The 144,179-nt window shown below is 36.0% G+C and overlaps 2 protein-coding genes and 1 non-coding gene across 5 annotated transcripts in view; 2 read left to right on the top strand and 1 right to left on the bottom strand.

The window, feature by feature from the left end:
- Window positions 1–27,062: 27,062 nt before the first annotated feature.
- Window positions 27,063–123,102, bottom strand: Mcm7 (minichromosome maintenance 7). 3 transcript variants are annotated; one of them, XM_069833562.1, is made up of 14 exons: window positions 122,973–123,102; window positions 118,366–118,469; window positions 99,820–99,960; window positions 83,997–84,121; window positions 69,931–70,111; window positions 64,233–64,370; window positions 63,694–63,876; window positions 63,129–63,342; window positions 59,673–59,968; window positions 45,406–45,739; window positions 37,476–37,576; window positions 34,045–34,154; window positions 31,687–31,896; window positions 27,063–27,351 (listed from the first exon to the last, which is right to left on the bottom strand). In XM_069833562.1, exons 1-13 carry the CDS (start codon window positions 123,001–123,003, stop codon window positions 31,695–31,697), a joined length of 2,160 nt encoding a protein of 719 aa, XP_069689663.1. In that variant the 5' UTR covers window positions 123,004–123,102; the 3' UTR covers window positions 27,063–27,351; window positions 31,687–31,694. The 3 variants fall into 3 exon arrangements, with proteins under 3 accessions (XP_069689663.1, XP_069689664.1, XP_069689665.1); XM_069833563.1 differs by lacking the exon at window positions 99,820–99,960 and having other exon boundaries at window positions 27,214–27,351; XM_069833564.1 differs by lacking the exons at window positions 118,366–118,469; window positions 122,973–123,102 and adding an exon at window positions 102,404–102,530 and having other exon boundaries at window positions 27,214–27,351.
- On the top strand, window positions 29,269–29,340 carry TRNAY-GUA (transfer RNA tyrosine (anticodon GUA)). Its single transcript has one exon. It is a non-coding gene; the product is annotated as a tRNA-Tyr (tRNA).
- A 20,352-nt stretch (window positions 123,103–143,454) lies between the features above and the next one.
- Window positions 143,455–144,179, top strand: part of LOC138705019 (mitochondrial import inner membrane translocase subunit TIM14) — a 9,921-nt gene continuing 9,196 nt past the window's right edge. Inside the window, exon 1 of the mRNA XM_069833560.1 lies at window positions 143,455–143,538. The gene's annotated coding sequence lies outside the window, so the exon portion shown is untranslated. The remainder of the gene's footprint in view (window positions 143,539–144,179) is intronic.

Below are 144,179 nucleotides of genomic sequence, written 5' to 3'. Positions count from 1 at the left end.
TAAAAATGGAGTAATGAGAAATAAGTTTATATACTCACAATTTGTTTCCGAGTCACAAATATTTACAAGTTGGCCTGAGTAGCGTAGTTGGTATAGCCTTCTGTGCTCGAAGTTGCGGGTTCTACCCCAACTCAGCTCGATGGCATTTTAAGTGTGTTTAATATGACAGGCCTCATATCAGTCGATTTACTGGCATGTAAAAGAAGTCCTGAGGGAAAAAATTCCGGCACACCGGCGATGCTGATACAACCTCGGCAATTGCGAGCATTGTTAAATAAACCATAATTTTTTTATTTTAACATTTACAATGACTGCAATACAAAAACAAGGACAGAATCACATTTACAGAAGAAGGCGACGAGGCTTCTTAGACATTTCATCCAGTACTTCAAGAGCTTTTATTTCTACATTTTTATGTATAAACATCAAGGCCAGTCCATTTAATCTGTCTGCTCCCATCGTGCTCCTCAAGTAAGTCTTCAAATACAGCAAAGTTGAGAACGACCGTTCTGGTGTTGCTGTAGTTACAGGCAATGTGCAGAAAAGTTTCAGCGCCTTGCGAGTGCAGGGAAAAATAATTTCATTGCACCTGTTCAAAGATGATATAAAATCAGTAGGTATTAGGTGAAGATTTTTTTGATCAAGGAAATTTCTTCTCCGCATCCTCAATTCATTGAAGAAAGACTCTGGTGATGCATCAACATCATTGGGCTACTGATTTACTACAGCCTGAACAGCTGTTTCTAAATCTTCATCTGATGCTCGCGCCATGTTTTTAGGCAGCAAAGTTTGTATGGACTTTAGGATTCCCTTATGATTAAAAACCTGTCCTTGAGCTGACTAATGAAATGGTCTAAGAAGAGAAGGAAAATTAAAAGCCTAAAATACTCTTCATGACTCTCTGTCTTGAAGTAAGAACGCTGTGTTTGTCTTCCTGCAGTTCTTGGAATTTAACATTTTAGCAAAGAGAATATACGTGGAAAACTCTCTCATTCCTATGTACATTCACGAATTAAAATTAATATTATTTTTGTTTCTTGTTTCGTATTTTTCTCAAAATTTCGGGAGGGGATATATCCCCTTAATCCCCCCCTTTGCATCCGCCCCTGGTTGGACATCCGCCTCATGATTACAATTCACAACGGATTTTTGTACTTTGTTGGGCGTATGTGGGACATTCACTTTTTCTTTCCTCTCAACCTCAAACAAATTCGTGTGTTTTGCTGGACATATGTGAGATAGCAGTCCTGCGCCATAGTGTCGTGATCAAAGGCATCATGCCTAGAACTCACGTTATGGAATGCATGCTGTTCGATTCCTCATGGAGAAGAAATTTTCTCATGAAATTTCAGTCAGTGTATGGGACAGATGCTAACCCAGCATCGTGATGCACTTGAGAAGCTATGATAAGTAGCGAAATCCGATTACGAAAATCAACTACAATGGCTGGGGGATCATCGTGCTAACCACATGATACTTTCGGTTTTTGTTGGATAATCGTTCACTTCTGCTGAGATATGTGGCTGTAAGGCCAGCAGCTGGCTGGTCACCCTTGGCCGTTCATGGGCTATCATGCCATGAAAGATGTGAGACAGTATTTTTTCCTCTCAACCTCAGATAAATGTTTGTTTTGTTAGCCGTAAATGAGACATTATCATTTTTTCGTCTCAACCTCAGATAAATGTTTGTGTTTTGCTCGGTTGATGTGACAAATCAGTATATTTTTCTTCTAACAAATCATTCAAACACAGCACGATTTATTTCATCATACATAGTTGGTACATTTGGCAAAGTGTTCACTGGTTTTTCAGATTCTCATAAATTAATGTTTTTAACACTAGAAGGACGGGACTGACATTTTGACAGGTACTCTTTGTTCAAATTATAAATTTTGCCAATAGCCTCCACGTTCTAGGATTTTTAATAAATATTAATAAATACTCTACACATCTTCAAAAAATTGAACTTTAATCCTCCCTCTGAAGGAAGCTACAAAGAGTTACTACTGGTACTGTGAGTACAAACACCCGTCACTTGGACTGATACATTTATTTAGTTAGCCGCATCTACAGTATAAACAATAGCAGATTCAACATATAATAACGAAACTACAGAATGTTCATTATTACTCATTGTTGGTCCTCTAATGGATATGTTCTCAAGTTAAATGTTATTGAAAATCGACTAGTGAATTACATAATCTAGAATAGACATGTCAAACTCACAGTCCGCAGGCCACATGTGGTCCCTGACTCATATGTATGGCCCCAGATTATTATGGGAAAACAAGTGGAATGCGATCCACACTCATAGTGTTTGTAAATTAAACGTAAAAACAGAGCATAGCATAGTGATTTTGAGGTTATACATTGGTTGGTGACAGAAAAGAGAAGTCAGATATTGGAAAGAAAACATTAATGTGTTATATATTGTTTATTTTCGGCTAAACTAGTGCTGAGGTAGTTTTTCTTCGTACTCCGCTTATATACGAATCTGTGATGATAGGTTTGGTTAGTTTGTTATACCTTGCATATACGATCAACTGCATATCCACAAAAAAAAAAAAAATCCTTATAAATTAAACGATTTTCACTTCTGAAATCACCGGAACTACCTCAGCGCTAGCTTCACCTTTCTTCTTATTAGCAAACAATATAGAGTTTGTAAACAATATAAACTCCCAAAAATACTAGTGGTAGAGCATGAGTAACTAAAGGAAAAAGTCAAATAATGCTTTTCTGTAACTGTCAATATTTTCCCAGAAAATATGCGCTAATCCTCAAGCTAGGCGTATTTCCCAAACCGACACCGGCTGACTACACTAAGGTTCGCTGTACTCGTATATCCAGGTTTTGAGCAGGCAACCCCCTCCATGCATCGCCAGCTGGCATATGGGGAATGCTATGGAATGACGAAATGTTGATGGAATGATGTAGACGCTTAATGTGAGGAAATGGAAGAACCCCAAGAAAAATCCAACTGCGACCTTGTCTGCCAGAAGTATCACTATGGAATGTAATCCGAGACGACCAGGATTCGAACCCGGACTGCCTGTAAACAAATATTAAACTATTATCAATCTTAGTTCACCGTTGTGGCTGAGGGGTTAGCAAGTCTAACTCAGAATCCAGTGGTCCCGGGTTCGATTCCCGGTCAGGACGAGTTGCCTGGGTGAGGTTTTTTCGGGGTTTTTCCCCTCACTCCTATGGATGAATATCAGGTAACTCTATCAGGCAATTGGAACCCCACTCATCTTCGCCACTTCCTTTCCTCATCATCCCCTTTCTTGTTTTTCAGATCTCTCTATCGGCAGCCTCCCGAAGCTGCTAACTCTCTCGACCAGCCTCCATAGGATGTAATTCAGCGATGTTGGATGGCTTCTACAGTGGCACCCCAGGCAGACCTACTCGGGGGAGGAGTTTCGCCTTGGACCGACAGGGGGGCCTTGGGGGAATTTGCCGAAGCAGGAATGATATACGGATTCTGTCAGCTGTAGGGACCGGTCGTTAAGGAAGTCATGTGGTTAGGGCAGTGCGCGTAAGGGATCTGTGGCATGCAACTCATTCCATATCGAGGGTTAGCGCAATAGATCTCAATAGGTCGCAGTGCTGGGCCATCCGTGCCTTCCTCAGTTAAATTCCATTCCATTATCAATCTTAAGAACATGGTATTTTACAAATTAAAAATCAAATTATAAGAAATAAATTTCACAAGATATTTTGTTTACTAGACCGATATGTACTATCTATATAATTTGTGTAGTTCATATTGTTTACACCCTGTATATTTGTATAAATAAATATTGCAAATACATTACAGAATACATAAGATGACTATTTTTTTTCCTTGGGCTCACATGATTTTACACCCAGATTATTTGGCTCAGTTGCGATTTTGAGAATGACATGCCTGATCTAGAGTAATAACACTGCCAGCCTCTATTCATATGCTATACCATTTTTTCTCATTATCAGCTCAGTATCCAACAAGTCGCATGAATGTGACTTATCGAGATGCACTATATCTAAGTATCTCCATCAATTATCAGGTGTAGACTCAGAGGGCGAGGACAGTATTTATGAAGATGATGAGTTCACAGCATAAAATAATATTTCAGAAATATGTTGATTGTGTGCCACCTACAAGTTTGTCTATAAGTTCTTCTTCAGACAAAGATGTTTAAGATGATGGCAATATAAGTAAATTTCGGCAGATTGATATTTTCTCCTATTATTATTATTATTATTATTATTATTATTATTATTATTATTATTATTATTGTTATTATTATTATTATTATCATCATCATGATTATTACTATTATTTTTATTATTATTATTATTATTATTATTATTATTATTATTATTATCAGGCTACTGATGTTAACGTTGCTACTAACTCTTTATCTCAAATTATGAACAATGCTATATCTCTTGCTGTTCCTGTCACCTTCGTAAAAAAATCGCACTATCCTAAATGGTTTTCAAATAGCTTGCGTATACTTATTAAGAAAAAGAACAAAGCACATAGAAATTTTTAGAAATTCAAAACTGATCATCATTATCAAATTTTTTCCAATTACAGAAAACAAGTTAAAGCTAAGGTTAAATATGATAAATTTAAGTGGTTACAATCCATTAATGAAAATTTGAAGAATGAACCCAAGAAATTTTGGAAATATGTTGAATCTTTTCGAAAATCCAATAATTATCCCACCGAATTATTAATAAATGGGGTTCACATTACTGATCAGAAAGAAATTGCTAATGCATTTGCTAATCAATTTAAATTGATTCAAAAACAGCCTAATTCTAATCTCTGTTTGTTGGATTATAATTCTACTGACTTCTTATCCTTACCTAAAATTACAGTTGAAGACGTTTCATTAGCCATAAAAAAGCTTAAACCTAATAAATCCAAGGGCACTGATGGCATTCCTAATTTTATTATTAAGGGATGTTCTAATATTCTAATACCTGTTTTAACTTTTATATTTAATTTAAGTTTATTAACTGGTACATACCCTATGCTTTGGAAAGAAGCATCCATTATTCCTCTCTTTAAGAATGGTAAAAAAAATGTTGTTTCCAATTATAGACCTATTTCAATATTAAACAATTTCTCAAAAATTTTTGAAAAAATAATCCACAAACATGTTTCATTTTATGTTAAGAATAAAATTAATTCAGCCCAACATGGTTTTACTAAAGGTAAATCAACAACTACTAACTTAGTATCCTACCTTAATCTTGTTATGCCGGTTGTTGAAAAGCAAGGTCAAATTGACTCAATCTACATCGACTTTAGCAAAGCGTTTGACGTTGTACCTCACAATATTTTGATAAATAAATTACAAAACTTTGGTCTTTCTTCTAACTACGTGAGCTGGTTTGAAAACTATTTAACTAATAGACAATGTTGTGTTCGTCTAGGTGATTCTCTCTCGGGCCCATTTAATTGTTTATGTGGAGTTCCCCAAGGATCTACATTGGGCCCTCTATTATTTTTATTATTTATAGATGACATATGTACCTGTTATTTGCTGATGATCTCAAAATCTTTCGCTCAATAAATAGTCCTGCCGATTGCCAAACTCTTCAAAAAGATATTAACTCTATTGAACTTTGGTCTGACAATAATGGAATGAAAATTAATGAAACAAAAACTTTTGTTATTTCGTACTCACGAAAAACTACTTCCATAAAATTTAACTATTCTCTTAATAACGTCTGTATTATTAGGAAAAATTCTATTAAAGATCTTGGTGTATTACTCGATTCTAAATTATACTTTCACGATCATGTTCGATATATTTATAATCATTCAATAAGAATGCTTGGTTTAATAAGGTCTATAACTTATTCTTTTTCTACTCCAGAGTCACTATTAATTCTATACTTTACTTTGGTTCGATCTAAACTTGAATATGCATCTGTAGCCTGGAATTCCATTACTTCAACAGATTCGGTTAAATTGGAAAATATTCAAAGAAAATTTATTTCCTTATGTGCTTTTCGATTTATACCTAATTCCTCTGACTTTAACTATGATATTACCTGTAAATATTTTAACTGTTGTAGCCTTTATTCTAGACGTCAAAATCTTGATTATCAATTTCTTTGCAAAGTTATCAATGGTGATATTGATTGTGAGTCTATCATAAACAACATCAGCCTTCATATTCCCACAAAAGGTTTAAGATTTCAAAAAATTTTTTATAACAGAAATTCAAAATCACTTTCTCCAGTCTGTAGATGCATAAAATATGCCAATTTGCATGGGCACAATTTAGATCCTTTTAAGGTATAGTTTCGTTTTGATTATTAGTATTTACTGTTCTTGTTACCTATTTTATTTAGGCCTATGTATGTTTTTGTTTATTTAAGATATTATTTATTTGTTTTTGCACCTTTGTATCTTCTGTTTGTGTATTACGCTGAACTATAATTGGCCTCTGGCTGTTGTTCAGCACACAAATATTAATAATAAATAAATAAATAAATAATAAATAAATAAATAAATAATAATAATTATTATTATTATTACTATTACTATTAGTATTACTATTACTATTATTATTATTATTATTATTATTATTATTATTATTATTATTATTATTATTATTATACAGAGTGCGGCATTTAACTTTTCCTATTTTCAGAATGTCATAATGTGCAAACTTCGCATTGCCGATTGTCACAAACCGTCTATCGAAACTCGAGCTGGACATACACAATCGACTTAGTTATCATGTCTGTTTATCCGCAACTCTGGAAAACAGCTTTGGTACACCCACTTCCTAAAGTAAATTCACCTACTTCTGCAAAAGACTATAGGCCAATCTCCATTCTTCCCGTTTTATCTAAAGCCCTGGAACGCATCATTCATAAGCAGTTGTCAGACTACCTAATAGAATTTAATCTTTTAGACCCTTTACAATCAGGATTCAGAAATGGCCATAGCACTTCTACTGCTTTGTTGAATGTTACTGAGGACATACGCGCAGCCATGGATAAACGACAGGCTACTGTACTAGTTTTATTGGACTATAGCAAAGCCTTTGATTCTGTTGACTTCGATCTACTATTGACTAAACTACAAACGCTACACTTTCTGATAGTGCTATCACCTGGATGTACTCCTACCTTACTGGCTGCCAGCAGCATGTCATCTAATAACCGTTTCTCATCCTGGCGTACTGCAGACACAGGAGTTCCTCAGAGATCAGTATTAGGCCCCTTGCTCTTCTCTATTTATATAAATGGAATTTCTAAATCATTTAAGCACTGCAGATATCAAATATATGCAGACGACGTTCAATTGTATATTTCAGCCCGTCCTGATGCACTAAATGATAGCATTAATAGTCTTAATGAAGATCTTAATTCCATCTCTTCCTGGTCTCAACAATTTGGGCTTAACCTAAACGCATGTAAATCACAGGCTATTCTGTTCGCGAACCGTAGATTAATTCCTGAAGTCAACGACCTGAATATTCCACCTGTGAAACTGAATAAAACAATCATCCCATTTAGCTCTACCGTAAAAAATCTCGGAGTGCATTTCGAATCTAATCTCAATTGGGATTCGCATATTAAATATACATGTAAGAAGGCATTCTCTATTCTCCATTCACTAAAAAGATTGTATCATTATCCATCTAAATTAAAACAGATGCTGGTACAGACATTCATTCTACCTCACTTCGATTATCGCGACGTTTTGTTCAGTGATCTCAGGATTGATTCCGCTCAGAAACTACACATGTTCATAACGCGTGCGTCTGCTTCATTTGCAATGTTCGATACTATGATCATATCTCACCTTCTTTCGAGAAGTTATCATGGCTTAGGTTACATGAGAGGAGAAATCTGCACTCACTTTCTCTCTTATATCGAATTATGCACACTTCATTCCCCTATTATTTATTCGCTCGTTTTCATACTCTCTCTCGCTATCATAATATTAATACTCGATCACAATGCGATAACACGCTAGAAATTCCACTTCACACATCATCTCTGTATTCCTCATCTTTCACTGTTGCTACCTCTCGTCACTGGAACTCTCTGCCACCTGAAGTCATGGGCTGCCGAACACTGAAATCTTTCAAATCCAAGTTAGAAAATTATCTTATGACGAGTTGCCAAACTAACTTACTATTATGACAAGTGTTGTATTGCATGTTTCCACGTATTCACATTTTTTTTATGTTCTAGTGATATTTAACTTATTTTATATTTTTGTTTTCATATTTTCCGATAATGGTATATCTCTAATGTGATAAGTTGAGCTATATATAATCATAATTTTCCTTACTGTGTGTACTTAAAAATATTCTATTCATTGTATGCTTTGTACTGCACTATTTTATTACTACTATTAGTATTATTATTATTATTATTATTATTATTATTATTAATATTATCATTATTATTATTACTATTAATCTTATTTTTTATCATTATTATTATTATTACTATTATTATTATTATTATCAATAATTGTCTTATTTTTTTATACTTTGTATGCCTCATTTATTTTGATCTGCTGTTCACATTTTATTATGCTTTTTTCTTTCTTTCTTTCTGTATGTTATATATTATGTCTGATTTCTTCTTACTTGTTGTTTACATTTTATTATTATTATCTTATTCAGTTTTGTGTGTAAAATTGTAGTGTACTTTGTAAATTTGTAGTGTTTTTGTAACGCAGTGTTTACTCCTGGTTGAGTGTTAGAGAAGGCCGTATGGCCTTAACTCTGCCAGGTTAAATAAATCATTATTATTATTATTATTATTATTATTATTATTATTATTATTATTATTATTATTACTTGACAAATATTCTTCCACACAGAAAACATGCTGCTGCACAAATCATTTTCATTGCTGACTAAATCGAAGACCACCCTAGACTCAATCACCCTTCTTTCAACTATGCACAGTGTTACCATATGAAAATAGTAGTCCTAAATGTTACATTCCTCATTCTGTATATTATTTTCTATTATCATTATAATTATGGTTATAATTATAGTAGAATAAGGAAGTTATATATTTTTCTAATGTTTCTTCTCTACTCAAAAAAGCATATGTAACCTAATTGGCAAATAAAAAAGTTCTAAACACCACAAATGTATAAAATATATATAGTATATACATATATATATATATATATATATATATATGCACATTTAAATAAAATAGATAAATGACTAAACAAATACATAAATCCTATGATTGTAATGTATGATTCAAAATAATTAATATAACTGAGTTTAAATAACTGAGACCTTCTGACTTCGCAAATTTATCATTGTGTTAGCTACTGTGGCAGGCAGAATGTGTAGGAAACTGTAACAATGATGTCAAAAAAACAAAAAACCAAATAAAGAGACATATATTGTATACTTTTTTTTTTCTTTTATAGAATAACAGGAGTCAAAATATTGCAAATATTGCAATGAAATGTTTTACTCGTCAAAATGATGAGCTCATCCTAATATCCAAAGAATACCCATCATCCTAGATAAAATATCACAGTTAATTCTTTAGCTGAGCGTATATTTTCTTCATGTTCTTCAATCACTTTAATATTCTCCTCCAGAGCAAGCGTTTTATGTTTATATGTTCTTCTAAGACATTACTACTGTACAAAAAACATTAAAAAATGTAAAATTAAAAACTATTGCACTTCACAGTTTCATTCCATTATAACTTTACTGTTTCTCAGCAGAAAACTGAAAATTAACAATAAAGACAGTGTGTATTGCAAGAGGATTGGAAGGGCTAATAGTACATTATTCACAAGTTCAGTACATAGTATGTAATCTTTCATCCCTTCATAAAAGTAAAAATTGAACAAAACATGCAATGAAACTTGTCGGAGACATTGCAGAAGGCTTGTGAACAATAGCGTCAAAGAGAGGGCAGGTTATGGTTAAGTCTGAGTCATTGTATGTACAGTGACACTAAAAACCAATGCCTTGCTTATATACCTGTTATCACAAAATGTAAAATGATCCAGTACACTATTATTTATTAGCAGTGCAACTTCAAATAATTCCATTTTAATCATATAATTCCCTTACTTATGGTACCTAAAAATGATTGTTTCTGTAGTAAGCAGTTTTTTTTTTTTTTTTTTTTTTTTTTACAATGAATTAAATTTATTTTCAATTTGTACAGGTTTCTGTTTAATAGGAGGTCTGTCTTAGGCAGGTTTTACCGGAACGTATCAGTAGAAAGAAAAACGATCTTTTTAACAGCACTTTTTGGTACCATTTTGCAAATAACCTTCCTGAGGATCGGTTAATCATCTTTCTTGTCACAAATTATAACTGAGTACCATTTCTCTATTAAATTTTAAACATTACATATTACAGTTTGTGATTTACATCATTTTCTTACTTTGTGATGTTTCCCACCAAGACTTAAATTTAAGAGTTATTTCAGAGTTCAGATATGTTACAGCAAACTTGAAGTTTGATGATTTTAGCATTAGTTCTGCATACTGTTCAACAACTATTTATGATGAACTTGTCAAACAAGTCATTTTACTTTGCCAAAGTCCTATCATAGGGCAAAAACAAATGCCCACGATTGGGGAAATACTGCGTGATGGTTTTAAATATATAGAACATAACATACAAACCAGACTGCCAATGCCAGATGAACACAAGGTACCAACATTATTCATAGCAGTAGTGCAAGTAATTTTACGGCTGTTGCCGTCTCCTGCTTCTCAACTTCCAGGTACTCCTGTTATGTCAGTCACCCATTTGTAGACCCCTGGTTAACATACCATCCTGAACCTCCTTGTTCCATTGTTTCAGTGGTCTTCCTCTTCTCATCTTTTCAGGGGGACTCCAGTTAAAGACCTTGCTAGACCATCAATCAGCAGACATTATTTGAAGATGTCCATACCATGATAGGCATTTTGTTTCCACTGTCTGCAAAATATCTCGTCATACCTGGTTCCTAATATGGTCCAGCCTCGAAATTTGGCAGCTATGGTGCCGAAAGTCCATTTCAAGGGCCATTAATCTCTTCTTCATTCTGTCTCTAATTTCCCAAGTTTCAGATCCATAGAGATATATATATATATATATATATATATATATATATATATATATATATATATACTTTCTATTATTATTCTATTATTATTTTATAGTTTTCTTTGTATTTCGTCATTCCATAAAAGAGACTTTAATTGTCTTATCACCTGTTTTGCTTCACCAATTTCATTGTTAATATCCTCGTCACTTTTGTCCTGATTATTGAAGGTAACTCCTAAATATTTAAAAAAACTCACAGTTTCCTATTCGTCCATCACCAGTGTCTAAATTATCCTTCCTTTTACCACCCACAATTATGTATTCCGTTTCTTGAGATTAGTTGATAAACCCCCTTTCTTATATATCTCATCCAACTTCCAGAACATACAACTGGAATCATCACCATATCATCAAGGTGATATGTGATGCACATGTCCCATTTTTTACATCTTGCCAAGAATTCCCAACTACTATTTCGTTCACATGCTGTCACTACATGCCACTATTTTGCATAGTATTGTGTGTCTATCTCTGTAGAACTTATATCCAGTACAAACTGAAAATGGCAAAAAATTTCACGTCACCTTTTTTTGCATCTTCCAATTCAATTGTTTTATCCGTGTGGCATCTAGCAGGGCTTTAAGGTTGCTAAGTGATGTAGCTGCTTGCTGTTTTATTTCTGTCTGTTTGGGTAGATTGTGTGAGATAACTTTAAAACCATAAGAAGAAAGACACTACTCCAATGATTTGCTCAGAATATACATCAATGGATCCTACAAAGATAACGAAGGAAGAGCAGCATACATCTCCATCTCTTTCCCCATTACTTTCATTTCTGAAATCTGCAATTTAGGCCCAATTTGCAACTATTCTAGATCCGTTTATAATGTATTCAGGAAAAGTAATGCAAATTTCGGGATTCGAACCATCGAACCCATACTATAAACACATACGCTTTAACCACTTGACCACTTCACTTGCCTTCATGCATTAGATGTTTTCATAACATGGTAGAATGCTCCAGCCATGGGACTGAAACCGGATGGTCTATGGCGAGTCCTTGGCATCAACACCTTTGATTTGATTACCCCCTTTGATTTGATTACCTGGTTGGGTTTTTCCGAGGTTTCCCCCACCGAAAAGGCAAATGCCGGGTAATATTTTGGCGAATCCTCGGACCTCATTTCATCTCACTACATCTCGCCAAAATGTAAAAAAATTGTACAACATTGTAAAAATTGTAGAAAATTACTAAATTGTAAAACTATAAAAATTTGTAAAAATTGTAATTGTAATATTGTAAAATGTTGACATGTTCCACATCTTAAAGCTTCATTGCTCATGTAAGATCTATGGAATAAAATAAATGAATGAATGAATGAATGAACTGGCTCTTCTGCATATTTCAGGTTTGCTTTCTCTCGAAAACTACAGTATTTTATGTCTGCATATTTGTATACGTATTTTAAATAGTACCCCCACCCCCGTGTCCTAATTTCTCCTCAGCATAGATATATATCTCTTCATGGTATGAACCAGGCTTTCGGTCCAGAGCATGCGCAGTGTGGTATTCTTTGACTTAGAAAATACTCGAGTCACTCAAAATTATGTCCCCCATAGTACACTTTACCATGGCACAGGAGGATAAGGGAGTCACTGATCATAAGCTGAGTTTTGTATAAAGGATAATGATGAAGAATTCCTTCTTCTTATTCTTCTGATTTAAGGGTGTACATTACATTACATCTGTATCACTTAGGCACAAATCACCCAGTGTGCACCAGCTGGAAATCAACCCAGAAGACCACAACATGACAGCCTTGGAATACTACTGGGTTTAATTTCCTGAAATTCCTCAGAAGACAACATATGTTTCCCAACATAATGATGCCTGATTTGGCTTAGACCTGGGCAATTCAGCAAAATGTGAGGTGATGACTCAACCTCCATCCCACATTTCCTACAAATTGGGTCATCACTAAGGCCTAATACGTGTCTGTGCTTATTCAGATGGTAATGTCTGCTCAGAAGTCTGGTTACTCATCTCCTTTCCAAGGCCAGAAGTTGCTTAGTTGAGTCAGGTTTTGGTTCTCCAATAAGAAGTTTAGCCTGTCTCATAGCTGTTGTAAATCTCCAGGCTCCTAGTAATCTTTTCATCAGGTTCTTCTTTACAGTCTGTTTGATTACACACTTAGAGACATCAACACAAGGTTCTAGGACGAAGTATTGGATTGAAGCTCCATGCTTGGCAAATTGGTCGACTTGTTCATTACCGTACATTCCACTGTATCCTGGAACCCAGATGAGTTGTACTTTATTTCTTCTGGATTGCGTTTCCTCCATTCTTCAACCAGCCTAGAATCGACTCTGAGAGCACTTAGTGCACCCAGTGCAGCCTGAATATTTGAGCAAATGTAAATATTCATCCTAATGTAGCAAATATTTCAGCTTGGAAAACCGTAGTATGTTGACAAAGGGGGATAGATATTCTAGCCCTAGGTCTTACATCATAAATCTCTGCTCCAGTACCGCTGTCTGTTCTGGAGACATCTGTGAACCATATCAAACTACTGGATGGAAATGGTTAAGGGATGAAGAACTCCTGTGAAACACAACATTTATTGATATTTCAGGTTATATAACTAAACAACTTGGAAATCAATAGTCTGTCTGAAATAAGCTCACAAAGATTATTATTATTATTATTATTATTATTACTATTATTATTATTATTATTATTATTATTATTATTAAAACAACAGGTTGCCCTCAGTGATTAAGTGGTCAGCATGCTTGCCATTAGATCCGAGGGATGCAGAATCAAATCTGAGGAAGTGGGCAGCAGGCTGAAGGAAGTAAATGTACTACATGTTAAAGAAACTATACCCTGAAAGACAGTCCCTGAGCAAATTACTAGTTCTATATCTAATTATGCCTTATTGAAATTATCGCTTGCCTGTCAAACACAGGATTCAGCAAATGGCAGCTTTCTTCAATTTTTTCCACGTCTTATGTAATTCTGCCAATGTTCCCGTGTTACACCTTCACATGAACTTTCTAAAACTGCAACTAGCTCTTTTAGGGGGCATGCTTTAAGGTTTATCAATTGCACTTTCTGCTTCACTTGAGACCAGATTAATTCAATCAGATTCAGGACACAATGATAAAGTGGGTATCTTAGGACTGTGTCCACAACCAGCTGCCATTTCATCAATAGTATAACCATTAATTCTCTCCTGGTGGTACTTGTTCAATAATCTACAAAAGCTGTAGTATTATTGGGACAGGAATGAGAATGTTGTAATTGGTAATGTACTGAAAGATTTCAGGCTTTCTTCAAGAAGTATGAGGTTGTGAGTTAAGGATTCGGCTGTGATAAGGTGCAGTGAAACCTGTTCAAGACGGAAGTGACATGGTCCTAATTTTTTTTTCCGTTGTGGACAAGTTTCCGTATTATTCAGGTGGTACATTAAAATGGAATATTTTATCATTCGTATACATGAAAAACAAAATGGCGTGCCGCAAACTGCAAGAAGTACAAAATATTCTGTTTAACACTACTCACATTAAATCAGCTTTCTGTCACTTATTCCGTTGGTGAATCTTCTTGATTAAAATCTCATTTTCTGTATAAATGTTATCGTAACTCACTCATTAGTCATTACTAATCTCATTCAATTTAATATTTAACATTATACTATAATACTGTACTGTATATCACTGCACATTATTAACTAATTGGACTAGAAGCCATCCATTAGAAGCCTTGAATTTTTGTTTATATAATTTCTTTGCCAGTTCAATGGCTCGCTTTGCAGAATAGATCCAGAAATTGGCATGTTCTTTGAAAAGTCATTAAGAACTCACTCCCACAACAGTTCATTTATTTCCACATAAACAGTTGTTTTTTGGTTTCTTTTAAAGTACGTCACCAATATTGGCCGCAAGCCACTCACTCGTTATGATGTTTATCTTTAAAGTGTCACACCTGAGTTTTCCACAACTGAACTTCAACATTATTTCATATACACTTCGTTTCTAATTTTCCTTTAACTCGATAACTTTTACTTCATCACTTAATGTTAATGCCACATTTTACGCAACTTTTTTTTTACCAGGAAATCACTACACTTGCGCTCTGTCTAGCAACGACAGTTTACGGGTGTGAAGCATTGAAAATCTTTGAAGGGACTTGTCTGCCTAGTCAACAGGGTAATAAAATTTATGACTGACAGGCCAACACACCTTCTAAAATTTTGCAAAGAGAACTTGTTTTTATCTTAGTGACCTACATATTTCGTATATTCCTTGAAATTGCACGCTGTTTCAAAATATAGTTACGAAATATAGTGTGTCCAAAATATCATTTCCATTTTGAACAGTAGCAGGCAGTTTCTGTGTTGGACAGTTTCCATTTTATTCAGGGAAAATTACACATAATACATACGAATTTCGCCGGGACCAATAAAATGTTCCAAAATAAACAGGATTCCGGATTATTCAGGTTCCGATTTGAACAGGTTTCACTGTATATTGTTACATACTGCTCCTATAGCATTTTCAGAACACAATTTCGAACCACTCTTCAAAAATTGCACAATTCATTGTGCCATGATTATCTGCAGTTGTATCTGCCATTTTCTTGCAACAGCTAGAGCACCATCGATGAAACCGAGATGTCCATCCCCCTCAAAATACGCAATAGCAATTGTCACCCTATGCATATCATACTGGTATTACACAGCTTTCAGAGTATCTTCTCAGTTTTTCATGCAACACATGACTGTCATACCAAGTTTCGTCTAAATATATACCATCTCGTAACCTTGTAAGTACAGCTCTCTATCTGTTCAACATACGAGTAGGGGAAGAGAGAGCACACTTGAACAGTTTTTTTATTCACATCTTTTATTCACATCCATTATCAACTTTTTTAACTTTAAATGGCACAGAATTATAAGACATTGCTTAATAAACACCTCAGATTTTATATTTGCAAAAATTACATATATCTGAAACGTAAATTAAGTCAGAACCAACTCTTGTAGTTCAAACTGCTACATGTATCGGGTACCTTTGAACAGGTATGGGGCACTTTTGAGCAATGTCCAAATCATGTTACAGAAATTAAGCTCAAAAATATTATGTAAAGAACACTATTATGGTTATATTAAAACTCCTTAAGTCCACATCAACGTATTTCACTGTCATAGTGCGAGCACTTCCTCCTGAATTCTCCGGTTGTGTGAATTTCATGACAATATCACTTTTCTCTGTCTTACTGCAATCTTCAGTTTTAGAATAATAGATAAAGTTCCACATAAACCTGACATTGTCCATCTACCTCTTCCACTTGTCCAACTAGAGAACTTTGGTTTCCTTTGTTGCATATTACGTCAGCAAAAAATGTTCTCAGTGTCATTTCTTTCTACGGTTACTATATCTTGTAGAGTTCCACATAAACCTGAAATTGTAGATGTCGTTCTTAACAGACTGGTGTTCTCAGTTTTCTCAGTCTGAGTTGTCATGTAGCTTCATGAAGCCCTAAAGTCAGTCAATTTTAGCAATTCTGTTATTATCCTATGCTTCAGAATACCTCTAAGCTAATGACGAGCATAATCATATGCTAACTGACGTATATTTGTGTAAGTCATGCCATAATTGAATGGCTCAGCGTCAAAGGTGACTAACTCACATTTACCTTCATGAAGCCCTAAAGTCAGTCAATTTTAGCAATTCTGTTACTATCCCATGCTTCGGAATACCTCTAAGCTAATGACAAGCATAATCATATGCTAATTGACGTATATTTATGTAAGTCATGCCATAATTGAATGGCTCAGCGTCAAAGGTGACTAACTCACATTTACCTTCATGAAGCCCTAAAGTCAGTCAATTTTAGCAATTCTGTTACTATCCCATGCTTCGGAATACCTCTAAGCTAATGACGAGCATAATCATATGCTAATTGACGTATATTTGTGTAAGTCATGCCATAATTGAATGGCTCAGCGTCAAAGGTGACTAACTCATATTTACCTAGATTTGCACAAATGAAGGTTAAAGTGGAGATGGAACTAAAAAAATGGAGATTGATTGACGAATATATTTTTATTGTAATACAAACATAAAATACATAATATTATTATTAAGAATATGAGAGTTAGTACTGTCAAAATACAATGTTTTTATCTTAGAAAAAATTCTGTAGTCATGTTTGGCCCTCACGAAAAGTTAGCACTCCAGTATGTGCAATGTGGTTGTCATCTCTTCTCAAAATAAGTAAAATAAAATAATATTGAAATTTCACAGGTTAAGAAAACAAAGTGCAAATTGTTTCTAGTTGAACGAAATTGAAGCTCAACATTTACATATCATGTCAGCTACTCATTTTCCTGTTACCAAGTCATAATCTATAGCATTTCCATCCCCATTCAAAGTCTGGTAGAAGGAATGATACACTAGACGTATGTATTGAAGCTAGCTCATTAGATCATTAAATTTCTCCGAAGTCAGATATCTTCCTTCAGGGTACAGTTTTGGTAAATCTAGATTTCTGAATGCTTTCCGCGGTACTTTTTAGTCAAATTGACAAACATGAACAGAATAACTGTGTTTCATTTTCAGATCTCTTGAATGTTATTTTTCCAATTGTATTCAAGTGACTTTAAGTCACTCAACTTTGTTTTTATCCACAGTGGTTTTGCGATTGGTGATATCTTTTTATAAACATGTGTACCGGTACTGAACAATTTGCACTCTCCATTTTGGTGACATCAAAGTAAGGAGCTTTCTTTCTCGCAGTTTTGACCATCTCCATCCATTGTTCCGGAACATAGAAGTTCGCACTGTACCATTTTGATTTTTCAATCACTGAAAAATCCTGATCACAACTGGAAAATCTATGGCCTGGTATGAAGAATTTTTTTATCAATAGTGTGAAGACTGGGAGAGTTCTGTAGAAAGTGGGACAAAAATAGAGATATGCAAATCTGGCTTTCACAAACTCAAGGAGCTTATAGAGGGATCAAATACAACAACTCTAGAATAGGAACTTATGGCCTAGGAAGTAATCCTGAGTCAGTGTAAGCCTGAGAATGTCAGGAACTACATAATGAACAATCACACACTCAAGTTAAGCAAAGATAATGTTTACTCAAAACTTTTTTTACAAACGTTGTTCAAATTGGCAACCATCATATTCAATTATAGAGGCATAACATCGTTGTAGGATATTCTGGCACACACTACCAAGTACATCACGCATCTCACAAAGCAGATGCTGCAAGTATCCTGGCGAGCAGTGTTTCTTGACTGGGAACTGGTGTCTCGTACACAAAGCTTTTGATATACCCCCAAAAGAAGAAATCAAGAGGCATCAGATCAGGGGAGCGGGGTGGCCATGCAATTGGACTTTCCCTTCCAATCCAACACCTGGGATATGTGTCATTTAGTATGTCATGTACTTGAAGAGAAAAGTGTGCAGGTGCTCTATCTAGTTTCATTCACATCTGACGATGCACAATAAGTGGCACATTTTCAAACAGTTCTGGAAGAACGTTTTGTATGAAGACCTTGTACCTCACCCCATTCAAACGTGATGGCAGGAGATACAGTCCAACCACGTGATTACCGATAATACTGGCCCATACCTTAACTGCAAACCTACAATGGTGGTGGTGGTGGTGTTCGAATACAGCTTGGGGATTGTGCTGGTACATGGCTGTTATGACAATTGAAGAACCCATCTCTAGTGAACTGTGCCTCATCTGTGAACAATGCGTTGCTTAGAAAATTGGGCTCATTCCCACAACGGTCACCAATCCATTCACAAAAATAAACTTGTGAGAAATCATCCACACTCAAACCCTGAACTCTCTGGTTGCTAGGGGTGAAGCTGGTCTTCATGCAAGACATGCCACACACTACTTTGGGAAATTCCCATGGTATGAGCACTGGTACGTGTGCTACTAGATGGTTGTTCTTTCACTGTGCAAGTATGCAGGTACCTCCTCTTCCTCTTTCATAGCAACTGTTCGAGTTCTATGTGGCCGGCCCACATGATGCACTGAACATAAGGAACCTGTCTCCCTGAGTCAGTGGTGAATGTTTTGAAATGTTCGAGGCTGTGGTTGACGTCTGTTCGGATATTGGGTGCTGTACAGGCATTGAGCTTCGTGTGCATTACCGGCAGCTCTGTCATACATGAAACGCATGTCTCAGAGTTCTGACAACATGTACAGATATTGTTCCATTTCACAAATACATCAGTTACCTTCAAAGTATGTAATGCCGTAGTGTACATTATCGATACAGTACTGCAATACAAACAACACACTTGGTCTCAGAATGCACGAATAACTAGCAGATATACACAGAAAATTATACACAAGTACTGCACTGTACCTTAACGGTATGACAGCAGACTGTATGTCTTCATCATTTCATAGTGTATCGAACCCAGTGCCTCATTGTAAAGTAAGCTTACATCTGCAATGCATATAGTTCCTGAAATTCCCAAGCGTGCACTGATTCAGGATTACTTCCTAGACCATAAGTTCCTATTCTAAAGTTTTTTGTATTTCGACTCCTCTCTAACCTCCTTAACTTTGTGTGCAACCTTTTTAAATCACCTGTATGTATAGGACTAAAGTTGGTTCCTTTCCTTTGTCAACAAATTTGCTAATTTGTTAACATTGCACCAATTTTTTTAAATATCTGTAGTGTTTTCTTATCCTACACTTTTAGAGCCTATTTTATGTTTTATAAAGCCTAAATGATTCTGGCCATAATTTGGTGATTTTATTAAGGGAAAGACTACCAGTAACCGAGCAGAGCAACAAGTTAATGTTGGGAGATTCAATATTAAAATTAAAAGACGAAGAAACTATGCAACATTATCAGGACGAAATTTCAAATATGATTGCCACTTTAGGAAGTTCCAGCGAAGTTGAGGAGTTAGATATTAATAGTGTGTGGGGAAAATATCAGAGATAATATCAAAATTGCAGCTGACCAGAGCATAGGCTATTATGAAACTAAGAAAAAGAAACTGTGGTTTGATGATGATTCCTTCATGATAGCAGAAAGAAAACAGCAGAAATTGAAATTCTTACAGGATCCAGTCCAGACGAATAGAGATAATTATTTTAATGCAAAACGAAGAGCAAGTTGTACACTTAGGAACAAAAAGAGATTACTTGAAGGAAAAATTGAATGAGGTTCAACAAAATAGTAGGAATAAATTACATTAGAGATTTATATAAAGGCATAAAGGAATTTAAGAAAGAATATAAGGGTAAACACGATCAAGGATCAAAATGGTGACTTGCTTGCAGATTCTCATTCCATCCTTAACAGATGGAAAAACTATTTTGGGCAACTAACTAAATGCACATAGGCCAAATAGAAATGATCAGGATCATATTCAAATACAAATTCATGAGCCATTTATACCTGAACCCACACTTTCTGAAGTCCAAATTGTGATAGAACAGCCGAAAAAGTACAAGTCTCCAGGTATCGATCAAATTCCAGCAGAATTAACACAAGAGGGTGCAAACCCATTATCTAGTGAAATTTATAAGTTTGTACTTGCTGTATGGGAAAAGGAAATTGTACCAGAACAATGGAAGGAGTCAAATGGAAGTGAGGCACGAACTCTCGGAGCCAGTTACACAGCCCCAGGAATTGTCGAAGCTGCTTCTGGTTGGTGGGCGGCGAGGATTCCCCTCACGTGCTCTTATTGAGGAGAGTTTCCTTGATCGGTGATTATGTGTCGTAGGTAGAGCTCCCTCTTTCCAAAATGGCACTTAAGAGATTGAACATGTGAGTCCGTGTAGCTCCAGCTGCTCTAGTACTTTCCCCAGGTGCTCCAGGTGCTGCTCCCAGGACATCGAGTACACGATGATGTCGTCGAGGTATGCCTTTGTGAATTCGCCATTCCACCTGGAGAGGACATGCGACATTAACCTCTGGAACATGCTGGGAGCGTTGTTAAGTCCGAATGGCATGACCCAGGATTGGTAGCAGTCCCCATCATGAGTAGAAGAGCAGTATATTTCCTAGATGAGGGGTCCATGGGAATCTGCCAGTACCCGGATTTCAAATCAAGCATGGTGAAGATGGTGGCTTGCCCCAGGTTCTTGAGAGCTTCATGGATGATGGGGATAGGCTGTATGACGTCCGTGGTCACCTGGTTTAGTTTCCGGTAGTCCACGCAGAAATGGGGAATCTTGTCCTCCTTTTCCACAATCACAATGGGGGAGCTATATTGTGACCGACTCGGCTCAATTATTCCATCGGCAAGCATCGTGGCTCTCTGCTCCTGGATGATGGTTTTCTTGTCAGAATACCTATAGTAATGGCCCCAGATAGGTTGATTACTGGTGCTAGATCATATGAGTGGCACTTTTTGTCTGTTTCATAATCCCGGTATCACTAAAAATCGCGGCATGCTTCTGAATCAGGTGATAGAATGGTCTTGACCGTTCGGGAAATGATGACTGATGGAGGAGATGTCGACCTCCTTAGGGGCATGGGCACATCTCGTTCCTTTGTCCAAGCTATGGAAGTATGGACGTCCTTCCCTAGATGGACCCGCCCTCGCTGGTAGTCCAGCAGTGCTTCGTTCTCCTGGAGCCAAGGCACACCTAGGATGATATCTTCCTGGAGGTCGGTGGCGATTAGGAACGTGGCCATTGTTGATGTATCCCCGAGCACAATCTCTGTCTGGACAGTCCCCTGGAAGTCCATCGTTCCTCCCCTGGTGGTCAGGAGAACTCTTTCACGTTGGGTTCCTATTCCAACATTGGTCGGGACTAAGTCGGCATGAGTGTCGATTATGGCGTGCGTGAATTTCCCGAAGATGTCTATCAGGATGCGGGGAATCGTTGCCCGCTCGATGTTCACCATCTGAAGGATTAGGCCTCCTGCTGCGCGTTGTTCTCCGCCAGACGAGTGGAGGCCAAAGTCCTGGCAGTTCTCCAGTTCCCTGCACCGTCGGTCTCATATTCTCCTGTTGCATTACGGGGCATTCGCGGTGGTAGTGCCATCCTGGACAATGCTGGCATTTAGGTGGCTGTGGCGAAGGCGTCGGTCTCGGCCAGGAGGCAACCGAGGGCTTCGCTGCTTGGAGGTCCGCCTCGATAGTGGTTGCTCACAGGATCAGGTCGTTGATGCTGCTTGGGGGGGACAGCGGAGAATCGCCCTTAGTGCAGGTTTCAGGAGTTCGATCAGAAGGGGGATAATTGCTGGTGGGTTGGACACAGGGCACAGGCATCGGTGCAGTTGGACCTTTTGGGTGAGAAAGATCTCAATATTATCCGTTTCCTTTTGCGACTGTCTGTAGAAGGATGCTTGCAGAGAGGCACGGACTGCGGGCCCATCGAACTTCAGTAGTAGCCGGTCCTTGAAGTCATCCCAGGAGAGTGGAAGGTCCCCATATGTCCGCTGCCAACTTTTCGCGGCCCCTTTCAACTGCTGTTGGGTCAAAGGGACTCACTAGGAGGAGGGCACTTTCGCCTCACTCAGACTGCTGCGGCAACTATGTAGGAAGGCAGCTGAATCTTCATGGTCAAGACTGCTGAATTCTGGGAGGACGACAGGGCGGGGTGGACAGAGACTGGCAAAATTTAGCAAGAACTGTTCCATCTTCAACCACGTCTCTCATGGTGTCCTCCCATCCCACGCAGGCATAGTGGAAGAAGTTCGAACAGCTACCACAATAGCTGATATGAGTGCCAGTCCCGGGACACCCCTCCAAAGTCCCGGGTTCGAGTCCTCGTGATGATCCGAAGTGGCTTTCCTTTTGTATTTTAAATTGTTGGGCGCCACCGAGAAAATAACTCCTCTTGGAAGAGTGTGGAGAGCAATGGGTGGAGAGAAGATCCGTCGTATCAACTGAGAAAAGGCCCCACGTTGGGCGCCATTTGTCGTACGCCTGACTCCTGGTTCGTTCCTCTCCTTGTGGGTTGTCGAGATGGGGAGGGGTAACAGGAGAGACGTGGACAAGATGGCTGTAAATGATGGAGAGATGAGGTGTTGGATCACTTGTCGAGCACTGATCTCCGTGATGAACACGCTCGAGAACTCCCAACTCCCTATGAGGCGCCGAGGGGTAGCTACTTGATTTTTTTTTTACAATCTGGCGTCTCCCTTGCGGCGGGGATCCGACTGGTAGGGCGGCAGGGCATCCACCTCGAAGAACGGGTGGTCTAGAGTCGGGGGTGGCTGTTGGATGGGTGGCCGCGATCCAAATTCAACCGGGAAGAGTTCCCAGTTCAGCCGCCGTCAGCAGGTCCTCTTCTTCTGAGGCGTCGGAGGCAATGGCGACACAGGACGAGGTGTAGGTGAGGGCCCGGGCGGTGTTTCCGGAGAGTGGCCCATCAGGGGTGCCAAGTACTAGGGAAATGTATAGGGGAGAGGGGTCGCTGGCGACTGATCGCCGTTCCAAGCAGGCAAGCACTGTGGAGGCCGTGGCTTTGTTCTCCTGGCTGCTAGTCAGCAGTGCTTCTTCTTCTTTCCTCTCCGGGGTTTTCGTGGAGCGGAAGGAGGGAAATTATGAAAAGAGAGAAGTAACTTCTTGGTTTATTTGATAAGAGAGTTGTACAGTTTTAAAAGAAAAGCTAATAGGGGGACATGAGCTAGGGTACCGGAGGAGGCTAGGAGACAGAGGAAAACTCGGCTTGTTTTGTCGGGCGTTGGGGGGGGGGGATAACGAGCGCGATGGAAATGGGTTGACGGTCGAAGGATCTTACCGACTCCAAGAGGGGGAAAAATGGTGATCTCTAATGTTTGACGGATCAACACAGCGTACTATGCGACTTACCGACACTAGAGAGGGAGGGAGGTTTAGGAGGAGGTTAAGTGTAGGGAGTCGAAGTCCGGAATGGTTGAAGGTGAGCTCAGGTCTGCAGCAAGGCGAGAAGAGAGGGGAAAAATAAGTGTCGTTTGTGGAGAGTAGGAGAGGTGTACGAAAAGGCACGAGAGACAGGGGCACTATTGGGCTCCCTGTTCTCGAAGTAGTGGCCGTGTGTAGACACGGCCGAACAAAAATGTATTGATCTGCGCTGGAGCGAGAAAATGACAGCTGGACGAGTGACAGCTGTCACTTCGTCGGTCGAAGACCAGTCTGCTCTTCTCAGAATTCGGCCCATCTTATACAGGCCCCCTGTGACGTCACATTCAAGCTTAGGGAATTTGCCACTGCCAGTGTGGAGCGCGAATCCTCGCTTTCTCCCTCACAGGAGAGAGAGAAAAGCGAGCCACCCTGCTTTTTGAGAGAGAGACGAAACAGCGGCTGGGTCTGCGGGGGAGGTTTGAAATGTTTTCTAAGTAGTACACACGGGCACAAAAAGATATACAGTGAAACCTCTCCTCACAGACACCTCCACGATACGGACACTCCTCATATACGGACAGATTTTTGTCCCAACTGAAATAATATAGAAATAATGATAAATTTAACTCTCGTTTACATACACTCTCAGACACGGACACGGACAGCTGTTTCACAGTCCTAAAGCTTGCTTTACCTCCTAACTGCGGACAGAACTTGGATTCCAAGACCTAATGTGTTACAAAAATGGAAAATTTAGTTTTGAGAACTATACAGAAATTCCTTAACATGAAAGAAGACAATAAGGGTCTCTTAGGCTACCACTAGCCCAGCAAGTTACCCCTTGTTAGCTGAAAGCGGATGGATAAACAAAGTCATAAAATTTGACTTGTCTGATGGGTCAAAGGTTTCCGCGATCGTGAAATTGTATTTGACACATGATAGGGTTAGTAGGATTACTCTCTTCACTTCAATCAGTTGTTCTGTTTCGAGACACATGGCACCTGACCGTAAAAGTTAAGTTGAAAACTATAAATTACAGTAATGTGTAACTGTAGACCTAGAATAAAATTGCATGGCACAGTACTGTATTTTCCTTTTTCGGTCTTATCTACTGAAGTTCAAAGTTGCAAAGAATTTACTGTAGTACAGTAGACTGTATTTAGAATTAAACTACAGTAATGCATTTCATTTAAAGCGTGAAGAGATACATAATGCATATTACAAATTTACTGTTAGATTGGGGAGCTTCCCTCCCAATAAAGGACACCTCTCAGATGCGGGCAGATTATTACGTCCCTTTGATGTCCGTAAATGAGAACTTTCACTGTATACACAACAACACAGTACTTATGGCTTTTAAGGAACCCAGAGATTCATTGTCGCCCTCACATAAACCAACATCACTGCCTATCCTGAGCAAGATTAATGCAGTTTTTACGATCAATCCCACTTCCCTCAAATCCATTTTAATATTATCCTCCCATCTACATCTCGACCTCCCCAAAGGTCTTTTTCCGTCCGGCCTCCCAACGAACACTCTATATGCATTTCTGGAGTCTCCCTTACGTGCTACATGCCCTCCCCATCTCAAACATACGAAATGGAAATATAAAAATTGGAAATTTGTCCTTTGAAGAGGTGGAAAAATGCAAATATTTTGGACCAACAGTAACAAATATAAATGATACCCAGGAGGAAATTAAACACATAATAAATATGAGAAATGCATGTTATTATTCGGTTGAGGAGCTTTTGTCACCTAGTCTGCTTTCAAAAAAACTGAAAGTTAGTATTTATACAACAGTTATATTACCAGTTGTTCTGTATGGTTGTAAAACTTGGAATCTCACTTTGAGAGAGGAACAGAGGTTAAAGTTGTTCGAGAATAAGGTGCTTAGAAAGAGGGATGAAGTTACAAGAGAATGGGGAAAGTTACACAATGCAGAACGGCACGTATTGTATTCTTCACCTAACATAATTAGGAACATTAAATCCAACGCTCGAGATGGGCAGGGCATGTAGCATATATGGGTGAATCTATAAATGCATATAGAGGATTAGTTGGGACACCTGAGGGAAAAAGATTTTTGGGGAGGCCAAGAAGTATATAGAAGAATAAAATTAAAATGAATTTGAGGGAGGTGGGATATGATTGTAGAGACTGAATTAATCTTGCTCAGGATAGGGACCAATGGCGGGTTTATGTGAGGGCGGCAATGAACCTCTGAGTTCTCTAAAAAGCCATTTGTAAGTATGTAAAGCCTAAATGGTTATAATATAACAAATGAACTCATTATAAAGGCCAGCGTCTAATTGACAGGGCACATGGCCTTCGAAATTGCGATTTTACTATGATTCAGGAGACCTTGAGGACTTAATTGAGATTTACTTTATTGAATTTATTTTAAATGCATATTAGTTTGGTGTAATGTGAATGAATTAAATTCCGTAGTATTTAAGTTAAACTGCAATTAATTACTTGTGGATTAGTAAGATGGTGAAATCGGCCCTAAGTCTTCATAATGATCGTCATCGTCATCGTCATCGTCATTTCACCGTATCTTTTTCTCTTTCTCTTCTTCCTATTGCCTCATCTTGATACTGGAATTTTATTTAGACGTCTTTGCCATCTATTTTATTAGAAACGCATTTTTTAAACCCTTCACAATTGAATCAGTTGATACAGTCCACATTTCCTACAAAGTGAATTTCTTTCATGATTGAACGGGCTGGGCTTTGATTAGAATATGAGTACAATTATCACATGGCTACTTTTATGAAGGGGGGGAAAAACACTTCTATGGATCTCTCACACCAAACTATACATCAATCACACCACCTCATTTCAAATTACTGGCCAATTTCTAAAAAATCTGAAGTCATATGAAATGATCTTGTTCCTGCTCTATTGCTCCTCCATCATTCTTTTTCATCTCCTTTGTTTCTTTTCTTTGTAATCTTAATTTATGTCTTCACAATTCAATCAGTTACTGTCACCATCATCATCATCATCATCATCATAATCATCATCGTCGTCGTCGTCGTCGTTTATTCTGTTATCAATTATTGCACTACTCAAGTTTACCAGTTATTTTACGTATTTTACCATATGTTTTCATAAGTACATACCTGCCCATGTCAAAAGCTTAAACAAGTATGTCACTGAAACAAATGTATAAAATTTTATTTGGACAGATCTTAATCAATACATGCAATATTTTATCGCAATTAATTAATAAATTAACATTGTAAGTGGTATTTAATACAAATGTATTCCTGACTCACAAAAAGATGTTATTACTGCTTGGAAGTACAAATTCTCAAGAGTTTGACAGACAGGCATTCAACTTCTTGTATACATGAAGTAGCTTCCATAGTAGATAGTCATGCTGATATACCTCATGTGCTGTTTAGTTTTCATAGTAGATGTAGGCAAAGTGATGAATTCCTATAACCATTAGAAATTTTATTCAGTATTCTGTTGTTACATAAAGATTATTAGCATGCAAGAGAATGTTACAGACTTATATTAGATTTTCAATTTAAAACATTTATTCCATAACAATAATAAAAAAAATAAATAAGTCAAAATGTAACTGCAGTTCCTAGTTCTATTAGCATAGCATGGCTAATTTTATGAAACCTCTTATGTGGCAGTACACAACATAATTTTTCAGAAGGCAGAAAAAATTAATTAAAAATCAATAGGTCTATGTAAGAATATGAGTACTTTACTTCGGTAAAAAAAAAAAAGACCTTGGTGAATATGGTGAACATACATGACATCGAGGATTAGTGTAGGTCTACTGATAATTAATTTTTTCTTCCTCCTGAAAAATTATTTTCTGTATTGTCACATAGGAGGTTTCATAAAATTAATGACGATATCTTAATCACTGATTAAAAACTTGTGTCCATTTTAGTAACTAAGACAAACTGATTATCTACCCACGCCAAGAACCATACTAATGTACCACTATGCCGTGGTAAACAGAAAAGATCAAGTACACATTACTGTACAGGTACATTATAGGTTACTTTCAATCTAGAATAATGGTTAATTAGGTTGCATTGATCTGAACTGATATAATGTAGCTATTTAATAGCATAATTTGACTCTGGCTTTCAACCAATCACAGATCAGTCAGTGACGTCATATTGTTTTAGTCTAGTATGGTTCTTGGCATGGGTAGACATTAGCATAAACTTTCATGTTCCCTAGCTACTTTTCATTTCAGTTAATAATAGATAATAATTTAATATAAAATAATAACAATAACAATAATGATAAAGAAGGTGCAAACACAGAACAACACTATAATTATTCAAACAATCAAGCCTCCAATGCACTGGAAGATAGGCTTACTCCTAGTGTGAATTTACCAGCACTACAAAGATGAACCTCATAGCAAACATTGATTTGCCTGCTGCGATCAAGGTGGGGAAATCTAAATAGAGACTGAAATGGACAGGAGACATGATTACCACTATCAGAGGCTGTTACTGCAAAACTACTAATATTGAATAAGATATACATTAACTAAGCAGTGTTGCCAAATTGTGTGAAATTCCACAAATGCTATGTGAAATGATTGGCTGTGTGAATTTTGTGTGAAATTCTCACAGCTAAGCCTACTAAATTTTTGAATTAATTAAAAAATAAATGTGCATATAAAATACCGGTACAGTTGACTCTAAGCCATGGACGGATTATCTAAACCATACGGGTAGTTTGGGTTTTGTCATTCTGTTTAAAGGTTTCTGACCATTTCTTTATAGTATTTTTTTAATGTACCGAAGTACATATGATATTTCCATGCAGATATTCTGCGTCATCATACAATGAAAGAGTAATGGAACGGAGAAAAATTCCCTCCGGCGCCAGGATTTGAACTCGGGTTTTCAGCTCTAAGTGCTGATGCTTTATCCACTAAGCCACGCCGGATACCCACCCCGGCGTCGGACAGAATCGTCTCAGATTAAGTTCCAACTCTTGGGTTCCCTCTAGTGGCCGCCCTCTGCACTACGTCATAGATGTCTCTGAACGTAGGACTGAAGTCCACACATGTGCTGAGGTGCACTCGTTATGAGTGACTAGTTGGCCGGGATCCGACGGAATAAGAGCCGTCTTAAATCACCAAGTGATTTACGCATATCATATATATTATTTTTAATGTACCGAAGTACATATGATCCGTCAGATCACGGCCAACTAGTCACTCATAACGAGTGCACCTCAGCACATGTGTGGACTTCAGTCCTACGTTCATAGACATCTATGACGTAGTGCAGAGGGTGGCCACTAGAGGGAACCCAAGAGTTGGAACTTAATCTGAGACGATTCTGTCCAACGCCGGGGTGGGTATCCGGTGTGGCTTAGTGGATAAAGCATCAGCATGTAGAGCTGAAAACCCGGGTTCAAATCCCGGCGCCGGAGGGAATTTTTCTCCGTTCCATTACTCTTTCATCGTATTTCTTTATAGACTTTCTTCTGGACATTCTTCTGAGTGATAAGAAAATACTGGCCAGTGCTCATGGACTCAGACATCTACCTCATAATGAACTTGAGGGTGATGTCGGCTTGGAGAACAAATTTCTACTGCTATGGGTCATATTGAGAGGGTGGGTGAGAAACTAACAATAAGCTCAGTCACTTGTCTGGTTTTCCCTGTCTCTCTAATCTGCTCCATATTCGACCCGTAACAAATGTATTTTCTATTACCTAAGATTAATTTGCTTAATACAAACCATATTTAAACAAACAATACTGAATATAAATAAATAGATAACATATATGCATAATACATACATAAGTTAAAACATTATATAAACAATTTTATACAATTTCTAAAAGTACTGTAGCGATAATAAAGGTGTAAATACCGGACAGACATAAAACCAGTGTTGGATGCAGAAAGCTATGCAAGTACAGTACATTAATTAATATATCTATATATTCTGCATGATTATAGTGCACAAAAATGCATTCTAAAGTAATGTGTGGAATTAATATGTGGAATTTGGTTGTTACATGGATGAATTTTAGTTTTGCTAGTCTGGCAACACTGTGACAGTGTATGAAGTATTCAAAGAAAGTTATCCAGAACTAGAAACTACATATTGGTAACAAAGAATTGCTGACCAAATTTACTTGAAAAGAGTAATTACAGTGAAACCTGTCCATACCGGAACTGCACTAACAGAAACCTGGCTTTAAGTGAAAAATTTCAAGGTTCCGTGAAATTTACACTCAAATACATATAAAACAACCTGTATGAAGCAGAATCTGTCTAATGCAGAAACAGAACAGATACCAGTTGTGTCTAACAGGAAATAAAATCCTAGTTTCATATTTTTTCTGTATGTTTCCGTAATATTTTTCACTTGTTAAAATTTCTGAGCAATTGGAAGTAGGATTCAGTACTGAGAAGCAATATACAGTAAGTTGCAAGACAAGTTTAACAATGTTCAGAAGTGAATCACCCTAAGTTGCAAAACAATTACTGTAAAATTTTGACAGCATGGATAAGTGAATGATCCTGCTTCGTCAGAACATGCAGACATGAAATCATCTAACAAATGGCTGAGTTACAGGCAGATCTCTTTGTCGAAACAGAAGGCTTCTCGATCACAATGCAGGACCACATCATACCCACTACTGGAAATGCATCTTCAAAGAACTAGAGTTAGGAGACAAATATCGATTTGAAGAGACATCTGAAACATCTACCAACATTGGACTGAAAGAATCTTGAAAGGCATGATCAATTCCCAAAGAAAATTCATAAAAAAATATCTGATACCAACTTACAAAAAGGAACATAGCTACCATACAACTGACAAAAACCAAAAAAACATGCTGAAAAATCTAAAATACAAAATCCATTAGAATAGAACTATAATTTATTACTGATAGGAAAATACAGCATAGCACGCCATATAAGAACTCATATCAAGTAGAAGGACTTAAAACGAAAACTAACGGAAGTGACACCAATCAAAAACTAATGGAAGTTGCATCGATCACCCTCTCAAGCACTGGTGTTATACTGAAGAGAAGCTACACAACAGCTTAAAGATGCAACTGTAGAACTCTGTCATCTTGTCAGTTTGTGAAACTTTGATGTCTCAGAATAGCAATGAAATAAAAGGACAGTAATTTATTTCGACTGTCCTTAACTGTTGTTACAGTCATATGACGAAGAAATAAGAAGACAATAGACAGAAAGATATAGTCATGTACAATACTATTATTTAAAATAATGTAATATATTTGGTAGTTCATGGATTCACGAAGTTCATGTGTAAAACAGTTCCATTAAATTCCAGCAAAATCGATGGACAACAGTTCAGCTGTACTCTCGCACTGAATAAAATGAACTTCTTATAGGATTCTCAGAAGCAGTGGCAAACAAATTCTGTACATGATTAAATGTCTAAACACGTCTCACAATAGAAATGAGCACACACAATAGATATTTGCAATAAAACTGCCCACAAGCACTGCTGCAACTGTAACAAGCCTCTAAACTGAAGCTGTTACTTAACAGCAGTTACTTTCCATCTCTATTACTTTGTATAAAGAAAGAAAGGCAGAAAAAAACACTGAGAAGCAAAAGTAAAGAAATTATATGAAGAGAGAAAAAAGATCAAAGGAGAAAATGAATAAAAATAAACACAATAAGCAAGGAAAAAGGAAAATACCAAGAGAAAAAGAAAAATAGATAACAAAAGAAGAAGTGCAGAAAAAAAGAGAAATGACAAACTGTGAAAACTGGCTCACCTGTCTGCCTACACAAATGTGATCTTGGTGCGTGCCTGGTTGATGAGCCACACATTCAGCTCTTCGTACTCCTCCAGACACTCCTCCACTTGGTCCGGCTTGTAGCCCTTGCTGGTGCAGCGCTCCATCACATCTGCCATCTTCACAGTCTTACTTTCTCCTGCCAGTTCACGGATCACGCTATAGATCTTGTCCATAACATTCTGCGTTCTACAAGATCACAACATAAACTTTTCTTGAATATTTGTGATGATTTTGAATCTTGGTACTTACATTTTCTTCTTTCATATTCCAGAATTCCATTTATTTAAAACATAAAAGTCCTTACTATGGCTTCCTTTCAAAGAGAAAGCTGGCATATGTAAAAAAAAAAAACTTGTTCCTAAATGTAAGGGCTCCAGGCAAGTTTACAAGCTGTTAGAAACATGTCAAAAGTCAATCTACTAATCATCCTCGCCTGTCTTAACAAATTCTACCTTATACATGTCTCCAATCTCAAAAATATAATTTTACCCTGACAAATTAGTAGAATCCATTAAAAAGATTTGTTAACCATAGCTACTGGTAATAGAAACCAATCAACTAAATACTGTTTTCATGTGGGTTTATTCTTGAAATTCCAACGAGCTATAAATAAGAATATAGAGTGGCGATCGCGCCGCCATATTTGAAATTTTTGAACCTATGTCCGCCATATTTTAACTAGTCAACAAGTGGGCGTGGTTCCTATAAGCTAATACGGAAAGTGACTGTATAGAACATGTTGCATCTTATGAATCTTATTTCATATCGTATTAACCCATATATTCCATTTTACTAACACTTTTTTATTTTAACAGCTGTCAGGAAACCCATGCAGCAACAGTTTATTCCATACATCTTACATTAACATCAAAGCTTAAAGATGTGGATAAAAGTGGGCGTGGTTCCTATAGGATGAGGCTGAAAGGGCTGTATATAACTTGTTGCATCTTGTGAATCTTATTTTATATTGCAGTAACTCATAGGCTATATCAAAATTTTACCAGTGAGAAGGAAACCCACGCAACATTTTATTCCATACATCTTACATTGACATTGAAGCTTTAAGATGTGAAATAAATACAGAAGTGGGCTTGGTTCCTATAGGATGAGACGGAAAGGGTAGTCGAGGATAGTTGTATTTGTGAATCTTATTTTATATTGCAATAACTCATATATTCCATTTTTACTAACACTTCTTATTTTTAATAGTCGCCAGTAAACCCATGCAGCAACATTTTATTCCATACATCTTAGTTAACTGGAGTTGACATGTTTTCTTTTTTTCAGCTGCAATGAATCGTCGATAGAGTGAAACATAAGCAACGAGCATATTCAAATGTCTAAATACATATTTTTTTTGTAAATTAGTAATGATAACATTATGAAAATGCAGACGAGATCGAACACGCTTTCAGTGGAAGACATGTAAGCTTCAGTTTTGTTGGACAGACATAGGCTACTTGAAGTCGTATTCATGCCAGTATGTTGTACAGACCTGAATTCTGGTGGCTGGTGGTGTTCTATTGAATTTTCCTCTGCCACAGAAGAGAAAGCTTCTTCGGTGGAGACCTAGAAGTCTCTTTTCTTTTTTAAATGAGATGGAAAATCGAATATAGTTGGTAGGCTATTGCATTGGGCAACAAACGTCTCCTCTCATTTACAAAATACATGTGTTTAGTATCGAAATGTGCGGAACACAAAACACTATGTATTGTGGGAAACCATTTCTCTCTATTTGTGAAACCGACTGCTTAGTTAACACATCTTTTTTCAGTGGGAATCTGTGAAAACAATGAACACGTTACAGAATTTTTCTATCAATAACTGTTATTATATGTATAGTAATACCAAATTATGGCAGACTACTGACTTAAAATATGACATATTCGTTTTGTCGCTTCGGTTGCTACAGTTACAAGCAGAGCACACAAGAGGCATCTTAATTGCGGGATTTAAAAATCTCCACGTGCTTATACGTCTACTTCTGCTAAAGCGAGCTAACCAGTTAAAACATGACGGCTGGTAGTTCAAGCTAGTTCCACCAAGGGCACTGATACAGACGTGAACGCCACTCTATATTCTACTTCTAGCTCGTTATGAAATTCTAAGATTTGTATATATTTGTCATCCCACAATTTTTCTAAAAAAAAATGTCTGAATATAATTATATAGATCTTCAATTCCCTAACTCTTAATTTAAAATACAAATATTAATCAATGAATTCTTAGCCTGCACTGTAACATGTCAATTCACACATAGCAGGGACATCAGACCGGAAAAACCATTTTATGTGAAAATAGAACAGGAAGAAAAATATAAGAATAAATTCATACCTTCCCTGTCTATCTTCTGTGTGATTGAGAGAATCTTTAGACATTTCTGTAAGACGAATAGCTTCTTTCACATCTTCCTTTTCTACTGTCTCAGACAATCGCAGACGAGCCTGAAATGTACAGTCATGGTATTAGAAAATTCTTTCATAAATTGAAACCTACATTTCACCAAATATACAGGCTGTCTTTTCATATTTGTTTAAAAAAACCACCACCAGCAGCAGCATACGAAGTGCTCGCCAAAAGATCTGGAAGCTTTTTTAACTCATATCAAGTTTCCTTGGGAGTATACACATTGATCCCAACATTTCTGCCATGATAGAAGACACACTAAGATCTATTCTCTGTGTGCCATTTGTCAATTTTTATCTTACATTCTCAGCTAGGCTGCCACCTATACAGATTTTGTCTGGACTGTCCAGATTTTATGACTAATGTTCAGTGTCCAGACACGATGCTAAATATATTCAGATCTCTTCTGTGTTAACAGGACTGTAGGCTGTTAGAGAAGAATAGCTACAAGAAGAAGAATTCAAAAAGTGACTAGAGAACTGCAATGATATCGATTTGGCAAAATGTGTTTTCTGTCCAACAGTTTTTTTCAATTAGAACTGAAGGTATTGCTGCAAATAGAAAGCATATGCAGTGAGAGCAACACAAGCTTGCTGCAGCAGTAAATAACAAAAATAAAACAATCAGTAATTTGAATAATTTCAAGGGAAAAATTGTTCCAAGGCCGGGTATCGAACCCAGGACCTTTGGCTAAATGCACCAAGGCTCTACCAACTGAGCTACCCAGGAACTCTACCAGACCCCGACCCAACTTCTCCCTTTATATCCACAGACCTCAAAGTGAACTGACAACCGTCAAGCAACCAACACTGAGTGCACACAACTCTCTGGGCCGCCAGGCTTAACGTCCCCATCTGACAGACAAATCACTATCAACAGTGACATATGCCTTCTCTTCATATGCATTGCGGAGAGATTTGGGATTTAACTCAGGCATATTGGTGCATAATTTAGTGATTAGAAGTTGTGCACACCATCTCTTCTAATCCCGAGATAGAAATTTTACCAGAAATCAAACCCAAACCAGCTAGGATGGAAGCAGACCACAGAGCTAACTCAGCAGACTCTCCAGCAAAGTAAAATAATACAATACAGACTTATCAGATATGGTAGCTATAGGCTGAGACTGTAGGACATAGAGGAGAAGTGATTCAAGAACTTGAAATTCTGTTAGAGAGGGCCTTAGCACTGATTCATATGCCTTATTACATTTCTGCATAATTAAAGTTGTTATTTGTTGGTGAGTGAGTGAGTGAGTGAGTGAGTGAGTGAGTGAGTGAGTGAACAAAATTTCTAAAAATTCAAGGTCACTGCACTTCAGCTAAAACTGTTTTTAGAAAACTGAACATTTTTGTGTTTAAGTACTGGGACATAATACAACTTTTTCTCCTACCCAACTTTGAATTTCCAAAAACAAAACTTTTAGCCCATTTTTGATCCACCCTACTGCACATGAAGATGCTGCTGCTGATGGTGAGGATAGTGGAGTGAGCACTGATTTCTAGTCCAACATTCAGGACAAACCTGGAATCGGCTTTACATTCAATGACTTTCTTGAAGCCACTGATACTCTTCCACTGTGTGAGAAGCAAGATACAGAATAGCTATGCAGCAATGTGGAGGTGAACCACAACAAAGAAAAAGAAGAGAAAGAAAATGATATGGGTGTGCAGGCTCTGGACAGTTATGACCATTTTCTTTGAGAAGTTGCCAGTGTACTAGAGCACATCACAAAAAGTCTGTGAGAAAGAATTATACAGTGTAGTAGTGCCAAACAACATTGAACAAAATCAATAGATTAGTACATTATAGGATAAAAACCATTTTGTGCGTGAGTAGTGTGTGTCATATACCAGATTCATCGGTTTCACCTCTAGGAATGTAACAGCTTCAATTATAAGGTAAAATATATCATTTAAATTGGTACATATATGATAATATAATAAGGAATAAAGTGTAATTTCTACTACAAAAGTGATGGAATCTGTAAGGTACAACCAATTTTTCAGGGTTATCTTCTTAAGACACTAATATGATTCTGCTTATAGTTTGACAACTTCAAGTGAAACCCCATAAAACACGCCAACTTCTGGAATCTCTGTCTTTCTTTCTTCTCTCTCCCTCGCCCCACATCATTCAGTCACCAATCCAATTTGGTGTATAATATATCGTTTTGTGAATGTGGGTAAATTTAATTTGGTGTATAATAATATATCGTTTTGTGAACCTGGGTAAACTTCATTTGGTATATAATATATCGTTTTGTGAATCTGGGTAAACTTCATTTGGTGTGTAATATATTATTTTGTGAATCTGGGTAAACTTCATTTGGTGTATAATAATATATCGTTTTGTGAATCTGGGTGAACTTCATTTGGTGTATAATAATACATCATTTTGTGAATCTGGGTAAATTTCATTTGGTGTATAATAATATATCGTTTTGTGAATCTGGGTAAACTTCATTTGGTGTGTAATATATCATTTTGTGAATCTGGGTAAACTTCATTTGGTGTATAATAATATGTCGTTTTGTGAATCTGGGTAAACTTCATTTGGTGTATAATAATATATCGTTTTGTGAATCTGGGTAAACTTCATTTGGTGCATATTGTTTTGTGAATCTGGGTTTTGCCGACCTCAAGTTGTGCCTGTCTTCCAAGAGTTCCTGTTGATCCTGCCACTCTGTGCTTCATTCCGGTAAGAAGAATAGGTCATTAAATTTCTGAGTAGCTGTCATAATAATAATAATAATAATAATAATAATAATAATAATAATAATAATAATAATAATCTTATGTATCCCTGTTACTAAATGTGGTTATGCTGAGTTCATAGTGCTCTCTCCCTTCCTCCCATGCTTTCTCACTTACTCACCCCAAGACACCCAGCACTCACTTAGTAACTCGGTCAGGGTTTCAGTTCTATTTGTCAACCTATAGTTCAATTTACTGATTTTTCTTAAATGTCTTAAGAGGGTCACACTGTGCTACCTATAGGATGACCACAACCTTTGCCATCAGTTGACATTCGTATATTTCTGGAATGATTACACATACACACACACACACACACACGACGCAAATACAAGCACAAACAAGGAATACACTTAGCACAATGCCACTTGGCAAACTCAGAAACGATACAAGTAGCTCTACTTAGTACAAGAAATTTATGCTGTATCTGGTTTTAAAATTATGAAATTATGAAACTCCTGAATAGCACCTCGTATACTTAATGTTGGAATAAAATAGTCGTATTTCTAATACTATTAAAAAAAATTGTAAATATTACATTAATAGAAATCATTTCTTCATGAGCATTGTCTAAAAATCAGAACAAAAGTTGCAAATACTTACTAGAGCAGTTGAGAGACGCAGAATAGCCAGTAGATTTCTAGCTGATGTGAATGTCATATCTTTCCCATTTCTGGCTTCCTTGCGCATTTCCACATATGAATCTGAAAGGAAACTTTATAGTCACAAATTGTTTTCTGTGTTCGAAAAGTTATCTTACCTGACATTAACTCTGAGGTTCGCAATTTGAAACAGGATAGAGAAAATGGATTTTCATAGGCAAGAAACAACCTTTTCATGACTTTGCTTGGAAGTTAAAGTCAGGTCATTCATATCTTAAGACTTATGGATGTAAGAATTCTGTCAACTTTCCATATTGAAGACACAAGTTTTCAAATTCTGACATGTCCAAATAGATTCTGTGTTGCACAAAGGTGGTTGTTTAGAAGGGGGTACTCTCATTTTCCATACTTCATTTTTCTATAATTCATAATCATTCACATCAGTGGTGCAGTAGTAGAGTAACAAATTAGGGTCCCTATAATGATTATATTATACAGAGTAAGTAATCCCAAAAATATACGAAGTTCGAGTAAGGCAATATACAAGCAAGTGAAACAACTCTGTCCTCAGAGAGCTCTAGGAAAAATTTACCAATTGTCCTATTCACTATCCTCGTTTATCATCTCATCATCAGAGGTATAAAAATTTCCTTCATCCTTCCTTATAAAAGTCAATTTCAGAAATGGAATTAAACTCCATTAGGGAAGATGAGGGAATAAGAAACAAAAGGGTAATAAGAAACATGAGCTGGCTCTGGTGTCTAGTTGAGAGGAGACACAGATCTGAATTTTTTACAGAAAACAGTTCAGAGATATCACTATTTAACTGTCAATTCAAACTTGACTATAGTTTCGTAACTGAAAAAAATAAGGAAATCTAGAAAAAAAATTTAATGGAATAAAATTTATTACCCCAAACGGGGTAATAAGAAACAGGTATACTACTCCTAATGGAAAGCAGGGGCCAGAATTATGGGGGAATAGTAAACACATCTAAAATGTATCATATTACCCTACAAATTTTATATCTCTACACCAACTTCTGAAGTTACACAGATTTAAAGTTTTAACCAACAGAAAGTTATATTCAAAGTTGAATCTTGCCCATTGAATTCCACTGAGAAAGTGGTAAGGAACAGCTGTAGGTATTTGTTTTAAATACAACTATTTATACAAGCTAGAAAACTTATTATTTGCTTCATTTTTACACCATTTTGCATTTAAAAAACTTGCAGAAACTCCGAAGAAACTTAACAGGAAAAGATATGGAGGCAATTACACTGATCTTGTGTTGGTCTAACATTTAAACACACTAATAAACTGAAAACAAATTATCCCTTCTAAGGAAATTAAAATCTTACATTGAACATAGGTCTATTTATGAAAAACAAATTTCACATTTAAATAATTTGAAAAGCTCCAAAGAAAAATAACACATAAATACAAAGACAAGTGGAAACAAATTATCCCTTCTACAAAAGTTACAGTAACACAATGAAAATAATAGACCTATTTATGAAAAACAACTTTTACACTTAAATAATTGAAAGAGCTCGAAAGAAAAATAACACTGGTACAAAGACAAGTGAAAACAAATTATCCTTTCTACAAAATAAAAATTACATAATGAATATATTTTATTAGGAACAAATAGACCTAGCCTACAACGAGCACAAGATGATTAGGCCAAGATTCGAACTAATTCAGGATATTTAGTTTGTTTCTTCATAGACACATACAAGATTTGTATTTTTGTCCTGTCACTACGCAAAATAGAAAATGGCCCTAAACCTTGCAAATTGATTGGCCCATGGAAAATAAATCTATTTTCAACAATTGCAATGTCTTCATGAGGAGGCCACACAAATTTGTCAAATTCTTGTCTTAAAAACTTTATTTTACTCGTGTCTTCATAATGGAAATCTATGGCTGCCCAGGTACCAGTTGAGGTCATAGAAAACAACATACGAGGCGCATCCAGAAAGTAAGTTTCCCGATTTTTTCCCCTTGAAAGTAAACATAATTAGCCGTGTCAATTGCACATGCATAACAGATCTATGACGTATCAATCATATGCCAGCCAGACAGGTCCCGCCTGGTGCCAGTAGCATGGCAGCAGTGATCCGAAATGGAAGCTCTTATTCCTTCTCCTGCTGCCTGCGAGGTTCGGTCGGTGATAAAGTTCTTTAAAGCACAAAGCATTGCGCCAATTGAAATTCATCGGCAGCTCTGTCAGGTCTATGGGCCGAACATCATGAGTAAGCAAATGGTGCGTCGCTGGTGTAAGCAGTTTTCCGAAGGTCGTCAAAATGTCCATGATGAAGAGCGCAGTGGGCGACCGTCCCTCATCAATGATGATCGTGTTGAGCTGGTGCGGCAGTGCATCATGGAGAACCGTCGCTTCACGATTATGGAGCTGAGCAACCATTTTCCGCAGATATCGCGATCCTTGTTGCATGAGATTACCACTAAGCACCTGCTGTTCAAAAAAGTGTGTGCCAGGTAGGTGTCGAAAAACCTGACACCTGAACACAAAATGCAATGTTTAGGAGCAGCACTGACATTTCTGCAACGGTATCACGATGACGGCGACGAGTTCCTCGACAGGATCGTCAAGGGCGATGAGACTTGGATTTCGCACTTCACCCCGGAAATCAAGCATTGGCGGCATAGTGGATCTCCGGTCAGGACGAAATTCAAACAGACGCTGTCGGTACGGAAAGTGATGTGCACAGTGTTCTGGGACAGGAAGGGCATACTGCTCATTGACTTCCTTCCAAGAGGTGAAACAGTGAACGCTGATCATTACTGTGAAACACTGAGAAAATTGCGACGTGCCATTCAAAACAAGAGGTGTGGAATGCTTACTGCAGGTGTTGTGCTCCTCCATGACAATGCTCGTCCACATACGCTCGGCGCACAGCAGCTGTTTTGACGGAATTTAGCTGGGAGTTGTTTGATCAACCACCGTACAGTCCTGATCTTGCTCCCAGCGATTTTCACGTTTTCTTGCACCTCAAGAAATTCCTGTCCTCTGGTGAGCGTTTTTGGCAACGACGAAGAGCTGAAGACGTCTGTCACACACTGGTTCCATTCACAGGTGGCAGAGTTCTACGACAGAGGGATACAAAAGTTGATCCCACGATACAATTGTCTCAATTCTGATGGTGGCTATGTTGAAAAATAGCTGAAATATTGCTGTACCTGTTGCCAATAAATGTTTTCCTGAAAGTGTGTGTTCTTTTTTTTTTTTTTAATGGGGAAACTTACTTTCTGGATGCGCCTCATAGTATTTCTCTAGCCTTATATTAATGTTTCCAACTTGTCTTTCTCCATCATCTTCAGAAGAGATGGCTTCATTCCAGTCATCTGATGATTCTTCATACACTGGTTCCAGTTCATCTGCAGAAAATTTTGAAAATTCAGTCTTTTTTTTTATTTTCTTTTTGGATTGCACTGACAGTTTAGGCTTTGTAGATACTTTAGAAGTAGCAGCTTTTGAGTCTGCCTTCTCCTTTCATTCGAGCCAATGCTTCTTTTGAGGTGAGAATTTCTTTCGTTTGAAAGATCCATCTACACTTCTCACCTTCTCTTGAACTGATTTCCTCACATTTTCTGACAGTGATGAAGGATTCAAAAGGCATGATTGGTGTGGTTGCAGTGTTCTCTAAACCAACTCCACTTGTTGATGGTAGAGGCTCTTCAGGACCTGCATGTTTGCTTTAAGGGATTTCCATGAACTTCTTAAATCTCGACAGTTTTATGGACTCATAGGCATCCTCTGGAAACTTTGAGTTGTCAGTTGGAAACAGCCTGGTATTCTTGAACCCAGACACCAAGTTCTGGCTTGAAAAATTGTTTTCTGTAACTGTTTTATGCAGCCGGAAAATTCTTCTCGGGATAATGTGAATCCTGCATTTTTCCTGTTCCACTCCAAAATAATATCATTCCATGCTGTCTCCAGTGGTCATAGTGGCTACATGAAATGGCTAACATTTGGAGGCAATGTGACCAGGATAACATTATTTTCATGGACTTTCTTCACCAAATCATATGAGAGATGAAACATGACACCATCAAAAAATAAAATTATCTTTTTCCCTTTCCTCTCTTCTGGCAATGGAATGTTCTTAAAAAAAATCAGTGAAAATCAATTGTCAAACAAATCTTCCATCCATTCTTTTTTCTGAGCGTTGTATGCCATACCTGGATAGTCATCTTTTGGGATCCATGAGCTCCAAATATACTTTCCATGGAATATGATGAATGGTGGCATCTTTTCACCACTTGCAGAATCACAAGCAAGAACTGTTGTGTTAGATTTCCCTTCCTACAATATTCTTTGAAACTAGTTTCTGACCTTTAGGAGCAATGACCTTGGTATCTTTAGGATCATGATAAAATGATATTTCATCACAGTAGTACACCAAATACTCACCATTAGGACCAATATTTTCTTCTTCATATATCTTCTTTATTTCAACATAGAACTGGCTGATAATGAAAGGACTGGCACCTCTGACTCTCTGCATCGAAAGACATTCTCCTTTCCTTATCTGAAATTCTGGGTTTTTCTTCATAAAGCCACTAAACCAGTTATCTGAAGGTCCCTTGTCTTGCCATCTTGTTTTCAAATGTTCATGACCTACAAAGTTCTTTACCAGTTGTAGGGTTTCTTTTTTTGTTAAACCCTCCCCATGCAGAGTACAAGTTTTTAAGAATTTAACCAAAATGGTCATTCTTTAAACAAATTTCAGGTTTTCTGCCTCCTCCCAGGGAAATGTTTTCAATGTCACCTCCTTGCAGTTTCTTCAACTGCTCGCAAAGAGTTGAAGCAGAAAGATGAAACCTATTTGCAGCAACCCTTAAAGGCATTCCCCATTTTAACTGCTTCCATTGCCTTTTTAAAATCTTCAACACTGTAGTGACAATGAACATTTTTTTTCACGTATGTTCTACGCATTTTAAAAAATCAACACAACACGAAAAATTTAGGCCTACTTTTGAAATTAGGCTAGATATATATGAGATAGTCATACAGTAGTTAGTCCAATGTGGTAATATGTATGTATCCAATGCCTACCCACTTTACTTTACATGATTCAGGTTCCGCATATTGCAGATAGATGGCAGGACCGTGACCCATTTTTATACTTGTACACCACTTCGGTGGGCCACACTGTACATGTGTAGTATCTGTGGAGAGTTATGTCGTATACTAGGGTGGGTGTATGTGTAAGTGTTCGTGTAAGTCTGGAATGAGTGACGATGAAGATGAGGAAGGGAGAAGGGGAAACCCGGTGCCGGCACATAGCCTACCCCTGTTGAATAGCACCAAGGAGGCTTCCAGGCTTAATGTTCCCGTCCGACGGACGAATCACTATCAACAGTGACATATGCCTTCTCTTCATATGCACTGTGGAGAGATTTGGGATTTAACCCAGGCATACTGGTGCACAATCTAGTGATTAGAAGTTGTGCATCACCATCTCTCTTAGTCCTGAGGTAGAAATTTCACATGAAAATTTCTGATCTCACCAGGAATCGAACCCGGGCTGGCTAATCTAGAGGCAGACATGCTACCACAGAGCTAACTCTGCAGACTAAAGCCGCCGCATTCCTTATTACCCCTGTTTCTTATTCCCCCTTCCTCCTAAGCAAGTAAAGTTCAGGAAGGTCTTGATTCATTATATTCTTTCTTAAACAGATCTTTGAAGTGTTTTTAGTCCAGTACTTATGGGAAGGCTCGTTACGGACTCAGACTTAATTCTAGAAACCCTTACAAAACAGATTTTACTGTATCTTGCAAAGTGGCAGTTCTACACCCCTCAACCAGATTGGAGCTCATCCTAATGAATTTATCGTATACAAGGGAGACAAATTTTTTCATACTGTCACTATTGTATGGTTCGAATAGTTGAATAGCTGTAAGCACACTCTGTTTCTTATTACCCCAAACAATTAGTTTATTATTACCCTGCAATGTGTAAAAATATGGGGTAATAGTCAACACAGTACTATAAATATCATTTTCAATCGTAACAGTATTACAATATTGTCGTTTTGTTACACATTTATCACACTTAACGACTAAACAATTTAAAATTACATTAAAAGAAATCCCGCTGCAATAAAACTCAACAAGACTTGAGGTGACGAAACTATGTGTGCGAGTTTTGATAGAGAATTTTGCGACAACATGTGATATATGAAATGCAGCACTGCCAAACCATCACAAATTAAACTAGTGTAACTAATATGAAACAGACTAGAATGTATGACAAAGATCGGATATAAACATCACTCTACACACAGAAAAGCTGCAGCATTCCTTATACCAGTTCCTTATTCCCCTTTCCTCCTAGGCAAGTAAGAGTTCAGGACGATCTTGATTCATCACATTCTTTCCTAAACAGATCTTCAGTGTTTTGAGTCCAGTACTTATGGGCAGGCTCAGTATGGACTCAGACTAAATTCTAGAAACCCTTACAAAACAGATTTTACTGTATCTTGCAAAGTGGCAGTTCTACACTCCTCAACCAGATTGGAGGTGATCCTAATGAATTTATCTTATACGAGGCCTGTCTAAAAAGTATCCGACCTTAAATTTTCCCGCGCAAAGTAGTGATTCTAAGGCGGCGCCACTGTGCACGGTGGAAGGAGGAACCGTAATGCACATGCTTGAATTTTTTCACCGCATTCACTTGTGCCAGTCACTGGCTGGTGGTCGCCAAGTAAGGTGCTGTTCTAAGTGTTTGTCGGATTTAGTTTTCTCGCAAGATGACTGAACGAATTGAGCAAAGATACTGCATCAAATTTTGTCAAAAACTTGGGGATTCTCAAAGTCAAACAATTCGTAAGATTCAGCAGGTGTTTGGGGAAGATGCGATGGGTGTAACACAAATTAAGGAGTGGTTCAACCGATTCAAAGATGGCCGCAACATCAGCGGAGAGTGAGCAGCGTTGTGGCAGGCCCCAAACTGCTCGGAGTGCAGCTGTTGTTGAGAGAGTGCGAAATTTGGTGATGGCAGATCGTCGTTTGACCGTGCGGGAGATTGCTGAAGAGGTTGGAGTGAGTAAAGATTCTGCACATGCAATTTTGCGTGATGATTTGAACATGAACCGAGTGGCTGCGAAATTCGTGCCCAAGTTGTTGTCCCCGGAACAAAAAGACCTCCGTCGTGACGTTGCACAGGACCTTCTGGACACCGCCAACACTGATCCTGGGTTTCTGAACACCGTGATAACTGGAGATGAGTCATGGGTGTACGGGTACGACCCAGAAACAAAAAGACAGTCGTCGCAATGGAAGCATCCCGAGTCTCCAAGGCCGAAGAAAGCGCGGCAGGTGCGAAGCAAAATCAAGGTAATGCTGACTGTTTTCTTTGATGTCCGTGGAATTGTGCATCACGAATATGCACCGGAAGGACAAACGGTGACAAAGGAGTATTATCACGATGTTCTCCGGCAACTCCGTGATGCAGTTCGGCGCAAAAGACCAGACATGTGGACAGCGAACAACTGGCACTTGCATTACGACAACGCCCCCGCACATTCATCCCAATTGATCCACACTTTCTTGGCCAAACATGGAATTACAACTGTTCGCCAACCTCCCTACTCTCCAGACCTGGCTCCTTGCGACTTCTGGTTGTTTCCAAAATTGAAGACACCACTGAAAGGATCCCGTTTTGAGAGTAGAGAAGAGATAATGCGGAACGCGACGACAGAGCTGAACACCATTCCAAAAGAAGACTTCCAGAGGTGTTTCCGGCAGTGGAAGGATAGGTGGGCTAAGTGTGTGCAAGCACAAGGGGCCTACTTTGAAGGGGATTAGGGTCCCAACCCCGTCAGGTATTTAAAATATTTTTTCTGGCTAAAGGTCAGATACTTTTTAGACAGGCCTCGTACAAGGGAGATAATGCACTTACCCACGATGTAGTCTGTGAGGTCCTCAGGTATGACAGGCTGATGTTTTTTGCACAAGGCAATGTAGCGGCGCATGAGCTGCATGTCCAGGGCCTGCACCGTGGCAGGAGGCTGCTTGCAGTGCTGATGCACATACGTAATGTGCTGTGCCAAGCGCAGATCATTGTCTCTGTCTGGTTTGTCTTGAATCAGCCACAGAAGGTCAAAGCGAGACAAGAGAGCGGCTGGAAGCTGGATGTTCTGTTCCACAGTACGTCGAGGGTTATACCGCCCAAATGCTGGATTTGCGGCTGCCAGGATACTGACACGTGCATTCAAACTAGTCATGATGCCAGCCTGCAAGGGAAAACTGATTTTCTACAAAAGTACTCATCTACCAACTAAAAGCGTGTAGGAGTTCGATTAAAAGGGGATTTTGTGCAGAGTATTTTGTAACAATGTCTTGTTAGATAGCTACATGTATTCAGAGGAATATGAAGTGACAGTATCATACAAAACATGTTGTAGATCTAAAGCTTGTTCTAGGGTCCATTTCACAGTGTTAACAAATTACAAATTAACAATTTACAAATCACAAGTAAAAGATTATAAATGTTTGTAAATGTGTTTCACAATGCGATCTTATTAATTTGTAAAGTTTAACGAAATTTACAAACTCAACTAAAGAAATTTACAAATAAGCAATATTGCCAACGGCAGTTTACAAAAATCACTAAGGAGCATAGCTAAAATTGCTGTATTTTTACCACTATTGACAGACATGTTTATATTTTACCCTAAAATTGATTATTTATTATAAGATCGCTGAATCATATTTCACTAACAGAAAATATAAAGTATTGTTAAGAAAATTTTTTAAGTATCTAGAGTTTGCTGTATTGGTGGCAATGGAGTTTCATGTATACCAATGCGTTGACTGACCTATGACTTAAATGACCATAGAAAGTACCAATTTCAGTCAAATAAGTTAACAGATTTGGTTCACATACAAACATGCATTTGATAGAATGGTTGCCATGTCTATCCACAAAATCAGCTTAATTTTGTGTTGGTCCATCAATATTTATGCTATTAATGTTCAATCCACAACCTTACAAACATTAAGGAACCCAGCAACAGAATAAATACCTTGTGTCGCAGTAAGTACATATATTTGGTCACTAGAACTGCTGGTTTAATTTAATTCATAATATGTAGTACCTAATTACTCAAAAAATAATTTAAGAAATATATTTTTAATTTCTTTATTCAGAATTTGTTGTAATATTAAACTTTATAGACCTAAGAACTATTGTAAGAAATGTACCATCTTTACAAGTAATTTTTTTTTTAATTACTCCTTGATTGTGAAACAAAAGACTTGTAAAGTAATCAAAATTTCATTTGTAATGATTTGATTTTCTTTGTAAAGCTCAACATTACAAACAAAGATTGTGAAATAGACGTTCACAATTTACAAAGTTCACAACTTACAAAGATTGTAAACTTTGTGAAACATGCCCCTGATTACAAACAAGTTAACAATTGTTTATTGTGTTTTCCAATGTTTCATTGAAATTTTACGAATTTTTGGTATTTGAGTCACAAAGTTGATCACACCAACGTTAGTGTCCAGTGTCCATGTTATAAGTAGGGCCCGGATATATATGCACTGAAAATACCTAAAATATGCATGCAAATATGCACTAAAAATGTTGAAAATATGCACTAAAAACAAAACAATATGCACTAAGCAAATCTTTCAACTGTACTGTGGTTAGTTTTTTCCAACGCTTTGCATGAAAGTAAATGAGGTTTTCTGGCTTCTTTTGGAGGTTTGCTGGCTTCTTTTGGATATGTTGTTGTTGTTTTCTAATGCCAGGCGTTTGACAATAAAGTCATTTGACCTCTTGCACTCCAATATTTTTCAAAGATATTATCATGACCAGCCACTGAAGCACAGATTTTGAGGTGTTCCGAATCCAATTCTTGGTTTGAGTTGCACAATGGACAGTTAGGGGACTGATATATTCCAATTCTATGCAGGTGTTTGGCCAAACAATCATGGCCTGTTGCCAATCTAAATGCAGCTACAGACGATTTTCGTGGTAAATCGGGAATTAACTGTGGATTTTGATGCAGGGAGTTCCATTTTTTCCCATGGGATTGTGTTATCAAATTTTGTTTGTTGAAGTCTAAGTATGTAGATTTAATAAATCTTTTCACAGAGTAATATGTAGATTTAGTAACAGGTCTGTAAGTAGCAGTGCTGCCCTTCTTTGCTAAAGCATCCGCATTCTCGTTTCCCAGGATTCCACAATGGGATGGTATCCATTGGAATACAATTCTTTTATTGAGTGATATTAATTGAGAGAGTATTTTAGTTATTTCTGCTGTTTGAGATGAAGGTGTGTGTTTAGAGACTATTGATAGAATAGCTGCTTTGGAGTCTGACAATATAACTGCATTTTAAAATTTACTGATGTGGCATAGAAGATTCCTGAGACTTTCACTTATTGCAATGATTTCTCCATCAAAACTTGTTGTTCCATACCCAAGAGATCTATAAAGTGAGAAGAGACAGCACGTAACACCTGCACCGGCACCTTGTTCTCTGGAGATCAAGGATCCGTCAGTGTATAAATGAAGCCAGTTTTGTGGAGGGTATCTAATATTAATTGTCTCTAAAGACAATTGTTTTAGTATTTCAGTGTTTACTTCTGATTTCAGTATTTCTTCTGTTAAATTTAGATTATATTCTATATTTAATAGAGTTAAAGGGTTTGGTTTAATTTGTAGGTTTTCTTTTAAATTCGGGATATTGATTTTCTGTTTTAATTCTTGAACAATGGATATGAAACTTTTTTGAGTTTTCAATCTACATAGAGGACTGTATGAATGCCAATTGTTTCCTGGTAATCTAATAAGTTTTTCATATTGAATCAGTGCTTTTTCTTCTATTGTCATTTTGATGCTGTTAATATTAGTGAGGAATCTCATAGAATCTATTGGAGTTGTTTTGATTCCACCAGTAATGAGTCTGAGAGCTTGGTTTTGAACATATTCTATTTCGTTTATGAAAGGTGAAGTAATTAAAATTTCTCCGCAGTATGTCAGCACTGGCTGTATAAACATTTTGTATGTAGTGTTCAAAGTATTCCTAGAGCATCCCCATTTCTTTCCTGCTAGTCTTTTTAGAAGGGAGAATCTTTTACGAGCTTTTTCAGAAATGTATTTCAAATGGTTGCTCCATGTTAACTTACTGTCGAAAATAACTCCAAGATATTTGGATTCATAAGTCCTAGGAAGGTGTTGGCCATTGTATTGGATATTGAATTCTCTTTCTCTTTTACCAAGTGAAAATATTTGGTAGTAACTTTTGCTTAAATTGAGTCTCATCAAATTTGATGTATTCCATTCATGTAGTTGATTTAGAGCTTTAAGAGCAGAATTTTGAATTTTGTCTCTATGTCTGTAAGATCCGGAAGTCCACAAAACCATATCATCTGCAAATAGTGCTGTTTTCATGTTTGATTCCTCTAATAGGGAGGGTAAGTCATTTATATAAATATTAAATAAAGTTGTGCTGAGGACAGCACCCTGAGGTAGACCTCGATATGTTTATCTGTAACTAGAAAGTGAGTTATTGAATTTAGTGGCAATGAATCGTTGACTAAGGAATTCTGATATCCATCTGAACATATTGCTGGAGATACCTAATTTCTGGAGTTTTAGTAATAATTTACTTCTCCAAACAGAGTCATATGCTAGCTGAAAGTCAATAAATATTGCCAAGGTATCTTCTTTCTTGTTAAAAACTGTCTTTTATTTCTTGGCCGAGGCGTATGACTTGTTCATTGGTAGAGTGTAAAAGTGAAAAATGGCAAGTTGTAGCCGATTTAAGTGAATACCATATTTTAACGTTTTGGTGGCTACTTCATTCACACACAACCCCCAGAATGTCTGGAGGACCACACCTGCTGTTGGTCAACGGGTCCATTGGACCTAGCTGGGAGATCTTGTTGATCACCAGCTTTCCCTCCTTAAGCCACTGGAGGACGATTTTAGTGCCATAGCAGGTCAGCACTAGGAACAGAAAAGTAGAAAGAGGAGGAAGGAAAGGGAAATGAACCCCTAGGCCTCGAATGCTCTAATGCCGTCAGGGTCGAAGAAAGTAAGAGTTCAGTCAGAGGACTGGATAGGAAAGGGTAAAGAGGGAATTAGGTAATGGTTAGAGGAAAATTATACCAAATTCAGTCATTAACTCATCAAGCTGACCAGTGCTAATTGATGAGTAGCCCCTCCCTTTAGTTCAGCTTGTAAAATTATGCTTACTAACAGCTGCACCACGGGAAGGTAGGGATGGGACATTGGGTATTTGTCCAAGTTGGTTCCTTAAAGCCTTCAATGGGAAGGATTAATGGCTCTCATCCGACAGATACCCTTTTGGATATAATTTACCCACTATAAAGTTCGCTATGTATCTGCCACACGAATCTGTTAATTCATTAACCAAAATCCAGTTCACTCCTATGTCAGACCATATTGAATCTAGGATAGAAGCATGTAGCGAAAGTAAATAATTTTTCCTAAGAGTGGATTCATCCAGTGTCCTCTGATTAAGACACTATTTCTGAAGAAATGATCGTAGATGTGGATTATTTAATTTATGCAGTGGAATGTACTGCATGCAAAAGCTTTACAAAAGTCAGCGGAAAATGTACTAACTTCAGACCATGATTTCGCCTGAGTTAAAAGTACCTGTTGCGTGTTCTTACCCTTTTGTTTTGACCAGAGATGTGCAGTTGTTTTCGAATGCTGTTCTAGTTAAAACTTTTTCTCGCATTTCACAGTCTTCTCACATACTTGACAATACACTAATCACCGACACTTGAATAGTCACTATTGCCTGAAATCCACTGTTTAATTAAAAGGGATTTAGTAGACTTATCTTTAGGCATTTTTAGTTTAATCTGACAGAACACAGCAACAAGTCAGCAGATGAACACCTGCAGTCCTGTTGACACAAACTTTGAGATGATACTGCATTGAGAAAGGAATGTAAGAAGTTCCTTCTGTGAAAAAGGTCTGCAACGTCCATCTATCTGCATGTACCCATATTGTGAGACTGGAAGTATGGTCCTGTTAACATTTCACTTGAAATAGGAAGGCTATTGTGGTGCCAAGGGATGTCCGACATACAAATTCATTACTAGATTTACAGTTCGTTCAGAAATGTCAGATAATTGATCATACATGCCGAAACATGCACTAACCCTCAAAATATGCATTTGCATATGCGCATATGCATTTTCGAAAAATCCGGGCCCTAGTTATAAGTTGATAATGCAAAGATTTGTCAAACCGAACTTGTGAAAAATCTCTACCATAACCAAATTTGTATGTCCGAGTTTCTCCCAGAACACCAGAGACCTTCAAAACAATAGCTTTAATATCAACATGTGGAACACGTAATTCCGCCCCCCCCCCTTTGTATGTTCAGTTTTCCTATCTACAATATTTTTAATTAATGATTTAAGCACAGAAATAAGTTCTATGGCTGTCATGTTTTCACTTAATTTATTTTATGTGACTAGAAATAAAATTTCAAAAATGATAATGCAAGAATTTAAGCCAAAAAAAGTATATTCTAAAAAAAATTATCAAAATAAAAGGACACCGGTAGGGTGGGAAAAATTTCTAGTAAGATTTGAGCTCATCAAAATAGAAGTAATCCTACCAACTACAAGAAACAAAAACAACCACCTAGAGTTCGATAATACAAAATAAGAAATTTCCAACTCACGACCAAACTCATGCATGATGTATGGTGCCAGTACATTGACAATGCCTCTAGTTTTCTTGTCGAGGCTATGTAAATATTTTTCCTGCACAAAACTCTCAAAATAACAGAGGTTCGGTTCATGAAACTGAAGTCTGATTGTACTTTTCTGTAAGGAAAGCTAAGGATCTCTCACTCACGACTAAATCAAGGGATTCCCTATCAGGTAGCCTCAAGAGCAGAAACAAATGTTGAAAGAGCCTAATGACATTAAAATATATCAGAATCAACCACATCTACAGGCCTTCACCTCTAGAGTTAGAATTGGACATCTGGTCACAGGACTGTACCGCAAATTTAACCTGTCAACATCTCCAACAGTAAAAAAAAAAAAAAAATACTATGCAAATGAAGAAATAATTCTGTACATCCTTCTGGAATGCCCACCTCAGAACAGAAAAGAATACCACTAAGAAGTCCAACAGAATAGATCAACAAACCACTCAACCTGCAGAGAATCCTTACATAGCCCAATCTCTGGCCCTTGCATACAAATTGCACTGTGAACATAGTGTCGTCATTGTTTCATAGTTGTCTTGTATGTCGAACTTAAATCCTGATCTTCACGTTACTTTATTCAGAGGAATGCCATTTCTTGGGTAGGAGCTATATCATGTTCGACAATTCTTTGTGATAATTCAAAATTAAAAATTGATCGAGAAGAACTTTGAGCAATATGAACTCACAGAAGTTATCATTTCCAAATGGTCTGTATGAAGTACTGCTCTAACAAAGGATAGCGACAATGATTTCCATTTTCTGCAGAAGATAAATGAATACAAGTTTTCAAAAAGTTTGAGGAACAGGAAATAGATGTGTGAATGTTTCTGTGCATAGTACAATTTGCTTTTGCTCTTCCTGCATTATCTCCTTAGTAGAGCGAGTGTTTTCCTTGATTAATTCATTGTGGGTGGGCAAAAGGAACTGATTTGATATGGATAATATGAGAGCAAGTGTATTATTGAGGACTCATTTTTCTACAGAGTCGTGTTTCAGTTTTACCATAAAATATTCAAGACAAAAATGTGCTTCAAATTCACAGTTGCAGCGAATATTTGTAGTGTATGAACCAAGCAACATGGAACAAGAGTATCTTAGTGGTGAGTTTGTTTATTTAATTGCAACTTCCCTCTATCGAGAGGAAAGAGGCTACTGCTGAAGAGCAGAAATGCTGAAGAAAAGAAATATTTACTTATCAAAAATAAACTGGAATGAAAATTATGTATATAAAGAGGTGATAATGATAAAGTCCTAAGCCACAAATACAAAATTTTACAGGAAAGTGTGTTAAAGGTTTAGAGTCCAATGCTATTAGGTGTGGTATCATAATTTCTTTGGCGTATATTTACGTCATTTGTTGAGTAATTTTTATAATATTTTAATAGTTGCTTCCCCGTATGTGTAAGAAATGAACTTGCACAAAAAAACAATTTTGTTAAAAGCGTGACTTTGGACTAGTTCATTCTCAACCCTTCATATCATAATTATTAATATATAAAAATTGCAAGACATTACAAATCAGTATGCTGTAACAGTGTAACAATCACATTCAAACTTCACAGCACACAATGATCAATAATTTCAGTCCTATTGGTGGAAACAAATGACCCATTGTAATATATTTGATAGGATCAGAAAGTAACGCACAACAATTTGTTTACAGAATATTATTTTGGTCCAGATGTGCAAAGCTGGCAGACAGTTACTGTAGTTTGAATCTCGCGCTACAGACAGAAATGGCTCGATCAAGTGTCACCCTGGCGGAATGACTGGTAACTACTGAGTAAAGATGGCGCATCTGCTAATATCATCTACTTGTGAAGAGCAGTTCAAATACTGACAAAATTGCATTGTACCCTTCGAGATAACCGCCCTAACAGGGATGCTGCAAATGCCAGGCTTCTTCACGACAGTGCTTGTCCCCATGTTACGGCTTTTGTTCGTGGAAAAATTGAGAAATATGGCTGTGAAGTGCTCATTCATCCACTCCACAGTCCAGACCTCACACCATCTGACTTTCACCTCTTCAGACCAATGAAAAAAGTTCCTAGGAAGCCAACACTTCAATTCGAAAGAAGAAGTGAAATCAGCTGTGCACAGGTGGCCATACTCCCAGGAAACACAGTTCTATGAACAAGGTATACTCAAATTCGTGTTACTATGGCAGGAATTGTCGAGTGACATTCATATGCCGAAAAATAGGTAGCTTTTTTTTTTGTGCATTAATTCTTTTTCCTTTCCTATTAAATATTTTGCAAAAACAATTGTTGTGCATTACTTTCTGATCCTCCCTCGTACAAAATGTTTTAAAAAATCACTACTGACATGAAATTCGAGTATGAAGATGATTCGAAATAAGTGGTCGCCCAACACTGTTTACTAAGAAGACTAATTGCACTTTGAACACTGCACAGTTTCTTTGTCATTGTCTTTCAATTGTTTTATGAATGAGAAGTCACTTTGTAATTTAGTATTGAACATGAAACGTCTTTTCTGTGACATACTATCTTATGGATATGAACACAAAAGTGTGCCCAACTGTGAAATGAGCGGGCCTGGGTTCAAATCCTGGGTGGGACAAGGGACCTGGTTGAGGTTTTTTCCAGGGTTTTCCCCTCAACCCATCAAGAGCAAATGCAGGGTAACTTTCGGTGATGGACACTGGACTCATTTCACTGGCATTATTACCTTCATCTCATTCAGATGCTAGATAACCATAGCAGTTGCTAAAGAGTTATAAAAAATCAATAAAAAACACAAGTGTAACTGTTTAACAATTACATTCAAACACACACCATTTATAATTTATAATCACGGTCTTATTCATCCCAGACATTGAATGGTGATGTTGATAGGTTGGAGGTAACACATGATCCAATGTAATGTACGTAATGTAAACTTTTTAAGAAATCACTATAAGTAATCATAATGTTGTTATAAGTAAAGGTAACTAAGATTTAAGAAATAATTAAGAACTGAACACAGAATACAAAATCTGTCATTAAATCAATAAAACTTATTTGAAGGGAGGTAGGGGGAGAGGGAGGGGGGGGGAGAGAGAGATATTACGTCTGTGCTAAAGTTCATGATATATCAAATCCCACTTGCTGCAGTGGTAGGGTAACAATAAGAATAATGCATAGTTTCTGGTAATTGCTGTTTGGTACGGAAAGAAACATATAAAGAAAATTGATTAATCTTTTTATACTCCTGTGATAATTTTTTTAATTCTTTAGTTATTTTCTTTCTCTCCTAAAATCCGGTACATTTCCACATCCCAAAACTTTTTCAGCATGCTGGGAAAGATAGCATATAGCAACACTGTATATTCACAAATCATGTGTCTTATTTTTTAACTGTTAATTAAACAATCCTGAAGAAGGCTTCATCATCATCATCATCATCATCATCATCATCATCATCATCATCATCATCATCAACATCATCATCTCTTCTTCTTTTTCTTTCTATCACGTATTAAGCCTGGTGGCCTGTTTATAAATATTTGTCGATTATACCAGAAATTCATATAAAGTACAGTGCAGGCCATAAGTCACTGTACCCATAGATATTTCTTACTAACCTGATCTAATGGGTCTGTGTGAGCTCCATCATTGTCTATGCAGAGTTGGATACGTCTTCAGGTCCTCTGTGACATTTTAGGTAACTGCTGCAGTGTTATGTCTGCAAAGGCAGCTGTCACAGCATCTTTCAGTTCGTCGTTTGTTTGATAACATCAAGCAGCCAGTTATGAACGCTTGCTTTTCCCAAGCTAACAATGTTGCTTTCTTGGGGGTGGCCTTCCAAATCTCCTTTCAAATTGTGTCATAATTTATTACATCGTCTGCCCCATGTGCTGCCTTTCATGGACCCAACTGCTCTTCAAGCAAATAATTTCTCGTATCTGCCATCTTGGTCACACTTCCACTATTGTTATTCGATTGTTATTGTCACTGCTACCAAATGTTTTGGTCATTGTTATCAACTGTCTTTCAGTGTTGCCACACCCTTTTGTCACCAGGTTTAGTAATTCGTAATTCTACAGTACATTACATTGTATATATCTAAGGGTACGGTGACCCCTGTGGTGGTTGTGTGGTCAGACCTCTGACCTGTCACACAGGCGGCCTGGGTTCGAGTATCAGTCAGGTCTGGGATTTTTCATTGAAAAACCCATAGTGACATTTTTGGCAGACAAGGTCACAGTTGGGGTTTTTCTCGGGGTTCTCCCATTTTTCCCCATATTAGGAATTTACATAATTCCATCACCATTTCTCCATTTTGTCATCATTCCATAGCATTCCCTGATTGCCGGCTGATGAATGAAGGAGGCTCGCCTAGGGACGAGAGAGGTTGCCTACTCAACACCTGGGTACACAGCAAACCTTAATGTAGTCAGCCGGTGTGGGTTTGGGAATGCGTCTAGCTTGAGGGTTAGCACAATAGACTGTAAAAGGTCGCAGTGCTAGGCCATAGTGCCCCCCTCCCATAAATTCAATTCAATTCAAAAAAGGGTATGGTGACTTATGGCCCAGCTTGTATAATGATTTTGTTCATCCTGGTTTAAACTTCTTCAGTGACAAAGCGTAATTTATCTCAGTGATTATTTCCATAACAAAAAAACCGTTGTTAGAGTATAAAAACTGTATGAATTTAAACATCATATATACATTGTAATTTAATTTTTTTAAATTTAATTTAATTTCTTCCTGTAACCACTACAGGTTGCCATCAACGAAAAGTACCATGATACAATAGAGTAAATGCCCTGAGGCTTAGTGATACATTGTTGTTAGAGTGAAAAATAACAATTTGAATTATATTGAAACACATGATATTAAACGAAGTAACGTCAAGGTGATGCGAATTAGTCATGGTCCAATTGTATGATGCCTGAAAATAGCTATTGAGCCTTCGAGTGCTGCAATTGTTAGATCTCTTAAAATATTTTTATGCAGGCCAAAAGATTTACAGAAGTCGACTAGGAACCGGGGTATAGTCCCACGGGCTCCTATCATTAGTCCGGTAACGACAATAGATTCCAGATGGTATTTGTCCTTATAAAAACTGATGGAAGGTTCATATATATTCCTTTTTTCCTCGTGTACTTCTTCTGGCTGGTGTTCGTGCGATTCGAATCTCACAGTAGGGTCTATGATGTAACCTTCAAGAGAGAGAAGTTTAAATGCCATTATGTCGATTCTTCGATTACTGCCCTCACTGGATATGCCGTGTACTTCTTCATATATTGAATAACCTTTGTTCCTTAAGGCAGTTTCTATTACAAATCTTACTGTATGGTGTGCAATCAGCACTCTTAGAGTTTGTATACTTTTAAAAGACAATAAATTCATATGTATTATCTTATCAGTGACACTATTTATTTGCCAAGAAAGAAATTATATATATTTTATTCAGGATGAAGTCACTGTACATACCACTTATTATTCAATGATCAGTATGGTCACAATTACAATTAATAAAGTCTTTGGTGGTTCCATTGTGGCTTGCAATCTGTGACCTCCAATGTTTCTTGATGCAAGTGTACATGTGAATTTCATTTACGGGGGAAGCTTGAAAATAACTTCCATTTTCTACTAGATGAACGAATTTAAACTATATTGTATAAGGGGAAAATGATTTCTAACATCTACTGTAAATAAAAGAAAACCATTCTCCACTGTGAAAATGTGCACCGTTAGCTGAACGGTTAGTGTCAGCTTCCCATGCTAGCGACTTAGGTTCAAATCCTAGCAGATTCACATGGAATTTGTGGACAAAGATGATGCTTGGTGGCAGGTTTTTGCAAGGTACTGTCGTTTCTCCCCCTGCTCCATTAAAACCCATATCAGGCCATGAGGCTGTTAACGACCCACTCAAAGGAATTTTTTTTAATTGTTTCAAATTACAAAATGGATACATTGTGAAGTTTGGTAACATTACATTGTCAAGTTCAACACCTACTTAGTGGGCATGACATGTTGCCCAGTCTTGGTCTAAATTGTCGATTGCATGTTTGCTGCACTACAAAGCATAGCAGAATAAGGAACATATGTAAGTATTATTTTCAATTTTAATTACTGGCTATATAAATTAGTAGGCCTACTCTTGTGATCACGAAAGAGCAATGGATAATTATACATAATTGTCCAATATCACAAACTAGTAGGTTTAGCACAAAAGCAGCATACATTTTGATGGCCAGATATCATAGCAGTACATTATATAAGCATTCAAAATATTACACTGCTAATTGTATGAAGCTATCAGCTGTCTCTTGTGGTTATAATAATATTCTGGTGTCTGCAAACCTGGGTTCGATTCTTCAGTAGCTTAGTTATATGACCAGTTGGTTCTGCAATGTTCTTCCTCAGTTACAACGTGAAAATAATTATTTTCATGCTAGATTCTCGGCTGTTTTCTTCTCTTATTTCTTGAAGAGAAAAACTTTTTTCACACTAAGATTTTTTTTTTCAGTGTTATGTATAGTATTCCTTATTTTGCAATGCCAGGTCAGGGCTGACGACATATGACATACTTGAACTGAACAAAGCAACTGTTTTCTTCTCTTATTTATTGAATAGAAACACTTCCTTCACACACAGATGTCCCCCCCCCCGTGTAGCTACTGGTAGATATCTCATTCCCTGTAACGACTCAAGTGTGATAATAGTTATGTATCAAATTTCCCCAGACCTCATCTCGCCAAACAAACAAACAAACAAACAAGTAAGTAAATAAATAAATAAATAAATAAACAAATACGTAAGTAAGTAAATAAATAACTCAACTTCTTTCACATTTTAAAGCTTCAATTTTTACGTAATATCTATGGAGTACAATAAATGAAATGAAATATGAAAAAAATACATAGTGTTAGAGAATGTACTATATCATCAGATTAAGGCAGTGAAGACAAAAAAAATCTTAAGTATCCGGGTTGTTAGACTCTTCCCTATAATTTATTAGCAGATGGCAAAGTCCAAGAAATAGAAAAGATCTCAGTGAAAGATTTAGTATCAACTGAAGCAATCTTCTTAATGTATCCAGCTGTTTGCTGACAACAAAGTCCACTATAGTCCACTGTAGTCTATTCAGTTGTTTTTCACAAGAAATGAGGGGTATTTTGATCGGTGTTCATTATAGATGCCTGTTGCTAGTAGCCAGAGTTGGGGTGTAGTCAATATATACTGCAGGGCTGTGTCTTCTGCAACTGGTCTGATGATTTTAATTTACTTCTGTTGTGGTTTATGGATGGACAGTATAGAAGAATGTGTTCCAGATCTTCATCATGATTACTACACCACAGACAAGTAAGATTATCAGAAATGTAAAAGCGGTGTAGGTACAATTGGGTGACAATGTGACCTGTTCTGGCTCTTGTTAAAAATGTCTGAACATGTCTGGGCAAGTTTTTGTACATTTCCAGGTCATTTGGTTTCTTTTGTACAGATTGTAAAATTTTTCCTTTGTCAGAAGAGAGCCAATTGTTGATCCAAAGGTTTGTAAAATGAGACTTTACTGAAGCAAAAGCACTGGATAGGAATATCACTTGAAGAGGTCTTGGTTGTAAATATGTTGCCTGTTTTGCAATATTATCGACTTTCTCGTTTCAAGGTATACCACAATGACTACGTATCCACTGAAATGTTATTTCCTTTTGGAGTTCTTTTAGTTTACTTAGTTGTTTCTGAATTGGAATAATTCTATGTGCATATAGGTTTGGTACATATTTAAATTAAATATAGCCCCCTTGGAGTCGGTAAGTATGTAAATAGATTTTTCAGAAATTTGAGTAACACATTGAAGAGCAGTATCAATAGCTAGCAATTCAGTGTCAAAACTGGAGGAGGATGAACATGGTATGGAATAACTTTCTTGATACTTTGGAATATAATACCCTGCTCCTGATGTCCCATTATTAGGATTTAGAGATCCATCTGTATAAATTTGAAGGTGATCCTTATATGTGCTGCAGAGTAGTTCCATGGAATCTAACTTAAGAATGTATGGAGGATCACATTTGGAATGATTTCCTGGAATTTGTATGCTATGTTCTGGAATCACCCATTTCCATGGACGAATTTCGTTCACAACTGGAGTTTTAGCAATGAGTGTGTCTGTGATATAGATTGGTATTTCTTCTTTTTTTATTTTACAGAAATTACACAGGATATCATCTGACAGTTTGAAGAACATCTGAGATCTGGATGAGGCTTGCAATTTTAAATGTATTTTTAGATCCTTTTGTAATATATAGTGTCTGATTGGTTGAATATTACATTCAATTTCTAGGGCAAAAGTTGATGTGGTTTTTGGTACTCCTAGGCATAATCTTAAGGCTGAGTTTTGAAAATATAATTCAAATTTGAGTACTCTTTCTGTTCTCTCCATAAAGAATTTTTCCTTGGAATATGGTAATCCCAGTTTTCATTAACATGACCTTACCTTGGCAATTGAAATGGTCTGTTGTTCCATCACCTCATGGATGGCTGTGCGATCAGAATCAGCCATCTTATCAAACTCGTCAATGCAACAAATGCCCTGGTCAGCCAGCACAAGTGCACCACCTTCCAGCATCATCTCGCCAGTGAGTGGGTCCTTCATTACAGCTGCTGTAAGACCAACCCCTGAGGAGCCACGACCTGTTGTATACTGACTGCGGGCAGCGAGGCGATCAATATAAGACAGCAGCTGGGACTTGGCAACTCCGGGATCTCCCATCAAGCAGATGTTGATATTACCTGCAAACATGGAACACTCGTTATATTTTAAAGCAAGAAGAGAACAAAATACTACTTAAAGACAATTTATATTAACCTTGAGGCTTCAGTCTAAGCCTTGAATCTTTAATTACTATCAACAATTTTGTCGCACTTTTTTTTTGTACCAGGGACATAGCTACTATGGCCCAGAACCTTGCAATGCATGAGAGCCCAAGCCTTCCATGGGGCTGAATTGACTCATTTTACATTTTCTTTTAGTCAGTAATCTGAATGTTAAAAAAAAAAATGAAAATACATAAATTAAAAATGCTTCAAAATGAAATGAGACATTATTTTCCACTCTTCTAATTTTCAGACTTCGGTAATTAAATTTGATGTGGACTGTACTAGTTTCGAACCATTATTTTTCTAGAACAACTCTTCTCAGGTTCTCAGCCAAGCGAGTTGGAGATTTGCTTCCAAGCTTTCGACGGCTAGCTCTGCCATCTTCTTCAGGGAATGAAGTGATGTGGGACCATGTCTAGTCGGTATATATGCAATAGTAGGACTTTCCACTGCAGGCCAATCAGGAGCTAGTTCCGACCGCCAGGCGCATTCTGGTTGGTGGAAGCAGTATCCAATCAGGAGCTAGCTTTTTATTTAATACACATGTTGTTGTTGTTGTTTTCTAATGCCAGGCATTTTTGCCATTTTTAGCATATTTATGTACATATTTCTCATTTTCATATTACATAAAATCCGGGCTCTATATACAATGTATTAAGGTTTCCCCATATTTAAGTCTAGTAATGAAATCTACCAATACTTCAGACTCACATTGAGGTATACGGTAATCATTTTCGCTTTTAATTTTCCATTTTGCATAATTCTAATGTAACAGCACTGAAAAACAAAGAAATGCAACCCACAAACATAACAGTGCCCAAAGTCAAACAAATGCAATGCGAAAATGTACAATAAGTTCTTATCAATATAGAACGGAGTAAACGCAGTCATTTTTAGATGTTGACTATCATCTCTGTAGAGATATGGATGCTTTCCGTCCGTTATTTTGTAGAAACAATGTACCATTACAGACAGAGTAGCTACCCTGGTTACATGAGGTGACAGCTAACCATGATTACGTAACTGGTGATTATGAATGGTGCACAGAAATTACATTTTAAGCATAGTTACTTTTTAACTGTGCTTTCATAATCCATGGTTACTATATTTTTAACCGACATTGATGCACGTGATCTAGCACAGCTCTCAATAAATGCAGATGAAGCTGAAAAAATGGATGTAGTTATGGGAGTTGGTAAAGGACTTTGCTGACAGAGAAGCAAGAAGGAAACCAATTAATTCAGGAACTCTTCATAAAGACTGATGGGATGTGAGTGACCTGATGTGACTGATGGTGAAGAGATGAGTCCAACTTATATTTTGCACTTACTGTGTATATTATTATGTAGAAAACTGGACTACGTTCATAAATTTTTTGTGCTTGCACGCATTTTTGAACTTCATTAATAGATATAGCGAAATTTCCTCACAATTATGTTACCTACCAAACAAAATGGTTAGGGGGAGGGCCATTGGGTGTTCCCTTGCAGGGGAAGGAGGCATAAAATGTAATTATGCCACAGGTTAGTATTACCTACCTGACCTTGATTTATAACACCAAACTGATAACTTCTGAGACCTAATGAATCACATTCATAAATTACATGAAAAGTAGTCTCTTCCACTAGTCCATAAAACCTACACCAATTCAAGTGGGAAGGCAATATGCAATTAATTTAATTTCATACACAGAATGGCATATGAGTAGTTGACAAATGAAAATTGAATAAAAATTATACCCTGTGTTATTTATGCTATTCGAATTTTGCATGTATGTTTACTGTTTTATGGAAATATCTATTGTAATATTGTAAAATGTTGACATGTTCCACATCTTAAAGCTTCATTGCTCATGTAAGATCTATGGAATAAAATGAATGAATGAATGAATGACGTTACACTGTCACTTTATATTCATTCATCTTTCAGTTAGTGTTTCACCATAATCTAGCACGTGGTATTCAATCCATGGTATGTATACCTCAGGAGCATGCGGGGTTGTCTCAAGGGGTACGTATTCCACTGATTACATACGTAAAAATGCTGTAATGTTTGAGCTATTGAGAGCAGAAGTGGTGTAAGTCAAAATTGGGTAATGAGATTTAAAGTAAAAGTTCTGTAAAATACAGTGCAAAGTAGCAATTAATATGTCCTTCGTGCTATAAATGACTACTAATAGTTTAAATAAATTGAATATTAATTGCTACTTTGCACTGTATTTTACAGAATGTTTACTTTAACTCTCATTACCCCTTTTTGACTTACATCACTTCTGCTCTCAATGACTAGCGATAAAACATTAAGCCTCCATTCTTCTGGAATATAAACTAAAAGAGTTATCACCCAAAAATTCAATTACTTCTCTCCTGTAACAACACATTCAATATGGAAAGCTACAGCGTACCATATAGACAATTTCACTGATGCAATTTAAATTTTTATACTAGGTTTCGAGTTTCTTAACAAAAAACAAAGTCACATGATAGATACATTTTATTACCATATCCATAATCAGCACATGCAAATTACCAAGAAATTTTCACTTTCATCCATATTATTAAAATGCTGTTGGTTAGTGTAATGTATATTATATTGTACATATTTATTGTATTCAGGACCCTTCTGGTCACTCAAATTCTTTGGGCTGATATCTTTAATGAATAAATAAAAATATTCGTAATTGCCCAATATACTTGTATACAGTTAAACCTTAGTATTTTACATTCTATAATGGCTTCATTGCCAGATGCAAGGCACTAGACAACAACATTCTATAATGGAGTTTCTATCGAAGCCTATTTTAAAGTCAAGGTAATTAAAATTTTTATTGTCCAAACTGTTATTTTAATGAACAATTGCTTCGTCTTAATTAGAAAAGTTACTTAATTTCCTGGTACGCTGATCAACTGTCAATTTCAACAGTACATTCACATTCTCATATCTACAGAAATGTAAGCAGTTTGAGTGTTCTTATAAATACAATGTTAGTGTTGTAAGCATTCATAACAACATAATGCAACAAAAACGTATCTAATTATCTTCTCTCTTGCAAATACAAAGTAACAAAAAATACCTCTTATCTTCATTCCTTGAGGACGGCGGTCTACTCCACCTACAAGGAGAAGTAAAAGAGCTTTCTTGACATCTTCGTGTCCGTAGATTTCTGGTGCTAAAGAGCCTGCTAGAAGACTGTAAAAGTCCTCTTGTGTTAGCTGGTGCACTTCTTCAGCTGTTAAGTCTGCTGCAGGAGCTTCATCTACTTCTGTTTTGTTTAGTCGCACCACACGCTATAAACAAAAACTTGAGAATTAGGTATTTTATGTATGTTACAAAATACATTAAACAAAATGTCATTCCATGAGTATTTTCAGTGTCTAGTTGTAGGAAAGATATTTAACACAGTTCCATAAAATTTCTTGCTTAGAAACAATACATCATTAATAACAAAACACTGTTCTTATGTATGCCTAATCAAAGTAGAATTCTGATAGACATGTCAAAAATTAACAGCTCAACAATGTGCAAAAAAAAAAAAAAAAAAGATGATTGCGGAATAATACATTTCAGAATGAGAGTAACATTTGTTATGAATTTAATAAGAAATACGTATAAAAAAAACCAAAGAGAAAAGGTCTTACATGAGCATCAAGAAATGTCTCAGACAGCAACCCTTGAACAATCTGCCGGAATCCTGTGCGAAGAAGTGGAAGAAATATTCCTGTGACTGAAACATGGTCTCCTGGCAGAGCCTGCCGAGTTACCTCACCCCGGCACAGAATTGTCAAGCTCCGAGGAATATTGCCAACAGGTACAGCATCACTCTACAAGCAAACCAGCAAACAATTTACACCAGACTTACTACAGAAACCTTCCTGAAAAAATTAATATAACAGAGAAATTAATCACTTTACGTCCATCCTAAACTAGAGGTTATCTTAATATGACTATATCCATAATTGTCAATCTTTTTTTAACTTTCTTTTAACACTACAGAGGATATTCAAAGTCAACAGAATAATTGTAATTCTTTCATTATCTTTAATATATCACAAAACAATAACAACAATTATATTGAAATTGTCACTTAAATTTCAAAATGAATCAAGGGACAGTGAAATCAAATATTAACAAATAGTACCAACCATTCCACAGCTTATACAATTTTAAAGGAACTTACGTGTTCTTGAATACGTAACTCCTGAAATTTTATGAACTTCGAACCACGGGTCTGCAGATATAGACGTCCACCAGCTTTGTTGACGCGACAGTCCTCACTAGGACACATCTGAAGTGGCATGAATGTAAGCGAATTTACCTGTTGATCAGAACAAAGTTCCAACTGTATCATTAGATGGTGACAAACAGAAAAGAATGTGAACTGTGAGAGATAGTTTACATTACATCCATTCCAAAAAGACGGTCCTCTTCAATATATTGTGCACTGCATTAAAATTCTGAGGAAAATGTATTATTGCTCTAAGAGAAGCACATGTGAGTGCATATGGCTTGCAATGGGTTTATGTCACTTACTTACGGCTTTTAAGGAACCCAGAGGTTCACTGCTGCCTTCACATAAGTCCGCCATCGGTTCCTATACTAAGCAAGATTAATCCAGTCTCTACCATCACATCCCACCTCCATCAAATTCATTTTAATATTATCCTCCCATCTACGTCTCGGCCTCCCAAAAGGTTTTTTCTCTCTGGCCTCCCAACCAACATTCTATATGCATTTCTGGATTCGCCCATATGTGCTACATGCCCTGCCCATCTCAAACGTCTGTATTTAATGTTCCTAATTATGTCAGGTGAAGAATACAATGCATGCAGTTCTGCACCGCGTAACTTTCTCCATTCTCCTGTAACTTCATCCCGCTTAGCCCCAAATATTTTCTGAGCACCTTATTCTCAAACATCTTTAACCTCTGTTCCTCTCTCAAAGTGAGAGTCTAAGTTTCACAACCATACAAAACAACCAGTAATATAACTGTTTTGTAAATACTAACTTTCAGATTTTTTGAAAGCAGCCTAGATGACAAAAGCTTCTCAACCGAATAATAACAGGTATTTCTCATATTTATTCTGCATTTAATTTCCTCCTAAGTGGCATTTATATTTATTACTCTTGCTCCAAGATATTTTAATTCTTTCACCTTTTCAAAGGATAAATTTTATTATATTTCCATTTCGTACAATATTCTGGTCACGAGATATGATCAGATACTTTGTCTTTATGAGATTTACTGAGTTTATGTCACAACAAAGTAAATTATTACAGATGATTTCGAACATATTATTTTTGGGTAATTTTTCGCATAAGAACTCTAAGCAAAATAACGTTAATTTCTATTTTGAACAGGATTCTTACGCCCATTTTTTCAGATTAAATAGAGTTCCACATATTCAATAGCACCATTGTGTTCTAATAATAGTAACAGTACCTACTAGTAGTAATAATAACATTATTGTTATTGTTATCGTTATTGTTGTTGTTATTATTATTATTATTATTATTATTATTATTATTAATAGTGTCTCGCTATTGGACATGGTGAGTGATATATTGGTTTATGTAAAGAATCTGGAGAAAGACATGGAGCTGAAAAGCGAAAATTTTGTTCTCAAAGAGCAATTATCTGAATTATTATCTAAGGGTGGCTGCCCTTTAATCCCTAATCAAATTAAATCTACTAATTCTGTTCGATCTAATGACCCCATTAAGAAGTCATACAGTAAGGTTGTGTCAGAGAATAAAGCTGCTGACAATCCACATACTTGTAATTCTGATGCGTCAGCAACAAGGAAGTCTGCGTGTACAACTCCTCTTGTTACAGTTAGACATAACAATCTTGAACTTAATCAGGCCACTGCTTCAACATCTGCCAACGACTCCGAAGGTTTTCAATTGGTATCTCGTAAGAAATATAAAAAAAGAGAACCCAAAGTTGGAACATTGGCTACAAGCAACATTGAAATGGCCCCTGAGAGAATAAAAACTAAATCTCTATTTGTTTCGAGATTTAGTTCAAAAGTCAGCACAAGCAATATAGAGGATTCTCTGAAGATCAACTTCAACTAAGATCTCTCGCTGTAACTAAACTAAAAACTAAATATCAATCATATTCTTCCTTTCACATCACTGTTGATGTGAGGGATTTTGATTCCATTAACAATCCTGAAGTTTGGCCTGCAGGTTGCCTAATTTCACCTTTTTATGGCAAACTAAAGCCTGAGCAGCATTTTATGCATTCTGCCAATTCGAACTCTGTTGATTCTCAGGGAAATGCCTCTTAGTCTTAGTCTTGCTCGCTCTCACTTTCAATGTTCAGTTCTATTAATCATCTTGAGATTTTCTACCAAAATGTTCGTGGACTTAATACTAAAGTTGATGAAATTTTTCAAAATATAGTGAGTAATAATGATATCATTATCCGTCTCACTGAAACATGGTTATCTGAGTCAGTTATTAATTCGAATTTATTTTCTAATAATTATACTGTGTTTCGTGCAGACAGGCTGTTTGAAGACACTAACAAAAAAAGAGGTGGTGGTGTCCTAACAGCGATTAGCAACCAGTTACCTTTTACAAGAAGGCGTTTTGACTTAGAAATTATTAGTGAATGCGTATGGGTTGAAATTAGAAAGGCTGATGGTTTTAATCTGTTAATTGGTAACCATTATTTCTCTCCTGATACAGATCACAGCCACTTAAAATCTTATCTTAATTTTCTTGAAAAAAATCTTGACACTCATAATTTTAGAATAGTAATCCTTGGTGATTTCAATACTCCGGGTATGAACTGGTCAACTGGTTTTAATCTTAATGACACTCATTATTACTCTAAAATTAAAGCTAAGGATTTATATTCCTCGTCCTGCCTTCTTGGATTAAATCAAATTAACTCTACCGTTACGAGTAAAAATCTTCTTGATTTGGTTTTTACTAATGTCAATAACAGTACAGTTAAATTTGCCGATCACTCTCTAGTTTTAGAGGATTTTTATCATCCATCTATCTCTATTTACATTGAAGTAAATTTATCGTTACCGGAACACTGTCAAATCAGTTCATATTTAAATTATTCTCAAGGTGATTATCTGAATCTTTATTCTATTCTATACAATTATGATTGGACTAGCATATATCAGATTACTGATGTAAACACTGCTGCAAATTCCTTGTCTCAAATTATAAGCAATGCTATATCTCTTTGTGTCTCTGTCACCTTTGTTAAAAAATCGCACTATCCTAAATGGTTTTCAAACGAATTACGTCAGCTTATTAAGAAAAAAAACAAAGCTCATAAAAATTACAAAAAATATAAAACTGATCATCATTATCAAATTTTTTCTAATTTTAGAAAACAAGTCAAAGCCATGATTAAATCCGATAAATTCAAATGGTTACAATCAATTGATGATAACCTAAAGCATGAACCAAATAAATTTTGGAAATATGTAGAAACGTTTCAAAAAACTAATAGCAATCCCACAGACTTAATAATAAATGGCGTTCACATCACAGATGAAAAAGAAATTGCAAATGCATTTGCTAGTCAATTTAAATCTGTTCAACAAAATTGTAACTCTAATTTCATTACTTATGATTCTAATATTACTGACTGTTTGCCCCTGCCTAAAATTACATCCGATGATGTAACTAAAGCCATTAAAAAGCTAAAGCCTAATAAATCTGAAGGTACAGATAGCATTCCTAATTTTATAATCAAGGGTTGCTCTAATATTTTCATACCCATTTTAACTTTTTTATTCAATCTTAGTTTAAAAACAGGAATTTACCCATCACTTTGGAAGGAAGCATCCATTATTACAGTTTTTAAAAATGCTAATAAAAACAGTGTTACTAATTACAGACCCATTTGTATCCAAAACAATTTTTCTAAAATTTTTGAAAAAATTATTCACAAACACATTTCATTTTATGTCAAAAATAAGTTCAATTCGGCCCAACATCGATTTACTAGAGGGAAATCTACTACTACTAATTTAGTTTCCTATCTCAATCTCATTATGCCTGTTGTCGAAACTCAAGGTCAAATTGACTCAATTTATTTTGATTTTAGCAAAGCATTTGATGTTGTTCCTCACAAAATGTTATTAAATAAATTAAGTAATTTTGGTCTCTCCGCTAACTACGTTAATTGGTTTGAAAATTATTTAACAGATAGACAGTCTTGTGTTCGACTAGGTAATTCTCTCTCGGTTCCATTTAATAGTGTATGCGAAGTTCCTCAAGGGTCTACATTGGGACCTCTCCTATTTTTATTATTTATAAATGATATAAGTAAAAGAATAAGTTCTAGCTGCCTTTTATTTGTGGATGATCTCAAAATCTTTCGTAAAATTAATAGTTCGGCTGATTGTCAAATTCTTCAAAATGACATTAATTCAATTTTACAATGGTCTGTTGAAAATGGAATGAAAATTAATCAATCCAAAACTTTTGTTATTTCCTTCTCACGGAAAACCACTTCCCAAAAATGTAATTATTCTCTTAGTAATGTCGTAATTACTAAGAAAGATTGTATTAGAGATCTTGGTGTCTTACTTGATTCAACATTATATTTTCATGATCATGTGTAATATATTTATACACATTCATTAAGAATGCTTGGTCTAATTAGATCTATAACTTATTCTTTTTCTACTCCTATGTGTTTATTAATTTTATACCATACATTGGTTAGATCCAAGCTTGAATATGCATCTGTTGTATGGAACTCCATTACTTCCACTGACTCGGCTAAGCTAGAGAATATTCAAAGAAAATTTGTTTCCTTGTGTTCTTATAGATTTTTACCAAATTCCGATTATAACTATGAGATTAATTGCAAATATTTTAATTGCGGTAGTTTGTTTACCAGACGTCAGGATCTTGATTATTTATTTTTTTGTAAAGTCATTAAGGGTGATATTGATTGTGAATCTTTCATAAGCAATATCAGTCTTCATATTCCTGCTAAGGGTTTAAGATTTCATAAAATGTTTTATAATAGGAATTCTAAATCTCTCTCTCCGGTCTGCAGATGTATTAAATATGCTAATTTGCATGGATTGAACTTGGATCCATTTAATGTGTAGTATATCTTTTCAGTTTTTATGTCAGTTTTATTAATTTATGCCATTGTCAAGATATGTATTATACTATTCTTGTCAATTCATATCTTTACAATATTACTTATATTATTCCAGTCTTCATTTATTTGATTTCATTAATACATTTGTAATTCATTCTATTCAATTGCCATTATTTTAATTATCTCACTGAACTAATTTTAATAATTATTATTTGTGCTATTTATTTTGTTGCATTTGGTCAATTGATTAATGTAGACTATTATATTAATTGTATTTCATCTCACTGCCATTTCTATCATTCATTCTCATCATCATTTGTTGTTTTGTTTGTATTTGTGCTAAACTGTAATTGGCCTTGTGCTGTCATTTCGCACATTAATATTCTAAATAAATAAATAAATAAATAAATAAATAAATAAATAAATAAATAAATAAATAAATAAATCATCATCATCATCATCATCATGATTATTATTATTATTATTATTATTATTATTATTATTATTATTAAACTGGTTTGATTTATTCCTTACTTTAATAGTTTAATTTACACTGAGCTGAATTTATTACACAGTCACAATATGCTTAAAATAATTACAAAATCAAGATTGATCACTTGTTTTCCTGCAAATGATCAAAATTAGCTCCTGACAACTCACATTTCATCATTCCTCATTTAATGCATAGCAAGCAAGTAAAATATTTTCCTTGCAACCTCACTGTATGCCAATTCCTTCAAAACAGTCTTGTCCAAAGCAGAACATAACATGCACTCACTGGTTGATATGTCTCTGCACCACACTGGTCGCAGGTATATGTGGCAACCACCATCATGGGCTTCACCTCAGTGCACCGGGTAACTATGCCCCTCACTGTTACCAGCTTCCCGATATGCTCTGCCTTCACATCACGAATTGGAACTGGCTTGTTAAGGCTCTGGTCCTTGAAGTAGATCTCACTGCAATAACATGAAATTCTCAAATGGTATCATTCCTAGCTACAAATGTATAGGTCACAGCTGCAATTCTTTGTTTTGTATAGCAGCAAGAAAGAGGATAAGACACAGTATTAGGAGGACAAGTAGAAGGAGAGTAATAAAGAAACAGGGATGAAGAGGAGGGATACGAATTAAAGACGAAATAGAGAATGAGGGAAAAAACAGTACAAGAACTAATGCCATCAGAACAAAGAGAAGTAGGAGCAGAAAAAGTTACGAAGGTGAATGACAAGCAAAGCACAACGAAAAAAAAAAAAAAACGTGAAAAATGAGATGAAATGAAGAATAGAAAGAAAGAGAACAAAAAGTAGAATAAAAATGTATAAAACGTGGAGCAGAAGAGAAGAAGGAATTCATTGAATAATGCAGTGTGTGTGATTAGAATGTAGTGATCTGGTTAAGAGGATTGAGATTCAGAAGTATGGTTATGCTAAGTGCTTACAATTAGTGAGATATAAAGAGTGATTCACGAGGAAAGGTAAAAAATTTAGGATGTGAATTCTGAAGTCATTCTGAGTCAAAAAGTTCATATGAATATAGGTCTGTTTTCGAACGGTTAAAGAGATACGGCTCTTTGATTTCACAAAAACTTCTAAGATTCCATTGTATTAACTCGCATTTAGAGACAGATAACGGACAAATTTAAAGTTTATATTCACATATGCATACATACCTAATATTCTAGAAGTCGAAGTCGATGTTTTCGCACATTTTCAAAGGTACCTTCTTCTGCTTCAATGCACTGTTGCACTCGGGCATGAATCGCGCTAATCGCTCAGGAGAGTTGCACGTAACTGTTCTTTATCCCACATCCAAAATACGGTCAATTAGCGCCTCCCTCGTTTCCCCCTTCCTTTGCTATACCAAGTCTTTCATCCAACCCCATAGACAATAAGTACTCTTCGATATAATACCCTTCTGTTCAGAAAGCATCGTTCATATTCAGCAACAGCACGCAAGGAATTTCCATCGCACAAACCATAAACATACACAATATCGGCATATTCTGTGGTCGAAAATTTATAAGGCATCTTGAAAAACACAACAACACTTCCGATAACTGTACCTTTATAACTACTGTACTGTAGGTAGCTGAGTGGACTGCTGTGAATTGATTATAGTGTAGGCTATTTGTGTTATCTGCGGGTTATGTCATTACATCAGACAAGGGCAGGCGATTGGACATTTGTAATGTCCCACCACCTGGTTTCTTTCTCTTATCTACATCGTTCACAATGCAGATTCCAATGTTACATCATTCATTGCGACCTTGACCTTGTCTCACGCCTCGTCTCACGTCAGCAGCATATGTTAACATGTGATTCACATTGGGGCGAGACATTTTACCAAAAAATGCATCTAGCTCCGCCATCGTTCGAAAATGGACCTATGTTCATATGAACTTTTTCACTCAAAATGGCCTAAGATATCATATCCTAAATTTTTTACCTTTCCTCGTGAATCACCCTGTACATGAGTTATTACGCATAAATAATCATTTGAAATATATTTCCCCCCTCCTCTAAGCCAAGATAATACTTTGTTACTGTTTATAAAAGAACAGTAATGCTTACTGTTTATAAACGAACAGTAATGCTGGAGTCAAATGATAAACTCGATAACATGAACATACATTATAAATTATAATATAAATGTATGTAAAATAGAGCTGTAAGTAATAAATCTGAATTAATAAGACTAATTGTTTATATTGGATTAGCACTGAGCAGAAAAATCCATTCATTGCATCCCAAAAATAAGTAATTCATATGATCTGTAGAGCATTACCCATGATGCAATCAGAAGGATATTACCCATATATGATACAGACCTGTTAAAAAGAATATTAGAGTGGATTAGCTACAAACCACAAAGAGTACTTGAAAACTACAGAAGACTGGAAAAATAAAAATATGTCTTCTAAATACAAAATTCAAACAGAAACATCTGAAGCTAGATATTGCTGTGCTGAAAGAACATTTACAGCAGATATAACTGCTAGACATTTTTTATGGGATTATGAAACAGCACAGCTAAGAGCTCGCATTTTCAGAAGTTACATAGTGGAACAAAGTAAGCTGTCTGTAGTCTCAATTAACAGTACAATACCTTCGTTGATAGTGTCAGATTCTTTAGGGCGGTGTTTCAAAAAATGTTTAATAAAAAAATACCATACTGCTTCACCTGAAGTAAAAAATACTATCTGTGTGTAACCAAATTACTCTGTGCAGACTTCCTCAAACTTTTACATGATGAGATGCTTCCATTGCCTTCTATTCACCATTAATTAGTCACCACTTTATTCTGAAAAAAATTCGATCTTTGTCTTTATATTCAGGACAACTTATTTCCAAATTCCTAAAAGTTCACTATATAAACCAAATATTATGAGTTAGTATTTCGTTGCATACAAAACACAGTGCATCAAAGACATCTTCATTTCAAACATGTATAAGAGTCACTGCACACCAAATCACACAAATTTAAAGAAAATTTGACCCTCCTGTCCTCGACTTCGCTGAAATCAAATTTATATATTCTATGAATGAAAAATAAAACAAGTGTTTTTTTAATTTGTCTCTCTTCTGATTATTTGGTAACTAGAAAAAGAAGTTTCTGAAATATTGCGCACATAATTGTAGTTAATTCTGAACATTTCTGGTATTAGTTGTCAGAGACATACGATCTTCAGCTCATTTTGAAGGTTAAAATACGTACTTCGTTCATATGTAAAACAAAATGCAATTCCTTAGATATTTACAATTTCTACAAAACACTTACATTATAAACATTATTTTCAATGCCAGAAATTCGCTTTAAAATTCCAAAGAAAATTTCATGACTACATCAAAGATATTACATACTCCTAGAAAAAAACCAAAATGGTATTCTTAATAGGTACTGAGAAATTAAATATATTATCAAGTCATGCATCGTGAATTGACTGACTGGCTCACAATAGTATCACTGTGTTACAGTGTGGTGTCATGTCACAATGTGTACAAGGTCGAAGTTCAGGATGCATTGATAAATCATTGATCACTTTACAGTTTACCACGTTCATCATCTTATTTTACACAAACTCAACATGCCGCTTTATATTTAATTAACATTATAATCATTTGTTAAAATATGTAGTATTTAATAACGGTAGTCATTACTTTTTATGCCACACTGTTTTTAAAATTATAATCACTCACAAGGCAAATAATTTTAAATGTCAACCATTCTCCTCTCACTTTGAAATGAAGTTTTTATTATAGCCTGCAATACTAATATTGGAACAACAGATTGTAGTTGTAAAGTGCCTCGTACTACTTTTGCCTGTTTATACCTTGACTGAAAAACATTACTACTTTACACATGCATACAACACGATATGTTGAAAGTCTTAGGTCACCTAAAGACAACTGCTGAAGTGCTGAGGGGAGAGTATTTCTAAACTTAGAGGTTATCTGTTTATTTTTAGTAACACAGCACCACTGATGACACTCCTTTCATTGAGGAGTAGCCTCCTCGCCACTCCTTGTTGCTCCAACTAGCACAGGTTTCACTCAATGTAAGTCTTCAGTCCTGAATACACCACCAATAAATTATTTCTACTGTTACTTTTTATTCAAAGAATATAATGATATAACCTTCTAACAGGAGCCCATTTTATGTTTTGATAAAATGATACGAATGTGGAATGACTACAATTTACAGAATCTTCAGAATAACGATTTACATATTAAGTTGCATGCAAATTTACGGAAAAAATATTTAATGAATGACTAAATAACTGTGTCCACCCAAAAAAAAAAAAAAAAATCAGGAAAGTAATTTAATTTAATGTAGGAAATGCATAAAAAATTTCGAGCAAATACTAAGTTGTCATGTTTCTTATGTGTTCGGTTTGACATGGAATGACTCATAAAGTCATAAGAGAAAATTTGTAATATAACATCGTTGTTCCTGCAATAATTCCTATGTGACATATTTATTCATTTTCAGATTTTTGCTCTATTAAATAACTTAAATACTGATACAGCAAATAATAAAATCTCCTAAGGTAAGAACACCTATAGTCGACACCAATTTTTGAAATGTTTGAAGTAAGGTTAAATGTATTTCAAGGAGGTAATGGATAAATCTGGTAACACTGGTGAACCCTCTCCTCTGCAACATCATAAAAGTTTGAACTTGTGTGACCATTACATGTGGATTATGCCAGACTGAAGAAGTGTGTGTTTAGAATGAAATAGATCTAGTGAATGGCTTACAAAATCACAAGAAGGTATACATTTAACTTTTGCTTAAGATACATTTCTTTGCTTTATATGCTAGTTACATGCATTTTTAGAGGTATACATTTAACTTTTGCTTAAGATACATTTCTTTGTTTTATATGCTAGTTACATGCATTTTTAGGATACAGGATGTGTAATATGGTTCTGTTATTTCTTGTTATAAAAAAAAAGCACGTTCTTAACCTAGTAGCAGGGATGTCAAACATAGGTACTTATAATTTGTTTTTTCCCTAAGGTTGACAGCTGTCAACTTTAGGTTCCCAACTTAATATTGCATTTTATAACTAGTTTAAACAAGCTTCCCACAGTGTGCATGAATATCTTTATTTTTCGACTACAACTCTTAGAACCTATAGCTGTCAGGGGCTGTCAACCTTAAGTACCCAATATGTCAGCTTTAAGAGACAATATTGAAGAACCATTTTTTTTAGACAAAACATGGCTCCTAAAAAAATTCAACAATATTCCCAGCAATAAAGAAGTAAAGCACACCTGTTGGGAAGCATGTAGTCTAATTTTATGAACAAAATTGACAACTTTTCAGGAAAATAATGGAGCTTGCAAGGCTCCACACAGGATTCTCTGGAAGAAGGTAAAGATCCTACAGCTACAACAAAATATACCAATAGATATGAATGCATTAGAGCTACAACCTCAAACAGAAGCACCTAGGCCCACGACACTAGTTTGTTCAACTAGAACAGGGATGTCGAACAGCGCTCTTGAGCTGTGAAATGAAGAGCCTTCACTCCTTCCTTACCGTGCAACGGTTGAACACAGATAGCAGGCAGACCGGGCGAATGATCGTAAACAAAAGCGAAAATACTGATGCGGCAGCTGGTACTTGGATAATTTTTATATATCTTACTAACTGATTAGGAACTCATTTTAGATTTGCACTTGATGAAGTCTGAAGAACAAAAAATGTAGACCTACATAAGGATGAATGTTGCTGCTGCAGAGATGACGATGACGACGACGACGACGATGAAGATGATATTTTATTTGTTGGATCATTCCATGAATGTTGTTTATTGGAGACGAAAATAAATCATAATAATACTGTTGTTAATATCCTGTTTAAAATATCAACTTAGTGTGTATGTGTTGTAGCAGTGCAACTTCAAATTCAGAAACGTAAACTGTTTTGATGTATAACATTAATTACTTTTAGCGTGACTTGAAATTTGTTCATAGTTTTTGTTATAGATTCAAAAATATCTTCTCCTCGAGTTCGATCCTTTAGTGAAACGACATCAACAAGATTTCCATAAACATTGAAATCTGAATCGACACTCCTTATGAATATAGCTAGCTGTGCCGTATCTTTGCAGTCGGTACTTTCATCAAGAGCTATAGTGAGTAACAAGTAAAAGTTTTCATTCTTGCTATCAGTTGTCCCTCCAAGTTATCCTCCATTTCTGATATGCGCTCTGCAATAATATTACGAGACAAACTTACGGACTGAAAATCATTAATGTGTTCCGGACATATTTCTTTTGAAATAATAATTATGAGAGAGTCATTCACAAATTCTCCGTCAGTGAATAGCTTTGAAGCCGTTGCAATAATTTCACAAATTTTGTAGCTAGCACAAATCAAGTTTGTTCTACTAACATATGATGATGATGATGATGATGATGATGATTTATTTATTTATTTATTTTTATTTTTTTTTTTTTACAGCCTGCATGCTCCATTACTATGGAGTAATACTACATGCATTGGTTTAACTTAAACTATGTTCATATAATTACTTTATATTGTTCTAAAAGTTTCTTTATAGGCAATATAGATGGATGAATTTTGTACTTTTCTTTCATTGTAATTTGTCAAACTGTATATTGTTAGTAAATTTGATCAAGTTCTTCTGGTATTTGTGCACTAGTTTGTCTTTATTCACTGGCCAGTTTTCAGACTTTAGAACTGCCGCTTTCAGAATGCCTCTTTCTCTCTCAAGTAATTTACAATTGTATAACAAATGATCTATCGTTTGTTCGGCATTGTTGCATGGACATAATGGGCTATGATGATGGTGACGGTGATGATTATGACTATGATGATTATGATGATGATGATGATGATGATGATGATGATGGTGGTGGTGGTGGTGGAAGGTTTTTCTAAATTCAATCTTTATTTTAATTCCTCTACACTTTTTTCACGAGCGGAACCGGATTTTATTGGTCCATAAGCTTCAGCATGTGTTGAATTAAAATGCCTTTTAATATTATGATGCCTTAAGTATCCAAGTTCCTTTCTACATACATATGTATTAACCAATGTGGCTTTCCGTCTTTTAAGATAAATGAATTAAGATATTGAATCATCATATCATATCCATACCAGCCGCCAGAGTTGATAAACATACTACATACAGGACACTGCTACAGAGAGCTCAGGTTGACCGTACTGACTGTCATTTCAGCTCAGCTATGGTAGGAAACAGTATTAATCATTTCACAGTTTGAGAGCGCAGTTCAACATCCCTGAACTAGAACCACCTATGCTCATGACACCACAGCCAGTTCAACCGGAACCATCTATGCCCACAACACCACAGCCAGCTCAACTATTAGAGCCTCCTTCACTGTCAGAAGACAAAGCATCTGAAATGGCATACACAAGCAAGAATTTTGTGCCTTCACTGTTCAAAAGGACTTTATTTTGGCCTCGCTCTGTTGAAATAAATGCCCCAAAAAGAAAGAGAGAAAGAATTTCTGCTGTAATTACCTCACCATAAGCATTAGAATATCTTGAAAAAAGGAAGATAGTAACAAGAGACTAGAAAAAGAGAAGAAGAATGGAAGAGAGCAAGGGAAGAAGAAAGGATTTTTCAAGAGAAGAAAAAGAAGTAGCAGTGGAAGAAAGAGAGAGAATGCCAGAATCAGAAAGTTCAGATGAAAGTGCAGTTTCATTGATGAATACTAGTGACTCTGAATGGTTTGAGGAGGATTCTGATGAGATGACAATAGAAAGTCTTGAGCAACAAAATCTTAAAGAAGGGAATTTCATAGCTTGTGAATTTGTTGGGAGAAAGACAAATACATCAAGATTTACTTACTTCTGTACTGTTCAAGAAATAATAGAAGATGTAATAAAAGTAATGGGTTTGAAAAGTGTTTATGCAGCAAAACAGAATTCGTAGCTGATGAAAATGACATTTCTTGCAAATATTTTAATCAAATATTTGGGTATGTGGAGACTCAAAGCGGACTGTAAGGGGAGAACAAATATGATGTGTGTTCAAAAAGCAACTGAATGTCAAGGAGAAATAACTGGATCTTTCCTTGTATTAAACTGATGTTTTAAAGTCTTTGCATTAAATTAAATTTATTTTAAAGTAATAGTAATTATGTAATTAAAGCCTAATAACTTATATAACGTGTTTTATTGTGCATACATATACATAATAATCTAAATCACACTCACATAATTTTTTTATATCAAAAATGTGTCAACAGGTACTAGACATGTCAGCTTTAGGGTCCTTTCTATTTTCGAGTGTCAACTATAGGCGTATGTCAAGAGGTTATTGTTAAATTTATTTTTGAATATAAATATTCACAGTGTAACAAATAACACATATGTAGGTTAAAATAGGGATTTGCAGGTGTCACAATATATTTTAAAAATTCTTTCTTACAGTAAAGTACAGTCAGAGGATTGAAAAAAACAGTATGTCATGTTTCCTTAACATATCGACTACTGATGCTCTTACCTTATATGTAATTATATTTCTTTCTTTCGAAAATGTAAGAATTCACAATCTCCTATGTACCACTGCCATAGAATGAATAAATATGTTTTTTCTTCCTACTAAAAAATTTTATATTTTGCACATAGGAGTTGTTGCAGGAACAACAACAATTTGCATTTTGATCTTTTACCATCTTCATGTTCTTTGGTTTGCCGAAACACTGAATTGTTGCAGTATTTTTCTTTTTTCAGCCACTCTAAAGTTTCTACTGCCATATTTACGCAATTATAATACGCACCTTTTTTCTTTTGACAAAATGTTGTCTCGAATACTGGAATGCATATTATATTCAATGGCATAATATATTTGTACACAAACACCATACTTAAAGAAATTTAATTTAAAGCACTTCAAGATACTTTTGCTGGGAAACTGTTGACAGATACGGCCATTGCAGATTTATGTCCTCTCATCTTTTGCACACTTTCCATTAATAATTTGACAAAAATTATTATTAATACAGATATTATTTTTAATTACGATAATGACTTACTGACACTTTTTTCTTTTATCCTGAAATGTTATGTATACAACTTTTAACAAACGCACATCTTTCAATAAACCAAAAGAATGTATCAATTAATGATGAAGGGATGGCATGATGTTAGTCATTGTCAATATTCTGACATCAACCCAGACCTATTAACTGGAAGTTTCAGTTCTGATACTTCAAGTGAGAATGAATGTGATGTATAGCTAGAGGTAAGGATGTCTTTCTAACTTGTCTTGAGTGGTTTTAGCACAGCATATATTTGTCAATATTTATTTTTCTGGATTTTAGGATAAAAAATTGGGGCATGAATTATATTCGATGGCATATTATATTTGGGTAAATAAAGTACATTTTTGCTTCAAACTTTGTTTTATTCATAAATTCACGTTGACAAATGATAAATACTTATTTAAGTCCATGTATTATGTATGCATATGAAGCTAGTTTCACAACAGGCAATTGTTTGTTGTATCAATACTGAGAGCTGTAGAGGGAAGAATCATGATACATGCAACAGAAAACGACATGTTGAAAGAGCAACTAGTACACAGTTGATGTAATAGAAGAGACATATTTTTCAATAAACTCTAATTCTTTACAGAAGCCTATTTATGTGCTACGCACAGTAACGCAAGTGCTCAAGGACCACTATTCAGGATATGCTAATTTAGGAATGAAGAGAAGGGAGGCATAATGAACTTCAACATCGCCATGTTCAAAGTAGTCTAATGACTCCCCAATTTGAAACATAATTTGATATAATGTTTGGACATTGTACTCTAACAAAACACATGCACATGATGGACACTCCAAGCATAGGCTTTGTAGGCTACAACAAGAGAATGTCTGGTATGTAATTTATTAATTCTCTGACATGGAATACTACCAAAAGAAGTTAGTGTCTAAAAATGATACAGAACTCTGTAACTACTGCGTTAATGCATATTATAGTGTATGCACTCCAATTTTTTACAGTAATATGAAGGGGGAGGAAAAAAATCACTGCATAATGTATGCATTATGTTTTCAATTGCTACCTGTGGTATTATACAATCGTAAAGTTGGATGCACTTCTCATTTTAAAATTTTTAAAACGAGAGTTAATTTATTACGATTGGTTCTTTTTACAATGCAAAAATTGATTGTGATTGGTTCTTTCTAAAAGTTTAAAAACTTTCAACATGCTATGAGCAGCAAAAATATTGAGTGTTGCCTCTTGTAGTGTTGCTTCAATTGTGTTCTGTGGTTCTTATTGTGTTGCTTTATAACGAATTCCAAGTGTAAATATACATGTTACTCAGCAAATTTCAAGCTAAAAGTAATTACAGTAAATTTGCAAAAGTTCACGGAAACAGAGTAGCAGTTTCTGAATACAATTTGCATAGCTGGTGAAAACAGAAACAGACACTTTTGGAAACACCAAACAAATCAAGAAAAGCATTTCGAGGTCCGAAAAGTGACAAGTATTCAGCTAAATTTAAATCAGGTAGGGGACAGATATGCCGTTTTATGAGAAGGAATGGACTCTAACTTAGGGGAACATCCCTTTGTCAGACAATATAGCAAGATTTTTGGCATAAAATTGTGGAATTTCACAGATTTGTTATTCATTCATGAAGAAGGTAAGAATAAGAACTATTTGTTGCCACAAATAAGCAACACGGATCAAATTCCTGTCTACTTTAACATGCCGACTACAATAATTGCTAAGAAGGGAGAAAGCAGTATATTGATACATACAATCGGTTACAACAAAAACCCGCTGCACAGCGATGTTAGCAATAACTGCAGATGGGAGGAAATTACCACTGTATGCTATGTTCAGAAGAAAAACCATGCCGAAAATTAAATCATCTCAAGGGATTCATGTTAGAGTACAAGTTAATGGATAGATGGAGATATGGTACATGATTGGGTGTGGACAATGTGACAACACCTCCCTGGTGCTTTACTTCGACAGCCAGCTCTCCTGATGTGAGACAGTTTTCGAGGTCATCTAGGTGATGGCGCTATGAAAATTCTTTCAAATATGAAAACTGATATTACTGATTTCACTTCTGTTCTCTTTTGTTATTTAACAACGCTGTATCAACTACGAGGTTATTTAGCGTCGATGGAATTGGTGATAGTGAGATGATATTTGGCGAGATGAGGCCGAGGATTCGCCATAGATTACCTGACATTTGCCTTACAATTGGGAAAAACCTCGGAAAAAACCCAACCAGGTAATCAGCCCAAGCAGGAATCGAACCCGTGCCAAGGATTCGCCATAGACTACCTGACATTTGCCTTACGATTGGGAAAAATCTAGGAAAAAACCCAACCAGGTAATCAGCCCAAGCAGGAATCAAATCCGCACCTGAGTGCAACTCTGGATCGGCAGGCAAGCACCTTAACCGACCGAGCTACGTCGATGGCTACTTCTATTCTTCAACTCTTAGATGTTAGCATAAACAAACCATTTAAAGACTCTACCAGGACACTGTATGGGCACTGCATGGTGAATGGGGGCCATTAAATAATGCCGACAGAAAAAATTGAGCGACTAACAATAGAAATGATGTGTTAATGGGGTAAGAAAGGCTTGGGACATGATATTGCCAGCAGCAGATACAAAAAGCTTTTTAAGACAGACATTTCGAATGCTCTTGATGCTTTGGAAGATGACGTTATTTGGGAAGAGGATAACAATTACCGAAGTGATTACACAATACAGGATGGAAGTAATGCTGCAGTAAATGATGACTAGGGCTAGGATTTTGATGAAATTGCATCTTTTTTCTAGTAAGCCAGAAACATTGCTGCTTTAGTATTTCTATGTTATGTGATAAACTCAGTATTTTAAAACATATTTGTTAGGGCATTTTTTTTGCATTTTTTACCTCTTACAACTCATAAGAGCATTTTTTGTTTTAATCGGTATTTTTGGGGTATTTTCATTTAATTTTGGCCATAAATCCCCATTATTAATGTAAAATATTATTTATTTCCTTTGATATTTTTTCTACATATTTTTTTCCAATAACTACCCATTATTTTGTATATTATTTTAATCGTTTTTCTACACAAATATTGTCATTTTAACGTAGTACACCCCCACATAATGGATCAGTCCAACCACATATTCAATATAGACTCCTCTATACCTGCTAGTTCCAGACAGTGGCCTTGTGGTGGACTATATGGAACTACATCAAGTAAAATAATTAATTAAAGTGTACTACTTAGAAAAATTATGTAAAATTAAATAAACTTGAATGTTGGTACTAGAATTTAATTAAATTACTAATCTAAATATTAATATTCCTACCAAGCCAATTATGTAAGATCAATTTTTAGGGAATTTTTAAGGACATTTTTTAAAGATTTTTAGTTCATAAATGCATGTTTTTAGGAAATTTCTTCATGATTTATAGGTCATCAAAATCCTAGCCCTAATGATGACAGTGATACTGAAACCAGTACCGAAAGTGAATAAGGTAAGAATAGTGGTAGTGTTACATTCACAACATATACTTAGTTTTTTCTTTATTCGTATTCAATATTAGATCACACTTTGCTACATTTTGTATTAATTTCGTTTGTTACGTACTTCACATTATTACTGCTCTTATTAGGTATATCAATGCTCTCCAAGTCGTACAATAGATCATTCTCAATATTAATTGAATGTCCAATGTCGAAACCAGCTGTGATTATCATGAAAGGTGTCAGGTAGTTATGATTTTGTCTCCTAAAATTTTTTCCTCACAACGGAGAATGACAGTATGTCAAGTGCCTGAACATTAAAATAAGAAATAATTTCTTCCTCGCATATGATATGCATCCTGGATTTTTAATCCAAAAATTATGGAAAAAAGTGCGTTTATTATGCAAGTAAATATAAGGTGCTCAGCACACAAATGGCCCAAAACACAAAATTTGCGATTTAAGGGGAGAGGATGGTATTTTTTTAAACTTTTTTCCTATTTGGTGTAAACTATTAATTTTTTGTATGTAGAGAGCTCATAACTGTAGCAACTCAACCAAATATAAATATTTTGAAAAAAAAAAAATATTTGGGGGGCCTAATTTGAAAAAATATACCCAATGAAGAATTGTACTAAAACCAATATATCTAAACTGCCTTTAAAGATAGATTCAAACAGTTTTTTGCAATGTATTTGCAAAAGCATGTTCTACAAACTGTCTGTAACAGAATTTTGATATCAGTCCCTATGTTTGTAAAATAAACAAAATTTAATAACACTTTTCTGATTTCCTTTCTTGCAAACAAACGGACGTATTTTTAAAATGAAATCAATTAACAAAATTCTGTTACAGAGAAAAGTTTCCTAATAGTCTAAAGAATGTGTATTCTAAATTTCATGCATGTATCTTTAATAGTTCAGAAATTATATCCATTTTTGTCTGGCAATGTAGCAAAAAAAATTAAATTCTGGAAACCGATAAAAGGGGGCGTGTGACTTAAAAAACCATAGCGCAGGAAGTTTAAAAATGACTTCTCAACATCCGATAAGGGCACAAATACCCACAAAATGTTATGCAATGCATTTCATACATATCAAAGAGTATTTTAAAGAAAAATATATATATTTTTTTTTGAAAATTTAATTTACCAGAAACAACAATAAAAGAGGGCGAGTGATTTAAAAATCCAAAACGCAGGAAGTTTAAAAATGGTGACTCAACATCCGATAAGGGCACAAATACCCACAAAATGTTATGCAATGCATTTCACACATATCAAAGAGTATTTTTAAGAAAAAGACATCTTTTTTTTTTTGTTTTGAAAATTTAATTTACCAGAAACAACAATAAAAGTGGGCGAGTGATTTAAAAATCCAAAACGCATGAAGTTTAAATATGGCGACTCAACATCCGATAAGGGCACAAATACCCACAAAATGTTATGCTATGCATTCCACACATATCACATATCACAGGGTATTTTAAAGAATTTTTTTTTTTTTTTAATTTACTCATTCTTCACCAAAAAATACCATCCTCTCCCCTTAAGTTTATTACTTTAAAGAGCTCCTCTACTGTTCTCTTCAAAATGTAACTCTGCCTTATCATCATTCCCAGTTTTTCCATGAGATTTTAGCACAACTTTCGTTTGTGTATCGCATTCCACTCCCTGTTACAAAGAGGTACAAGTGGAAATATAATTTTGTGGGTTGGACCGTTTGTATGCTGAGCATCTCATGTGGTAACTAACATTTTGGTATTAAAAAGGTAGGCATAATGGCCAGTTGAAATTGATATAACTTGCATCTAGATCTACTAGAACAGAACACTTACAAGCGCCTCATGAGTTCTGTTGGATATTTGTTGCGTGGATCTCTCTGTTCTCCAGGCTGCCGTAGACGTTGCTCCATCAGCAAGCGATGCTCAATATAGACATCCAATGAATCCTTGGCCACCACCTGCACAAGTGCAACATTGAAGTCAAATACATTCCAAAGAAGTGAAATGAAATGTTGTGCATACCAGCAATATGCATGCTATCAAACACCGTAGTACGACTTTTCGTCCCAAGCACTTCATCCCAGGTCACTAACATCCCAGGAATTATTTTGTCACAAACAGTTTTCATACCAAATTAATATTCGTACCACGCAACTGGGACCAAAGCGAGATACTTTTGTCTCATATTTCTGTTCATTCCACTCGTTAGGTATGATTATAACGACAAGCCTATATGTTATGGTTAGAGTATTCTCAGAACTCATACAACATTGTCACTTAAAAATACAGTGCTTGTTGCTATAGCATTGCAAATCAATAGGTTTCTAAATTAGAAGTGTAAATTACAAAATTATTTGTAAATGGACCGGCCAAGGCTGACTACATCTAAAAGGAGGAAACCCAAACTCATTTACAAAGGGTTCTTATACACAAAAGAGAGGGAAAGAGATGTTAAAACAGAATGGAGATGTGAGAAGAGAGAACAGTTTTCAGTCGATTACATTTGGCCATAGGTACCTTAGAGCACACACATGCTCCAGACTAGGTAAATGCAAGGCCACAGAAGTCGATTCAAGCATTAGGGAAGGAGCTTTACCATCAAGTGAAAGTAAGAAATCATTAATAAATCGACATGTATCTTTCACATCAAGTGAAACATACTTCAATCTTCCCAAGGTAGAAATCATGCATCGCACTGTACAAAAAGTACAGCAAGCACATTTACTGACCAACCCAAAGATGCTACAGGATTTACAAGATATTCCTGATAGGTTTAATTTGACACAGATGGTCGCGAATAACCTCTACAGTTTAACAATAGAAGCAAACTGGCCGTGTTTTCAACAAGGGGCCAGATGTGAAGATTAAGTCGCTGTTCATACTGGAGATGTGATGGCACTTTCAGATCTGTGCCCGGAATAATGTACCAAGTTTATTGTGTACATGGCAGTTTTGAAGGCCAGTGGTTCGCTTTGGTTGTTGCCTTATTAAAAGTTAAGACACAGCAGTTATACATTCAATTTTTCCAGTCTATCAAAGAAGAGATTGAGCGCCTATTTTGTGAAACATACTCCACTTTTTTTGTCTCATGTGATTTTAATCTAGTTTCAATACTCCACTACTTTTGTCTCCTGTGATTTTGATCTCGTTTCAATAATGTTCATCTCCCTCTAGTCTCGAAACAGAACTACTGGCCATAGAGGCAGCTCTTTTACATGTCTCTACCTTATCTGATATATTTGTATGCATTTTCAGTGACTCGATGGGAGCTATTCTAAATATCATGAAATATACTCCAACTTCCTATGCACAAATTACAATCTCTATACAAAAAATATTAAATAAACTAAATCTTCAAAAAGAAACAGTATTCCAATAGATACCTAGTCATTGCGACATTACTGGAAATGAGATTGTAGACAATATTGCTAAACAGACAACATCTTTGGGGCCCAAACCTATGCGAACAACTTCTTTAACCAGTGCATATTCTGCAGTTAATTCTCATTTAACAAATTTATGTGCCGAATTATGGCTTTCTTCTGATAAAGGCCAAGTACTTCAAAACATTCAAAAGAAACCTAATGAATTACAAATGTTCCGCACATTCCCAGACACATACAAACTTTCTTGGCAAGAGCAGGACAGGCCATATTATCACTCAGAAGTATCTTCACCACAGTTATATACAGTTGACCTAACTTATGTAATTTTATCTTCACCACTTTAATCTTGTTGACTCTAGTAGTTGTTGCTGGTGCAACAATAACGAAGAAGATTTGGAACATATCCTCTTAAACTGCCCTGTCACAAGCATCCACAGAACTAATCTAAAATCTGCAATCCCTGTAACCTTGGACAATTCTCTCCAGTACATATTGAATACACCCCATCTTTGGAATGTGGCTGCTGAAATATATAACCAGCATCGTGCTTTTTACCCATCATTTGTAAGAAGAGGAAATTCACAGTAAAACATAGTGGAACACATGTTGTCAGCAAATGGCTGGATACACTACGAAGATTGAATAAACGCCATTAAGAAAGTATTTCCATATACTAAGGATGTAGGCTGCCTGTTCCATTTCAGGCAGATCTTGTGGCATAAATTACAAAGTGAAAACCTTACTCAGTGTACATGGAAGAAAATATCGACAACATTCGCTCCCAGTTTCATTCAATAATATCTTTGGCTTTCATTCCCTTCAATGAGATTGACAATGGGCAAGATGTGAAAAATGTATTTGACACTTTGAAAGAAACCGTTGATCCTGTTCTGACTCCCTTATTTTGCCATGTTGAATCCAACTTCTTCTGTGCCCGGCATAGAGAAAGGGGTTATCGACCAACACTGTTCCCAATTAGAATTTGGAACTGTTATGGACATGCTGTGACAAGACTTCCCAGAAAGACAAACCCCGTGTCAGGTTGCAGTAACTAAATAAATCAAATCATGGGAAACCATATCCATAAATTAATAAGTTCCTAGATAAATTACAAAAGGAGGCATCTGTAGTGGCCAGAGAACTCCTGCGTGCTGAAGTCGGTGGATATCCAAGGAAGAGAAGAAAAATTCATGAAGCCGTAGATCGGCAGATGCAAGGAATTGTAAATTGTTACAATGAGTATAAGGATAATGGTGAAATTACACAGTACTTAAGCACTTTGGGACATGCTGTTTCAAGGCATTTATTCGGATGTATGTATTTGAATTAAATAATGCTAGTACACATTTAAATCATTTCTAATTTATTTGTTTTTTATTAGGATACAAATTACCTTAACTTCAATTTGGGATGTACAGCCGTTTGGAACTAAAAAATTTGGACACAAAAAAGAAGGGACTAAGTATCTCAGAGAAAAAAAAATTGGGATGAAAGTTAGTGGTATCATTTGCTTGGGATAAATCGTCGTATATTCTTTTCTGTACTGATTCAATATGAAAAACTTATCAGATTACCAGGAAACAATTGGCATTCATACAGTCCTCTCTGTAGATTGAAAACTCAAAAAAGTTTCATATCCATTGTTCAAGAATTAAAACAAAAAATCAATATCCCGAATTTAAAAGAAAACTTACAAATTAAACCAAACCCTTTAACTCTATTAAATATAGAATATAATCTAAATTTAACAGAAGAAATACTGAAAACAGAAGTAAACACTGAAATACTGAAACAATTGTCTTTAGAGACAATTAATATTAGGTACCCTCCACAAAACTGGCTTCATTTATACACCGACGGATCCTTGATCTCCAGAGAACACGGTGCCGGTGCAGGTGTTACGTGCTGTCTTTTCTCACTTTATAGATCACTTGGATATGGAACAACAAGTTTTGATGGTGAAATCATTATAATAAGTGAATGTCTCAGGAATCTTCTATGCCACATCAATAAATTTAGGAATGCAGTTATATTGTCAGACTCCAAAGCAGCTATTCTATCAATCGTCTCTAAACACACACCTTCATCTCAAACAGCAGAAATAACTAAAATGCTCTCTCAATATCACTCAATAAAAGAATTGTATTCCAATGAATACCATCCTATTGTAGAATCCTGGGAAACGAGAATGCGGATGCTTTAGCAAAGAAGGGCAGCACTGCTACCTCAGACCTGTTACTAAATCTATGTATTACTCTGTGAAGAGATTTATTAAATCTACATACTTAGACTTCAACAAACAAAATTTGATAACACAATCCCAAGGGAAAAAATGGAACTCTTTGCAACAAAATCCACAGTTAATTCCCGATTTACCACGAAAATCGTCTGTAGCTGTGTTGTGCCCCAGGGCTAAAGAACGCCCTGTAGTATGATTTCCTGTTGAGTATTAAATTTGAAACAGGAACAGAGTCAGCGGAATACACGGTCTTGGATGCTTAGCCAGCGGTATAGAGTCTTGTCAGGCGCATGGTAAAATCACTGCCTGCCTACAACGAAAGTATTCTTACGCTTCAGATCGTTTGCTGGCCCAATCCCATTGGTCCAGTAGGACAAAGCATGCATTTTAATTGGCTAAATTAGACCTATATTACGCATTGTTCGGACTCTTTTCTTGCGTGTAATCTCATTATAGTGACTTGTCACTATAATGCACTAAATTAAAATTAAGTATAAGAAATGATTGATTAAGACGATATTTGTAAGTACGTGAAGTCAAAAGTGTTTTAAGACCATCTCACTTGGTAGATGGCATGGTTGGTACCCCGGGCGGGAAACGGGTACCGAAACATAAAAAGTGTTGGAAAGGAGACGCGGCAGTTAGTTGGTGAAGACTGGCAGAGAGCGTGAATCTGAGCGGCATGGTGTCATATGATGAATTACCTTGTAAGTAACTTTGTATATTTTTGTAATATAGAATAAATCAAGTAGTGTACAATAACGCAATCATTTTCAGACTTAGTTTAGTAGCCATTTAGTTTCCTATAGCATCCTGAGAGCTCCAGTTTTTCCAGCAAAGTAGTTTTCCATTGTTGTGAACAATGGTGGTGTCAGAAATCCTGATGAGAAAGAGCAGAAGACGAACGCAGTAGCCATCCGGCTAGTAATCAGTGCGACCTAAGTGACGGTCGCACAACAAAAATGGTGTTCAGAAGCGGGATACGACGCGAAGTGCTTATAGACACGTTCTATTCAATATGTAACTGTCTATCAGGATACAAGGGAAACTACTGAATAATGTCTATTTATTTCAGGCTGATAATAATGTGTTTAGTAGTTAAGTTATTTTATAAGAAGTGTGTGCTATAATGTGTAATGTGTAATATGGTGCTATGTAACAATTTGCGTGTGGCGGTTAGTGACTGATTCTCTCTAGTAAAACAAAATGGCGCACAATTTCGAAAACGCCATTGTTAGATTACAAAGCGAAGTAGAGGCTTTGCGAACACAGCGGAGAACTAAAGATCTATCTCCAGCTACCGCGTTGAAAGAATGGACAGGCTTATGAGACAGCTTACTGGTTTATGAATTTTTCAACAATATTGACGCCGCTGCGCGATTAGGAAATTTAAGTGACGAAGATAAGAAATACATACTCAGACTTAAATTAGCAGGACCCGCATTCGACTTTTTACAAAGTAGACCGGATCTTACTCAAGATGGCGCCAACTTCGCAGACATTAGAGCTGCGTTTGAGGAGAGATTTAGGGGAAAAATGCCTGATAATTTCTATTATGTAGAGCTACAAACAGCCACACAAAAGGAAACAAAGTCCAGAAGCATTTGCGGATAGGGTTAAAGCTCTCAGCTTAAAAACCTTAAAAGAGACTAGAGACCAGTTAGAACGACGCATCCTCACAGAAGAGGCGGAACGTCGATTGCTAGCCGCATACGTAGCAGGTTTAAGAGGTGAAATAGGCAAATATGTTTGGTTAGGAAGGCCGAAGAATATGAAAGACGCTGTAGAGTTAGCTATCACTGCGACGAACGAAGCGAGACAGGAAACAAGTCATCGCGATGTATTCGTAGTAGCAGAGCATAAATTCTGTCACAAATGTCAGCGCAACGGGCACATGACTGAAAATTGCCATGAGGAAAAGTCACTTTCCACCCCGCGTCACCAGCAGCGCAGAGACGCTGAGAGAAACAGTCACTACCAATACACCAATAGAAATAGAGGTGCTGCATATGGATTTCGCAGGGATAATATAGTGTGTTACTCTTGCAGAAAAAGGGGTCATATAGCGTAATAGATATGATAGACCAAACCAGGGAACCGGGGATGCCTTGGCTCCAAACCCCGTAACATCAAGGCAATGAATAAACCATCTGCTTGTACTCACCCCCCCCCCCGCTACCGGTACACGCGTGGCAGGACTCCTAGCCATAGCAAGGGTAAACGGGAAGGTAATTAAGTGGTTAGTAGATACAGGGGCAACCAGGGTTAGCAAGGAATCCAATTAATGATACTGATAAAAAGGGCAATAAGTATTACTGGGAAGAGTCTTGAGGTAAAGGGAACCCAAGATCTCGAATTAGAATTTACAAATGTGGTAGGGATCCTGCATAGTTTTCTAGTGTGTCCAATAAATGCAGGCCCGGAAGTAGGTGGATTGCTAGGTCTAGATTTTCTACAGAAACATAGTTGTATCCTCGATGTAGGAAGCCGAAGGTTGAAGACGAAGGAAGGCTTGGTTATAAATTTGACAAACGAATCCACATGTCACGAAAAGGTAGGCGTAATTGACGTTGGGACGGCCGCCCAAAATAGGTCAATGACTCGAGCGCAGCAGACGCAGAATTTGAGTCCGTCGCATCAAGTAGAACACAGTGAGAGGGAAAAGTCAAAATGTCTTAGGACAGACCCAAATCCTAAATCTAAATCCTGAGGCGTGATTGTTCGAAATAGCAAGGAAGCTATTATACAGCCAAGAAGTGTAGTAGTGCTCTTAGGACAAGTCAATGGAATTACCACCAGGGTAGGGGTAGGTTCCAATAAGAGAAATACGAAGACGTTTGAAGACAAAATTCCGATTATTCTCGAGCCGGCGAGCTTCGGAATAAGTGGTGTATATGTTGCTAGAACCCTTAATGAAATCGAGCCAAGTAAGAGTCAGTTAGTCCCTGTGAAAGTCATAAATTGTACGGGAGAAGAAATACGAGTACATAAGAGACGAATATTAGGAGAAATTGAGTACCCAATTAGTGATGCCTCACCACAAGAACAGACGAAAAGTCCCCGTTGTGATGTTGTAAGTGCAGTAAGCGAAAACTCAGAGAATATTGTAGAATCTATCAGCTTAGACCATTTGAGCAAAACAGATCAAGTAATAATAAGAGAAGTTCTTCACGAATACAGAGATGTTTTCCAGGATCCTACACAAAATGAATTAGGGTGCACCAGTAAGGTGAAACACAGGATTAACGTAGGAGATGCCCTACCGATCAAGAAAACACCCTATAGGTTGCCGCACAAGTATAAAGAGGTAGTCAAGGACATGTTACAGGATATGCTAGATAAGAACATAATCAGACCGTCTGCCAGCCCATGGAGTGCACCCATAGTGCTAGTCCCAAAGAAATCACCTGATGGAAGCGAGCAAATGCGATTCTGTACTGATTTCAGAGGTTTAAATTCTGTTACCCATGGCGATTCATATCCACTCCCTAATATCGTAGAAACACTTGAAAGTTTATCTGGTATTAAGTACTTCAGCAAAATTGATTTATTCAGTGGCTTTTGGCAAGTCGAAATTGAGGAAAAAGATAAAGAGAAAACTGCTTTCGGTACACCCATGGGAACGTTTGAATACAATCGAATGGCATTTGGTCTAGTAGGAGCACCAAGTACTTTTCAAAGACTAATGGATGGAGTCTTAGCAGGCTTAAAAGGCGTATCAGCTTTTGTTTATATTGATGACGTCATTGTCTACAGTTCAACAATAGAGGAACACGCAGAGAGATTAAAAGAAATTTTGCAGCGTTTAAGAGACGCGAATCTGAAAGCACATCCTCTTAAATGTACTTCTGCAGTACCCGAAATCGAGTACTTAGGACATGTAGTAGACTCTAGAGGCGTACGTCCCGACCCACAGAAAATTCAAGCAGTAAAGACATTTCCAGTTCCGAAAAACGCAAAACAGATACGATCATTCCTTGGTCTAGCAGGCTATTACCGTAGACATGTTGCTAACTTTGCTGAAATTGCTAAACCCTTATCAGATCTCACAAGAAAGGATGCTACATTTGTTTGGACCATAACACAGGAAAATGCATTTAGGACGTTGAAGGAAGCACTGTGTAGTGAACCGATCCTGAAATATCCCGATTTCAGTAAACCATTTATACTAGCAACAGATGCATCAGGAACTGCGCTTGGAGCTGTTTTATCTCAAAAGATAGGAGGAGAAGAGCATCCAATTGCATATGCCTCACGAGTACTACAGAAATTTGAAAGGAACTATTCCACCACAGAACGTGAGCTATTAGCTCTAGTATGGGCTACAAAGTACTTTAGGTGTTATCTATACAGTCACGAGTTCACCGCAGTGACCGATCATGCAGCTCTTTGTTGGTTAATGAGTCTCAAGGAGCCGAGTTCGAAACTGCTCTGATGGACTATCAGATTGCCTGAATTTAATTTTCAGGTTCAGTACAAACCAGGAAAGAAACATCAGAACGCTGATGCCCTATCTAGAATTCATGAAGTACCCTTTGTTGAGGTCGACGAGATGGGTCCTCAATCCATTCGAAATCTGCAGATTGCCGAACCACAATACGCGCAATGGTTGAATGACACAAATCAGTTTAAATTAGATGACAATGGTGTTTTGTTTCGAATCCAAAACGACTGTGAACCTTGTTTGGTAGTACCTAAACCAATGAGATCGACAATACTAATGACATATCATGATTCACCAATTGGTGCACACCAAGGTCAAAGGCGGACCTATGACCTAATAAGTCAACGTTTCTATTGGCCAGGTATGAGATCAGACGTGGAAAATTATGTTGCGAATTGCATGTCATGTTGCGAAAGAAAAACAGGAAAACACCCTGTAGCCCCTCTTCAGGAGTTCGGTGAAGTGGTGAAACCCTTTGAATTAGTTAGCATCGACATCCTTGGTCCATTTCCAAAAAGCACTTCCGGAAACGTCTATTTATTGACTTTCATGGATGCCTTCACGAAGTGGAGTGAAGCTATTCCGATACCTGACCAATCTGCGGAAACTGTAGCTAGAGAATTTGTTACGAAAATAATTGCTCGTCATGGAACCCCTAAACAAGTATTAACTGATCAAGGCAGAAATTCTGTGTCCACATTGATCCACATTGATCAAGGAAGTTTGCAAATTGCTACGCATAAAGAAAATACAGACAAGTCCGTATCACCCCATGGCGAATGGACTAGTTGAACGTAGTCATTAAACGTTCACGGCCATGATGTCTCACTTTGTGCGTAAAGACCAAAGAGACTGGGATAAATGGATAGCCATTGTACAAATGGCGTACAGAAGGACACCCCACTCAGTGACCGGCTACTCCCCTTTCTTTCTCTTGTATGGCAAGGAAATGCCTCTGCCATTCCCAGTCGATGTCAGTCCAAAATTTTTCCGAGAGAAACTATAGAATCCGAACCCTGTAGTTGGCCTAGCCAAGAAGCTAGAGACGGCCTATAAAGTGGTTAGAGATCGACTAAAGCAGAGTAAGACAACGCAAGCGAGGCAGTACAACAAGAGACGAAATGTGAGACTACAAACATTCGAAGTAGGAGACAAAGTATTCATACATAGCACGGTGTTGAAAAAAGGAGTAACAAAGAAACTAGCTAAACCGTGGACAGGCCCCGTTGAGATAGTAGAAAGACTAAATGAAGTCAATTACCGCATTCGATACGGAGACGGTAGAACACAGGTAGTTCATGTGAATAGGTTAAAGTTGTGCCCTGGTAGAGTCGATCAGGATGACGACAGTCACCCTACCGAAAGTAATACTGAAAGTATGTACACGCATTATTGGGAGAATTATGAAGGACCCCTGGCAGCGGAATCGAACAGCGAACCCCAAGGTGAAGAGATAGTTAGTGAAACGCCAGGAATGGCGGCAGAAAACGCGTGGGCATCGGAAGATGAGATGCCACTGAGCGAGTTAAGAGATAGAGTAGGGAGAGATGAAGACTTTGAGTCCGAGGACGAAATCCCTCTTGCGAGATTACGTGATCCTCCCCAGGCACACAGTTCTACTGAACCAGACCACGAGTTCGACCCAAACTCAGTTAATGCTCCCAGTGTGAGTAATGAAACAGTCGAACAGAGAAACCAACCAACTTCACCTCGCTATGGATTGTGAAATAGAAACATTTATTAACCTATTTGATACCAGATTGTGTGATTGTTGTCATAAGGAAGTGACCTAATGAAATATGGGGACGAGATTTACACTCTCCGTTCCCCACATGTAATGTTGTTTTCAGCTTCTCAGCCGCACTGTCTAGCCAGAGGAAGCTGAGGAAGCATGTGTCATCGGATCTGAGTGACCTTTGACGTGATATCGCTCATTCCAGGAAAAACTCTAAGTATACCGTATAATATTAAGTAGAGCATAAAGCTCGTCTGAAGATGCCAAAGCTGAAAATGGCACTTGTAAAATTTATTTGTATTTGTGTAATTTGAAATAACTGTATCATAAATAATTTTGTTGCTCGAGTTAACTGCTATGTAACATGTATATAGATTTTGAAACATTTTGAATAATGAGATAAGATATGTCACTAAACTTAGAATTAATTTGACACAGAGATATAATAGCATTTAATATAGTTTTGAAGGTTACTCTACCTAACACAGATATGTAAATAGTCACATTCAAACGTATCTCAAGTGATGATTAAAAAGGAAAGCAAAGTTGATGTGAAAATTGAAGTTAGAGATGTCGTAACTGAAAACTCTTTTGTGAGTGCGTAAACTATTATCTTAATTTAATCATTGTGGTACTTGAACTCATGTACTGTATGTGCCCTAGGCTTCGAGAATTCAAGATATCCTTCAGTGGCGAAACGTGAACCGCAGTGTAAGCAACAGGAGCCACGACGGACAGGTGACATCACGCGCCAGTTGGAGCATTATCACCGCACAGCATGGAACTCAACTTCATGTGTCAGCAGAACAACTAGGAAGTGCTGTATGTACGAAAAGACTTCCAACAGAACACAGAGTTAGGACTTGAGTGTTTTAAGAGAAACATTTAATTTGGGAATGGAGTAAATTACAATATTTAATTTGGGTATGGAATAAATTACAATGAAACGTACGTGTGTGTGTGTGTGTGTGTGTGTGTGTGTGTGTGTGTGTGTGTGTGTGTGTGTGTGTGCGCGTGCGTGCAGTATGCGGTATGTGTGAGGAGAAAAAGAGTGTATATCGAGGCCCCGAATGAACCAAGAATGAGTGAGAGAGAGAGAGATATTATGTTAACTTAATAGTAATTGATAATGTGAAATTTAACTGTAAAAGGTGAAAGTGTAGTACCCAAAATCTACTGTTGTACCAAGGGCTGAAAACTGTTACAGCCGACGCCATGCAACAAACCGAAACGAACCGAACCAACACGAAATTATAGATTTACTCATTAACACGGAAAATTCAAAACCAATTAGAATGCATAAACTAAGTTTTCTTTAGAGAGGACCGTATTAGTGATTCCGCTTTGCCTTGTAATTTAGTGATCACAAGATTCATAGTATAAATGGTGTGTCTTTAAAGGCCGATGGCGAGGAGTAAATATCCCGTACGCCTGCCTGAGTAGAGAGAAAGACCCTGGCAAGAGATAACACTCTGTAAACTTTCTCTGTTGCTTGTGTGTGTGAATGTGTTACAGAATCTAACCCACGATCACTAAGCCTTACAACAAGTTCCATGAAAAAGCACGTGCCACTGAGGCATTGTCTTTTTGAAAAGAAGGGGGCATTGTTATGCCCCAGGGCTAAAGAACGCCCTGTAGCATGATTTCCTGTTGAGTATTAAATTTGAAACAGGAACAGAGTCAGCGGAATACACGGTCTTGGATGCTTAGCCAGCGGTATAGAGTCTTGTCAGGCACATGGTAAAATCACTGCCTGCCTACAACGAAAGTATTCTTACGCTTCAGATCGTTTGCTGGCCCAATCCCATTGGTCCAGTAGGACAAAGCATGCATTTTAATTGGCTAAATTAGACCTATATTACGCATTGTTCGGACTCTTTTCTTGCATGTAATCTCATTATAGTGACTTGTCACTATAATGCACTAAATTAAAATTAAGTATAAGAAATGATTGATTAAGACGATATTTGTAAGTACGTGAAGTCAAAAGTGTTTTAAGACCATCTCACTTGGTAGATGGCGTGGTCGGTACCCCGGGCGGGAAACGGGTACCGAAACATAAAAAGTGTTGGAAAGGAGACGCGGCAGTTAGTTGGTGAAGACTGGCAGAGAGCATGAATCTGAGCGGCATGGCATCATCTGATGAATTACCTTGTAAGTAACTTTGTATATTTTTGTAAATATAGAATAAATCAAGTAGTGTACAATAACGCAATCATTTTCAGACTTAGTTTAGTAGCCATTTAGTTTCCTATAGTATCCTGAGAGCTCCAGTTTTTCCCGCAAAGTAGTTTTCCATTGTTGTGAACAATGGTGGTGTCAGAAATCCTGATGAGAAAGAGCAGAAGATGAACGCAGTAGCCATCCGGCTAGCAATCAGTGCGACCTAAGTGACGGTCGCACAACAGCTGCATTTAGATTGGCAACAGGCCATGATTGTTTGGCTAAACACCTGCATAGAATTAGAATATATCAGTCCCCTAACTACCCATTGTGTAACTCAAACCAAGAAATGGATTCGGAACACCTCAAAATCTGTGCTTCATTGGCTGGTCATGATAATATCTTTGAAAAAAATTGGAGTGCAAGAGGTCAAATGACTTTATTGTCAAACACCTGGGATTAGAAAACAACAACAACGTATTCTATTCTGTTACCAATAGAATCGACTGGGGATGAAGTTACAAAGCATTATTATTCTGTTACTAATAGAAATGACTGGGGTCGAAGTTAAAAAGCATTATTGGTCTCTCACAAATAGAAAGGCCTGGGGACAAAGTTACTTACTTACGGCTTTTAAGGAACCCGGAGGTTCACTGCTGCCCTCACATAAGCCCGCTGTCAGTCCCTATCCTGAGCAAAATTAATCCAGTCCCTACCACCATATCCCACCTCCCTCAAATTCATATACATTTTGGCCTTCCCAAAGTTACAAAGCATAATTATTCTGTTGTCAATGGAGACTACTGGAGACAAAGTTACCAAGCATTATCAATCTGTTACAAATAGAAATGACTGGGGTTAGTTAAAAAGCATAAAATTATTGTGTTGCAAATAGAAACGACCAGGTACTAAGTTATAAAGCATTATTATTCTCTCATAAATAGAAGGCACTGGGCACAAAGTTACAAAGCCTTCTCTCACAAATAGAAAAACCTGGGACAAAGTTACTAAGCATTATTATTCTGTTGTCCATAGAGACAACTGGGGACAAAGTTACTAAGCGTTATTAATCTGTTGCAAATAGAAATGACTGGGGTCAGAGTTACAAGCATAATTATTGTGTTGCAAATAGAAACAATGAGATACAAAGTTACAAAGCATTAATATTCTCTCATGCTCATTTTAATTCCATGCAGAAATATTTTCAGTTGTTTCTGTGTGGAATTCGTTTTAAAAAAGTTATTACATCCAAAGAAAGAGAAAAATTTTAAATGGTGTTATCCAAAAAGTACGTTTTTTTCGTTGTTGCTATATTGAACTGGGCCATCAACATGTTTTTGTAAGGAACAAATCCCAATGTGAACAGTGGGTTCCATTATATGGTTACTGTACTGCTACTTAAATCCATTTACAGCTTGATTCAGCGTTAATGGCCATGTCCTTGGTTGTTTGGCTAATGAGCAAGCTGTGTGTTGCATCATAAGAAAGAAATTTAATCACAAATGTGCATAGGAGGGGAAGAGGAAAGAGAAAGAATGAAAATAATATCGATGCTCGAAGCTGAGGGACACTCATGTCAAGAAAATAATATAAGCCATCATGACATTGTTTAGTCAACAGACATAGCGTTCAGAAATGGGACGTGTGGAAAAATATTGTGTTTCAAGACAGAGTGTACTGCAACATAATAAGAAGTATTAGGTGTTATGATTGCGCTACCTGACCTGTGTGACCCAGTCTGCCAGTAGTGATGAGTAACTCGCTCTTAGTCTACTACTTACTTTTTGCAGGGGCCAAAATCTCTGAACCAAGCTGTGATTATTATTTGTGCCTCCAAGAAATTAAACCACAACTGATGTAACAAAATGTGTATAAACGTGAATTGTTCATTCTTGTCCTGTTCATTTTGTTTTTGTTCTATTTTGTGAGTACAGAGTTTTGTTTCCCTCTTCTTGCATACCTATTGATTTGTCACTAATGAACAATACAATAAATATCAGCCGAGTTACTGTAACTCTGCAGTAGCACATCTCCAGACTAGCTGGCCCAGATTAAATTCCCAGCGAGATCAGCCCCCTTGGTGCTAGTGTTAATAGCATGAGGGAGGTATTAAAAGTACAACCCTATCCTTTAATACTGTAATGAAATATAGCTTGTACTACCGACAGAATGTGCCAGCATCTGGTTTCCTCCTCGCCCTTCCTCATCTTCATCATCATCTTCACCCATTTCCTACACTACATTTACACGAACACTTGCACATACACCCACCCTAGTACATAACATAACTCTCCACAGATACACATCATGCACAGCATGGCTCGCTGAAGTGGTGTGCAACTTAAAATGGGTCACGTAAGTGAAATGGAAGGCACTGGACACACACAAAACATAATAAATATTGTAACTTTTATTACAAATCAATAATGAAATTCTATTGTTTCAACAATAGTCACTTTCAATAATTTAGTTTAAACACTTCCATCAACAATGAGATTTTCCACTCAACACAGTATTCGTTATTGCACTCCACAGACGACAATGACAATTTACTTGGATTATTGAGAACAACAATGAACTGTAAATCTTAACTATGTTCACAAAGCACTATTTACAAAACAGAACTCTCAGTTCTCAGTTCACAGTTCGTTTGCCTTGGCTAGTTCTTCTAGCTCCGTCACTCGAGTTCACAGTATCTCGAATCCCAGACCTTCAGAGGCAGTCCACTGAACTTCGAACTCAGGTCCCCCAACTGCACTCGAACTCAGGACTTCGGACGCTCACACAGCTGCGGACACACTCAAGTCGAACTCCGGTCTCGAAGCTGGCTTCACTGCTACACAAGAGTGGCTGGCTTGCTGTCCAATGACTACAACAACAACTACTGCTGCTGCTGCTCACTTGCGTCTCTTCTTTTATAACCAAACCATAGTTTCGAGAAACTACAATGCTCGAAATTTCTACTTCTACAGACTTCTGTTCTCGCTGCTTCTTCCTGGACGATTCTGTTCGGGAGGTTTCGCCCCCCCCCTTCACCTCGCACAACGAAGCAGCCACGGCTTTGCATCCCCCTTTGCCTTGGGCCGCAGTGTACCTCCCCTTGCGTCTGTCCCCTCCAGACCCAAGTGGCTGTAGCCCTCTTTGCTGCGTCGCTCGCTTTCTCGTGCGCCCTGCCCTCTGTGGAACGCGATCGAACCTTGGCTGTCACAATATTGTAATGAGATCAATGTGACAATCAATCAGTGTCACAAAAATGTGACAATAAGTCGCACGAAATAAAGTATTTTAAGCTCTCTTTCCTTACATAAGAATCAGTGTAAAATAAATCCATTTAATGAAGTTTACGTTTTTACATCATTTTTTTTTAACTGACCACACTTTATCTACATATATGGAAATCTTGGCTACATACGTATTTATGTACATATTTCTCACTTTCATAGTACATAAAATCCAGGCTCTATGCAGTGATGAAGTGTCTTATGGTTCGATGCCATTCTTACTATCTACTGTCATTAATATTATAATTACATTTTATGAAACAGTGGGAGTTGTAAGAGACAGACAGAAATTTTGTGTACAACTTTACAACCCTGTTCTAAACTAGTGAAATCTTGTGTGTACACAAAGGAAATTTTAACCAATCTTGTGAGATAAAAGAAATTTTAACCAATCATGATATAATATACCTCTTGCTCCTTGTAATCTGGCAGCATTTCAGACACAACATCAGATGTAATACTAGTGTAGCGACGTGTGTTACCCACAACAGCTTCTGCTAAGCCAGAATCGAAGTCATGGACATCATCAAGTTCAATGGTTAGGGCAACCTGGTAACACCAAACAATGTTTATTGGTTACATTGCAACGGAATTGTAACAGACAGGTATATTACTGATAGGTGTACACAAGTTTTTTTTTTTTTTTCCTGACCAGTAACCACAGTCACATTCCTTGTTAATGATTAATGCAAAAACTTGTTTGTGGATAAGGCAAGAAATACATGCACATTCACTATGGTTTGAGTGATCTAACCCACAAGGATTATCAAGTAGATGACATATTGGCAAAAATATAACTTTCAACAGCAGTTATATCTGAAACAAAATAATAAATTAAAAGGATCAAGAAAGAGATCAATACTGTAATTAAACGTTTAAGGTAGAGTCGTTCATAATAAAGAAACAATTGAAAACTTCAATATATATGTAACTATTACTTTTGCAATGAAAGAATTATCCAAATTAGACTGAAATTTTCTCGACATTATGTGATAGTAATTGAAGTACATGCTCCAATAGAAGGTGAGGAAGAAAAATGATCAGTTTTATGCAGTATTGCAAAGAATTGTGAATGAAGTTATTATATCTGACATGTTAATCTTGATGGGGGATTTTAATGCTAGAGTTGCGAATATCAAGATTGAACATTGTAGGGGAATACATGGACAACAAATATGTAACAGAAATGGCATCAGACTGGTTGATTTCTTGGTCTACAGAGTGTACAATTATTCATTCTCTATTTTCAATGTCATATAACTTCATTTTTTCTTGTCATAGATCAATAATTCTAACAACAATGTCATCGTAAGTCTATGAGGTTTACTTCTTTTTCTGTTTTACCTGTATGATGCCTCCAGTTTTGAGTGTGGAAGACAGAGCATGAATAATCGTTATGTATAAAGTATGGCAGTCAGTTGTCTTGATACAACGTTGGTGAAGAAGGGAACATGGCATTCATGCGACACTTGATCCCAAGACAATTAAAAATTGTCACATAAACTGATGACCACTGGCTCTGTTAAGGACAATCATAGACCATGATGTCCTTCAATATCCGAGTCTCTAGGAAACATTGCAGCAGTCAATGAAATGTTCACCAGAAGTCCCATGAAATCTGTGCATGCCAGCATCAAAGAAAGTAGCCTAATTCATTATGCAGTCCAGCCTAGAAACCACATTATGGTCACCCAATTACCACAGAAGACTGTGATCAACAAATGGAATTTGCTGAGATAATGCCATCTTGGCAGGAAGATTAGCCTGAACTATTAGACAATATCCTTTAGAGTGACGAGGCTGTTTTTCATGTTGGAGGGTTTGTAAACAGACACAATTGTCTTTACTGGGCAGCAAATAATCCATACAAATGTGTTGAAAAAGCTCAGGGGCGCAATAAAGTGACAGTATGGTGCGACATGACACCTATGAAATTGTTGAACCCTTTAAATGAAGCTCCTTTATAAGTATTTCTTGTTCCAAGCAATGTTTTGAATTCTTTATGTAAATTTATTAATAATTTATCTTCGCGACACAATGAATGCTGAACAATATTTGGACACGTTGAGTAACCAAGTGTGGCTAGTGGTATCTCAATGGAATATATCCAACCTGTATTTCATGCAACATGGAGCTCCTCTGTACAATGCAAACAATGTCAGAAAGTGGCTTTGCGAGCATTTCCTGGGAAATGGATCGGAAGGCACTGATCATATGATTGGCCTGCCTAAATTTCAAATCTTACTCCTTGTGATTTCTTTTTGTGATGGTGGTGGTGGTCAAAAGAGTAGGTTTATAAAACAAAACTCCAAAATATTGATGCTCTTGAAGAAAAAATTACAGAAGTTATTAGTAATGTACCAGCCCGCATATTGCAAGCAGCAACTGATGACATATCTAAGAGTTTACATAAATGTGCGCAAAATGTAGGAACCTATGTTGAATTTTGAACATATTTTGAAACCTCACAGAGTTGTTACTATCTTGTTATTTTTAATCATGTGTTTATGACAAGAAACAATAAAGTTGTAAGACATTCAAATAGGGAGTCGATAACCTTACACTCTGTATAACTAATTTGAAATTATGAATACCATAACAATAGTATCAAATTTACATGGGAGGCCAGAAACTTAAAGTCTATCATAAATCATATAACATGTAACAAAACAGCACATATAATATTAGACACAAGAGAATTTCGAGGCCAGGAAATTGAATCAGATCATTAACTTCTAGTAAATTCTATAAGCATAAAACTAAGATGGTATTTCTATTCCATCATTGAAAAATCCATAATGACACCAATAAAAGGGGGGGACTAATTTAATTTCGATACACTCTAACCCTATAAATATATTATATAATATGCCTTATATTATAACAAGGAAGTTAGATTTAAGATAAACATAAATCTGTAACTCACATATGGCCGAAAATAAATACTATAAATAAATTATACACACACAATGGAATATTACACAAAACTCACTAAAGTAAAATCCTGTGTCCATTGCCAAATGCAACCACTAGCAGACACATCCACAGAATAAAGTTGCTCAACCTCAAATCGCCGTGCATTTTGTAACAAGGCCCAAAATGATCTGCTCTCTCCAAATTTCAGACGACCTCCTTTCTGCAGGGAAATGTCTAACCCACTGTTCAATGTCCTATCTCCCCAATTCCCTTTCAGAGGGAAATTACTAACCCCGCCATTTGTTACAATTTACTCATCAGAGCAAGCTGCCCATCATCAGAAATCACAATCGATAGTTGTCACAGAAAAACATGAAAAAAAACAAAGATTAATATTGATAAGTTTGTCTATCAATTGCCACACACATGTACAAGGCCAGTTAGATTTGTAACAGACATTTAACAAAGCAGAATACATACAAAGAAAGAAGAATACTGTGAGATAAATATAATCTCGTCATAAGTGTACCTGGCTGGATTGAGAAAAAATGTAAGGCTGAAAACAAATACACCAGATCAAAGACTGTAACATCACAATCTCGCTGTAAATAAAGAGTAAAGGAACCCCTTCTACAAGACTAACATTTAGTTAAGATAACAGCCTGTGTGATATCTATCAGAAAGTGAACCTCTAACAAACTCACACAGGTCTTTATTAATACAGCGAAATAACAAGTAATATTTCACTACTCTGCCACAAGTCACTAATTACAGGTAAGAAAACAAATGTATGATGGCAGGGACGAAAAGAAATTGCCATTATTTGTATAGCATTTAGCCACAAACTGTTGTCCAGGTTGCACCACAAAGTCTACAAATAGTTAAGTTGGCTATGAAAGGCTGCCATGGCAATATTTAATTGAAATATGAGTCATTCCACATCAAATCCAATAAAATCAGGTGATATTTACCTCAGGGTTTTCGATTTTTTTAACATTCTATCAGTGTACACTAATGGATAAAATATATTGCATGTATAGTTTCGTTTGCCAGAGAAAAGCATATTTTCGTATCAATTGATTATCGAAGCTTTAAAAATTTTGAGTGCATCTCTTTATACAGTGCAATCAGTTTTGCTTCCTGCCAGAGTGTTTTGCTTATGGGTGAGCGCACCACTCATTAGCCGGTTAGCCAGGTCTCAGTGATTAGCAGAGGGTAAAACAATAAAACAAACCAACCATACAACAATACTTAAGCAAATTTAAGAGGCTCATTATTACTTACCAAATTATCGAACAAGGTATTGAAACTGCCCGCCTTCATTCTCCACACATTTTTGGCATCTCTTTAGGAAATTATTCATCATTCACTGTAGTTCATTTTGAAAAATTCGGACAATTTCCTGACGAATATTATCTTTGAGTTCTAGTATGGTGTGCGGGTTTGTCTTGTACACGGCATTTTTTTATTTACCGCAGAGATAATAATCACAGGCTGTTAGATTGAGGGATCAAGGGGGGCCACAAATACCTACTAATAACTCTCTCTTTTGGAAACACATTGTGAATTTCTCTCATGGAAATATTCGCAGTGTGAGCAGTGGCAGAGTTCTGTTGAAAAAATGCATGATCATGCTCCCTGTCAGTTAATTCTCTGAAAAAAGGGGTTAGTATGGTATTTACATAAGTAAGAGATTCAACTGTATTCTAAAAAAAATTGGTCCTATGATTCTTTCACCACTGACGGCGCACCATACACTAATTTTATCATGAAGGGGTACTTCATGTATGAAGTCAGGTTTATCAGTACTCCAGTAATATTATGCATTTCATTTTTATAAAATTATATTTTAACCTCACCTGATGCTTTAAAATTCTAGAAAAAAATACCATGCACAGTATAACGTACTTATCCAAGCTAACTGGATAGCAAAAAAAAAAAAAAAAAAAAAAAAAAAAAAAAAAAAAAAAAAAAAAAAACTCGGATAAGATGGAACGTGAAGGAAATTGTGATTTTAGGTTAGAAATGATGAAATGGTTGCTACTGTTGTAATGCAAATCTTTAATTAATTCAACTTGTCTCATAAAAATGGGAATCGTATGTAGGCCACAGTACTTAAAGGAGTAGTCCACAATAAAATTAAGTTGGCTTTAATCAAACACGTTTTCCAACCTAAGTAGAATGTAATTTGTCACATGTCAATGCGAGGCATGGTTCTTGAGTTACTGACTCCGCACAAATGCTTATGATGCCATAGCCACTGAACTGGTGTGATTTCGTAGCTGACCGAGAACATTTCCGAGTGCAGTGCTTTATATTAAATAATCTTTTCGCGCCGTAGTAAATGTGAACAGAATTTCGGACTTAGTTGTGATTGTGTGCAGTCATATTTTACTTTTCATTTAATCATAAAAACAGCACATACCAATTTGTGGTTTTATGTACGCCTATTTTCTTTCATATGAACGATTTTCAACTACAGTAGACTAAACAGAAGAAATTGTATCGTAATACAGTTTAAAATGCCGTGGCGTTGTGTTTTTTCGTTTTCAGAGAGAACAACAAAAGCAGAACATGGAGAAGGGGTATCATTTCATGTATTTATTTTTTTTTTTACTTTTGTAGGTTATTTTACGACGCTTTATCAACAACTTAAGTTATTTAGCGTCTGAATGAGACGAAGGTAATAATGCTGGTGAAATGAATCCAAGGTCCAGCACCGGAAGTTACCCAGCATTTGCTCATATTGGTTTGAGGGAAAACCACGGAAAAAACCTCAACCAGGTAACTTGCCCCGACCAGGAATTGAACCTGGACCACCTGGTTTCATGGTCAGACTCGCTAACCATTACTCCACAGGTGTGGACTCATTTCATGTATTTCCGAACAGAGAAAAGTCACCGCAAAGATTTAAAACATGGGTGAAGAAAATCAACAGAAAAGGTTTTACACCATCGAAAACTAATGTTGTGTGTTCTAATCATATCCATGAAATTGATTTTGAAGAATCGTCTCTACTAAAAAGACGTTTAATGAAAACAATAGAAAATGAAGAAAACTGCTGTCCCTTCCTTATTTTTGAAAGAAAAATCTCCCCAAGCCAGTTCTGGTACTACGCGCTCCTCTGCTTATAAATGAAAGAAGGTCGTCGAAGAAGCTATAGCTAGTTGCAGTGATAGCTGAAAATATAGACGTGTGTGTAGTCTCAATGAGGCTGAAAATTCACAGAAACATAATATAAACAAAGCTGTGCAGGGTGAGATAGGGTGTGAGATGCTAAGAAATGTGTGTGGTGAATCAGATGTGCGTGAGCCAGAAACTGACTTAGACGCATTTTTTTCAAATAGAAGAAGAAACTTCAAATTCTAATTCATCAGGTTCCGAGGACACTGCACATGAAAAAGAAAGTAATATAGGGGGCCAAAAAGTGGTTTTATGTATTCTGGTAAGTGTTACAAATTTTGTTTCTCTTCTGTAATATTTTTCACTCCCCTGTTACAAATATTCGGTAAAAACAAAAGGAACATTGCCGAAAGTTAATGCAGTGTGCCAGAATGCTCATAATTGCGAGTGGGAGTCCGAACCGAGGTACAATAAAAGCCCCACAGGAAGCATAGCAGTGAGTTTTGTGTTATACTTGTGCGGTATAGGGTACAAATTGTTTGAAAAATTTTCAAAAACTTTACAACTATGTTTCATCAGCAAGACAACATTTTACAAAATAATTTCAAAATTCATAGAACCAACAGTCAGATGTAGTTATTTTCAGATTCATGAACAACTTATCAATTCGAATAATTTCGAGGGAAAAATTGTTCCGGGGCCGGGTATCGAACCCGGGACCTTTGGTTAAACGTACCAATGCTCTCCCACTGAGCTACCCGGGAACTCTACCTGACACTGATCCAATTTTTCCCTCTATATCCACAGACCTCAAAGTGGCCTGACAACAGTCAAGCAACCAACATTTGAGTGCACACTAACTCTGTGTGACTTTAAATTGTGGTTTTTCTGTTACGTACAGTGACGTGTATTATGCAAATTAAGCTTTCAGGAATAACTCCCTGTAAAGTTAATTTGAATAATTTCGAGGGAAAAATTGTACCCAGCCCCGGAACAATTTTTCCCTCGAAATTATTCAAATTAACTTTACAGGGAGTTATTCCTGAAAGCTTAATTTGCAACTTATCAATTCCCTAAAAGATAAAAACGTACGAATCGCGGTGATGGACAATTTGACCCACCTGGTTACAGTGCAAAATATATGACTTACAGTGTAATGGACCTCGATTCAAATAAGATTATAGACTTCGTAGTTCTGCAAAAGGGCCTAATTGTAGGCGATCTTGAAAAAGCAGCATGCGAAAAAGTTCTAGATCGCCTAAAAGAAAAAATGAACATTACCCTCTTTCTGTCAGACCGCCATAGAGGAATTACAAAATTGATAAGGATCAAATATGAATGGATGAACCATCAATTTGACATTTGGCACATGGCAAAAAGCTTATGTAAAAACCTTAAAGCCATCGCAAAAACATAAGAGAAAATACAAATGTGGAAAGACAGCATCATAAATCACTTATGGTGGTTATGTGCTACATGTGAAGGCGATTCTGACAACTTAGAAGACAGATTCATTTCTGTATCAAATCATATTTATAATATACACGAACAGAGACATATAAAAAATGTGCACACATTCACGAATACAATAGCGAGAGGGAATGGATCGAACCTGGATCCAGCGATTACAATGATCTGAAAAATGTTGTATGCAACCCTGTCTTTTTAAAAGACCTAAAGCAGACTAATCAGTTTTGACACACCAGCAAACTTGAATCATACCATAACGAGATATTGGTTTATTTATCTATTTATTTATTTATTCTGGTGTAGTTAAGGCCATCAGGCCTTCTCTTCCATTACACCAGGAATACAAATACAATAACAGAAATAAACAGAAAAAATACACTATATACAAAGTAAAGCTACACAAGAAATAAAGATAGAGAGAAAAAAACACTATAAACAAAGTAAAGCCACACAAAAATATACACAGGTTGCAGTCACACAAACTTTAAATGAGTGATACACCCCTAAGAGAAAACACTTTTTCCATATGGTGGAATGATAACAAGGCTTATGATTGCGATATGGACCATAATTACAATGTGAAAAGAGATGTAACTGGCTCCAGACTTAAATACTCGAAAGCCACTAAACAAGGGTGGAAAAGAAAACATACAGCGGGAAGGAAAATGCGTGGAGAGAAGATATACAGAGAAATGTGTTGGAAGTGGTTTGTGATTATCAACTACCGCAATTCAATGATCCACATGTTTTAGAGATTCCTCCAAACACAGCACTCGTGCCTAAACCGTGTGACTCAACAACTATAGTGCAATAGAATAATATAAACCATGTAATTTATTGCTGACATGAGATAAACATGCATCTGCAGTCCCTTCATAACGAATATTTCATGTCTCACATACATTCACTCACTCAGTGAAGGCGTTGACTTAGATTACAATGAATCAAATATTAAACCTTTTCAGTTTGAAACATTACCAGACCCAAGTTATTCTAATCACTAAGAGTACGAAATTCAAAATAACCAGGTTTTTGAAACAGTAGGGAGGGCCGGAAATAAATATTGATGTAAGTGTACGAAATGTAAAATAATGAAAACAGACATGGAGAGTTTGTGTTGCTGTAAAATTGATAACGTTGTTCATCTGAAAAAAAAAATATATTGTTTGTGTTATGGATAATCCTCATTTTCGAACACTTATTTTAGATACAGAGGCATTAAATTGACTAGACATAATCTCAGTCTGAAAACTCCAAACAAGCAGAAAAAACTACTTATGAAAGACAATACAACAAACAAAACGTGACGATATGTTGCTTATAAGCAGTTTATTGCTTGGATAAGTTCGTGGAAGAAGGAATAGAGTGGTTATACCTTCATGGGTGGTGAATAAAATTAAAACAATATTTCCGAACAATAGAGTACTCGGGATTTAAACTGGAATAGAATTTGGGTAAGTTATTATTATTATTATTATTATTATTATTATTATTACAGTATATGCATGTGATAGGTCCTAGTGAGTTAATAATACCTGGTTGTAACATATGAATATGTATTTACTCATTCTACACTGTATGACAAACAGAACTACAATGCAGTCGTATGAAGCGATAGTGGTTATGACATCAGAGCTTGCAGTAAGACCTTTAATATTTCACAAACTAAAAGGTGTAGAGAGCTGCGACAAACGCCGTTAATCCAAGGATTACTTAAGTAAACATCTATAATATAATATAAATTTAGAATTTTATCGCGGACTGCTCCTTTAATAGAGTAGTACTGTATCTAATATCTTTTTTAAATCCAGTTAAACTTTCTTTGCAAAAAAAAAAAAAAGTCCTGTATTGTTTGTTGTTTGAGTTTGTTTCCCCTCTTGCTCACAGCTATGGTGTGCCACCGTCTCAACTGAAGAAAATCGTATACTGTGGACTTCTCTTGTTGTTCTATATAGGCCAGGGCTGCCTCAATAGCACGTATGCCAGGTGTGTGAGAAATGCGTTCAATGCCTTCATTATCACTTTTGTTATCACTTTCGTCACAGTCTTCAGAATGTACTAATTCAACAATAACATTGTTAGTTCCTGCTCTTCATCTTCATTCAACCAGCACATTATGTCTTCTTGGTTTACAGGCTCAATATCAATAGCAGGAAGACTGTTACAGCCACAAGTTCATTAACCTCACTATTAGGGTCGTAGTTTGCAGTAGTAAGCTTTTTTTCCAATTCCAAACAGTTTTCATCATGATTTTCTCATTGCTTCATTCTTTAAGCTATCCCACGCCTCAGCTACTCAATACATTATGTCCTTTAATGTTTTCAGAGTTTCAATAACACCTTTCCCACCATTCAAATGTTCGAGTAATGTTTTAAGCAATCTCTTTAATTCCTCTTCAGGATTTCCAGGGTGCCTTGATCAAAAGGTTGAATGAGAAATGTAACATTTAGTGGCAGAAAAATTGCTTTGATATCACCACTGGCTAGTGCATCAGCATCCGGGTGTGATCTTGCATTATCAAGTAAAAGTATACATAGGTTTTTTTTTTTTTTTTTTTTTTTTTGTGCTCTAAAAGTGCTTCCACAATGAGAACAAATTTTTCATAAAATCAATGTTTAAATATATGAGAGTCAATCCAAGCATTATTTTGATTTTTATATATAACAGGAATGTTTTTATGTTCACATTTTTAAACGCACGTGGGTTTTATACTTTCATCAAAAGTTTCAATCGTAGAGAGCCAGAAGCATTGCTGCATCCTAAGATAGTAACCCAATCTTTATTCTTTTTTGTAACCGGGAGCAGTTTTTCATCCCAGGCTGAGGGGAGTGCAATTGATACCCATTTCATCACAATTAAAGATCTGTTCTGAAGTAAGGCCATAATTTAAAATCATATTTTCAATTTTTTTAGAAAATCACCACATCGCCTTCACTGGCATACAGCTTTTCATCACCAATACTTAGCTGCCTTATACCATACCGCTTCTTCCAACGAATTAACCATCCCACACTAGCTGTGAACGTTTCTTCATCATCTTGAAATATTTTATGGAAATCAAGTGCTTTTGCTTGAAGTACTGGCCCGCTGATTGGATTCCCTTTAGACCTCATTTCGGATGTTTTTCGTATTCACATGTTTAAGTATTTTTCAGCTAGAACTATCATAGCTGATATTCTGGAATGCCCACTTCTCAATGTCTGCTCTTTTCTGTCTCCAATCTCCCACCGCAACCCAAATCGGCAGCTACTATTTTAGCACTTCGTTTTGTTTTCAAGAAATTACTACTCTCTTACATTTGCCACTATCTTGATAACAAATCACAGACTACAGAACAGTAATGCACAAAACGATACAACGTGTGGGTGTCTGGCGAGGTACAACTCACAATTGGTCATGTAGACAATGCAACAACTTTGTGTGGAACTAAGTGCGAGGATCCACTAACGGTTCCAATGATACTGATCAGTTGTACAGCATGTGTGTGCTGTGTATTGCCTTCTGTTTACAATAAAGTTTGGAGCGCATTGTTAATTACGTTGACGAAACAAGTGCTTCTGTTAACACGGAGCCTCAAATAATCGGGTCTTGGATATGCATGTTTATACTGTAACTCTCTCATATCTAATACATAAAACCACGAAATTACAGGATGGAACTGTTATTAGTTCTATCATAATTAAATTATTTACTAGATCAGGTGTGCTGTGTGGATGTGTGCGTACTGCGCAGGCAGCCGGATGCACATCACTGGCTCAGGCTGAGTCCTTGGGCCAATGACACGTAATGGGTACTTAACACTTTTAATTAAATATTACACAAATTATTCAGGAAGTTCATTACAAAGAGAATGAAAAAAATCACAAAGGGGAAGATCAGAGCACATTAAACTGTATAAATATGAACATGCTTCCCTCCATTTTCAAAAGAATACTGTTCGGTTAGGAGCTATGTTTTCAATAGGGGATAAAGAAATGGAATTTTAAAGTGCCAAGTATTCGTTTTATTTTCTCACATCTAGACTTTAGAATTTTACCATGTTCTTTGTATTAATTATTTATCAGTACACAAATTTGAAATAAACGTTTTTAATATTCTTCTGAGCCCAGATAAGTGGAATGGAATTTACAGGAGGGGGTACTATGGCCCAGCACTACGATCTGTTACAATCTATTGCTCTAACCCTCAAGCTAGGCACATTCCCAAACCCACACTGGCCTGAACACTAAGGTTTGCTGCATACTCAGGTTTCGAGCAGGCAACACCCCCCCCCCCCCAGTCCCTAGGCCAGTCCCCCTCCGTGTATCGCCAGCCAGCGATCGGGGAATGCTATGGAATGATGAGCAAAGGAAGAAATGGTAATGGAATGATGTAGATGCCTGATATGGGGAAAAATGGGAGAACCCCAAGAAAAACCCTAACTGCAACCTTGTCTGGCAAAAGTGGTATATAGGGTGGTCCTCTCAAAATCAATATATTTAAGGAAAGGCTGAGAAGATTAGACTGAAAATGTAATTGTAGGTGCAGTGTAATTATCTAAGTTGTGTCATGTAATTAAGTTGATATGTAATTAATTAAGATGATATGTAATTAAGTTGATTTGTAATTAATTACTTAAATTGGTAATAGTTGGGTGAAATAGAAGTACTTATAAGTTAGGTTTACTTTTCCTTATTGTTAGGCATTATTATAGAATAGTTTTTATTTATAGTCCTAGATTTATTGCATCTATTTATTTATAGTTAGAAATAAATTTAGGTTTATTTTATTTTTACTTTTTATTTTTCTTTTATTGCTGTAATTATTGCATAATTGTAATGGTATTACTGTCTTACTAATAAATCGTGTATAGTTTTTATACGAGACTTATGCAGAGTTGAGACAGAAAACGTTACTAATAAACCGTGAATAAGCTATGGACGTATAAACAGGCTGTAACTATACAATGGTAATTGCTTTGCAGTAGTTATATACACGAAACCCCTTGTTTAAGCGTTGTATATAGCGAAAAAATGGCCGCCCCTCTAACAGCTGTTCGTATCGACTGTCATTTTATGATGATGGTTACCTTGTAACCACAGAAGAACAAACCAAAGATCATAGAATCATTAGAATAATATTGCTGTAGCTTGTACTCTTTGACCAAAATGTAGTGACGTAATCGATTAGAGCCAGTCGTACTATCGATATCCACACTAGAGTGCTCTACCGGATGCAATAGAGAACCTCAGATATTCTATTACCTTTCGTAACGAAGTAATGACGAAACTATGACGTAGCTGTGTAACAGTTATACTGTTATACACGACGTATGTAGTGATTATTAGTAAGGAATTTACACACGACTTATAAACGAGCTACTCATTGGATAAGTATAAGACAGTTAAACGTCTGTATATAGAGTTTTTATTAGTAAGACCGTTATTGTATATTATATATCACTGCCACCAGGTATATACCCAATTGTAGTGTTAATACATACATACATAGATTTTTCATTTAACCAGAACTCGAACCTGGACTACCTGTGTGACAGAATGGAGGTCTGACCATTCACCACCGCAGGGGTAAATAGTTCTTTAGGTGCTGTGATGGAATCCTGACTTAATTGGAGACTGGCCTTTGCTGCAAGTTTTTAGTAGTACCTCCAATGCCATCACATGGCCTCTTTTCATGAGACATCACGAAAAAGTGTCATTCGGCGACAATACCAAAATCCTCTTCAAGGAAATGTAGGTTTGTAAAATATATATATTCAGGATTCTACAGCTACTGCCATCTTCCTGTGCCAATCCTCCAAAGCCTTCTGTCTTGTGCGTCTTCAGTCCTCAACCCCATCTTGTGCATGATCTCCATTACCTCGGTGTCCCGAGTTCTTTTTGGTTCACCTCTTCCTCTTCTTCCTGGAGGTTTCCACTGGTAAATTTGTTAGGCCATCTATCTTCACCCATTCTCATTAGATGACCAAACCACTTCAAACTCTTATTTTCTATTCTATTTAACACTGTCTCTTCAGCATCCATTCTATGCCTAATTTCTTCATTTTTAATGTGGTCCAAGCGGGAAACTCTAGCACTTGGTCTCAAATAATCCATTTCTACGGGCAAAATTCTTTTTCTGTAATATGCATTCGTTACACATATTTCACTTCCGTAGTTTAATACAGATTCAACTAACATTTTGCCAATATATTTTTTGGTATCCTTCCAAAGATGTTTATCCCACCGTATATAAACATGTTATAATTTTTTTACATTGTTCAATTCGGTTTTTTATTTCCTCTTCGCCAATACCTTCTGCTTTAGTTATAATTGTACCTAGGTATTTTGCCTGGTTAACTCGTTTAATTTCAATTTCATCATCTATAACAATATTATCACTACTTTTAGTATTAATGACCAAATATTCTGTCTTCTTATAATTTATAGAGACCTCAGGATTCATAAAATTTGTTTAATGTTTTGATCATAAATTCTAAATCAAAAAGATCTTGGGCAATCACTACTTGATCATCTACAAATTGTAAATTAAATAGGAATTTATCTTCTATTTTTATTGCCATTCCTTGACAGCTTTGTTTCCATTGTTTCAATACCTGTTCGATGTATATATTGAACAGTATTGGTGATAAGTTGCAGCCTTGTCTCAACCCTTTGGAGGTTTCTATTTGTTGTGAAAAGATTTTTCCAATTTTAATATAGGATCTGTTATCGTTATACATTTCTCTTATGATGGCAAATAATTAATTAATTTTTTATTTATATTGTTCTTCTTCAAAACAAGTTTGTAAAATTCTTTAATTTATTATATTGTGCAATGGCTCCATCAGAAAAGTAAATTATATGTTTAACATTTTGCTATTTCCTTTCTCACAAATTTTATTAATTCAGTTTAAAAAAGATGCACAGCATTTGTGTCATGCTTTAGATTCTCTAATATAGCTATGAAGCTCTTGTGTTCTGTAACATTATTTTCTTTGTAATCTACAACAAAAGGGTGGATAGTGGCCTGCCAGTTATTACAGTATGAAAACAAAATGTTTGGATGCTTGTCTTGAAATGGTCAACCAGCAAAATATAGAAGTGGGCTACTGCAAACTTATCATGTTACATATGATCAGACACTATAACATGGAATTCATGTTCAGTTTCTGAAGCAAAATATATAATAGCATTATACAAAGTACTACTATGTGACTCCCAATGAGCAGACTGTATCTCATTTTGGTATTGGAAGCAATTGTTTTCACTGAAGTCAGTCTGAATAATTACTGTATTGGGGGCACAATGTTTTTCTTCAGGTTTTCAAAATAAGAAGACTGTCTTTAGTTATTAGATGCATGTTTAAGGAATTGTGGTACCTTACTTCTCATTGTGTCCAGTATCTCTGTAACAGACCCGCATATTCTTTTTCTGGATATGTGTCCTCCTTCGTCCTTCATGCATTGTTTGTAGATTCTTTCATCATCTCTAATATCTTCTGAAAATACATTAAGAATGTAATGGTCAAATTTTCTAGCAGTGCCTCAGACAGTGCATTCAGACATCATGCACTTCATTTTATTCTCATCACATAATACATTTCATATAAAGTCTGATATGCTCCTAGATATGTCTGGTAATGATGTAAGTAGCAGTGTCATGTTTTCATGATAAATGCAGAGGCATAAATGTTCAGGAGTGTCAGCTCTGAGATAGATGTGTTGTGGACGAAGTTCACCAAATCTTGTCAATCCACTTTTAAATTCTGGGTAATCGTTTTGAAATTGTTTGTAGATTTCACTCACAGTACGGAAAAGGTATAACTTTTGTATCTTCTCTTTTTCACCTTCTCAACGAATGATGACATAATTCTTGGTCCCAGGCATTTGATTGGACATGCTGTTATTGTTATAGAAAACTGTAACAGCAGCTTTAACATCTTCTGTAATTGATTTCTTGCTGCATCATGATCTGGAAATCTTCAGTGTTGTAACAATTGTCGGAACAATGTCCATTGCTAGTTTAGGTACAACTGCAACACATTTTCTAGGGCTATGAGGAAGGCCACGATTTTTCCTTCCTACAGCTTTTCTGAATGAACAAGGTGACTTATAGCATTTTGATGGAGATGCGATTGCAGAAGACGAATCAGAACTTTGCATCTTCTTTTTCTCTCTATGTGCTCTTTTGCTCTATTCTACGTTTCTTCCTCAACAAAGGTCAATGAATTCTTCCTTTTCTCTCTTCTCTGTCTTTGCATATTGGTTTGCTTCCTTTTAAACTCTTCATAGTTCCCCTCTCTTTTCACTCTATCAATGTTTTCTTTTCTGTTCTGCTGCTATTTGAGACATTTTACCACTGGCAAAGTTAGGTTATGAATGGATTGATGTTTGTTTTTTGTCTTTTCTTTTCATGTAAATGAAGTATAACACTTCACTGCAGAAAGAAAATAAATTAAAAGTAGTTGGAAAGAACTGTGAAATTCAGTGTGACTTACACGACAAGTTAATAAAAAATTATTATATTGAAGGCAAAGTATATAAAGTTAGGAATCATATATTTTATAACTTCATTCTTACTAATAAAAGAACATGATAATTTACATGGGGATTACCTCTAAGCATTATGCCTAGAATCTGAAAATTCACAAATTTTTGTGACTTACACGACAACCATACCCTAGTTAAACAATTAACTTTATTTCATGCATTCCTGCAAAAACTAACTTACTTTTTAGTTCAGTGTGAAGAAAAATAGCTTTATTTCAAATTATTATGTTAAGTAATATTTACTTTTATAAACGTTCTACATGCTTTTATTATGGGTATAATCTTCAACACTTCAGTTTGATGACACTTTCCTCCAATCTAACAACAGTGCTGTCAACTGTGTTCAGAATTTAGAACTATGGCATATGTTTTTGGAAGTTTCAATGTCTAGGCAACATAACTTTTTAGTGTTATCTGCTTAACACAATACTTCAAAATTTTCACTTTGGATATAGCCTATATTTTCATGAAATTCACCTGTAATATTTATAAGTTTGTACGGTCAACTGTTACCCATTGTTCACAAGCGATCTGTTCTATATCATCTGCATCAAACATTTCAAGATATTTAATCAGATTATCAGTATTTGCCTCACTTGTTATTTCACTACGTAGGCGTATTCCGTAAACACCCGGCAAAGTGAGATTTAAATTGACGAGATATTCTCCGCCAACAACACAATACATGAAAGCTTCGGGTTTCTTAGTTCCGATTCTTCATTCCCTTCGATCTTTCAACAAGAGGCCCATAAATACTTAAAGGTCTCTTTGTCCCTCCCTTTTGTGGCAGGCCACAAGTAGTTTCTCAAATGCACAATAAACTTACTTCGAGTGCAGGGAGGTGAGTTTCAGATACATTTCCACTTTAAAACTTGGGTGGCCATTAGAATAAATAACAAGGAAAATGCTAGTTTTTTTTTTTATTATTCACATGTTCTAAGTTTCTATTTTCAAAATTAATGTCAAAAGCATCAAACATTTTTCTTTTAATTTCGATTGCATCTGTTAATATAAAGCAAGAAAGGCCATTTTCTAAGCTTTAAAATGAGTGATGAGTTAAACCTGTACAATATACAGATTAAGAGAAACAAAGTTTATAAAACACCTTAACCAGCCAATTTCTATAAATTTGACTGCGAACAGACTTGTAAGAAATAATGTTAAATTAAAATTGACAACATGTAGCTACTTTGATGTACGAAATGAATAAAAAAAGTTTGACCTTTTATAAAAATGTAGTGTTTTTTAAGTGTTCGATTTCACGTAGAATAACTCATATTAGATATGGCATCCTTACAAAACACCACTCATGTGACGCAGTTTTTAAGAGAACATGGATAAACAACATCTTGAGAAATGCAGCCATCAACAGTTCATTAACAATGAGGTACTAAGAAAACTATATCACATGGAACAGTAATATAATCAATGTACCTGCCATTTAAAAATAAATACACAATTTATAGTCTATACAAAACTATCGTAGAAAGGTACTGACAGTTCTCTCTCTCACACGTGGGAAGGGAGCAATATTGTGAAGTTGCGCAGTGTGGCTGTTCACGCCACCTGCCTGCCGTGTTGGGACTGAGCAGTTGACACGAATTTGGTAAATTCGTAAATATGTATCATATGGTACTCTTTGATTATAATAATAATAATAATAATAATAATAATAATAATAATAATAATAATCATGATGATAATAATAATAATAATAATAATCATGATGATGATAATAATAATAATAATAATAATAATAATAATAATAATAATAAGTGAATGTGAATATGGTACATAGTGCGCAAGCGATATATACTACTGCAATCCAGATTTCATGCTAATAAATTTAATTGTAAAGAATAGATGCAATTTTTAGCTCCATGGACTACCTCACATCAGATAATCATGTTTCATGGGGAAGTGTTGGGCCTACAATCATGGTGTTATAATGTTACGAACGGTACAGAAAATATGTAGTGAGGCATGTGGTGTACCTGAGCCAGGCATTTAAGATAGTTGTATCAGTAATAATGATGCAGAAACAATTAGGCCTAGTTCAGTTCATCCTAATGTAAATAGGACGAAAGATGATAGTGATCCTATTTATGATGATCCTACAAGATGGATAATAAATGAATCCCTTCATGATCATATTGTTAAATCAGGTTACGTTCCTGAAAATATGGTCTCTGATTTCAAAAATTCACATAGACAGTATGTATATTGACTTTCGCAGGTATATTTATTTGTAAGTAAAAGTTTTTTTTTTTTTTTTACAAAACCATGAGGAATGGCAAGAAAAGCAAAGACAATGTCAGTTCTCTTCATTTAACAACTTATGGTCTTTGATTCTTTTTTATATTTAAAACCTAATTTGTTTATGACAGTGTGCAGGGAAGAAACACTGCCATGGAAGAGATCCACATCTCGTAGCTCTTTTAACTTTAGGATCCCCTTTCTGTCTTAATAAAGCCACATTTCATCCTCTTGGAAGTAATTCAAATTTGTCGCTCACTTTTCCATTTTCCTTTCTTTCCTGAGGTTTCAAGATGCAGAAGGCCCATCTTTTTCCTCATTCAACTTGAATTTCTTCTTTCCTAAATTAACAGTGGTGACCTTTCCTATTTTGAGTGCCTCTGCAATTCTGTTTATCACCTGTTGTATGGTAATAAAAGGCCCACCATTGTCTTTTAAAATATCTGGCTACCACATACTCGCTGCAAAACAGCCAATGTGTCACTATGGTCTCTGGTTGACTGGTTTGAGTGGTTACTATGGTGACGCCTTGAAGCCTCTGAACTGTCAATATCTTTCTAGTTTTATATCTAGATTGTATGCACAATCACTCTCTTTATAGTGCTCGAAAATTTATATTTTTCATATAAAACTTAAAAAATAATCCAGTAACACTTTACCTGCTCCCTATGTGCTAGCTTCACCAACTGATGGACATATTTGAAGTCTTTGTGACCACTTTCATCAACAGCAGCAAATTCCATTAAGAACTGCTTTATCTTATCTGAAAAAATAATAATCAAATTAACTGATATAAAACAATTTATGATCAACCACGATCTAAAAATAATGTAAGAGAATCTTTATATTTTCTAATGCACAAAATTCTATCACTCTTTTCAAGAAGTATGAAAACCTGTATAAAAAGTAAATACACTCTAAAGAGACCTAATTCGTTGCATTTAACTTATACAACTATACTTTATTTATTTTAAAGTAACTATGGAACTGACTGAAATAGTACTGTCATTTATTGCAGCATAAACACCTTATTGTAGACAGTGTTCTTTGAAAGGAAATGCGTCAATGTATATAGAGGACGACAATCTGCAGAAACCAAACTAATTTTAAAAGAAAAGGCGCATGTAAGAGTCAGACATGGCATACCCACGTGAGCAAAATATGGGCAAAGAACAGCCAGTGTTCTCTCCACTAAAGGTGTAAGAAGTTTGATCTCTTATCGTTCAGTAGTGAACTATAGGCACAGATGTCAACATTGTTCTTCGTACAATATAATTCAGTTTGCTCAATTAAAGGGATTATGCCTAACAAAAAAAGTTCCTTCAGTATGTTCAAGTAAAGAGACTTTTTTTTTTATTAGGCAAGATCCCTTTAATTGAGCAAATTCAATCCTAGTACGAAGAGCAATACACTCCCACAGTAGACCACTGCTTGAAGATTTATATGAGGTGGTTTTACTCCTGAAATCTATCAAAATATTATTTTCATTTTTCAGTATTAACATAATTTGCAGGTGTAATAATGTAATAAAAATCGTGTTGTAAACATAATAGATGATTAATATTTATTAATACAGTGAAACTTCCCAATAGCGGACACTGCCGGGGAAAAATTAAATGTCCGTTATTGAGAAGTGTCCACTATTTAGAAAATCGTTACGATGTACTGTATAGATTAAATTTCTCATACATATTCAACACTATATTTTACAGTACAGTACAGTAGACAGTGAGATTGTTTACAGTATTCATCTAGAGAGAAATCGTACCAGTAAATGTTTTGTAAATGAAATAAACATCTGACACTGTACCACTTCACCTTACACAAAGAAATCTAGAATTGTTGATTGTTTATTGTAAATTTTGGATATCTTAGTTTCAATATGCATCAGTAGTTCAGATGTCATTTTGAGTCCCTCTGCATCATTCTTCTGAAGAAAAAACTGCTTCAACTGTTGGGCATGTTCCATAGCCTCACTGAAATTAACCAGTGGCCATTCCTCTTCTTCCTTTCCTCCTCCTCCTTTTTCTCCATCACTATGGTCACTGGGGGTACACTGTCGCTGACTGCTGCATGGAGTTTATGTGTTCTGCAACATCAGTACTCTGGTCCTTGTTGAAACATTTTCATCAATTGTAATGTAATCTGATCCCTATTCTCCAACATCCTCAAAAGTTCATTCAGTTGGGCTACATTTTCAGTGGTGTCACTTTCTGTGGTGTAAGTGTTGGTTGGGTTGGAAGTTTCATTGCAAGAAAATCCAGCTTTAAGAAAGCAGTTTCGAACAGTTTGAGGTATGATTTCCTTAATAGAGGATGATATCCACAGAACAGCATCGAGGAGATTGATACTGACCGATAGCTGGCTCACTGATTTTGCCATCTCCATATTAGCCAACAGATGTCTTACAACACACTGACAATAGTGAACCTTGAAATTCTTTACTACACCCTGATCAAGTGCTTGGCAGGCTGATGTTGTGTTGGGTGGAAAGAAGACGAGTTTTATGTTTTCCAATGCAATATTAGGATGAGATGAAGCATTGTCTAAAAACAAAATGATATTTCTCTTCTGTCTTCCCATCTTCCTGTCTAATCTACCAATCCATTCTGTCATCAGGTTTCGAGTCATCTAAGCTTTGTGATTTGAGTGTCACTCTATATCCACTCTGTTTATGTCATCTCCTTTAAAGCACCTTGGCCTCTGCGCCTTTCCGATAATTAATGGTGTTTCAAATTCACCTATCATATTTACACATAGCATTACTGTTAAGCTCTCTTTAGAAATTTTACCACCACTGCATTTTTCACTCTTCAAACACATTGTTTTGTCTGGCAATGTTCGGAAAAAAAAAAAAAGACTCGTTTCATCACAGTTGAAAATGTCTCTCTTTTCAAACCCTTCACAAATATCAGGAAGCTTACTTTTCCAGTCAGATGCAATTTCTGGATCAACAGAAGCAACATACACTTTTGTAGGAAATAGTGTCGTGACCGAAACTTATCTAGTCAACCACCCAAAGCTTTAAAATTAGAATAACCCAACTCTTTTGTAATGCCTAAGGCTTTCTCTCTAATCAAGGTCCCAGATAAAGGCATCTTATTTGCTCTAGCACGGCAGAACCATTAATATGTTAAATTGTCAATGGCAAGACCCTCAGTTTTAGTAAAAGCTCTTTTTGTGTTCTCATTTGCATTCTCAATGTATGATTTTAAAATAACATCCTTGTTTTTCAAAATTTCACTAACCTGAGTTTTTCCACATTAAACTTTGTGGCCAGCTCACGAACACTTAATTTCTCCTTCTCACTATGCTTTACAATATCCACTTTCTCTTTTAGTGACAAACGTTTACGTTTCTGAGACATTTTTAATGTGACTGTACTTCCAAACACTCAACTTAAACTAAGAAAGTACGGACTGCTCACGTACAGTATCACAACTAACAACTGTGCTGCTTACCTTCAATAAAGTACAAGAACGTTCAAATGCACGATAATGATTGTTGCAAAGAATTCCGTTAGAATTCAGTTTAATTTACAACTGTCTTTTTCTTTTCTTTTTTCTTTCACGCAGTCTATTTGGAAAGAATTCCGTTAGAATTCAGTTTAATTTACAACTGTCTTTTTCTTTTTTTTTTCTTTCACGCTGTCTGTTATTTGGAAGTTTTAATTGTTGTTGGGACATACATTTCAGTGTCCGCGTCCGTTACTGAGAATGTCCGCTATTTGGAAGAATTTTATCATAAGGGCCAATGTTATTTTGCAGGGGAATTTTAAAATGTCCGCTACTGAGAGGAGTCCGGTATTGGGAAATGTTCGTTAAGGAAAGTTTCACTGTATTGGTAAATAGTTTCATAAAACATTTCATCACCACCACGTGACTCACCATGCTACATTTTAGACTTACAATGTTAATTGTCAAAAATACGATAGTTGGCTGGGGTGACATTCGTGAATCCGATGCTGACAGATGGACCATCCCTACCTCAACCCTGCCAGAGAGAGATCCTATTCTCAGCTGAGAATCAAAATCTTTATAATAAGAGTCGCCTTATTATGCATATAAGTTAATACAGTTTGAATTAATATTAAATCTACTGGTAGCAGATGATTAAATTGTGCAAATAATGATCTCATAGTTAACATTGCAATTATTATTGTATTTTTGATTTCAGGGAATAAATTATTTAAAACATAGCCTTATAAGCCCAGGATCTGGAGCTCCAAGTTCTCCCCAATTTGCATCAGAAACCAATACCACTCCTAAGACTTCACCCCAAATGAGGAGGAGGTGAAAGTGTCAATGGAATGATGGAAAGAAATGGGAGTACCCCAAAAAAACCTCCCCCTACGTCTCTGTCCACCACAAATTCCAACACAACCTAGCCAGCATACAAGTGCTTGTGTCACAGATGCTGGATATATGTATCATATACCTCTACGAGCAACATGAATCAGTAATCACGATAACAATCACATTCATTTTGGTGTTATTAAAAACAGCAACTCTCTCAGTAAAACCATCTGACAGAAGTACTGTGCTGCACATGGTATAGGTAGTAGCTAAACTAGCGCTAAGATAGTTCCCTTCATACTCCGCTTATACGAATCGTTTAGGCATTTGTTATGCCTTAAATATACGATAAACTGCATCTCCACAAAAAGTTCCGGGAAACAAAAGTCCCTTATAAATTCAACGATATTCACGACTGAACTAGAGCTTTTGTTCCTCGTACTTTGCTTCTACAACTTCAGTTGTCTCCTCGGTAATATCAATATAACTTTGGTGGCATTACAAAAGTTTCATCGAATGTTACTACAGCGGTGTAATATTATGTGATAGGTTAGGTTAGGGTTGATTAGGTATTATGTGACAGGTTAGGTTTGATTAGGTATGTAGTATTATGTTGGCGATACTGAAACCCATCGTTACATTAAGAAAATACAGCCGTATTCTTCATTCATGCACGACGATTTTCGTATATAAGTAAGTTTATTTAGGCTTGGGTGGGAATACAGCTCTCCCATTGATCACATAAATTTCTAATAATCAATACTATAAATCCAAGGCGTTTTCAAAATATTGTAGCAAGTTCCTATAGTGTTCCGGGCATAAGTAAGCTTCACCATAAGCTTAATTATAATATGTAGGTCCTAACTGAACAATCAAAACATGTTCATGCAACCAAAATTTGAATCATATAATCATAATGTAAGATACACAAATTAGAGCAACAATTTCTCCCTTCAGGATGTACACCATACCTCTATCACTCAAATAATCCTTCCCAGCCATTTTACTCAATAACAATTCTTTCCCAAACACTTAAGAAGTCACAACACACCACACTTCACGCACACTATAGAAAATTTGGCGCGCTTTCCGAGCATTTCTACAAAAGATAGCCAACATGGGCGAGACATTTCCCTGCAAGATTATCAAAATTTCCCTATTGCGAACTGAATTTCCTTCACCTTTCAAATTAGAAAGCGGTTTTCTGATGTATTGAAGAATATGAAAAATAAATCTTTTACCACAGTCTAGTATATACAGTCACGAAGTTTGAGTTCTTCAGGGTACTAGGAACAATAGACTGTGCCGGTAAAGTACTATTTCGCATTGTCTATGATGAGACGATAGTAGCGATCCTAGTGGTTAGCAACTAGGTATGGATGCATATTCCCTACATATTGACCTTCGTGGCTGTATATACTAAACTGTGGTATTATCACACTTTTTAATTGTGAGAGTAAAATAATCAACGTCTTATGGTGTGTGGATAAGCTTCAGGGCTTCTACCGCGTTGTCTTGGTGTTATTGGCTGACGTTTCGACCGCTGTGTCGTGGCCATCTTCAGAACAGTTGTTGGATAAGGAAATAGTCTGCCAGTACTTATATATATATATATAGTAGTCTCGATGGGGGGAGTACTTGCTGTGATAGGTCGTAGGTTCTCCTTCTGGCATCTGATTGGTCCTACGTGGTCCTTATGAGGGTCAGTATTTAATATGAATACTCCCCTTCATACAGACCTCAACCGGATTGGACCACGTAGGACCAATCAGATGCCAGAAGGAGAACCTTCGACCTATCACAGCAAGTACCCCCCCCCATCGAGACTACTATATATATATATATATATATATATATATATATATATATATATATATATATATAAGTACTGGTAGACTATTTCCTTATCCAACAACTGCTCTGAAGATGGCCACAACACAGCGGTCGAAACGTCAGCCAATAACACCAAGACAACGCCTGAAGCTTATCCACACACCATGTACACTAGCCGTGGAAGCCTATGCGAACATCAACGTTTTATGTTAACTCGATTTGGTACAACCACGTCCATTTTCTGCCTTATCCAATGTTGCTGGATAAGAAATCACAAAGTTCTAACCCTCTTGGAATGGATAGACGCCCTTAAAATGGTAGATTATGTCGCTCCGGTCCGAGCTGTACCGGGTAGAAGTCGGGATGGTTCCCGCTGTAAGCGCTGTCTCAGCGAGATTGAAACTCTTCCTCATATCCTTGGCTTCTGCCCCTATAGTGAGGCCCTTGCAACATCCGTCACCATGCTGTCCGTTCTATGCTGGCCGAGGCACTGAAGGAAATAGGGTTTACAGTCCATCAAGAGGTGCAGGGACTAGCCACACAAGGAAGTGTTCGGCGAATTGATATCATTGCTATTAAGAACAACTCGGCATACATTCTCGATCCCACCATCAGATTTGAGACACATGCAGATCAACCTCATGAGGTGGACAGTGAAAAGAAACGGATATATGAACCAACAATCCCATTCTATATATATAAATATAGCCTGTCCCACACTGATGTAATAGGTCTGATGGTGGGAGCACGAGGTACCATACCCTCCTTCTTTGCCAACAAATGTAAAAACCTGGGGCTAACACACATCATTGTGAAATAAATAGCCATTAGTGCCCTCAAAGGATCGGTTCAGATATTGAGAAATCATTTGTATGGGAGTGATAATGGAAATTTCAAGTTATCTTAACCGATGCCTGTTGATTGGTTTAGATATCAATGCCAATAAATCCGTACTATTATTTTTCTCGCGGTATATGGCATTCAAATCATTCTAACCTATCTGATGATATTTTTTTTCTCCCTTTCTTACTGTAACTGTAAATGAGCACAAGCGCTACTTAGGTGTAAATTTTTCTGACATTTTGTATATTCGATTCCCTAACCGTTTCAAATGTATGTCATTTTGCCTTTTAGGTGTGTTTCCAAATTGTATGTAATACGCTTTGTCAAGTCTGGCAACCTTTTCATAAGGGAAGCTAAATTTATATTATATAAGGTATGCCGCATTCGTTAAAGTGAATCAACTGTAGGCATTGTTTTTGTAAATGGATTTGATATATTTAATCATAAGGAATAGATAATGAATTGAATTATTATTTTCATTTATGGTAGCCTATTATGATATATTATTTAATTTATCATTCCGCATTATAGTTTATGTAACAGAGACATATTTAAAACTTAAAACCATACTACGTACTCATTGTTGGCAGGCACGTCTCCAGCTCAGTGTGAAATCAGATTTCGAACCTTATGGTGTGATTGTGAATGTGTTAAGGCTCGTCTTCACTATTAAACATTAGAGATGTCAAGAAAAAAAAAAGCATTCTGTGTTGAAAGTTTGGGTCAAAGAAGTTAAAGCATTCTGTGTTGAAAGTTTGGGTGAAAGAAGTTTCCGGTCATACACTAGTTCGAAATATGGTATAAGTTGATATTGAATGAATAATATTCAGATTTAATTGCCCATACTGATAGGGATAAAACACCGAGTGTTTTTCTGTTGCTCAGCAACAGTTGCTGAGTGAGATACAGTAACTTTGAAGAGTGGAGAAATATTTCCAACACTACAAGCTTCTGGGCAGAAGTGAGTGTTATTTCAATTTCCAGAGGATTTGAAATGTTTTTGTTTTTATTTTAAATCTCATTATGGTTCATTTCATATTTTAGGTTGCGATTTTCAGTGATGCATGTAGTGACCATCTCTTCAAAGAGCTAGCTAAACTGGTATTTTCTTTCCTTATCCTACCATTGTCGAATGCAGAGGTTGAGAGGCTGTTAAACCAGATGTGTCTTGTGAAAGATAAGCACGGAACAGGATGGAAAATCCCATGGTAAATGCAATTTTGACCATTCGAGTAGGACTGAGAAAATTTGAAAAATGCTGTTGCACTTATGTATTGCCCCAAGATGTACTTAAGGAAATAGATAACTTATAATAATAATAATAATAATAATAATAATAATAATAATAATAATAATAATAATAATAATAATAATATAATAATAATAATAAACATTTAAGTTATGGTTTATTTAATGACGTTTGCAACAACAGAGGTTATATTAGCGTCACCGGGAATTTTGTCCCGCTGGAGTTACATGCCAGTAAATCTTCTGACATGAGCCTGTCGCATTCCATCGACCTGGGTCGAGATCACACCCGCACAGAAGGCCAGCGCTATACTGACTGCGCCACCAAGGCCGACAATAATAATAATAAAAATAATAATAATAATTTACAAACAATATCTTATCACAAAAATATTTTCATAAGAAACATGACAGGAGTATGATTCTTCTGTTTAGGTACAATGGCTGCGTCCATACCTGTGGTTAGCACGTCTGATTGACCATAAAACTCGAGCTCGGGTTCGAATTCCGATCGGAATAACTTACCTGATTGAGGTTTTTTCCGGAGTTTTCCTTCAATTCAATATGAGAAAATGCTGGGTAACTATCGGTGCTGAACTCCTGTCTTATTTCACCGGCATTATCAACTTCATTTCATTCAGATGCTAAATAATCTCATATGTTGATACAGCGTCGTAAAATAACCCACTAGAGAAAAACCAATGACTGCATATGTCGGGTAATGAAGGAGAATCATCTCGTGAGTTGCAGAGCTATACATCATTCTTCCTGTACGAGGAGGATAGAACTAAGGCCCTACACCAGTGGCTGCGCAGACCATACGGGACAGGTCAAATAGAACGGTGCGCACGACGCCATTACTGTGACAGCTCAAGCTAGCAGGCTATCAAGTTTCTAGCTACAAATATCACAAATATAAGTATCCGGACCCTTAATAATACATCAAAATATGATAAACTGTGAAATTATTGTTTATCCTTATTATAATAAAATAATAAGTACACAATACGATTTATAAAACCAATATAACTGGATTACATTCCGTCAATATTGTTTCTTACGAAGGCCTGCCTACTGCACTACAGTATATGCTCTATAATGATATTACTTTTTTTTTTTCAAAACTAACAATCCTCTTGATATTCATATATTAAATACTATACACGTGTTATTGAGACGAACAAAGTGATAATAAAAACGGACAGGAATGAAGAAAATGTATACCTACTATTTATCCTAAAAAAGTAAAGAGACTTTATTATGTTGAGTGCTATTAATCAATCCACTAAATCTTACTTCAAAATACATTAAATTGGAATCTCAATAATAATAATAATAATAATAATAATAATAATAATAATAATAATAATAATAATAATAATAATAATAATAATATAGAGCTATTATTATTATTATTATTATTATTATTATTATTATTATTATTATTATTATGGGATATTGTAGCTCTATTAAATCAAGCGTCAGATCTGAAAAATTTACTGTTTATGTCATGCAAATTTTCGTTAATCAGGCTGTTTTTCCTTCAGTTTTTTAGTCAAGCTTCTTAAGTTTGATATTATAGTTGCATTTCTGTCACATTCTCTGATTGTGGTTCTGGCTGATATGTAGGCCTATATCTATTATCAGGCAGTACATCTCACTTGACAATATGTGTCAGAAGAAGAACAATTGTTTGCATGCATCTGAAGTCTGACTAGTGTAATATGTAGCTAGTCGGCGATGTATGCAATGGAGGGGAAAATGAACTGGCCACCCTACCCCATTATCTCCTGACCTAGCTGCCTTATAAGTGGAGCCGTCTTGGTATACTTGTGATGTTCAGACCTGTCTTCGGACAGTTGACTAAACAACAATCTGTCACATTTTATTTTACAAGCCAGATTTTCATTCAAACTCCTAATCTGTTCATTCTTTTCCTATAACTCACCTTTTCCATTAATCTCAATTTTTTTATACTGAGCATATAATTGTGTTCCGCACTAATAGTATCAGGGACGTGTGAACAATTCGCAATAGCAGTTACGTTGTCTGGTTCTTAGCCTCCAGTACTTTTCAGAATCCTCATAGGATGTTTTCCTACCTAAAAATAATATTACACCACGACAAAAAGAAATTCTACTAAATAGCCTATACTTTCAAATGATGAAGTTCAAGCCAATGGAAATTAGGTCTATGTGAACTTAACTTGTTTCAACAATGAACCTATCAGCAAAAGATCTTCTGAAAAATTAAAGAGGAATGAAACTGCGTGACTTTCCCTTTTTTCATGTGATTTCCGGAAACAATCTTCTGTGAAATGTTCAGATTACAGTTTATGTTGTGATAATTTGTTCGAATAAAATTATCTCTTCTAATGGCAGATAACCAATCGCAGCAGTAGTTTTGTTTTTTTTTAGGGGAAAAGCTAGAAATAACACATTTTATAATAATGTTTTTAACTTATTAAAAAAAATAGCAGCAATATGTTTGCCGAAATAGTTTTAGTGTAAGCTGACAGAATAATTCAATCTACATAAAAGTTCTATTTATTGCCTACATTAATTGCACCTGGAACTATTAGAAGCATTTAAATATCGTTATTTACGCAAGAAAAGTGATGCTGTAGCCTTTCCTGAAGCGATTTGTGCAGTTATAAGCCTTACAAAAATGCATCATTATGATAGATTCATCAAATGCACACTGGATATACTCGCAGTCACTATCAGATCACAACTACCTGTTAAATGCACGAGACTCTACAGACAGCACCGGCTCCCCTCTGGGCGCATGCGCTCTGCTTTGTTGATGGGTGGGAGGGAAGAGTCAAATGTGTTTTCGCGCGGATTCTGACTAAGTGGTATTTTTGTGCTTGTTTTGCTGTGTTTCTGTTATAATAGAAAGTTTTAGTATTTTTATGTTTGTTTGTTTTATTATGTATGCTTGCGTTTGTGGTGAAAACTTTGGGTACGGTATAGTAATTTAAATAATAGAAAGTTTTATTACCTGTTTTTTTGTTTTACTAAGTTTGCTTACTATGCTTGCGTTTGTGGTGAAAATTATGCGTAATTGAGATTTGTTTTATTTCACGTATTGTTATAGTTCCACGCAGTTTTTGTTTATATAATATAGTATAAATTATTGGCATTAGGCCTACATATTTTATGTTTCGTTTCGCAGTACATCGTGATTTGATTTTGGTGTTTGTGCAGTTAACTTTATGAGTTTATATTACATATTATGTATTAGGGCCTATAGGTAATAGGCTCGAGACTAGTGAATTTTTTTATCCGATGCATTGAACATAATTACAATTTAAAAAATGATATAGATATGCGTGTGGAAAGAAGTGAGCTTCTGTATGGAGGCGCGTGTTGTATAGGCTTAATAGGGCTATTGTATTTTATAACGCACCGTACCATATCACCACAAAACTAAAGACTAAGAAATCGTGTTGCGAATGATTAGTTCTTTTACATGAACATTTTAAATCCGGCTTTGAAAACTACGGCGTCATTCCAAGGTACGTGCTGTATTTTGTTATTTTAGAAAATAAGCTATTCTAATATGCCTTTAATGACCATTATTCCTATTTTAATATTTACAGTATATATTACGTAAGTTCGATTACAGTAAACATAAACACTTAGATACTGTTAGTACCAAGAATTATTTTATTTGCCATTGCAAAATAGATTTAACTTTAAATATCACTAAATTTATTTCGCTATATGCAAACCTAATACCAAACACCTACTTCCCACAGCATTGCACTTCTGAAACATCTTTCTTCACTCTCTTCCACCAACAAATTGCAAGATTTAAATGCCCGGTCACTGTATAGAGAACATACAGTAAAGACACCTAAGCCATTTCGTGGGAACAAATTCTGAGTGCGCATGTCACGAAACCGGGTGTATTATCTGAAATCTCCACCAGATGATTCTCCATCTACGACAAGACTGGCATAATTTAACATTAACTGAAAGTATTTATTACTCATATTTTAACAATTTGAAAGACATGAGGCAAAGGAATGGCAACATGATCATAATAATAATTACTTCCGTATGTAAACATCATGAAAATATTCACTAATTGACGCTAATTTTAAAGTCACTGGTAGATGCTTATGTTGGTAACGTAATATTGAACCATTAGCTACATAGATCACGACATTCGTTTCGATGAAGTTACGACGTCAACAATGGATGTAATAAAATTTTGTTGACTAGCTAATAACATTATATTAGTGATGGATATAATTTCATACCATACCAGTAACGTTATACTTAGGCCTACATGATTATTCCTATATTGACAGTAATATTTTGTATATTGATATTGATTGTGGTTTCCAAATTGGAATTAACATACACATTAAAATTTCTAACTGTATCGGTTGAATAGAATGTCTCTAAAGAGACTACTGTAAGTGAAAGAAAACATAACCTCGGCTACATAATAATTACCCGATTACGTTGGTGTATAGCTAGCTCTTGGATCTAGCTATGAAAGAGTGATTGAAAAGAGAAAAATTAATATGAGCAATGACTCTTGCCCGTGTAGTAACATGCCGTAGTTTGAACTCAGTGAGTGCATTATTTCCTGGATCCGAGGCTTGTATAGAGATAATTAATTAGTATGCGTATGAAAGAGTTAAAATTGTCAAAATTTACATACATAGCCTAATGATTTTTGCCCATAGTAATAAGCCAACTTTGTAAGGGAATTATTTTCTGAGTTCGACTCTTACAAACTTATAAGACGTAATTAGGGTGTGGTGCAGGCTCTTGTCTCTAGCTATGGAGTTAAGAATTTGTATTACTGACTACAAAAAAAACTTTACGACAATGGAAGAAGGTAAGAATTTGTTAATTCAAATGTGTTACTACAATATATCTTTTACGAAAATGGAAGAAGATAAGAATATTGTAATTCAAACGTAGCCTATTACAGCAAAGGAAAAGTGAAAGAAGTTACCGGGATTTAACTGTTGCCAGTTAAGCATTGTCCTCCAACTGCAGCACTTCATAATGAATTACGTAGTTATATGATAAAAGTTGCAATAGATAATTATTAGGCCCTCTTTTTACACCTGGTAGTTAGGCCTACAATTAGTAGCCTACATCGGATATATACTGAACACATTTTTAATTATAACAGGTTACCTCGAATTTTCGTTTATTTATTAAATATTCCCCTGATGTACAGTATGTATTTTACAACAAATTGTGATCCAAGATGAAATGCAATGGATATGAAGAAACAATAAAACGGTAAGCACTTCCCTAATATTATGTTTTACTTCAATCATGAACGCTGCAATTTTATATATATTTCGAAAAGAAAAAGTGAATTTTCATTAGACCTACATAATAAGACATAAATAGCCTATCACTACAGAACAAAGGCGTAATTACAACATTTAATACAAAGCTTCATTCTGAAAGTTTAGCATGTCTGAACAGCTGATCGCTAAAATCAGCTGTTAGCTCTGCCGATACTAGCGACATGGTTGGATTCATTGAGAACTAGACCTCCCTGAGCTTGATTTTAGTACCAGCAACTTCAAAGGTGCCGACAAGAGTTGTCTCTACTGTATCTTCTTTATACTGTGGCCCGGTAATAAAGCAAACTTTAGTGCGCATGCGCCAGCCAAGAGCCGGTGCTGTTCGTAGAGTCTCGTGTTAAATGCCACACTTGCCACAATGATGTCGATGCGCGAAGGGTTTCAATTTTGTATAGCACAGCAGCGCTCGCTATGCGTCTAGATAGGTAACTATAACGTCATTGGATAGAACCCTAGATCATATATACTAACAGATAGCTCTTTTATATAGGCTTTAGGGTTTGCAGTCGAGGCCGGCTTGATGTAGTTCAATAATCGTCAACAGATGGCACAATGACCAACACCATCACGAGACACGAACTCTAAATCGATTATTTCTTGCTTACGAGATAATCTCGGTATGTACTGTCGACAACTGATGACCATGGATAAATATTATTGGCCTACATGACCTTGGCAACTTGGCAAGTTCGGAACATAGACAAGTTCGGAACGAGACAGCTATTTATAGTTGTCACGTGGGCGAAGCGACGAGATAAGATAAAGTACGCCTTTGTATTGAATATAATTCAGAAACTCTGCCAGGCAAAGCAATATGTAGACCATGTTGTAATGGTACCGTATCGGGCGGCAATAATATGATTCGTTATCTCTTCTGTTTTTATATATTTGTCGTGAATATTATTTATATTATCAACTGAGTGTATAACATAATTTATCCGTTAATTGATATTTTATTAATGATAAATCCAAAGAACAATGGAAAATAAGGGACTGAAAAATAAATGAAATAAGAGAATTTGACGTTCATGATTATAATGTTGTCGGAGTTTTATTATACTTTACTTAGAATTATTTTAACTTGCGCCACAAAAGCGTATGAAAATTAATGTTAACATAACCTATTTAGTTATGATAGTAGTATATTGGAAAATTTGTGCATATAGCCTGATTACAATATATAAATAATACTATCCTAACCTAAGCAATAGTAGTCTTGTTTATTTCATACATGTTCGTATAATTATACAAACACAAGAATAATCTAGTTTGCAGCCTGTGATGTCTCGTTTACAGTATTATATCATATACATATTACGATATTTACTAGGTACTTTAACAATATATAGTTAATAATATTATAAAGTATACAGGCCTAATCCATTACCAAGAAATACCCCTTCCCTCACATTTTCAATACTGTTTACCTCAAAAGGCCTTCACACCTTATTAGACACTGGATTAAAATAGTCATGTTCATGTAGGCCTACAACATTACATTTTTTTGTCACTACTCCTGATCCCATTCTAACAGTTTCAGGTTTTGTAATTTGTAACAATACTATCAATACTGATGGGTCATTCCATAGAGACACACATAACATTTTCGAAGTAACTATGATCGTCACAGGATATTTAATTAAATACTTAAGAGTTTATGAAAGAGACATCACTGTCTTTTAACGTAAGCATTCCAAAATATAAACAGAACATCTTAATGAAAAGGAATAATTAATAATGTAAAAAATATGAAATATTATATGGTGTGACATATGAACATTTTCTTGCCACTTAATTTATTACCAAAATGGAAAATGTTCATATTATTGTGCCAAATGACATAAATAGTTGTTTTCCAAAGAATTAAGACACTTGTGTAGTACATGTAACTGCTGACGTACTTTAATAAAAATAACAGTGTCATTAACTAATAAAATATTACGAATTATATTGTGACACACGAACATTTCTGCCAAGTTGATTACTATTTTTTTCAGATGCATATCGAGATTTATACACAGTGCCTACAGTTCTTACTATACAAAGCAACACTTGATTACACTAAAATACACATTCAGATTTAAAATGTCCTTGGTTATTTACAACCATATGTGGTGATATCTCCTGTGTAATATCATGTGATGAATACACCAATATAGGCTATCTACTTTTCCTCCCATTTGTAGTACTTTCCTTTCTTGAACATCACGGAAACTTTAAATTCGCCACCACAAGCTTTTGTAACTTCCTCTGCTTATCTGACGTCCTTTTTAAATTTATTATGTAACGATGTTGTATCAACTACTAGGTTATTTAGCCTCGATGGGATTGGTGATAGTGAAATGATATTTGGCGAGATGAGGTTGAGGATTCGCCATAGATTACATGACATTCGCCTTACAATTGGGGAAAACCTCGGAAAAAACCTCAACCAGGTAACTTGTCCCAATAAGAATTTGAACCCGGGCCCACTCATTTCACGGTCAGATGTGCCTACCATTACTCCACAGCAATGGACCGAACATGGGTTATGTACAGTTACCCTTAAAAGGAATGAGACGACTCTTGGTCGTCGGAAGTTAAAGTTCTACAGCGCGGTTCACTCGATATCGACGTAACAATAAATACCATGACATATACAACAAGAATTGTTACAAGGACCACAACAAGGACAAGGACCAGAATAAGAATCACAAAGAAGATAGCGATTTAAGGCCACGATTTCACAACATAGCTCGAGTCACAAAATATCATTGCTTCTCTGTACCGAATGGCAAACGCCTGCTATGGGATCTACATTCTGGACTGCTGCTGTCACTGTCTCGTCTCGGTAGCTCATATAGTAGCGTGTCGGTTCTACTATATAACCGAAACGTCTCGTGTTCGATCCCGGGTAAAACTTTTTTTTATTGAGGTGTAATTAATTTCTTCACAGTTCCTCGACTGTCTAATTTGTCGAAAAATATGGAATAATTTATGTCCAAATTCTGGGTCTTACAAGTGGGCTGAACCTCGTCAAAAAAAATCTTACTTGGAAGTTAAAAGTATTCTTCCTGAAACAATAATCATAAGAAACAAAACGAGACCTGTTAACTTAAAATCTTGTCCACATGCCATCAGCTTCTATTACAGCTCTAAGTCAATCCGGCATGGATGTCACAAGATTGTGCAATAGGTTCTGATCCTCGGCGAGATCTTCCCAAGTGTCAATAACTTGATTCAACAATTCGTCTCGATTTCGAGGGCGTCGGTGGGCATAGGTGGCTACTCTGTAGTGACATAAACATAGATTATCTCTCGGAACTTTTCCGTAAAAGTAAATTAAATTCACTCCTTGAAACTGACAACCTTAGTTGTAGCGTAATTTTCCTACCAGCATACAAGCTGAAGTAGCACAGCCATTGATAAAAGTTTTGTACATAGAATTAGACTGAATTTCTATTCGACAGAATCTATAATCAATGGCTTTTCTGAACATGATAAACAAATCCTAAGTGGTTCCAATGTCACTGAGCAATTTCAAGTATCTAGTGATTATTTACATTTATGTCTACAATATGAATCTTGGAAAAACGTATATGATACTGGTACTACTGGTATTAAGGGTAAATGTATTGTATCTTTCACTTAATTTCAGAATCACTTCAGTGGATGTTCTCCACTGAATGTTATGAAAAAATTCAAAAGTAAAAAAATGTAGATAATGCAGGGACTTAAAAATCTAATGTATTAAAAAGAAGAATCTCTATGTAATGAGCTGAAATGTAATGATCCTTATGTTCTTAAATACTACAAGAAGTACAGTGTAATTTATCAAAAATAATGAAAGAGGGAAATAGAATACATTTGAATAGAAAAGTACAAAATTCAGATAATGCAATTAAAGCTATTCGGAATATTATTAAAGTTAAACTTGTAGATATTCTAAGAAAGAAAATATTTTTCCATTAAAACAAGTGATTATAAAGTAGAGGATTCCAAATCTATTGCAAATTCTTTTAACGTCTTATAGTATATGGTACAGAAATATTATTGACAACTTAAACATTAAAGATTTTGCAAAAGACACTGCAATTGGTTACTTAACAGTTGCATTTAATAATTAGTATTAATATATGTAATTAGTCAATAATTGCAACATTGCTTTTTCATTCAATCATAACATGAATAAAATTGAATGCACATTAAATTAAACACTATTGGAAACACGTAGATAAAATAGTTAAAATCAACTGAAGGGGTGAGAGTGAAATAATCCAAAGCCACACTTTTAACAAAAAGTGTTTTGTGCGAGTGCATTTCTTACACATATGGGAAAGCTACTAATAAAATATTGTAATAATTACTCAGCAAATGACATAGCCTAAGGACTCTAAACCTTTGTAAAAGTTTTGTCTGTGTGGCTTAGGAATATTTTTAAATTTCATTTTAATTGTTAGTTTTTAATATATATGCATTTACATTGTATATGTGTGTGTATGTAAATGCATTCACTAGATTAATGTTTATAATATTATAACTTGTAATTTTGTATTGTCTGTGATCAGTTTTAATTTCAGGACTTTGTAAAACTCTATTTTAACGTTACTTAACTATTTCAACATTATTTAGACAAAAAAAAAAATCGTTGACGTAGACTAAGAATCGAACTCGCTCTCTTCTACACAACAGGCAGAAGTCTTAGTGTCTGAGCTATTGAAACGACACGAAAGCTTTCCTTTCTGTGCGGAGTGTCGATCTAGTCATGAAGGTCCATTGTCGATTTTACTACACGATTTACGTATATATTTATATTTTATTTACGTAATATTATCATATTTTTTGCAGTATTTGAAGTGAATTTCGGAACGATGGTCCAAATAGCCTGCATTTAAGTAACTCAATATTCGTTATCTTGTGTATCAGTGCTCTGGTCTCCGATTATGCGCAGTGTCTTACATCTGAGACTTGGGAATATTCAATCGTCTCATCCTTTTCCAGGGAAACTGTACATTAATGCTTTTCACTTTCGGTTAGCTTTCTTAAGAATACACATAAAGAAATGTAGTGCTTTCCAAGCTATCCTTGTAATATTAGTGACTTATTTCAACCAGTTTGTTACTAAAATATATACAGTACCTAAGTGTTTACTTGTGGCACTGGTGATCCATTTAATTGGTATGTGAGACGAATTTAATTTTGTGTTTTACAGAAGGATACATATTGATTTATTTTTGCTCACATTGATTTTAATTTTATTTGTTGTAGTCCAGTTTTCAATACCGTCAAGCTAGTTTTGCAAGGTAGTGATATAAGATTTATCACTAATTTTTTCTATATATCATACAGTCATCCACGAATAACCTTGCCTGAGAAGTGGCATTTCTATTCAAATCCTACAATAATTTTCAGTAAATATTTTTCACCGAGAAGCTATTATACATTTAATTTTACTTCTGAGACCAGTGAAATATATGCCAATTTTATTAGAAAGGTGCATGTATAATTATCCAATAGCATGATGTTATCTGCAACAAAAACTAAAGGGCAAGAAAGAAAAGAAGAAAACATTAATGCTGTGGTTCTTAGAGTTCCATTAGAGTTACACATTCATTGTCCACTGAAAGTTGTATTTCTCTATTGAAGTGTAAAAGAGAAACTCTCATAAATTATGTCAGAAACAAAGAAAGGCCCCACCCAAATATGTGGGATAATTAATTTAAAGTTATTACCGGGACTTGAAAAAAGCAATCATATGTAATGGGTGGGAAAAAAAATAATTTTTAATCGCGCTTCTATAGTTTGACAATGCTGACTATTCAGAGTTTTACCTGACAGGTGAGCTACCATAAATTCCTTGAAGTCCTAGTTATTACTGAAGCCAAATGTGTGTCTCTTGTCAAGAGTCCATTTTATTTATACTTGTTAAGACATCATTCATAGACTAGTTACCGCTTTCAGTTTTGATACTAAATACAATGAAATTAATCTATTATTATTCGTCCTATTTATACATTTATACTGAATGATTCGGTCTACCTTCATAACACATCTCATCAACAATACTCGATAAAGAGTTGAATTAGCTTCCATGCTGCGTTGTATTTATTTTGTCATGTTCCTATAGCAGGAATATTAAATAGGAATTCCTTAAAACAGATTTATATTCACTCCTATGCCTTTATATAGAAAACCAGTACATATACTGTATTTCTTAAGATTTGGTTACTTTATAAACAGTATGTTAGTGCAAGAACTCTTTTTTTCATATTTAATAATTCTGGCATGTGTCAATAAATATGCTTGAGACCTCTGTCTCTCTGAATTACGCTTTACTAACTGGAAAAATATTCCAAATTTATATTTTAAAAAAGTATTAAAATATCCTCACAATTTAGAGCATAACAATTCCCGAAATAATCATCCTACATTAAATTATTAAGATAAAAATGATTCAATCTATCGCTTGTAAAAATACCTTTATGGTCCTAATAAATTAAGAAATAATTTACATCCAACAGATTTATTTTAAAATGGCCTGCAGTTATTATTTTGAATTTTATTGTACCTTAATAAATTGAGTTAAGGTACAATACAATTTCATCAAGTTTCAAACAAAGTAATTCCATCTTTCCAACAGGGGGACAATAAATACTTAAAGTAATGCTAAACTCGAAAAACTTATTGATGCAACTTAATTTTATATTCTATACCACTGGCACCAAAAAAAAGTGTCCTATTGTTCATAGTGATTCAAGATGAATAGTTTCTTAGTGTTTGTCCATTCCACTTTTTTTTATTGTCCTTCCCATTTCTATTTCTCTCATTTTTAGTAGGTACTTCACATGTAGTAAATGTTTTACTTTAATACATATAATGACCATGAAGATATTTGGATATGTCTTACAAAATTCTTGCTGAAGACCACTGTGGTAACATTCTGCCGCATCTGTAGTTTGTACATTTTGAAATTTTCGTGCTTCAGCTCAGAATTCAGGCGGGGGGAGGGGAGGTTGATGTGCCAATGTAGTTTTCCAGAATATAATAATATTCAAAACATTCTCTAATAGGAGGGGCCTCTGATATTAGCTCTGCAAAAAATCTGATACTGGTACTTCTGTTGCTGGTAAATAAGAAAGAACGAAATATAAAAATTTTTAACCACTTTCGAATTTCAGGTGCTTTGTGTCTCAGCTGCTGGTTTGACGTACGGTTTGTTTCCTTTAATTTTCCAGAGCAAAAACTGTCCTAAGCGAAATTTACACTCTGTAATTTTAACACTGGGAACATTTATTTTGGTAGCATTGTGTGATGCTATTTCATAATATAACAAGAGCTTTGAAATGATTAACTGCTAACTACTACCTGGGTGAAAGTAGCACTGAAGCAGTTCCTGTGATTTCTGAAGTGAAAACTGTTCAATTTATAAGGATTTTTTTTGTGGAGATGCAGTTGATTGTATATGCAAGGTGTAAAAGTGCCTAAACTAACTGACCCCAATGCTGTCATGAAGGCCACACGAGGCCATATATCGTATGGAACCTACAATTTTTTTTAATTAATCGTATGGAACCTACAATTTTTTTTTAATTAATCATATGGGGAAATGAAAATTTTGTCTGTAAGGAGCCATACGGCATATGGGTGCCTAAGTTTTGTACATGGAGATCTATACAGATCTTAGATCATCTCTTGCTGTTCCTACTGTACCTACCGGTATTTTGTTTGATGTTCATAAACAAAAAATTATCCACCTTTTCAGCACTGGAATCCAGAATTATATAAAATAATGGTTGAAAAACGAGAAGTGCTGCAAATATACACTCCAGGATTCATCGAGACAAGTGTGCATCAATGGTGGTGCTACATGGTGTATTTTTAAAATCAAACTTGTACAATTAAATTGTAAAGCAAAACAATTTTACTTCTTCTTTAATATTAAAAAAAAATAATTAAATGACAATTGGAGAGATAGAGAGAGGAGAGTAAAATATATTTCAAGGGAGAAAACAAGGGGTGGGATGCATGGCCAAGAAAAAAATTACCATGACAGCACTGACCAAACCAAACCTGTTACAGACTCATGTATGCAAGGTGAAGAAGCTGAATATGAAGGAAACTACCTCAGCGCTAATCAAGATTTTCTGGTATAACTCCCTGCAAAGTTGATTTGAATAATTTATAGGGAAAAATTGTTCCGGGGCCGGGCATCGAACTCGGGACCTTTGGTTTAACGTACCAACGCTCTACCAACTGAGCTACCCGGGAACTCTACCCGGCACCGATATATTTCAAGGGAGAAAACAAGGGGTGGGGTGCATGGCATAGTGCAGCGCTAGTTTAACTTTTATAGATGAACTATATATATATATATATATATATATATATGTATAAAGAACTTCAAGTGTCAATATTGTCTCAAAGGTTTCTGTGTAACAAACTTCATTTAGAAATGTCCATCTGCGATTATGTTAACTGCAGAAGAAGGAAGAAATATTGTCGTAATATGAAGTTACTCAAATTTTCAATTAAGGACAAGGAAAGGCTACAAAAATTATTTTTGATTTCACCCTTATAAATTGAACGATTTTCACTTCAGAAATCACCGTAACTACCTCAGCACTAGTTTATGTAATTTAAGGACCAGTATAAATGAAATTTGATTAAAGTGAGAAAGAAATTCGTAAGGGAGGCGATCAGGAGGGATTGAGGTTGTCTACTAATTCGTTACAAACAACTATTATAGACTATTTCATTTGACTAACGATGATTTGTAGAGAGCAAAATACCTACAGTAGGGTAAATAATCTAAATCAGTACGTTTATGAGAACGGATATAAAAGTGCCAGGAAAATAACAGAATTACCGTATATTGCAATTAACTCTGCATTGGCAGAGAAACCGCATAGGGTATCGTAAATCTGCTGAAAATTAGAAAATTGTGTAAAAAAATGCATTCAGAGCGAATTTTCCAGCCTGATATCATCTCGCCCACGTTATGGACATAATTCAATACCGTAAGACTGATATGAAACGAATACTAGAACAATTTGTTAACCAAAGACGATGTTCAGTAGTTATTTAACAACATACAGAGCAAATAAAAAAACAAACGCATATTCTAGCAAAAAAGTTCAGATGAAAAGAAAATGATTTGTACGACCGCTTACTCGTAAAAAGAACACTGCCAGCTGTGTAGCCTACATGAAGCAATATATCAGGCCTACGTTATGAACACGTTGAATTTAATGTGGACGAGAAACGTACAGTTATTATTTATCTGCTTCCATATCGCATCATATAATACACCTGTAAAATGAAAACATGTAGGCCTATAGTAGGGAGCAAAGATATTGGCGGGTCGTACATAGCACATTTTTGCACGTACCACCCCCTCTCTTCTGACCTGTCCATTGGGGTGACTGACTGGCAGTGTGTCGATGCGTTCGGGTGTAGTTGCTTGCAAGCCAATCGTTGTGTATTGAGAGAGTAGTCATCGCAGCTGTTGTCTGTTCACTGTGCACATATTCAAACAGTAATTTTCAATACTAACAGTGGAATTGCTTCTGTGCCTAGTTGAGCGACATGTCAAGAAAGGGAGCCAAGCGAAAGGGATTATTTATAGTGTTTACGAATACTTAAAAAAAAACTTTAATTAATACACCAAATTAAAATGTTCGTAATATGATTGAAATTCTGGTTATTAAGAGAATGAGGAAAACAGGAATTAGGCCACTATAAGTTTAAGTGAAATATTTTAAGATCTGATAGTTTATTGGCAATATACTCATTGCAGTGAAGTAAATCTTTAAAAACCATTGTGTTATCATTATTAAATTTGCACTGATGGATTTCATTTGATATAGTATTACTAGCCATTGTTAAGTCAATTATATTATATAAAATAAAACCTGGGTACCGACACAATACTATTTACAAATTATTTACATCGTCAACATTAGTGATTTTACTCACGGGACTGGCTTCATCTTTTCTTGCATCCCTTGTCTTGTTCAAAAGGTCTCTGGTCACTGCTGTAAGTTGGTCACCTGCTGTGATTCTTCCTGCCGGAAGGTCCCTGTTGACTTCCTTTGTCGCAATCCCAGGACCGCTGCCATCATTTTTGGCCTCATTTCCGAACAGCTGGAGCCATTCATTACGACTTCTCCTCTTTGTGAAGCTGATGACAATAGGACGCGTCTTTCCTGGCCTGGATGGTATGCGATGTGCTATGCTTACATCATGTTGGACCAATTCACTATCGCCTATGACTTCCGATATTTAGGCAATGACTTCATAAGTTGATTGTTCATCGATCTCCGGAACTCCAAATAGCATTATATTGTCTCTGCGTGTGTATTGCTGCACTTCCTGTTTGAGATGGTCATTTTCTTGCACTAGCCTCTTCATCTCCTCCTGTGTGGAATTGAGTTCATGTCTTGTGTGCGCCAATTCTTCTCTAAGACTGTCGAACTTGGAAGATATTAATTCAACTGATTTTCTTAGTTCATTCACCTCAAAATACGAATGCTATTCGATATCAGTATAGTAGTTATAAAATCATGTCGCATATTGTATACCAGCAGTTTGTATTATAACAAATGACGTGTTCACATGTGCTGTTGTTTAATGAAATAATTAAAATGCTGCGCACAGAAATTACACTAAATACTGACACACAGACAGTGTTTATATATAAACACTATTTCGATGTTACAGACTTTAGGTTACGTAGCGAGGAGTGAAAGATGTTTCGGAAGCGACCCTTCGAAGAACGTTTAGCTACAGCTAAAGTAGGGGTGGAACGTGGGTTGGGTTTGTATGAAGGGGTATACCTCCATCCGCCAATATTCCTGCTCCCTACTATAGCAAAGAGGAAACATGTTTGGGGGGGGGAGGGAGTTGTAATTCTTCCCCTATCGGATAAATTTCAGAAGACGAATACCTGCTTTTCCTTCATATTAAAAAATTGTAATCTTGTGCACACAAAATAAATTAGTGCCTTTTCGTGAGCATCATGATGTACATTCAACAAACGCAGACGAATCTGCTCTTTTTAGTATTTTGTGTTAATTGTTGCTAGTGAGGTATTGTATACTGAAAATTAAAAACAATTAGATATCGTACATCAAATGATGACAGATTATATACTGAACGCAAACAACATTATATCAGCCATGTACCAAAATGTCATCTATGTGTGTTGATAAATTTGGGTAAAACAAGCTTCTGTATGCCAGTGTTGTCAGATCTTGAAAAAATATTTCCGGAGGTCGTAATGAAAAAAATCCGGAGATTTGTCCACAATTTCCGGAGGCACTTTTGAAAATCACATAAAATGTTATTATAACCTTCTAACTATTACAATACATGAACCTATAATAAAAAGATTTCTACTTTAATTTTTCTACTCACCAATTTGATTTAGTAGTCACCATCTTCCTCTCATAGATGTTTCTCCAGACCATATATGTTCGTTTTTATGCGTTACATATTTTATATTTAGGGAAGCATTAGTAGTCAAGTTATAAAATATTAACAAAACTTTAACTATATAATGTTCATCTACCAGTTTTAATGTATGCCAAAGATTGGTTTTCTAAAAAAAATAAATAATTTCCTACATTAAAAAATCCGGAGATTACAACTTTATTTCCTATTTTTCCGGGAAGTTAAAAAATTCCGAAGATTTCCGGAAATTTCCGGAGACCTGGCAACACTGCTGTATGCTACAATTTAGCGACACATCAAAGTAACATAACCTCACATTACAATGAGAAAGATATTTGGAGGTGGCATGACGTAAAAAAGTCATCCCACAGTCGTATTACTCTATGTACTTTTCAGGTGCTCTGCCATCTAGTGTTGGTTATTGCAAGCTCATTTCTCGACACTAGCGACGCATAGCGTCCGTTATTTTCCAGTTGCGTCTAAATTTAATATAAGCTTGGTCAATCTGTTTTATATATGATCTAGGATAGAACATAGAGTCTAAAAAATTATACACACTTTCCATAACTTTTTCTACATTTATATAAAATGTTGTAGTTTCTAAAACTGTATAGTTTGTATTTCAAATTTGGAAGTGATGTGTTAAGAAAAATCTGGAGTTTTTTTTATCTACAGTTTAGCGGTTTTTTAAGCTTGTGCAGCGGTAAATGGAATTCTGAGTTGGCGATACTGTTGGCGACTTTGAGATGACGATTGTTGGCAACACTGGTTCAGCTAAATTGATTATAATGTGATCTGTGATCTATTTTCAAAGGTTATGATACTGTTCAGTAGTGATGGGCGAAGTTGTTCTTTTCCCGGAACAGTTCCGACGGTTCCGGTTCCGAAAAAATACTATGTTCCAAATAACAGTTCCGAAATAACAGTCACCAGTGGTGATGAGTCGGAGTCGTTCAAACGAACGGTACAGTACCCTCCCTCTTCACCATAGACAAATAACACCATGCAGCTCACACTGGAGCACTCATAGGCATGACATAGTACACATTCTTATGTATAGATGGCACTGCAATGCACATTCGAATCGATTTTGGAAAATTGCTGTGCATGCGGACAGAACTCAAAAGCTTAATGTTAGTAATTACACAGCTGTTGACTACAAGGATAGAATACAACACTTTGTTTTCGTACATTAAGTTATAAAGACATGGTAGCCAACTAAAAAAAATAATATAACATTTAAAACATATGGTATGTAATTTCTGTTCTCTCTATTACATAATAAAAAAAACAAATCATTAATTTTTATTTTTACTTTTCTTAATGCACAGTTATAATAATAATAATAATAATAATAAATATTACAATTTCATAAATAAAAAAGATATATATTGGCAGTACTGAAACCTGGAAACCCCGCAGTGGGTTAGTAAAATGTTGGAATCGCATCTTTACCAAAGTGTAATTTAAACTT

The sequence above is a fragment of the Periplaneta americana genome, chromosome 8 (assembly GCF_040183065.1).
Source record: "Periplaneta americana isolate PAMFEO1 chromosome 8, P.americana_PAMFEO1_priV1, whole genome shotgun sequence".
Taxonomy (NCBI): Eukaryota; Metazoa; Arthropoda; class Insecta; order Blattodea; family Blattidae; genus Periplaneta; species Periplaneta americana.
This window is presented reverse-complemented; position numbering and strand designations above follow the sequence as displayed.

Excerpts from the sequence above, each read along its gene's own strand:
- Mcm7 (XM_069833562.1), bottom strand. The coding sequence starts at position 123,003 with ATGGCTGGGAAGGATTATTTGAGTGATAGAG. Across the intron at positions 99,961-118,365 it reads AGCTAGCACATAGGGAGCAG|GTTGCCCTAACCATTGAACT; the intron begins GTAAAGTGTTAC and ends TGGTGTTACCAG. Across the intron at positions 34,155-37,475 it reads TGCGTCTCTCAACTGCTCTA|GCTCGTCTGCGATTGTCTGA; the intron begins GTAAGTATTTGC and ends TGTACATTTCAG.